This window comes from Bufo gargarizans, chromosome 6 (assembly GCF_014858855.1).
Source record: "Bufo gargarizans isolate SCDJY-AF-19 chromosome 6, ASM1485885v1, whole genome shotgun sequence".
Taxonomy (NCBI): domain Eukaryota; kingdom Metazoa; phylum Chordata; class Amphibia; order Anura; family Bufonidae; genus Bufo; species Bufo gargarizans.
In genome coordinates, this window is record NC_058085.1 from 381332047 (window position 1) to 381476225 (window position 144179).

At 44.7% G+C, this 144179-nt stretch overlaps 1 protein-coding gene across 2 annotated transcripts; it reads right to left on the reverse strand.

The window, feature by feature from the left end:
* Positions 1 to 13066: 13066 nt before the first annotated feature.
* LOC122942418 (killer cell lectin-like receptor subfamily B member 1B allele B) lies at positions 13067 to 117996 on the reverse strand. Of its 2 annotated transcripts, none has more exons than XM_044300031.1 (8): positions 117903 to 117996; positions 104749 to 104882; positions 96407 to 96475; positions 94332 to 94457; positions 62546 to 62659; positions 13619 to 13767; positions 13388 to 13500; positions 13067 to 13258 (listed from the first exon to the last, which is right to left on the reverse strand). In XM_044300031.1, the coding sequence occupies exons 2-8, from the start codon at positions 104825 to 104827 to the stop codon at positions 13138 to 13140; spliced, it is 771 nt and encodes a 256-aa protein (XP_044155966.1). In that variant the 5' UTR covers positions 104828 to 104882; positions 117903 to 117996; the 3' UTR covers positions 13067 to 13137. The 2 variants fall into 2 exon arrangements, with proteins under 2 accessions (XP_044155966.1, XP_044155965.1); XM_044300030.1 differs by having other exon boundaries at positions 13619 to 13797.
* Between the last annotated feature and the right edge of the window lie 26183 nt (positions 117997 to 144179).

A 144179-nucleotide genomic window follows, 5' to 3' on the forward strand; every position in this document is an offset into this window, starting at 1 on the left:
TCTGCATGTCATAGCAGAGAATCAGGCTTCACGTCAGCCACCACTGCAACAGTCCATTGTCATATATTTAGGCCCAGCACCCAGGCAGAGGAGAGAGGTCCCGTAACAGAGGATCTGGCTTCATGTCAGCAGAGAATCAGTCTGCATATCATAGCAGAGAATCAGGCTTCACGTCAGCCACCACTGCAACAGTCCATTGGCATATATTTAGGCCCAGCACCCAGGCAGAGGAGAGAGGTCCCGTAACAGAGAATCTGTCTTCATGTCAGCAGAGAATCAGTCTGCATGTCATAGCAGAGAATCAGGCTTCACGTCAGCCACCACTGTAACAGTCCATTGTCATATATTTAGGCCCAGCACCCAGGCAGAGGAGAGAGGTCCCGTAACAGAGGATCTGGCTTCATGTCAGCAGAGAATCAGTCTGCATGTCATAGCAGAGAATCAGGCTTCACGTCAGCCACCACTGCAACAGTCCATTGGCATATATTTAGGCCCAGCACCCAGGCAGAGGAGAGAGGTCCCGTAACAGAGAATCTGTCTTCATGTCAACAGAGAATTAGTCTGCATGTCATAGCAGAGAATCAGGCTTCATGTCAGCCAACATTGGAACAGTCCATTGGCATATATTTAGGCCCCGGCACCCAGACAGAGGGTAGCCTCGCAATATAATGGTAAAATGAAAATAAAAATAGGATTGAATGAGGAAGTGCCCTGGAGTACAATAATATATGGTTAAGGGGAGGTAGTTAATGTCTAATCTGGACAAGGGACGGACAGGTCCTGTGGGATCCAAGCCTGGTTCATTTTTATGAACGTCAGCTTGTCCACATTGGCTGTAGAAAGGCGGCTGCGTTTGACTGTAATGACGCCCCCTGCCGTGCTGAATACACGTTCAGACAAAACGCTGGCCGCCGGGCAGGCCAGCACCTCCAAGGCATAAAAGGCTAGCTCTGGCCACGTGGACAATTTAGAGACCCAGAAGTTGAATGGGGCCGAACCATCAGTCAGTACGTGGAGGGGTGTGCACACGTACTGTTCCACCATGTTAGTGAAATGTTGCCTACTGCTAATACGTTGCTTATCAGGTCGTGGTGCAGTTAGCTGTGGCGTGTTGACAAAACTTTTCCACATCTCTGCCATGCTAACCCTGCCCTCAGAGGAGCTGGCCGTGACACAGCTGCCTTGGCGACCTCTTGCTCCTCCTCTGCCTTGGCCTTGGGCTTCCACTTGTTCCCCTGTGACATTTGGGAATGCTCTCAGTAGCGCGTCTACCAACGTGCGCTTGTACTCGCGCATCTTCCTATCACGCTCCAGTGCAGGAAGTAAGGTGGGCACATTGTCTTTGTACTGTGGATCCAGCAGGGTGGCAACCCAGTAGTCCGCACACGTTAAAATGTGGGCAACTCTGCTGTCGTTGCGCAGGCACTGCAGCATGTAGTCGCTCATGTGTGCCAGGCTGCCCAGGGGTAAGGACAAGCTGTCCTCTGTGGGAGGCGTATCGTCATCGTCCTGCCTTTCCCCCCAGCCATGCACCAGTGATGGGCCCGAGCTGCGTTGGGTGCCACCCCGCTGTGACCATGCTTCATCCTCATCCTCCTCCACCTCCTCCTCATCCTCGTCCTCCTCGTCCTCCAGTAGTGGGCCCTGGCTGGCCACATTTGTACCTGGCCTCTGCTGTTGCAAAAAACCTCCCTCTGAGTCACTTCGAAGAGACTGGCCTGAAAGTGCTAAAAATTACCCCTCTTCCTCCTCCTCCTCCTGGGCCACCTCCTCTTCCATCATCGCCCTAAGTGTTTTCTCAAGGAGACATAGAAGTGGTATTGTAACGCTGATAACGGCGTCATCGCCACTGGCCATGTTGGTGGAGTACTCGAAACAGCGCAACAGGACACACAGGTCTCGCATGGAGGCCCAGTCATTGGTGGTGAAGTGGTGCTGTTCCGCAGTGCGACTGACCCGTGCGTGCTGCAGCTGAAACTCCACTATGGCCTGCTGCTGCTCGCACAGTCTGTCCAGCATGTGCAAGGTGGAGTTCCACCTAGTGGGCACGTCGCATATGAGGCGGTGAGCGGGAAGGCCGAAGTTACGCTGTAGCGCAGACAGGCGAGCAGCGGCAGGATGTGAACGCCGGAAGCGCGAACAGACGGCCCGCACTTTATGCAGCAGCTCTGACATGTCGGGGTAGTTGTGAATGAACTTCTGCACCACCAAATTCATGCGCCAGACGAGGGTTGTGCGTCAAACCGGCTTGTCCCAGAGCTGCAACGAGATTTCACCCATTATCGCACACCACCAGGCCGGGCTTGAGGCTCACCGGCAGCAACCACTCGTCGGTCTGTTGTTCTATACCACGCCACAACTCCTGTGCGGTGTGGGGCCTGTCCCCCAAACATATGAGTTTCAGAACGGCCTGCTGACGTTTACCCCGGGCTGTGCTGAAGTTGGTGGTGAAGGTGTGTGGCTGACTGGATGAGCAGGTGGAAGAAGAGGAGGAGGAAGCCGAGAAGGAGGAGGTGGCAACAGGAGGCAAAGAATGTTGCCCTGCGATCCTTGGCGGCGGAAGGACGTGTGCCAAACAGCTCTCCGTCTGGGGCCCAGCTGCCACTACATTTACCCAGTGTGCAGTTAGGGAGATATAGCGTCCCTGGCCGTGCTTACTGGTCCACGTATCTGTGGTTAGGTGGACCTTGCTACAGATGGCGTTGCGCAGTGCACACTTGATTTTATCGGCTACTTGGTTGTGCAGGGAAGGCACGGCTCTCTTGGAGAAGTAGTGGCGGCTGGGAACAACATACTGTGGGACAGCAAGCGACATGAGCTGTTTGAAGCTGTCTGTGTCCACCAGCCTAAATGACAGCATTTCATAGGCCAGTAGTTTAGAAATGCTGGCATTCAGGGCCAGGGATCGAGGGTGGCTAGGTGGGAATTTACGCTTTCTCTCAAATGTTTGTGAGATGGAGAGCTGAACGCTGCCGTGTGACATGGTTGAGATGCTTGGTGACGGAGGTGGTGGTGGTGTTGGTGGTACATCCCCTGGTTGCTGGGCGGCAGGTGCCAACGTTCCTCCAGAGGCGGAGGAAGAGGCCGCAGCGGCAGCAGCAGCAGAAGAGGTAGCAGGGGGAGCCTGAGTGACTTCCTTGTTTTTAAGGTGTTTACTCCACTGCAGTTCATGCTTTGCATGCAGGTGCCTGGTCATGCAGGTTGTGCTAAGGTTCAGAACGTTAATGCCTTGCTTCAGGCTCTGATGGCACAGCGTGCAAACCACTCGGGTCTTGTCGTCAGCACATTGTTTGAAGAAGTGCCATGCCAGGGAACTCCTTGAAGCTGCCTTTGGGGTGCTCGGTCCCAGATGGCGGCGGTCAGTAGCAGGCGGAGTCTCTTGGCGGCGGGTGTTCTGCTTTTGCCCACTGCTCCCTCTTTTGCTACGCTGTTGGCTCGGTCTCACCACTGCCTCTTCCTCCGAACTGTGAAAGTCAGTGGCACGACCTTCATTCCATGTGGGGTCTAGGACCTCATCGTCCCCTGCATCGTCTTCCACCCAGTCTTGATCCCTGACCTCCTGTTCAGTCTGCACACTGCAGAAAGACGCAGCAGTTGGCACCTGTGTTTCGTCATCATCAGATACATGCTGAGGTGGTATTCCCATGTCCTCATCATCAGGAAACATAAGTGGTTGTGCGTCAGTGCATTCTATGTCTTCCACCGCTGGGGAAGGGCTAGGTGGATGCCCTTGGGAAACCCTGCCAGCAGAGTCTTCAAACAGCATAAGAGACTGCTGCATAACTTGAGGCTCAGACAGTTTCCCTGATATGCATGGGGGTGATGTGACAGACTGATGGGGTTGGTTTTCAGGCACCATCTGTGCGCTTTCTGCAGAAGACTGGGTGGGAGATAATGTGAACGTGCTGGATCCACTGTCGGACACCCAATTGACTAATGCCTGTACCTGCTCAGGCCTTACCATCCTTAGAACGGCATTGGGCCCCACCATATATCGCTGTAAATTCTGGCGGCTACTGGGACCTGAGGTAGTTGGTACACTAGGACGTGTGGATGTGGCAGAACGGCCACATCCTCTCCCAGCACCAGAGGGTCCACTAACACCACCACGACCATGTCCACGTCCGCGTCCCTTACTAGATGTTTTCCTCATTGTTATCGTTCACCACAACAACAAAAATATTATTTGGCCCAATGTATTGAATTCAAATTCAGGCCTTTTTTTACAGACACCTAACACTATCTGGCTATCTATTTAGGTACCGTATTACACTAATACAGGCACAGCAGTAACCACCGATTTAGCTGACTATGAATTTGAGGCCTAGTATTTAGGCGCTGGGTGACAGGTATACGTTTTACGGACAGAATTAGACTGGGATATGCACAGTAGCGTGTGTGTGAAGTTATTGAGAATGACCCTATCAGCACCTTGATTCTGATATACCCTTTTAGGGATGTATTTAAAGTAGGCCTGATACAGCAGAAACCACTAAATTAGGAAATTGCGAAATTGGGAATTGTATTTCAACCCAGAACAAAAAATGTGCTTTGACGGACACTAAATAACTTGCCCAGCCACAAATGTACAGCAGTAACGACAGATTTAGCTGGATATAAATTTGAGGCCTAGTATTGAGGCGCTGGGTGACAGGTATAGGTTTACTGACAGAATTAGACTTGGAAGGGGGGGCGTGGCTTGACTGCTGAGGGAGATGGTCGCATGAGGAAGGAGCTCCTCCACAGCTAAGCTCTAAAAGCGACATTTCAAAGCCATTATTGCCTCAAAATGGACCATTTCTTTAATATTAAGAGGTCTAGGCACTCAAGAATGAAGGCATCGAAAAAATCCGATCGTTCGATTAGAAGAAGTAGATCTTTTTCGAGTCATGAACAGGATGACCGGGACGACGCTGGGACAGCGTCCGACGCCTCATCGGGCTCCAGCTATAGGAGAGCCCCAGCAACTGAAAAGAGATCGATTTACACGACACCGATCAGTTCTACTCGAAAGTCCGAACAGCTGCCTCCCTGTACCCCGCTTAAAAGGGGGAAATCGATCAAAGAATCAAGGGAAATATCGAGGGAGCCCCGCGGCACGGCTGTGACCGCACCTAAATTGAACAAAGGAAAAAGCATGGAAGACGCGACGGCTCAGGAGAAACAGAATTCCCATTCATCTGACTCGCTGGAACATAGCGACTGTGAACAGGGAGAGCGCGATCATACCACCATGGATTTAATCGAAATTCCACCGAAAGTTTCTCCACAGAGATCCGAGGACAAGTCACAGAAAGACAAAGACCAAGGCACAGTGAGTACCGATCGTACATCCGATCAAAACCCTGACGCTTTCGAAAATTTTCAAGCGGCTGATAAAGAATTGTCAGCGGTACTGCTTAAAGATATGCTCTTGGCACTAAAATCTTCCATTAATAACGATTTTAAATCTTCGATCGTACCGATCCAACAAGCTATCGAAGAAATTGGTGATAGAGTTTCTCATGTCGAGAATAAAATGAGGGAGTTCGCTGTCTCACAGAATGAAATAATCGATCGATATAATACAGTCGAGGATACGGTTGAATCTTTACAAGCTAAAGTTACAGATCTGGAGGACCGTAGCAGGAGAAACAACATCAAATTTAGAGGTGTCCCTGAATCGGTCTCCAACAAAGACCTGATCCCATATATCACAGATCTGATCAAAGTTTTGGTCCCAAATGCAAAGGATTTTGAACTCAGTATTGACAGGGCTCATAGACTCCCTAAACCAACATTCCTCCACAAAGATATACCGCGAGATGTATTGGCCAGACTGACTTTCTATCATGTGAAGGAACAAATGCTAAGAGAAGTGCGGAAAAACCCTGAATTTTCAGACCAATTTGCTGGGGTGAAGCTCTTCACTGACTTATCTGCGGCCACTATTAGGGCCAGAAGAGAATTTTCCACTATTACCAGAACCCTGGCTACTAACGGTATGGCCTACAGATGGGGATTTCCAGTAAAAATCTTAGTCTTTAAAGATGGCGAACTACACGTTTTAAAATCTCCTGAAACAGCTTTAGCCACTTTGAAAGAATGGAAGCTAGAGATTGCGCAACCTCCACGTTATCAAGATGGCAGCTCCAGAAGGCCCCAAGAGAGACGACACCCTACTGAACAACAGGATCATAAAAGAAGGATGAGTCATCAGAAACAAAGGAAAGATGCTTGAGGCTCCTACTGAGAGCTTTGTTACTGTGGAGGACTTCTCTTCATGTTTGCTGGACTTACCCGCCCCAGTAATTGTTGTAGATGACACCGGTTCATCTACTTTTCTGTGCCCTGTTAACTCTAGGGCTACTTAAAGCAACCTGTGCTTTGTATGTTTCAGTTTTAACATTGTTTTGTTTGTGTTTTGTTCTCACTGCAGGGAATTGCATTTACTTTCAATATGATGTTCTCCTTTACTGTCTTGGATCCTCACATGCGCATATGAGAAGGGACCTGCCATTGAATCTACTTGTATGGTACAGTGATCTGGAGGTATGGAATAATTCAGCAATGTCTAGTTTTTACCCATGGCTGTTGTATTGACCTCGATTAACGCAAGGGGATTAAATTCCCCCTTTAAGCGACGTCAGCTATGGAACGAGGCAATTGATAGAAGATGTGACATTTTGTATGCCCAGGAAACCCATATTGCAGAAAAAAGCACTCCACAGTTACGGCACAAGAAATTCCCTAAAATAATCTATACCACCTATAAAAAGAAAAAAAGGGGAGTTTTAATTGCTTTTAAAGATACCATTTCAGTTGATATCCATGAACAATACCTAGACCCGGCAGGAAGGTTCATAATTCTAGTAGCCCACATAGATGACAAATTATACACACTAGTTAATTTATACGCTCCAAATGTAGGGCAAGCAAAAATTTTTAGGAAATTATTGAAAAAAACTACTACTATGAAGAAAGGTACATTAATAATAGGTGGTGATTTTAATGCTGTCCCCAACTCTGCATTAGACTCCACACATGGAAGCAGATACCGAGATTCGGCCTTCCAGAAGATAATACAAAATAATGATCTTTTTGATATATGGAGGTTGCAACACGCTTCAGAGAGGGACTATACCCATTTTTCCAACAAATGCAACTCATACTCGAGAATTGACTATTTCTTAATTGAACAACCCCTAATTGATCTCATATCCAAGACTGAGATTGGCACTATTGTTTGGTCAGACCACGCCCCTGTTACTTTGACCCTGGTTTCACACCTAAGCGTTTCTCAAACGCGCGTTTCTATGCGCGTTTTTGACGCGCGTTTTGATGCGCGTTTTTTTTAATAGTGAACGCGCGTTTGACGCGCGTTTGGGTGATTGACAGCAGTGTTGTCCAAAGAGTCTATGGCCCAAACGCGCGTCAAACGCGCCAAAAAAAGCTCCTGTACTTGTTTGAGCGTCGGGCGTTTTACAGCGCGTTCAAACGCGCTGTAAAACGCGAAAATGTGAACCAGCCCCATAGGGAAGCATTGGTTTTCATGTGTTGCGCGTTTTACAGCGCGTAGGAACGCGCTGTAAAACGCTCAAGTGTGAACTTAGGGTGACTATTGCCAAAAATCAACGCCATACTAATGACTACATGTGGAGGGTTAACCAGTCCATTTTAAATAATGAAAACTCGGCCAAAAAAATTAGTTCTGACCTAAAGGAGTATTTTGAACTTAATGATACCCCTGATGTGGACCCTTTTACAGTTTGGGCTGCACATAAAGCAAAAATTAGAGGCACCTTTATGTCTATTGGCTCCTATATAAAGAAACAGCGAGAAAAAGAAACTAAAACGGCTTTGAAGCTTATTCAAGATTTGGAAACAAAAAACAAGATAAACCCGTCATATAGCATCACTGAGGAGTTACGAAAAGTACGGTTTAAACTCTATAATTTACTTTTATATAGATATGAAAAGTCCCTTAGACAAACTAAGCTCAATTTCTATTCACATGATAATAAAGCAGGCGCTCTCCTTGCAAGGCGCCTGAAAGCTAAGATACAGAAAACTAAGATCCGCCATATAGTACACCCAACTACTAACCAACCCAAATTAGCCCCTAGAGATATAGCGAATGCCTTCAAACAGTATTATGAGGAACTATATAACTTAGCTTCAAAACCACATCTAAAGGTAGCTGAAACAGATATAGCAGATTTTCTAGACAAATTAGACATGCCAAAACTTGGTCCGCAACAACTACAGCGTTTAAACCTCCCAATTTCTTTAGCTGAGATATCAAATGCGATAAAGACTTCTCCTAATCAAAAATCCCCAGGTCCAGATGGATTCTCAACGGAGTATTATAAAACATTCATGGAAATATTACTACCCTATTTACACAAAACTTTTAATCTGGCTTTCTCCACGGGCACATTCCCTAATGACATGCTGAGGGCAACAATAGTCACAATACCGAAACCAGGTAAAGACCCGTCGGATGTGGAAAACTACAGACCAATTTCTTTATTGAATACTGATATCAAGTTCTATGCCAAAATTATAGCCAACCGTTTTCAAAATCTCCTCCCCGAATTAATACATAGAGACCAAGTAGGATTTCTGAAACACAGGCAGGGTCCTGACAATACCAGGCGCATCATTTCACTGGTCCAATACTGTGAAAAGCATCTCTTGGCTAGGCAGGATAGCGGCCTACAAAATGCTGCTACTGTCAAAGCTACTCTACCTCTTCAGATCACTTCCAATCGAAATACCTCACTCTTTTTTTGTGTCCCTGAATGCCAAACTCAGATTGTTCATATGGAACTATAAGAAACCTAGGGTGGCGTTCAAGACCATAATCAGACATAAAAAAAAAGGAGGGCTGGGAGTCCCACACATTCAGTTCTATTATTTTTCAACCATATTAGATCAATTATCTCACTGGTGGTTGGATAACCCAGACAAGCTGTGGGTAAGAATCGAAAAGGATATCTGTAAGCTTCATACATTGAAGACCAGGTTATTGGCCCCATTACTAGGTTTCCAGCTCCCTCCACCTTCTATCAAAGTTATCCAGATTTCTGATGTAATATGGAAGGAATTTATTAGATTAAAGAAGGGCAAATTGTTTCTCCCACTCTCAGAGTTCAACCTAGAGGCCTTACAAGATCGGGTAGACCTTATTCCAGTTCAGGAGTGGAGGATAGCAGGTATTTCTTCCCTTCAAGATTTTTATATTGATGGAGTGTTCGCATCCTTTTCATCCATTAAGGCTCGGTTTAATCTAGGCAGGGACGACTTCTACAGATTTCTAAATGTCAGAGAATTTGTGAACAAATATTCTATTACAGACAGGACGATTTCAACCCATATGTCCCCAATTTCGGCATTATTTAAGAAGAAAAAAGGTATCTCCGTATTTTACAACCAATTGACAGACTCACTTAACACATCGATTGATACACATATAGACAAATGGCAACATGATCTACAAATTAAAATAGACTTTTCTGATTGGAATCAATCTTTCTCCAACATACACAAATTTTTCCACAGTACCAACCATAAAGAGGTCCTTTACAAGACACACTTAAGATGGTATTATACACCGAGTAAACTGCATTTAATATTTCCAGACACGTCAGATAGATGTTGGAGACTCTGTGGGGCCAAAGGTACTCTCATCCACACACTATGGGAGTGTACCTCCATACAACCTCTTTGGAAGGCAGCGGAAATCATTTTACACTCCATCCTAGATACACGTATCACACTGACACCACAATTGGCTCTACTGCTACTGGGATTGGACGACCTTCCAACCGAGTTCAGATCAATAGTAGCGCATGTAGTAATGGCTACTAAATTGGTTGTTACAAGGCATTGGAAATCATTAGATACTCCACATATTAAGGAAGTGTGGCAAGCGGTGAATACTACATGTTCATTTGAGCAGATGGTAGCGAGGATCCAAGACAGATCTGCAATATTTCACTTTAGATGGGACAGATGGATGAAAAGTAAATACTATCTTTCTTAAACATGAGATGCACCCCTGCATAGTTTGTTTTTGTTTTGTTATCTATGTTAATTGTTAGTGTTGATTTTCATGATCCTGAATTTAGCAAAGAATTAAGGAGAAACTAGACTGTGATTACTTTATATGTCATTTTCATGTTCTCCAAACGAAGTAGAAAACCGTTCTTTGTTTTAATTGTTTGTTTATATAAAAAACCCTTAATAAAAGAATATTACAAGAATTAGACTTGGAAATGCACAGTAGCGTGTGTGTGAAGTTATTCAGAATGACCCTATCAGCACCTTGAATATTATATACCCTTTTAGGGATAAATTTAAAGTAGGCCTGATACAGCAGAAACCACTAAATTAGGAAATTGCTAAATTGGGAATTGTATTTCAACCCAGAACAAAAACTGTGCTTTGACGGACACTAAATAACTTTCCCAGCCACAACAGTACAGAAGTAACGACAGATTTAGCTGGATATAAATTTGAGGCCTAGTATTTAGGCGCTGGGTGACAGGTATAGGTTTACTGACAGAATTAGACTTGGAAATGCACAGTAGCGTGTGTGTGAAGTTATTGAGAATGACCCTATCAGCACCTTGATTCTGATATACCCTTTTAGGGATGTATTTAAAGTAGGCCTGATACAGCAGAAACCACTACATTAGGAAATTGCTAAATTGGGAATTGTATTTCAACCCAGAACAAAAACTGTGCTTTGACGGACACTAAATAACTTGCCCAGCCACAACAGTACAGCAGTAACGACAGATTTAGCTGGATATAAACTGACTGCAGACAACTGACACACCTCACACAAACTCCTGTCTCTCTGCCTGGAAAAACGACACTAACAGCCAAATTTTTGTGGGTGGAAGGTCGGTCACAGCTTTATTCTTATTCATTATTTTAGACTCAATCCTTTGAGAATAACCATCAACTATAAACTGCCCGGCCCAAAGCCGGTCCCCGGAGTGCGAGAAGCGCTATGCCACACCAAACATTGGTGCGCAAGTCCGCCTTCCCCTCCGTTGTAACTCTTGTAATCCTCCGACCTCCTGCTGTGACTTAAATCAGATCTGAAAATAAACATGCAAAACATCGGAAAAATAACCAAAGGGAGGGAGGGGGGGGGAAGCTTCCTTCCAGAGGTGCCGGAGACTAAGAGGCAGGACACAGGGATGACCCTCCTTTTTATTAACTCTAAGGGTGGTATCTTCACCCATTACCCCGCCCCCCCAAGGGAGGGGGGGAGCGAACACCAACAACCAGCTATGTAGCTTTAGCAGGAAGACAGTGGGATTTTAACTCCCAAACTGCCAGCAGTGTCTGCAGTCCGGCGCGCCTGCGTTATACACTGTGGCGCTAGTATGAGGCCTAGTATTTAGGCGCTGGGTGACAGGTATACGTTTACTGACAGAATTACACTGGGATATGGCCAAAAAATAACCACACTATTGATGGTTAAATGCACTTGGTGTGACAGCTTGACCAACCACACTACTGAGGGTTAAATGCACTTGGTGACAGGCGCAGCTTGCCCCTGATGTAGTATATGGCCAAAAAATAAACAGACTATTGCTGGTAAATGCACTTGGTGTGACAGCTTCACCCTGATGTATAATTTAGCCAAAAAACAACCACACCATTGAGGGTTAAATGCACTTGGTGGCAGCTTGTGCTGGCGCAACACAAGACACAAAATGGCCGCCGATCACCCCAGAAAAAAGTGACTGAAAAACGCTCTGGGCAGCCTAAAAACAGTGAGCAATTCAATAGCAGCAGTTCAATCATCCACAGCTGCAGATCGATCACTGGATGGAGTCTTTTGGAGGAGTTAATCAGCCTAATCTCGCCCTACTGTCACAGCTGCAACCTCTCCCTACGCTAATCAGAGCAGAGTGACGGGCGGCGCTATGTGACTCCAGCTTAAATAGAGGCTGGGTCACATGGTGCTCTGGCCAATCACAGCCATGCCAATAGTAGGCATGGCTGTGATGGCCTCTTGGGGCAAGTAGTATGACGCTTGTTGATTGGCTGCTTTGCAGCCTTTCAAAAAGCGCCAAGAAAGCGACGAACACCGAACCCGAACCCGGACTTTTACGAAAATGCCCGTCACGGACACCCCAAAATTCGGTACGAACCCGAACTATACAGTTCGGGTTCGCTCATCCCTAGTTGCTATGGGCAACTAAGCCAGCTCTACTTTACACCAGCTTGATAAATCTCCCCCAATGTTTCCTCTACCCTATGTAATATGCGTCATGTTTAGTCTTCACAGTAAATGTGAAGTTTTGCTTTTAACTGATTTGATGAATGTAATCTTGCCTAATTATGTCTGCTTATAATACAATTCTCTGTAGGGCACTGTTCCCCAGAGAAAAATACTTGGAAACATTGTATCTGTGTCTTTCTTGTTCTCTGACGCATCGTAAAGGAATCAATTTGAATCACACTGACAGACATGGAGGCCATTTTGTAGTCTCTCCCAAATTCCAGAGAAGAGGGTTTCCGTAACAGTGCTGACAAAAAGGACACTTTTCCCTGTAACGGGAACAAAACACTGGCACAACAGAAGATACTGCCCAGGGAGTCCGTCAGACATATGGCCCAGGAGAGGCCTTAGGCTACTTTCACACTTGCGGCAGGACGGATCCGACAGGCTGTTCACCCTGTCGGATCCGTCCTTCCGCTATTTCGCCGTGCCCTCGGACCGCCGCTCCATCCCCATTGACCTTAATGGGGACGGGGGGCGGAGCTCCGGCGCAGCATGGCAGTGCGAGGTGAAAGGCTGCCTGACTAAAAGTACTGCGTGTCCGACTTTTTAGTCCGGCGGCCTCTCACCGCGCACTGCCGTGCTGCGCTGGAGCTCCGCCCCATTATAGTCAATGGGGACGGAGCGGCGGTCCAGCGGCACAGTGAAATAGCGGAAGGACGGATCCGACAGGGTGAACAGCCTGTCGGATCCATCCTGCCGCAAGTGTGAAAGTAGCCTTAGTAACATGAAAATATCACAAGTTACCCAAGGTCATTACAAGTAGGGGGATCATTGTACAGATCTAATGACATATCTAGATTTTTATTCAGTTTCATGTACAGTTACTGTAACTTATGGGAACAAGGTCAGATCCTCACGGCTTTCTTTAGACAGATCCATCTGTTAGAAGTGCTGCAGTTCTCCTGATTATAATCAGATTTAGTCATTGATACACAGCGTTCTGATGGTTGTGTCTTTATCTGGATCCTGAGCAACAAGAGAATAAAACAAGGAGAAATGATGAGAAATCAGTAATTATAAGAGAAGTCCAGACCCCGGTGATTATCTATATTCCCAGTAATGACCAGTGTGTGCTAGTGTCAGGAGGTCACTTACAAGCTGCTGTTATAATGTTCTCCATCCACCCATCTCCAGCCGTCTCCATCATGGTGAAGTCCTATCCAGTATGAGTCCTCTCCCCGCTGTCTGAGATCTCTCCGTATAAACTCCTGTAATAAATGAGGAACAATCCTGACATGACAGATAGAACTAGATGTGATGACACAGCGGACTGCGGCCGGTCTTCTCCTCCTATAATCTCCTTATACATGGACATAGACGCCATACCTGCTGTTCCTGGTTCTTTATGACCGGTAGATCAGCTCCCATCTTCTCACACTGATCCCGGCTCTGGTTCCATGAACTGTCTGTTACATCTGAGTAGTAATAACAGTCGTCTCCATGTAGAATCCAACCATTAGGACACAGAAGACAACCTGGAAGAGTTTGAAGCTTCTTTATAGATCCTGTAATAGTAGGAGCGCCATTTACATTCATAAGACGCGTGTAAGGAATAATGCGCAGCGCTGAGGTTTTACTCCAAGGTGTTCGGTATTCACCAAGCAGCAGATGTACAGACTGACTAAGGAATCATTGCAAGGCCTCATGCACACAACCGTGTTTTCCGACTGCGTCTCGTAGTGTAGCTATAGGCAGGGCCGGCGTTGGGGGTTGGACCATCGTCTAAGGGGCCCCTTGCTTTGGTGCTGCTGTTCAGCTGAACGTACATAGAAGGGAGCAGGCGGACAGCTGAAAAGCCGCACTTTAAAATTCAGTGTAAGGTCCCCTCCCTGAACATATAAGACAAATTATTACCACAGTGCGGCTCTGCATACTGACCGCTCCGGTCCAGCAGCACTCTTCTACTGGAGCTGTAGGACCTGCTATGACATCAAGAGCAGGAGGCGGAGCTCAGTAGAGGAGAGGTGATGAAGGACCTGTGATGACACCACTCCGCCATGATCTGAACAGGAGGCGGAGCTCAGCAGTAAAGTAATGAAGAAGACAAGAAATGACAGCATGGGAAGAAGTAAAGAAAAATAGCTTCAATATAAGAGCCAGGAAAATGCTGGGAGTTGTAGTCCTCTCCTCTATTTCCACCTGTTGGTATGTAATATCAGAGTACATTACAAGAGGAGGTATAAGAGGAGAGGACTACAACTCTCAGCATGTCCAGGTCATTATTATGTAATATTAGAGTACACTGCAACAGCCTGGACATACTGGGAGTTGTAGTCCCGCTCTCTTATACTTCCTCTTGTAATGTGCTCTGATATTACATAATAATGGCCTAGAGATGCTGGGAGTTATGGTCCTCTCCTGTTATACCTCTTGCTGTAATGTCCTCTAAATTAGGGCCGGGACGATGGATAGGCGAGGGTAGTCATCTGCCTAGGGCGCAACCTTGCTACACATAAAGGTGGGAGAACTCACAGCCGCATGTGCGGCCATTCAACTAAACAAGCCTCGGGCCGCTAGGCCTGAAGTATGTGAGGCAATAGAACAGAGCAAGAAGCCGCACAGACATCAATGCAACCTCCTGTGCTGGGTCTTAAGTGATCAGGTCATCACGTGAGACGTGGTGCAGGAGTGGTGATGTCATTGGGACCGCATGCATCGGGACACAGCATCACAAGCCACAGATAATACTGTGGCCTGCATCACAGACAGCAGTGGGGGGAACGGAGTGAGGCAGGTTTTCTTATTTTTGTTTATACTAAACATCCGCACTACTGGTGGGGGCACCAGGAAAGGGGGGAGGGAGATCATTATATATACCTGGCACTACCGGGGATGGAGGAGCATTATATACTGGCACTGTGGGGGAACGTCATATATATATATATATATATATATACTGGCACTAAGGGGGGGGGGCATTATATATTGAAACTACAGGGAGCACTACAGGGAAGCTATAACTAAAGGGGGGCATTAGAGCTATTGGCAGCACTATGGTTATATTATTACTATGAGGGACACTGATAGGGCGTTATTATTTGACACAATATGGAGGGCATTGCTACTAATGGGGCACTCTTGGGGAGTATTATCACTATTGGGAGCACTATTACTAATGAGGGCAGTCTGGGTGTATAGTATAGTGTTTGTGGGTATGGGGGGAGCACAGCGGGCACAGTATTAGGAGCAGCTTCAGGATGACAGTGCCCTGTATAAATGTGGGGGCTGAGTTGCAAAATCTGTAACAGTTCCCTGTCTATCATGTGCCATATAGTAATGTTGGTGTCCTCTTATGTGGCAGAGGGGGCTGCACACCCCTGACCAAAGACATCTGCCTGTGATGGTCTGCACCACATGGAGAAGAAAAGGAAAGTGAAGAACTGAAGTCTGTGGAGATGTCACCTGTGAGTCACTGGAAATGTATTTTAATCTGTATTAGGGTACGGTCACACAGTCAGGTTCCTGATGCAGTTTTGGTAGCAAAAAATATGAGTGCATAAAAAAAGGTCATATTTGTCCTTTATACTTTCTCTCCTTTTATGATCCACTGCTTCCAGAACTACATCCAGAAACCTGACTGTGTGGTCTAGAAAGTAGGGTCACTTTAAAATAATTTGGGGGGTGGGAGGTGATGGTCAATATGCCTGCTCGACCTAGGGCACCAACATACCTTGTCCCAGCCCTGATATTACATAATAACTGCCTGGACATGCTGGGAGTTGCAGTTCCCTCCTTTTTATCTCCTCCTATAATGTCCTCTAATATCATATAATAACAACCTGGACATCCTGGGAGTTGTAGTGCCCTCCTCTTATATATCCTCCTCCTGTAATGTCCTCTAATATCACAAAAGACCAACCTGGACATCCGGGAGTTGTAGTTCCATGTTTGGGGAGGGATGGTCTCAGTCTGATCCATGTCAATACAGTAAAATCATTTCTTTGCCCTATATCTGTACCCAGGAAAGCTGAGTAATTTACAATATGGCTGCCATTATGGCTATTACAGCTGCTATTTTCAGGTACATTTTTATCAGACCTGCCAATGGGACCCCAGCAGTTAGCGAGGGGGCCCCAACACTGTGTCCATATGAATTCATGTGCTTGTATGATCCAACCACCTAGGAAGCGCTCATCTCCATAGTCATCTCTGTATTGCCTTCCTCTGGACAGCGATACAGATGGATGCTGCGGCGGGGCAGGGGAGAGAGAGGCACTAGGCCTGCAGCCTATCAGAGGCCGGCTCAGGCGGCGTGATGACGTCATCGCGCCGCCTGAGCCGTACAGCGCAGGACACAGGCTGGAAGAGGCCTGCATCGCATCGCTGCCAGCCTGTTATACGTAAGTATATGTGTTTATTTTTTTTTATATGGCACAATACAGTAGAGGAGCTCTGTGGGGGCACTTTCTACTTTCACATGATTGGGAGGGCATCTATGGGGGGGAACTTCTTACTGGCACATGATTGGGGGGCATCTATTGGGCACTTCTTACTGGCACATTATTGGGTGGCATCTATTGGGCACTTCTTACTGGCACATTATTGGGTGGCATCTATTGGGCACTTCTTACTGGCACATTATTGGGGGCACTGTGGGGCATCCATGGGGGCACTTCTTACTGGCACATTATTGGGGGGCACTATGGGGGCACTTTTTACTGGCACATTATTGGGTGGCACTATGGGGGCATCTGAGGCTACAAAGAAAGGGTATTTTTTATGGGGCGCACTATGGGGGAATGGGGGAGAGGAACACTATGGGGGCTTCTACTGAGGCCACAAAGAAGGGATATTTTATATGGGGGCTCTGCATTTTATACTGGGACACATTATGGTGGGTACTATGGGGAAGGGGGGAGAGGAGTACTATAGGGTCATCTACAGGGGGCACTAAGAAGGGGTATTTTATACTTGCAAATTATGGGGGACACTGAGGGCATCTACTGGGGTACTATATATGGGGCATTTTATACTGGTACATTATGGGGGCACTAGGCGGAAGGCAGGAGAGGAGCACTATGGGGGCATTTACTGGGGACACTATATAGGGGTATTTTATACTGGCACATTATTATTATTATTATTTCTGGGGCACAGTGGGGACATGTTGGGGGAACTGTAGCAGTACTATTACTACCATGTGTACTCTACCAGAGAATTATTCCTATTGGTGGGATATTTGGGAGCACTATTACTGTGGGGGGCACCCTGTCACAGTATCAGTTTACCACAAATTTATTTGGGGGACGTTATGTTTACACTATTAGTGTCAAGGGGACTATTTGCTCAGCGCAGTTATTTTAGGGCACTGTGTGCCAATAATTATTGAAGGGGCATTATCTGTGTGGCACTAGTATTATCAGGGGGTTTATCTGTTTCTGCAGTATAGTATTGGGGAGCACAGTATTGGGGATGGTAGGATGATTTGTCCAGAAGATGGGAGGATGATGTAAAAGTAGTAAACTAAGATTTCCTTTTGTCAAACTGCAGACGAGAAATTGCTGAAAAATGGTGGTCTGGTCTGAAAGGAGAAGATGAGGAAAGAGAACATCTACATCAAAGGAGACGTCACTGGATGTAAGAGGAATGGGGCGCTGTATTACCCAGTTCTGTAGTGATGGGAGGGTGGATATAGAATTTGGCCCACCCTGCCACATCCGGCCCCAGACTTCAGGTCACACTGTGCATGTTCTGAAATCTGGGGGCTCACACCCATCTACTACATTATCTTTACTCAGAGAGTTATTACTGTGTTATCCATGGTGTTACATAGGACTGCAAGTGATATTTACTTCAATATCTGTAAAAAGGGGCGTGGCCACAGGTTGGGGGCACAATACTTGGCTTGCCCTGGGTGCTGGCAATCCATGCTACGCCACTGCATTTATGGTATGGTAGCTGTTCAGTGGGCCCCCAGAATCAATTCCACTGGTGGACCCAAGGCACCCCAGTTCGACACTGTTCCCTATCCATATCTCAGGATCACTCCATTTATATCTATGGGAATTCCAGAGATAGCTGAGAGCTGAACTCCCAGAGAAATTAATGGAGCGACCACGTGCATACCCTTCCGACCACTCCCATCATTTTAGTTGACGCCAAGGATAAACGACGGAATCTTTGACTGCAGGGGTTTCCTAGGAGCCTGTCCTTTGGAATACATGGTGAGCTTACTAACCCCCCCCCTTTTTTTTCCTCCCTCAGCTCTGATTGGCCGCAGATAGGTGGTTAAGGCCAGTGGTATTAAAAAGGGCAGTAGCCTTTTGCCCTGCCTCTTTCTCCAGTACCTTAAGCAGCTTGCCACCCACCCTCCCTGGTTTAAGGTTCCTGTTACGTTTTCTATGTTGTTTTCAGATCACTATCAGCAGAAGTCACAGCAGAGGTCGGTGCAAATAAAAAGAGATGGAGTAGAAGGCGGACTTGCCCACGGAGGGATTCCATGGGGCATACTGCTTCTTGTTACTCAGTGTTTTGATTATATGTTTGGAGATCGAAAAGTTGGTGATCGAAAATCAATAGTTAAATAAAGCTGTGACCAACTCACACCCAACAAAAGAAGGTGTCCTTGTGGTTTTTTTATAAGCTAACTGCGAGAAGCAAGGTTGGGGTCAAAGGTTTACATTTCTCTGAAGTCCAGAGGCTGCCTTTTTCTTGTGATCGGTAGAACCCCCACTCATCTACTGGTTATCTCCCATACTGTGAATAGGGGATAACTTAATGTAACCACAATACCCCTTTAGGCTCCATTCACACGTCCGCAAAATGGGTCCGCATCCTTTCCGCAATTTTGCGGAAAGGGTGCAGACCCATTCATTCTCTATGGGGACGGAATGTGCTGTCCGCATCCACATTTGCGGATCCGCACTTCCGCATCCGTGCTTCCGTTTCCGCAAAAAAATAGAACATGTCCTATTCTTGTCCGCAATTGCGGACAAGAACAGGCATATTCTATTATGTCGGCAATGTGCCGTCCGCAAAATGCGGAACGCACATTGCAGCTTTCCGTGTTTTGCGGATCCGTGTCTCCGTGTATCCGCAAAACACATTGCGGACGTGTGAATGGAGCCTTAAGGCAGTCTACAGTCTCCCACATAATCTTATTCTGAATGGTGCGTCATCTGCTTGTAACAGTGGTGTTTATTATGTCTGTACTGTGACATCACTGTGTTTATTATCCTGGTACTGTGACATCACTGTGTTTATTATCCTGGTACTGTGACATCACTGTGTTTATTATCCTGGTACTGTGACATCACTGTGTTTATTATCCTGGTACTGTGACATCACTGTGTTTATTATCCCGGTACTGTGACATCATTATGTTTATTATCTCTGTTCTGTGACATCACTGTGTGCATTATTCCTGTACTATGACATCACTGTGTTCATTATCCCTGTACTGTGACATCACTGTGTTTATCATCCCTGTGCTATGACATCACTATTCTTATTATCTCTGTGCTGTGACATCATTGTGTTTATTATCTCTGTACTGTGACATCACTGTGTTTATTATCTCTGTACTGTGACATCACTGTGTTTATTATCCCTGTACTGTGACATCACTGTGTTTATCATCCATGTGCTATGACATCACTATTCTTATTATCTCTGTGCTGTGACATCATTGTGTTTATTATCTCTGTACTGTGACATCACTGTGTTTATTATCTCTGTACTGTGACATCACTGTGCTTATTATCCCTGTACTGTGACATCACTGTGTTTATTATCTCTGTACGGTGACATCACTGTGTTTATTATCCCTGTACTGTGACATCACTGTGTTTATTATCCCTGTACTGTGACATCACTGTGTTTATTATCTCTGTACGTTAACATCATTGTGTTTATTATCCCTGTACTGTGACATCACTGTGTTTTTTATCTCTGTACTGTGACATCACTGTGTTTATTATCCCTGTACTGTGACATCACTGTGTTTATTATCCCTGTACTGTGACATCACTGTGTTTATTATCTCTGTACGTTAACATCATTGTGTTTATTATCCCTGTACTGTGACATCACTGTGTTTTTTATCTCTGTACTGTGACATCACTGTGTTTATTATCCCTGTACTGTGACATCACTGTGTTTATTATCCCTGTACTGTGACATCACTGTGTTTATTATCCCTGTACTGTGACATCACTGTGTTTATTATCTCACTGTGATATCACTGTGTTTATTATCTCTGTACGTTGACATCATTGTGTTTATTATCCCTGTACTGTGACATCACTGTGTTTATTATCCCTGTACTGTGACATCACTGTGTTTATTATCTCTGTGCTGTGACATCACTGTGTTTATTATCTCTGTGCTGTGACATCACTGTGTTTATTATCTCTGTGCTGTGACATCTGTGTTTATTTTCTCTGTGCTGTGACATCATTGTGTTTATTAGAGATGGCCTTGTTGTTCGCCCAGCGGTCGTTTCACGGTGAATTTTGCTAGTTCGCAATTCACCGAACATGTGAACATATGGCTATGTTCGCATGCGCCATATTCTTTTGCATTACTCCGAACTTTGACCCATGACACATCCATCAGGTGGAACAGTACAGCCAATTGAGACGTTTCAGCACATGGACATACCCCCACCCTATCAAAAGAACCTGATCTGGCAGCCATTTTACATTCTGTCTTTTGCCAGTGTAGGGAGAGGTTGGTTTGTGGAGCAGGGACAGGCTGTTAGGGACACCAAACGCTAGCTAAAAGGGCCAAAAAAGTCCTTTTGAGGACTGGTATAGGAGTACCACCGCCTGTGGTCTCTGAAACTGTGCAACGGCTGTGAGAAGATCAGTCACCTCCAAAGAGAGCCCCTGCATACGATCAACCAGTGCAGAAACAGTATCCAAAGTTGCACTGACAAAACAAAGGATAACTTTTTTTGGGGCGGTTGATAATGTCAAGGGTAATAGGGAGGAGAAAACACCAAATACACACAACAACGTAAGTGTGACGAGGGTACCCCAAGTGAAGTCCCCTTTTTAAATACACACACACACTCACAGGCCTAGAGGCCCCCTTTATTATGCTTTAAAAGAAAATATTCCCTTGCTTGGAGCTGTGTCCTAGTAATTTTAAATGACACTTCCCCATCATAGAGATAAGGATGGGAGCTTCAAAAGAACCCCTGCCGAGGCTCATCGTAAAATACTGGATCCTGGGATAACATTAACCAGACATTTTGACTACAATCACAGCAGGGAACCAGAGAGAGCTGGGAAAGCAACCTATTGAACCGTTGAATGACTCAAAGGTAGTCATTTTTCATATCTCCGGATTCAACCTCTGTGGACCAGTGCGATCACGGAGATATCAAACAGTATGTTCTTGTGCCCTTGGAAGGCTGAAAAGCCAGCTTTAAGCAGTCCTGGAGAACCAGAAGCCCCAGTAGAGTCAAGTTTGATCTTGTTAGACTTGTAAAATCATAAGGGTCATTAATACCTAAATGTCATAGGTGTATTAAGTGGCTCCACAGAACTGTGGGCTCAGCCAGAATAAGGACATTCTGGGCTGACCTTAGCTGGGTCATAAACCTTGCTGACACCTTCTCGATCCTGCCCACGCGTTCGTACCATTGGTGGGCAGAATTGCTGGCACCTCCTGTTTTAGAACTGTTAGAAGATGCTGTCAGGGCATTGTATGCCAACCCTGCCTTGCCTTAACACCTGGATTTGTATCGCATTCTGAATGTCAGTGCTCAGGGTCCACTGATATTTTACCAATCGGATTGCACAACGGCTTCAAGGACTGAAACAGAGGAACCTAAGTATACCTTTCATCCATTATACCTTTTATTTTAACTGTCGTGAATTACTATCACCTTGAATTATTATTATCTAGAATAGTCTGTTTTTCTGTAAATGTATATATGCATTGTTTTCTGTTTAACTTTTATTAAAAGATTGAAAAATCTTATTTGCTAAGTCTTCCGTGTTCTAAGCAAAGGAATTAATTAATCCTGTCTCTGTAGAGAGTAACGTTACCATTTTGTGTGAGAAAGGTCATTTTGATTGTTGCTTGGCTGAACGATTGCGATCGGTCAGCAAGCGGTACCTGGTTCATTCCCTGCTCTGCGTGAGGGTGAGTGACCGATAGTCGGTTTGTGTGCCGTTAAAACAGTTGGTGGCAGTATACCGAATTGTATCTTTAAAGGGTTAACTGGAAGTTAACCACCCCTTGTAATGTGCAGTATCCATCGGCGTACAGGTACGTTTGTGACAGTAAGTACAACAATCTAGGCCTCTAAAGCTAAGGAAGAGAGATGGTGACCTCCTAGCAATCCCTAGGCCTCTCCCTAACTCCTGCCAGTATGAGCAGATCCTGAAGGTGGAAATGCTCATATGCCGGATACCTAAAGCCCTGCTAAAGCTGACGAGCCCTAGAATAGGGAGATGGAGACGAGACTGCTGGTGCCTCCCCAGATGAAGGAGCCCGCGTCTCTCTGAGACCTAGAAATAACACACACCAAGGAAAAACAAACAGAGAAGTAAACAAGTACTTAGCTGGGAGGAGTATGGAAAAGCAGGAGATCCAACACAACCAAGCTCAAGGAACTCCAAACAGAAAGTATTAACCGCATGGTTAGGAGTGTGAGGCGGACCTAAATAGAGCCTCATCACTGATAACGAGCGGCACCTGAGGTGAGGTGAGATCCTGCCAAACAACATGCAGAGAAGAACACAGAGAGACCTGTCAGATAGCCTCACATGCAGCAAGTCTATCCTCCTCACCCACTGGAGGGACCATAACATCCATTTATGCAAGCAGTGGGGGTCGTGAAATGCACTCTTACAGTGTTGGATCTTAACCCAAATTGGAAACCTTCCAGTAAAAAATGTAAGACTTCAGACCGATCAGGGTTCTGCAAAGTTTCCTCCACCACATCTTACAAGCCACAGCACAACACAGCTGTAATCTAGCTCCCACATAATATTTCCTGTCTGGCTGGAGCCACAACTCCTGCCATACTCTCCTCCCCCCCATTTTGGGCTTATCCCCCTCTGGGTGCAAACATTTCAAGGTGAGCTAGCACAGCTTTTAATAATGAAGGTAAATGAAGGTACACCATCATCAAACAAAGATCTTGCAAATCCTCCTGATCACAGAGACAGAGTCCACATCTGGGTGAGTTGAGGCAGGAGATAAGGTAAATGAGTTCTAGATAAGAGAGGTCTTATAGATATATGAGCAGAAAGGACCAGAGAGTGAAAGCTTCTGACCTCTAAGAAGTAAACCATTCCAAAATCTCTGCACCATGTCTGCACTGGAGGCCTTCAGCTGGGAGGCAATGGCTCGGACATGCAGGGCCGGTGCAAGGATTTTTGCTAACACAAGCGAAGCAACATTTTGGCGCCCCCCCCCCCCCCCCACACGCTTCTCCTTTCTGTGGTCCTGGTATCTTCTCTCTGCTTCAGTCAATGGCTGGTTTAAGGATCATATTTTTCCCCCTTTAAGACACACCTAGGTTTTAGAGGAGGATAATAAGAAAAAAATATTTTCCATTACACTTCAGGTCAGGCCAGCAATCAGACCCCAAATGTTAATCAGACCTCAGATCAGAACCCCATGTCAGACATCATCCCCCAGCCATCAGCCCCCAATGTCAGCCATCAGCCCCCCATGTCACATTTTTCCCCCTCCATGTCACATTTTTCCGCCCTCCCCAGGGTGCGCCCTAAGGCGGCCGCTTGGTCTGCCTTATGGTAGCACCGGCCCTGCGGACATGTCCTACATTGTCCACAGTTGGTGCACATACTAATATTTATGGCTTTATAGGATTCTTTGCAGAGTTCTATAATCGTAACATAATAATTCTCTCACACATACATAAAAGCTACATATGAGCCATTCCAAGACCCAGGATGCTTAGAGCAGCTGTGATTCCGTTGCTGCAGTAATATCTCACACTGTGCGGAGCCACAGATGTAGCTGAGCTAAAAACAATTGATAACACGTGGCACAGAGTTATTTCATACCATTTTGACAAACTATTGAAATACATTGAAAGAGTTAGTTAACCTCTTGTGCCATTTTTTACTTAACATGTTACCCATCAAGTTTAGCTCAGCTGCAGCTGTATGCTTCTACTCCAAAATGGCTCCTGAGATGGAGACACTGCCTGCAGGCCTGAAGGCAATAACAGTGCTTGTAACAGCCGAACCAGCACTTCTCACAGGGACACACCCTGAAACATACATAGATAGTTTGCAGGGAACACCCGATGCATATGAGAAACTCACCAGGAACCTCCAAGATAAATCTCAGCTCAATCCTCCCATGGAACACCCGATGGGAAAATAAACCCTAGAAACCACTTACAGATCAGTAATGTTATGCAGTTAATTATGGGGCAACCCTCCAGCTCTATAACATGCAGATAACATCTACCTAGTGGGTGTGCACCCCTTTATAGGGGGGTTAATTAGTCTGATTTACAAATGATTTATCTTCTGTCCTAGACAGGAGGAGCAAGACATTAACCCTTTGTGTTGTTCTGCCTGTAGGACAATAAGGAAAGAGTGATTCCTAGTACATTTATATGCCTGAAATAATTGATTATAATGAAACCTAAACATTATATCAGTTGCTCGTCCCAACCCAATATCCGTCGGTGCCCTAATTTCCCCCTCGCAGAAAAGATGTGTCACTAAGTAAATACCCCTATCTACCCAATATTTATGATCCAAAATGTTCATATACTCTACTAAGTGTGTATTATGACGTAATTGAGAAAAAGCAAAGGAGTATTTAAGACCTAAAAATGATCTCACCCCTTTTCATAACTGTTGCAACATAACACAAATCAGAGATTTTTTTATAAATTCCAATTTGAAAAACTGCTGCGTCTAAAATTTGAAAAATATTTAAAAATCTCCCTTCGGTTTTAGTTAATAAATCCTTAAAAAAGCCTGTATGGGCCTTGGACACTATCCATTGCAATCGAGCCGCTACAAAATATTCTTTGAAAAAAGTTAATGATAAGCCTCGATTCTCTTCTGAGGCCCACAAATATTTTTGTTTGATCTGGACTCTCTTCCTTCCCCAAACCAACCTATTAATAATAACTTAAATTGCTGTGAAGAAGGAGTCCTTTATCCATGTAATACAAGGAGTAAGAGCATATAATATTTGTGGTAGCAGTACCATTTTAACTAATCCGATTATATCTACTTTTGTAAGTGGTAATTTATACTATACATTTATTTTGGATGTAAATTGGAGAGAGATTTAATACTACCTAATCTTGAATGCTTGCAGATATATTTACACCTAAATATTCAAAACTATCAGTTTTTTTAAGAACCTGCAATCCTTCAAACTGAGTTATAATGTCAAAATCAATGGGTAAAAGAATAGATTTATTTAGATTAATTTCAAACCCTGACAAAGATCCGAAATGATCAAGTATCATTGTTCTAGGAAGGGAGTATTTTAGATCTGTCAAAAATAATAAAATATCATCGACATATAAACTGATCTTGTCTCGGTGACCTTCTACCCCAAAACCCCTAATTCCATGTTCCCCTTTTATCTGACTTGCTAGGGGTTCCAGGAATATGGCAAACAGCACTGGTGACGGTGGACATCGTTGTCTAGAACCACAAAGCAATTTAAAACGTTGATTTTAATGCAAGATTTGGGTTCATCATAATTTAAGTTTCCCCTAAATTCATTCTCTTCATTATTTTCCAGAGGAATGGCCAGTCCACCTGACGAAATGCTTTAGCCGCATCTAATGGATGAATCTAATCCCTCACCTACTACAATATTCAATGGGGCTCTGCGAATATTCATCTTAGAGCACCTTTTAGGGATAAATCCACATTGATCACAAATGATCTTTTTTAGTCTATTTGCTAATAGTTTAGCAAAGATCTTACAATCTGTGTTTAATCGTGGTATAGGTCTATATGAATCCACTAATTGTAAATCTTTTTCTGTATTAATGTAAAAACTGCTTCCGTCATAGATAAAGACAACGACCCAGACCTATTTGCTTCCCCAAGAGTTTTATGAAGTAGTGGAAGAAGAGATTTTCTATACCGCCTATATACTTCAAAATCTAAACTATGTTATAGGAGCATTCAATTCCTTTCTTTTTTTTTAATCAGTAACCATTAAAATATCTATTTCTTCGAGGAAATGAGATATCTCCTCTTCTTTATTCATTATATTTGATTTATATAAATTGGTATAGTAATCAATGAACTCATCCTCTATTATCAGCTGGTCTTGGGATAGTGCTCCCGTTTTAGTTTTCACTGCCACAATTTCACTGGAAGATGCTTGATTTCGAATAACTCCTGCTAGATATTTACTGGTTTTACCAGATTCCACAAACTTCCTTTGTCCGTTAAAGAAAATTATTTGTTGGGCTTTATTACTAATATCCTACTATATTCTTCCCTTGCACGTTCCAACCAAACTCATCCTTCTCTGCATTATGACTTTCTAATTCATTTTCTAATTTAATGATATTTTCTTTACTCATTTTTTCTTTTTTCCTGAACTCCACACACCGCTCCTGTATTTTGTGCACAAAATCGCCCCTTAAATATGCTTTCTTGGCGCCCCAAACAACCTGCACCTATGCTGTACCTTTATTTCTGGACCAAAATTCATAGATAACCTCCTCACAAAAACCCTTATCATTGATCAGCCTCAGCCAGTGCAGATTCAGCCAAAACATTCTACTTTCATTTCTGTTATTTTGACCATGCAAAGATGTCAGTATTGACGAGTGATCCGAGATACCATGTACCTCACATTTCATCTTTTGAATCCATCTCATAAATTCCCCACTGGCCAGCGCTAGATCAATTCTTGCATTGGTTGAACAGCTAAAACACGAAAATACCTTTTTTTTCCCCATACAAACACAGCCAAACATCCATTAATCCTAGTTCTTGTGTTATTTTAAATAATGGCGTAATTCCTATTTTAACACTGTCAGGCTTCTTCACTAAACTAACTCAATCTAATCTCTCATCCAAAACACCATTAAAATCCCCTATGCATATGGTTGGACGTCGTTGTAGGGTTTCCATAAATTTAAATAACGAAAGGGTTGTGGACAAAAGCAAGTATACATACCATCCCTCTCCATTTACCATATAGAAAATTATATCTCCCTTCTGTATTTATCTGACTATTCATAATTTCCATTTCCACTTTATTATGTATATACACAATTTCTCCACGAGAATATGATGAGCAACACAAATTAAATGACCCCCATTCTCTCCCCATTAAGAATAATGACCCTCCAGTGGCACCCACACTGGGGGTTATACTGTAGGTGGGTCATTATAATGAGTAAGGGCCCCTCACTAGCTAGAACTGACTGGGCCCCTACAGAAATTTTTTGTACTAACACCCCTCTCCCCCCTGTGGGTTCACATCACGTTTTTCTATCCGTTTGATGTATACCAAAAAGGTACTGTATACAAATGTGCAGCAAACCACATTTTTGGATACCGAGTCCAGTAAAAAATACATACGATAACATACATGTTTTTTTTGCTATGAAACTGTATGGTGAACAGATGCCACTGTACGGCATCAGTCTAAGGCATCTGTTAATGTATACATTTTTGGTATACATTAAACGGATGGCAAAAATGTGATGTGAACCCATCCCTAGTGTCAGAATAAGCAATAGTACAAAGCGGGGCAGAGAGGGGAGGCCACCATATTCTGACAGAGCGCACAACCTGTGCCTGGTGGTCAGCAATCTGCAACTTTTCCCCACTCATGCCAGGTCTAAAAAAGGTGGCGTGGGCAGGGAAGGTATACAGTTATTGGATAACACCTCCATACAGTGACCAGATAAAACCGCCATATAGTAACTGGATAACACCACCGTACAGTGACCGGATAAAAGGGTATTAGAGGGCACAGTACAGGGAATGACTAGGGGCACTGTACAGGGTGTGGTAAGATGGCACAATGCAGGGTATAAGTCGCACAGTACAAAGTGGGGGGCACAGTCACGGGACCCTGTGAGGTTAGAAGGCATGCATGGTGCATGCGGTTTAGACACCACCATAATGAGAGGCAGAGGAGTGAGATAGCGGCCCGGGGCCCTGGATGGACAGGAGGGGTGAAGGGCTCTGAGGGACATTCATACAAGAAGTAGTGGCAGGAGGTCTGTGCAGGGCAGCAATAAGAGATATAAGGGAGCAACAGGAGCTCTGGATACATGAGGGATCCATATGGATGAGATAGGACAGGATATGGGGGGCAGGTGTCATGGAGGCAAACTGCTTAATGAGGCAGTAAAACAACTAAATAGCATGAAGCAGCAGCTTGAAGAGTTCCCTGACCCCCGTCCCCCCCGTCCCACAGAGAAGAGACAGTCACAGTAAAGACTCGCTCATAGGCTTTTCTGCCTCTCTTCACACTTCTGCTCCGCTGGTGTCTCTCTCCTCCTCAGGCAGCACATCCTGTGTAGAAGGGGAGTGTCTGCTCTGCTGGAGTGTAGAGGGGGCGTGTCTGCTCTGCTGAAGTGTAGAGGGGGCGTGTCTGCTCTGCTGGAGTGTAGAGGGGGCGTGTCTGCTCTGCTGGAGTGTAGAGGGGGCGTGTCATCTCTGCTGGAGTGTAGAGGGGGCGTGTCAGCTCTGCTGGAGTGTAGAGGGGGCGTGTCTGCTCTGCTGGAGTGTAGAGGGGGCGTGTCTGCTCTGCTGGAGTGTAGAGGGGGCGTGTCTGCTCTGCTGGAGTGTAGAGGGGGAGTGTATGAAGCTCTACAGCACAGAAGCTTGTAAGGTAGATAGCAGCAGCCGGATTCTGCATGCTGCTGAAAAAGACTTTCATGTGACTATGCTCCCTGCGCTCCAGCAATGAGCGCTTCTATCTGTATTGATGGAGGCGCTCATAGCAGCACAGTTGGCCCCCCCAGGAGCAGTGGGCCACGGAACTTGTCCGGGTATGCCGGGTGCTGACACCGGCCCTGGGCAAATGCCTATTCACCTGGTCACTAAACATTACCCTTTTCAGTCTATCTCCAAACATTCCATACAAAAAAATTGCGGACAAGAATAGGACATGTTACATTTTTTCCGGAGCTGCAAACCAGAAGATTGGGGCTGCACTCCGGAAATGTAGATGCAGAGAGCACATAGTGTGCTCCCCGCATCCATTCGGCCCCTATAGAGAATGAATGGGTCCACACCCGTTCCGCACAATTGCGTAACGGGTGTTGACAACACTTGCGGATGTGTGAATGGAGCCTTAGGCGAGGTCATACCGGTCGATGTTCTGCTTTGGGTTTTTGCTGGCATTTTTCAAAAAGGGGAAAAAAATTGCATAAACAGTCATATAAAAGTGATATAAAATCAATTCATTTAAATAGTTCATCCAGTGACTTCATCAATTATTCCTTGATAATGCAAATTACCCTGTTCGCTACCAGCGGGCTTCATAGCCAGCAGGTCTCTGCTGTTTCAAACAACAGAGACCTGCCGCTAATTACCGTGATCGGCAATAATGTCGATTGCGGTAATTAAAGGCTTTAGATGCCTTGATAAAGTGAGATCACAGTATCTAAAGGGTCAAAGACCCGAAAGCTCGCTCTTCTGGGCTTTCTACCGACACTCCCTGCGGCCAATGGAGATGTCGGCAGTTGCTGCTTTTTTAATGCTGTGAGTCTTGCTGACTAGACTCACAGCACTCATGCTACAATTCTTATTTTAGCCACCAGATGGCAGGCCAACATAAGAAATTAGCAATTCACAGTAATAAACTCATTTTAAAAATACATGATGGTTCAAAATAAAAAATAAGAAAACTGCTTTTTTTTATTTTTTAGATTTTTTAAAGATTTTTTAAAAAAATGTTGTAATGATTTTGAAGCTCATATATGAACCTATATATGAGCTTCAAAATCATTACAACATTTTAACCCCTTAAGGACCAGGCTCATTTTCACCTTCAGGACCAGGCCATTTTTTGCAAACCTGACCAGTGTCACTTTAAGTGCTCATAACTTTAAAACGCTTCGACTTACCCAGGCCGTTCTGAGATTGTTTTTTCGTCACATATTGTACTTCATGACACTGCTAAAATTGGGTCAAAAAAGTTAATTTTTTTGCATAAAAAAATACATTTTTTACCAAAAATTTTGAAAAATTAGCAAATTTCAAAGTTTCAGTTTCTCTACTTCTGTAATACATAGTAATACCCCCAAAAATTGTGATGACTTTACATTCCCCATATGTCTACTTCATGTTTGTAGCATTTTGGGAATGATATTTTATTTTTTGGGGATGTTACAAGGCTTAGAAGTTTAGAAGCAAATTTTGAAATTTTTGAGAAATCTTCAAAATCCCACTTTTTATGGACCAGTTCAGGTTTGCAGTCATATTGTGAGGCTTAGATAATAGAAACCTCCCAAAAATGACCCCATTCTAGAAACTACACCCCTCAAGGTATTCAAAACTGTTTTTTCAAACTTTATTAACCCTTTAGGTCTTCCACAAGAGTTGATGGCAGATGGAGAAACAATTTTGAAATTTCTATTTTTTGGACAATTTTCCAATATAATCAATTTTTTCCAGGAGTAAAACAAGGGTTAACTGCCAAACAACACTCAAAATGGGTTGCCCTGATTCTGTAGTTTGCAGAAACACCCCATATGTGGTCGTAAACTACTGTTTGGCCGAACGGTAGCACATAGAAGGAGGGGAACACCATATGGGTTTTGGAAGGCAGATTTTGCAGGACTGGTTTTGTTTATACCATGTCCCATTTGAAGCCCCCTGTTGCACCCCTAGAATAGAAATTTCAAAAAAGTGACTCCATCTAAGAAAGTACACCCCTCAAGGTATTCAAAACTGGGTTTACAAACTTTGTTAACCCTTTAGGTGTTCCACAAGAGTTAATGGCAGATGGAGAAACAATTTTGAAATTTCTATTTTTTGGAAAATTTTCCAATATAATCAATTTTTTCCAGGAGTAAAACAAGGGTTAACTGCCAAACAACACTCAAAATGGGTTGCCCTGATTCTGTAGTTTGCAAAAACACCCCATATGTGGTCGTAAACTACTGTTTGGCCGAACGGTAGCACATAGAAGGAGGGGAACACCATATGGGTTTTGGAAGGCAGATTTTGCAGGACTGGTTTTGTTTATACCATGTCCCATTTGAAGCCCCCTGTTGCACCCCTAGAATAGAAATTTCAAAAAAGTGACTCCATCTAAGAAAGTACACCCCTCAAGGTATTCAAAACTGGGTTTACAAACTTTGTTAACCCTTTAGGTGTTCCACAAGAGTTAATGGCAGATGGAGAAACAATTTTGAAATTTCTATTTTTTGGAAAATTTTCCAATATAATCAATTTTTTCCAGGAGTAAAACAAGGGTTAACTGCCAAACAACACTCAAAATGGGTTGCCCTGATTCTGTAGTTTGCAAAAACACCCCATATGTGGTCGTAAACTACTGTTTGGCCGAACGGTAGCACATAGAAGGAGGGGAACACCATATGGGTTTTGGAAGGCAGATTTTGCAGGACTGGTTTTGTTTATACCATGTCCCATTTGAAGCCCCCTGTTGCACCCCTAGAATAGAAATTTCAAAAAAGTGACTCCATCTAAGAAAGTACACCCCTCAAGGTATTCAAAACTGGGTTTACAAACTTTGTTAACCCTTTAGCTGTTCCACAAGAGTTAATGGCAGATGGAGAAACAATTTAGAAATTTCTATTTTTTGGAAAATTTTCCAATATAATCAGTTTTTTCCAGGAGTAAAACAAGGGTTAACTGCCAAACAAAACTCAAAATGGGTTGCCCTGATTCTGTAGTTTGCAGAAACACCCCATATGTGGTCGTAAACTACTGTTTGGCTAAACGGCAGGACATAGAAGAAGGGGAACGCCATACGGTTTTTGGAAGGCAGATTTTGCTGGACTGGTTTATTTACACCATGTACCCTTTCAAGCCCCCTGATGCACCCCTAGAGTAGAAACTCCATAAAAGTGACCCCATCTAGGAAACTACGGGATAAGGAGGTTGTTGTTTTGGGACAATTTTTGGGGTAAATTAGATTTTTGGTTGCTCTATATTACTCTTTTTTGAGGCAATGTAACAAAAAAATTTAATTCTAAAATTGTTTCTACATTCGCTATTTAGTTTTGTGGAACACCTAAAGGGTTAACATAGTTTGTAAAGTAATTTTTGAATACCTTGAGGGGTGTAGTTTCTTAGATGGGGTCACTTTTTTGGAGTTTCTAGTCTAGGCTACATCAGGGGGGGGCTTCTAATGGGACATGGTGTAAAAAAAAAAGACTGTCCATCAAAATCTGCTTTCCAGAAACCGTATGGAGTTCCCTTCGTTCTATGCCCTGCCGTGCGGCTATATAGCCATTTACGACCACATATGGGGTGTTTCTGCAAACTACAGAATTGGGGCAATAAATGTTTAGTTTTGTTTGGCTGTTAACCCTTGCTTTATTACCGGCAAAATGGATTTAAATTTAAATTTTGCCCAAAAATAGGTGTTTTGGCACCGTTTTTATTTTATATTTTTAACACCGTTCATCCGAGGCGTTTGGTAAAAAGTTATTTTTATAGCGACGACTTTTACGCACGCGACGATGCCCAATATGTATGGCTCTCAGACTTTGGAGACACTAAGCAGGCATCCTAAAACTGCGGCCCTCCAGATGTTGTAAAACTACAATTCCCACCATGCCCTGATGATGGCTGTAGGTTGTCTGGGCATGCTGGGAGTTATAGTTTTACAACATCTGGAGGGCCGCAGTTTGAGGATGCCTGCACTAAAACTAATATTTTTTGGGGAAAGAAAAATTGTTTTCGTGTCTCCAAAGTCTGAGAGCCATAGTGTTTTATGTTCTCTAGTGAACTGTTGGGGATTATAAAAATTTAGTACTCCATGGAAGTGTGATACTCCCTGAAGCAATCGATAATGCAGAGGCCCGGATGATCGGGGCACGTGTCACATTGAGTTGTGGTGTCCTTCCGTATCCCCCTCTTGTGACACACTCTGCACTTTTTTTGGGTTCGTCCCTTCTTTCCAGTATGGGGGACCACACCTGGAAAGTGTTGGCCAGGGACGATCCGGGCGCCTCCAGTTCCCGAGGTACTCCGGCCTGCTCTTTCCCGGTCCGAAAAGATCAGGTCTTTGAGGACTGCCTCATAGAATTGGAGGAATGTCCCTGTGCTGCCAGCGCTTCGGGATAGTACAAAAGAGTTGTACATGGCAACCTGCACCATGTAGACCGCAACTTTTTTGTACCATGCCCGGGTTTTGCGCATGGCGTTATATGGCGTGAGGACTTGATCAGAGAGATCAACTCCTCCCATATACCGATTGTAGTCGACGATACAATCGGGCTTGAGGACCGTTGCCGCGGTACCTCGCACAGGGACTGGGGTGGTGCTGTTACCGTGGATTGTGGACAGCATAAGGACATCCCTCTTGTCCTTATACCTGACCAGCAACAGGTTTCCACTGGTAAGTGCACGGGTCTCACCCCTGGGGATAGGTACCTGGAGGGGGTAGGCAGGGAGGCCGCGTTGATTTTTCCGCACGGTCCCACAAGCGAACGTGGATCTGGCGGCAAGGGACCTGAACAAGGGAATGCTGGTATAAAAGTTGTCCACGTACAAGTGGTAACCCTTATCCAGCAGTGGGTACATAAGGTCCCACACGAGTTTCCCGGTAACACCCAGAGTGGGGGGACATTCTGGTGGTTGAATCCGGGAATCTCGCCCCTCGTACACACGAAATTTGTAAGTGTACCCTGAGGTACTCTCACAAATTTTGTATAGCTTCACGCCATACCTCGCCCGCTTTGTGGGAATGTATTGGCGGAAACTGAGTCTCCCCTTGAACGCAACGAGAGACTCATCAACCGCGACCTCCCTTCCAGGTACGTAGGCCTGCTGAAATGTGGCCCCAAAGTGATCGATGACCGGCCGTATCTTGTACAGCCGGTCATAGGCAGGATCACCTCGGGGTGGACATGCTGCATTATCGGAATAATGCAGACATTTCCGGATGGCCTCAAACCGGTGACGTGTCATGACCATACTGTACAGTGGGGTCTGGTACAGGACGTCCCCACTCCAGTATTGCCTGACACTGGGTTTTTGGACTAGACCCATATGCAGCACGAGGCCCCAAAATGTCCTCATCTCGGCTGCACTGACCGGCGTCCAGCCACCGGGTCTAGCCAAAACTGAGCCTGGGTTTTGAGCGACGAACTGTTGGGCGTACAGATTCGTCTGCTCCACCATCAAATTCACCAGTGGGTTACTGAAAAAAAAACTAAAAAAGTCTATTTCAGTAAACCCCACTGTGGGAATCTGGATTCCAGGATTGCCAGCGAAATCCGGAATCTCAGGCTCAAAGTCCACTGGGGGACACCAGCTAAGTTCATCGGCAGGGGGCTCCGGTGAACTTATTTGGTGGGCCGGGAAACCAGTACGAACCCCAGGGCGGCTCGTACTAGGGTGGGCCACAGGATCCCTAGCATGTGTGGCCCCTGGCTCCGCCTGGCGGCGTCTCCGCTGCCTTGGTGGCTCATCGTCATCCGATGATGATGAGGAGGATGCGGATGACAAAAGGAACGTGGGGTCATCCTCATCCTCACTGGGGCTCTCAGAGTCGGAGGCAATCTGGGCATATGCCTCCTCGGCCGAGAACACCCGGCGGGCCATGGGTGTGTGTGTGTGCGTGTGTATGTGCGTGCGTGTAAACCTTTATTCTATGTGCGTGTGTGTGGGGGCACGGGTGTTCACGTACTAAAAAGTCCAGGCAAAAAAAATGGGCAAGTGTTAAAAAAAAAAAAAAGTTCAAACTTGCTGATCAGCGGTTCAACGCGGGGGGGGGGGGGGGGCAAGTGGGGGGGTCTGGGGTCTGAAAGTTGAAAAAAAAAAGTTTGGAATAAATGTGCTTTTTTTTTTTTTTTTTTCTAACTTTTCCCTTCTATCCCTGCCTAAAGGTGCCTCTCCCTCACTGACCCTAACCTACCTGGGTGGCGATGGGTGCAGGAGGGTGATGGATGCCGATTTAGGGGGACACAGGAGCTGGTGCTGGACGATGCTGCACGGTCAGGGTGCTGGACAGGAAGAGGAGGGGAGAGAGGAGCGCAGGAAGTTTGAATCTCGCGCCTCTCTCCCCTGCACCAATCAGCACCCTGGACAGCGGCGTTCAGCACCAGGGCCAGCTCCGCCTCTGCAAATCCTCGGACTGCGATTGGTGGTGTAAAATTACGCCACCGATCGCAGTCTTTTTCCGGTTCATCGGGTCACAGGACACCCGAATGGACCGGAAACGCAGAAAACCGCAGGTCTGAATTGACCTGCGGTTTTCTGCGATCGCCGATACGGGGGGGTCCAATGACCCCCCCCTGCGTTGTTACGGGATGCCGGCTGAATGATTTCAGCCGAAATCCCGTTTCGATTAACCCCCGCGGCGCCGGAATTCAGATTTTAAGTCAGGACGTACCGGTACGTCCTCGGTCCTTAAGGACTCGGGAAATAGGGCGTACCGGTACGTCCTCGGTCCTTAAGGGGTTAAATAAAATCTAAAAAAATAAAAAAAAATCAATCACGCCCCTTTCTGTATAATAATATTTATTTTATTATTATACAGAAAGGGGCGTGATTGATTTATTTTTTATTTTTTTAGATTTATAAATAAATACCTAACTAACAAAAAATATAAACACCATGGATATCACCGTGACCAAAAACTCTTGTACTATTCAAATATACTGTACTATTACTGTACTATTCATACGCCCAAAAAATTTAAGAAAGTGTGATCAAAAAGTGACACACACTCCTAAATGGTATCGATAAAAAGTACAGATTGTCCCACAAAAAATGAGTCCCTATACAGCACAGTAGACATAAGTATAAACAAATAATGGGGGTCCGAATATAGTGATGCAAAAAAACTTTTTTAAAGTTTACATTTATTTTTAAACTATTTAGACATAAAAAACTTATACATATGGGATATCGTAATCGTACTGACCCAGAGAATGAAGGGCATGGGTCGGTTGTCCCACAATTAAAAAAACACAGTGGGAACAAAACCTATAAAACGGTGGAGGATAGCGGGAAAAATACCAGCCCAATCCTGAAGTTGAGTACCAAGTTATAATAGCAGCAAAATGGGATCTTTCAGAGTCCTTATCCACATATTATCATATTTTATCATAATTCATAAGAGTGTTAATTCATAGAGCAAAGTCATCCAATAATTTCCACCAATAATACTCTGTAAATAGTATAAGGTGGAAGGAAAAAAAGGAAAAAACAGCAAAGAGGTGACACAGAAGGGTTCACGTAGAAAAAAAACACATAGAAAAGTTAATCTTTTCACCTACTGTGAGTAACTTACAACAAATCACGAAACCTGGAGGGGTAAGAGATATCTTTTATTACCATATACAATGATATCCACCGCGATTTATATGCCTATCGGAATATGACAATCATCTAACCTTATACAACACCAGTGCCTATATCTCTCAAGGTAATTTTGAGACTTGATATCGTATGACATCCACAGACTGGCTATTTAAATGCAGAAGATTTATGCCAATGATATTTGATGACATGACATCCAACGAATGAAGTACTGATATTTTGCATCTTATATGTTGTTTTGTTGAATTGTTTTAGAGATTTGTGTGATAATCAAATAAACTATCTTTTAAAAATACGTTGCACGTGTCGCCCATCCAGTTTATTCATTTATCTTCAGCAATATAATTTAGGCAGCAATTTTTTTGTTGTTGATAATTTACAATACTTTTTCGATAGAGGGTGTCTGCAGTGACTTGTGACATTTGTGCTGCAATATCTTCTGTGTCTCAGGGCCAGATATTAGGAAAAATATTGCTGACAACAAATATATATATTTTTTTCCAAAATTTATCCACACTTTGCCTATAAACGGTGTCTGCAGTGAATTGTCACATCTGCGCTGCAAGCACGTGTGTGTGTCAGGGCCAGATATTGGGAAAAATAATACTGACAACAAAATCTATATTTTCCATAATTTATCCTCACTTTTCCTATAAACTGTGTCTGCAGTGAACTGTCACATCTGCGCTGCAATAGCGTGTGTGTGTCAGGTCAGATATTGGGAAAAAGCTTACTGACAAATATATTTTTTCCATAATTTATCCACATTTTAAATATAACATTTAATATGAAGAAGGCGAGCATTAAGGGACGGGGAAGTGGCCGTGATGCTGATGGTGCACGCAGAGGCCGTGGCCCTGGGCACGGTGAAACTGTGCCTGCTGCCAGGCACAAGAAAAACAATCATCCAAGATACCTAGCTTCATGTCCCAGTTTGCAGAGTGGCGCAGGACACCACTCTTGAAGTCAGCCCAGTGCGAGCAGGTGGTCAATTGGATTGCAGCAGATAGTGCTTCCAGTCAGTTAAGCACCACCCTGTCTTCCACCAAGTCCAGTCTCAGTAGCCAGGAGTCTGGTCCACACAATCCTCATCCTGATCCTCCTTCCTCCCACCATTTACAGTCTGGCCAAACAAGTGCTCTCACACTCTGATATTTCAAGGACATCTTTGCATCGCCATTAATTGATTTGGCCCTCCCGCCAAGCACGCTTGAAGAGGGACCTGAGATCTTGTGCCCCGATTCTCAACCTCTTGAGCATCCAGAGTCACAAGAACATGGGGAATGGCAATTAGTATGTTATGAGGTGGATTATGATGAGACACACAATTGCCAATGACTCAACCGCAATTACTGTCTCAAGAGCTTGAGAAAGAGGATGGCACACAGTTGTCAATCACTGAGGTTGTGATTAGGTCAACAAATCAGGAGGATGATCAGTATGAGGAAGTGGAAATGCTGGACGACGAGCTCACTGACCCAACCTGAGAAGGTGGCAACAAGCTGAGCGAGGAAAGCAGTACAGAGGGGGAGGGATCTGCAGCACTGCAACAGGCTGGAAGAGGCAGCGGGGTGGCAAAAGGTAGAAGGTGGGCACCACTGAACAGGCCCACAACTGTTCCACGGAGCACCCCCTTGCGTAAATATCCCTTGGCAAGGGGTAGGTGTTCGGCAGTATGGTGCTTTTTTGAGGAAAGTGCAGACGACAAAAGAATAGTAGTTTGCAACCTGTGCCACACCAAAATGAGCCGGGGCGTGAACACTAGCAACCTCACCACCACCAGCATGATCCGCCACATGGCATCAAAGCACCCTAATAGGTGGGCTGAATGCCTGGGTCCACAATCTGGGTCTGCGGGTCACACCACTGCCTCCTCTTCCCCTGTGTTACATGCTGGCCAATCCCCTGTCCAAGACGCAGGCCCGGATGCCTCCCACCCTGCACCTGGACCTTTGCAAGCACCATCAGTGACCACAACCACTTCCGTGTCCCAGCACAGTGTCCAAATGTCATTACCCCAGGCATTTGAACGCAAGCGCAAATACCCAGCCACCCACCCACAGGCCATAGCACTAAATGCGCAGATTTCCAAATTACTGGCCCTGGAAATGTTGCCAATTAGGCTTGTGGACACTGAGGCCTTTCGTAGCCTGATGTCAGTAGCCGTCCCTCGTTACGCAGTCCCCAGCTGCCACTATTTTTCAAGGTGTGCCGTACCAGCCTTACACCAACATGTGTCCCTTAACATCACACGTGTTCTGACTAACGCAGTTACTGGGAAGGTCCACTTAACCACGGACACATGGATAAGTGCTTTCGGCCAGGGACGCTACATTTCCTTGACAGCACACTGGGTGAATGTTGTGGAGGCCAAGAGCGACTCGTACCGACGCCAAGGATTGTGGGCCCTACTTCCATCAGGGTTTCCGCCAGCACCTACATTAGTGGCCCCAACCCCCACTTCTCCTCCTCCGCCTCCTCCTTATCCACGTGCAGCACCAGTCAGTCATCAGTCGGTAGCTGGAAGCAGTGTAGCACTGTTGTGGGGAAGTGGCAACAGGCCGTGCTGAAGCTAATCTGCCTAGGTGACAAACAGCACACCGCCGCAAAGCTGTGGCTCTTGCCACTCAACCTAGAATCAGGCATGGATTTGTCTAATAATGGCTGTAACTTGGTGGCGGCTTTGGAGCTGGGCAATCTTAAGACACATCCCATGCCTTGCCCATGTATTCAACCTTGTGGTTCAGCGGTGTCTGAAAACCTACCCCAATTTGCCTGAGCTACTGGTGAAGGTGCGCCGTGTGTGTGCACATTTCCGCAAGTCACGGACAGCTTCAGCTGGTCTGTCAACACTGCAGCAGCGCTTGAAATGGCCAGCTCACTGGCTGTTGTGCGACATAAACACATGCTGGAACTCCACGAGCAAAATGGTGCAATACTATAAGATCCTTGTTGGAAAACTGCTCCAAAATCTTCCATCTAACAACGCTGGCGGCAGAGTCCGTACTTCCTTGGCCAACCGAGGAGGGGAGACAAGGGGAACACACAGAGGCAGAGCAACACTCTCCAAAGCTTGGGACACTTTCATGACACCCCGCCAGCACCCTCACCCTGATGTGCGACCTACTGCCACAAGGAGAGAAAATTTTTGGAAGATGGTGAAGGAGTACATAGCAGACCGTGTCAGCGTCCTCAATGATCCCTCAGTGCCTTACAACTACTGGGTGTCCAAGCTGGACACGTGGCACGAAGTTGCGCTCTACGCTTTGGAGGTGCTGGCCTGCCCTGCCGCCAGCGTTTTGTCTGAGCGTGTATTTAGTGCTGCTGGTGACATTATAACAGATAAGCGTATCCGCCTGTCAACTGAAAATGCTGACAGGTTGACGCATATAAAAATGAACAAGGCCTGGATTGACCATGACTTTTCGACTCCACCAGAGGAGTGCTGATTAGGGATGAGCGAACCCGAACTGTATAGTTCGGGTTGGTACCGAATTTTGGGGTGTTCGTGACAAGGACCCGAACCCGAACATTTTCGTAAAAGTCCGGGTTCGGTGTTCGGCGCTTTCTGAAAGGCTGCAAAGCAGCCAATCAACAAGCGTCATACTACTTGCCCCAAGAGATTGGCCAGTGCAGCATGTGACCCAGTTTCTATTTAAGCTGGAGTCACGTAGCGCCGCACGTCACACTGCTCTGATCAGTGTAGGGAGAGGTTGCAGCTGCTGCTGTTAGGGCGAGATTAGGCAGGGATTTACTCTTCCAAAACACTTAATGAAGTGATCGATCTACAGCTGTGAATCATTCAACCTCTGCTATTTAAATGCTCACTGTTTTTAGGCTGCCCAGAGCGTTTTTCTGTCACTTTTTTCTGGGGTGATCGGCGACCATTTTGTGTCTTGTGGTGCGCCAGCACAAGCTGCGACCAAGTCCATTTAACCAATAGTGTTTGCTGTAATACTGTCTGCTGTCTGGCAAAGGATATATTTCTTTCTGTGTTGAAATACAATTGCCAAATTAGCAATTCCCTAAATCAGTGGTTTCCTGCTGTAGCAGGCCAAGTTTAAAACTATCCATAAAAGGGTATATTACATTGAAGGTGCTGATAGGGTCATCCTCAATAACTTCACACGCTACCGTGCATCTCCAAGTCTAATTCTGTTCATAAACGTATACCTGTCATCCAGGGCCTAAATACTAGGCCTACAATTTATATTCAGCTAAGGCCTCATGCACACGACCGTTGTGTGCATCCATGGCCGTTGTGCCGTTTTCAGTTTTTTTTCGCGGACCCATTGACTTTCAATGGGTCCGTGGAAAAATCGGAAAATGCACCGTTTTGCAGTCGAGACCGTGATCCGTGTATCCTGTCCGTCCAAAAAATATGACCTGTCCTATTTTTTTGACGGACAACGGTTCACGGACCCATTCAAGTCAATGGGTCCGTGAAAGAACACGGATGCACACAAGATTGGCATCCGTGTCCGTGATCCGTGTCCGTAGGTTACTTTCATACAGACGGATCCGAAGATCCGTCTGCATAAAAGCTTTTTCAGAGCTGAGTTTTCACTTCGTGGCATAGTGATGGGGACGCTTCAGGTTAGAATATACTAAGAGAACTGTGTACATGACTGCCCCCTGCTGCCTGGCAGGTGCTGCCAGGCAGCAGGGGGCAGACCCCCCCCTCCCCCCCCTGTAGTTAACACATTGGTGGCCAGTGCGGTCTCCCCCCCCCCTCCCTCTCCTGTAGTTAACTCATTGGTAGCCAGTGGGCCCCCGTCCTCCCTCCCCTGTAGTTAACTCGTTGGTAGCCAGCCCCCCCCCCTCCCTCCCCTGTAGTTAACTCGTTGGTGGCCAGTGGGCCCCCCCCCCTCCCTCCCCTGTAGTTAACTCGTTGGTAGAAAGTGCCCCCCCCACTGTAGTTAACTCGTTGGTGGCCAGTGGGCCCCCCCTCCCTCCCCTGTAGTTAACTCGTTGGTAGAAAGTGCCCCCCCCACTGTAGTTAACTCGTTGGTGGCCAGTGGGCCCTCTCCCCTCCCTCCCCCTCCTAATTAAAATCCCCCCCCCTATCATTGGTGGCAGTGGAGCGTACCGATCGGAGTCCCAGTTTAATCGCTGGGGCTCCGATCGGTAACCATGGCAACCGGGACGCTACTGCAGTCCCGGTTGCCATGGTTACTTAGCAATTTGTCGAAGCATCATACTTACCTGCGAGCTGCGATGTCTGTGTCCGGCCGGGAGCTCCTCCTACTGGTAAGTGACAGGTCTGTGCGGTGCATTGCTTAATGATCTGTCACTTACCAGTAGGAGGAGCTCCCGGCCGGACACAGACATCGCAGCTCGCAGGTAAGTTAGTATGATGCTTCTACAAATTGCTAAGTAACCATGGCAACAGGGACTGCAGTAGCGTCCCGGTTGCCATGGTTACCGATCAGAGCCCCAGCGATTAAACTGGGACTCAGATCGGTACGCTCCACTGCCACCAATGATAGGGGGGAGATTTTAATTAGGAGGGGGAGGGAGGGGAGAGGGCCCACTTGCCACCAACGAGTTAACTACAGGGGAGGGAGGGGGGGGGGGCCCACTGGCCACCAACGAGTTAACTACAGGGGAGGGAGGGGGGGGCCCCCACTGGCCACCAACGAGTTAAAATACAATTCCCAACTTAGCAATTCCCTAAATCAGTGGGTTTCTGCTGTATCAGGCCTACTTTAAATCTATCCATAAAAGGGTATATTAGATTGAAGGTGCGGATAGGGTCATCCTCAATAACTTCACATGCTACCGTGCATTTCCAAGTCTAATTCTGTCCGTAAACGTATACCTGTCATCCAGAGCCTAAATACTAGGCCTACAATTTATATTCAGCTAAATCTGTGGTTAGTGCTGTGCCTGTATTAGTGTAATACGGTACCTAAATAGATAGCCAGATAGTGTTAGGTGCCTGTAAAAAAAAGGCCTGAATTTGAATTCAATACATTGGGCCAAATAATTTTTTTCTTATTGTTGTGAACGGTAACAATGAGGAAAACATCTAATAAGGGACGCGGACATGGTCGTGGTGGTGTTAGTGGACCCTCTGGTGCTGGGAGAGGACGTGGCCGTTCTGCCACAGCCACACGTCCTAGTGAACCAACTACCTCAGGTCCCAGTAGACGCCAGAATTTACAGTGATATTTGGTGGGGCCCAATGCCGTTCTAAGAATGGTAAGGCCTGAGCAGGTACAGGCATTAGTCAATTGGGTGGCCAACAGTGGATCCAGCACGTTCACATTATCTCCCACCCAGTCTTCTGCAGAAAGCTCACAGATGGCACCTGAAAACCAAGCCCATCAGTCTGTCACATCACCCCCATGCATATCAGGGAAACTGTCTGAGTCTCAAGTCATGCAGCAGTCTCTTATGCTGTTTGAAGACTCTGCTGGCAGGGTTTCCCAAGGGCATCCACCTAGCCCTTCCCCAGCGGTGGAAGACATAGACTGCACTGACGCACAACCACTTATGTTTCCTGATGATGAGGACATGGGAATACCACCTCAGCACGTCTCTGATGATAAAACACAGGTGCCAACTGCTGCGTCTTTCTGCAGTGTGCAGACTGAACAGGAGGTCAGGGATCAAGACTGGGTGGAAGACGATACAGGGGACGATGAGGTCCTAGACCCCACATTGAATGAAGGTAATGCCACTGACTTTCAGAGGTCGGAGGAAGAGGCAGTGGTGAGACCGAGCCAACAGCGTAGCAAAAGAGGGAGCAGTGGGCAAAAGCAGAACACCCGCTGCCAAGAGACTCCGCCTGCTACTGACCGCCACCATCTGGGACCGAGCATCCCAAAGGCAGCTTCAAGGAGTTCCCTGGCATGGCACTTCTTCAAACAATGTGCTGACGACAAGACCCGAGTGGTTTGCAAGCTGTGCCATCAGAGCCTGAAGCGAGGCATTAACGTTCTGAACCTTAGCACAACCTGCATGACCAGGTCTGCATGCAAAGCATGAACTGCAGTGAAGTAAACACCTTAAAAACAAGGAACTCACTCAGACTCCCCCTGCTACCTCTTCTGCTGCTGCCGCCTCGGCCTCTTCCTCCGCCTCTGGAGGAACGTTGGCACCTGCCGCCCAGCAAACAGAGGATGTGCCACCAACAACACCACCTCTGTCACCAAGCATCTCAACCATGTCACACGGCAGCGTTCAGCTCTCCATCTGACAAACATTTGAGAGAAAGCGTAAAATCCCACCTAGCCACCTTCGATCCCTGGCCCTGAATGCCAGCATTTCTAAACTACTGGCCTATGAAATGCTGTCATTTAGGCTGGTGGACACAGACAGCTTCAAACAGCTCATGTCGCTTGCTGTCCTACAGTATGTTGTTCCCAGCCGCCACTACTTCTCCAAGAGAGCCGTGCCTTCCCTGCACAACGAAGTATCCGATAAAATCAAGTGTGCACTGCGCAACGCCATCTGTGGCAAGGTCCACCTAACCACAGATACGTGGACCAGTAAGCACGGCCAGGGACGCTATATCTACCTAACTGCACACTGGGTAAATGTAGTGGCGGCTGGGCCCCAGGCGGAGAGCTGTTTGGCGCACGTCCTTCCGCCGTCAAGGATCGAAGGGCAACATTCTTTGCCTCCTGTTGCCTCCTCCTCCTACTCGGCTTCCTCCTCCTCTTCTTCCACCTGCTCATCCAGTCAGCCACACACCTTCACCACCAACTTCAGCACAGCCCGGGGTAAACGTCAGCAGGCCATTCTGAAACTCATATGTTTGGGGGACAGGTCCCACACCGCACAGGAGTTGTGGCGGGGTATTGAACAACAGACCAATGAGTGGTTGCTGCCGGTGAGCCTCAAGCCCGGCCTGGTGGTGTGCGATAATGGGCGAAATATCGTTGCAGCTCTGGGACTAGCCGGTTTGACACACATCCCTTGCCTGGCGCATGTGCTGAATTTGGTGGTGCAGACGTTCATTCACAACTACCTCGACATGTCAGAGCTGCTGCATAAAGTGCGGGCCGTCTGTGCGCGCTTCCGGCGTTCACATCCTGCCGCTGCTCGCCTGTCTGCGCTACAGCGTAACTTCGGCCTTCCGGCTCACCGCCTCATATGCGACGTGCCCACCAGGTGGAACTCCACCTTGCACATGCTGGACAGACTGTGCGAGCAGCAGCAGGCCATAGTGGAGTTTCAGCTGCAGCACGCACGGGTCAGTCGCACTGCGGAACAGCACCACTTCACCACCAATGACTGGGCCTCCATGCGAGACCTGTGTGCCCTGTTGCGCTGTTTCGAGTACTCCACCAACATGGCCAGTGGCTATGACGCCGTTATTAGCGTTACAATACCACTTTTATGTCTCCTTGAGAAAACACTTAGGGCGATGATGGAAGAGGAGGTGGCCCAGGAGGAGGAGGAGGAGGAAGAGGGGTCATTTTTAGCACATTCAGGCCAGTCTCTTAGAAGTGACTCAGAGGGAGGTTTTTTGCAACAGCAGAGGCCAGGTACAAATGTGGCCAGCCAGGGCCCACTACTGGAGGACGAGGAGGACGAGGATGAGGTGGAGGAGGATGAGGATGAAGCATGTTCACAGCGGGGTGGCACCCAATGCAGCTCGGGCCCATCAATGGTGCGTGGCTGGGGGGAAACGCAGGACGATGACGATACGCCTCCCACAGAGGACAGCTTGTCCTTACCTCTGGGCAGCCTGGCACACATTATCGACTACATGCTGCAGTGCCTGCGCAACGACAGCAGAGTTGCCCACATTTTAACCTGTGCGGACTACTGGGTTGCCACCCTGCTGGATCCCCTGTACAGAGACAATGTGCCCACCTTACTTCCTGCACTGGAGCGTGATAGGAAGATGCGCGAGCACAAGCGCACGTTGGTAGACGCACTACTGAGAGCATTCCCAAATGTCACAGGGGAACAAGTGGAAGCCCAAGGTGAAGGCAGAGGAGGAGCAAGAGGTCGCCAACGCAGCTGTGTCACGGCCAGCTCCTCTGAGGGCAGGGTTAGCATGGCAGAGATGTAGAAAACTTTTGTCAACACGCCACAGCTAACTGCACCACCACCTGATACGGAACGTGTTAGCAGGAGGCAACATTTCACTAACATGGTGGAACAGTACGTGTGCACACCCCTCCACGTACTGACTGATGGTTCGGCCCCATTCAACTTCTGGGTCTCCAAATTGTGCACGTGGCCAGAGCTAGCCTTTTATGCCTTGGAGGTGCTGGCCTGCCCGGCGGCCAGCGTTTTGTCTGAACGTGTATTCAGCACGGCAGGGGGCGTCATTACAGACAAACGCAGCCGCCTGTCTACAGCCAATGTGGACAAGCTGACGTTCATAAAAATGAACCAAGCATGGATCCCACAGGACCTGTCCATCCCTTGTGCAGATTAGACATTTATAACTATCTCCCCTTAACCATATATTATTGTACTCCAGGGCACTTCCTCATTCAATCCTTTTTATATTTTTATTTTACCATTATAGTGCGGGGCAACCCAAAGTTGAATGAACCTCTCCTCTGTCTGGGTGTCGGGGCCTAAAAATATCTGACAGTGGCCTGTTCCAGTGTTGGGTGACATGAAGCCTGATTCTCTGCTATGACATGAAGCCTGATTCTCTGCTATTGGACCTCTCTCCTCTGTCTGGGTGCCGGGGCCTAAATATCTGACAATAGCCTGTTCCAGTTGTGGGCGACGTGAAGCCTGATTCTCTGCTAGGACATGAGGCCTGATTCTCTGCTGTGACATGAAGCCTGATTCTCTGCTGTGACATGAAGCCTGAATCTCTGCTATGGGACCTCTCTCCTCTGTCTGTGTGCCGGGGTCTAAAAATATCTGACAGTGGCCTGTTCCAGTGGTGGTTGACGTGAAGCCTGATTCTCTGCTATGACATGAAGCCTGATTCTCTGCAATGGGACCTCTCTCTTCTGTCTGGGTGCTGGGGCCTAAAAATATCTGACAATGGCCTGTTCCAGTGGTGGGTGACATGAAGCCTGATTGTCTGCTATGACATGAAGCCTGATTCTCTGCTATGGGACCTCTCTCCTCTGTCTGGGTGCTGGGGCCTAAATATCTGACAATGGCCTGTTCTAGTGGTGGGTGACGTGAAGCCTGATTCTCTGCTATGACATGAAGCCTGATTCTCTGCAGTGGGACCTCTCTCCTCTGTCTGGGTGCCGGGGCCTAAATATCTGACAATGGCCTGTTCCAGTGGTGGGTGACGTGAAGCCTGATTCTCTGCTATGTCATGAAGCCTGATTCTCTGCTATGACATGAAGCCTGATTCTCTGCTATGACATGAAGCCTGATTCTCTGCTATGGGACCTCTCTCCTCTGTCTGGGTGCCAGGGCCTAAATATCTGACAATGGCCTGTTCCAGTGGTGGATGACGTGAAGCCTGATTCTCTGCTATGATATGAAGCCTGATTCTCTGCTATGACATGAAGCCTGATTCTCTGCTATGGGACCTCTCTCCTTTGTCTGGGTGCCGGGGCCTAAATATCTGACAATGGCCTGTTCCAGTGGTGGATGACGTGAAGCCTGATTCTCTGCTATGATATGAAGCCTGATTCTCTGCTATGACATGAAGCCTGATTCTCTGCTATGGGACCTCTCTCCTTTGTCTGGGTGCCGGGGCCTAAATATCTGACAATGGCCTGTTCCAGTGTTGGGTGACGTGAAGCCTGATTCTCTGCTATGACATGAAGCCTGAATCTCTGTTATGGGACCTCTCTCCTCTGTCTGGGTGCCGGGGCCTAAATATCTGACAGTGGCCTGTTCCAGTAGTGGGTGACATCAAGCCTGATTCTCTGCCATGAGACCTCTCTCCAATTGATATTGGTTAATTTTTATTTTAATTCATTTCCCTATCCACATTTGTTTGCAGGGGATTTACCTACATTTTGCTGCCTTTTGCAGCCCTCTAGCCCTTTCCTGGGCTATTTTACAGCCTTTTTAGTGCCAAAAAGTTTGGGTCCCCATTGACTTCAATGGGGTTCGGGTTCGGGTTCGGGTCGAGTTCGGGTCGAGTTCGGATCCCGAACCCGAACATTTCCGGGAAGTTCGGCCGAACTTCTGAAACCCGAACATCCAGGTGTTCGCTCAACTCTAGTGCTGATGAACATAAAGGTGTTGTTTTTAATGTAGTTAATAGACTGTATTCCAATGCACCCCTTCCACCACAAACAAGGGTATATGGTTGAATCTTCCTTTTTTCATCCTCCTGCTACTCTTCCGTCATATCAACATGCATTGCTTATTCGTCACATATAATGCCCTCGCATATATCGCCTTCGATTATAATTTTTAAGAGGGTCCGCTCACCAGCAGACCCTCACATTAAATTTTTTAGAGGGTCAGCTCACCAGCAGGCCCTCACATCTAATTTCTTACAGGGTCCGCTAACCTGCAGGTCCGCAACTCAAATCTTTTACAGGGTCCGCTCACCTGCAGGACTGCAACTCAATGTGAATTAGGCCCTTTTTTATGTAATATACAGGTTGTATCGGAGTGCCTCTTCCTTGTAATTTTTGGCAGTACTTGCACTTTTTTTAACAAGTAAATATTCAGGAAAGAATGTTTTCTATAAATTTTTCCTCTAAAATTGATTTTTTTTCCCCTTGCTTTTGTGCGTATTATTTTCATTATGTAAAAGTGCCGTACTATTTGGACAACATAGTTCACAGCAGCGACCAGCGAGTCTAAGATGCATCCATACATCCTCCCCATGCTGTTACAGAACCAATTCGGTGGTGTTCCCAACAATTTCTGACATTTTCTTATGACCCAGGCACCCTCCCCTCTTCAGAGCAGGGGGTACCTGGTTTAAGACTCTGGTTCTCCCATTGACTTCCATTATACTCGGGTGCTCGGTCGGCCAGAGCCCCCAAGCACCTGAGCACTACGGTGCTCGAACAACACTAAGGCCCCTTTCACACGGGCGAGTTTTCCGTGCGGGTACGATGCGTGCGGTGAACGTATTGCACCCGCACTGAATCCTGACCCATTCATTTCTATAGGGGCTGTGCACATGAGCTGTGATTTTCACGCATCACTTGTGCGTTGAGTCAAAATCGCAGCATGCTCTATATTCTGCAATTTTCACGCGACGCAGGCCCCATAGAAGTGAATGGGGTGCGTGAAAATCGCATAGCATCCGCAAGCAAGTGCAGATGCGGTGCGATTTTCACGCACGGTTGCTAGGAGACGATCGGGATGGAGACCCGATAATTATTATTTTCCCTTATAACATGGTTATAAGGGAAGATAATAGCATTCTGAATACAGAATGCATAGTAAACTAGCGCTGGAGGGGTTAAAATAAATAAATAAATCATTTAACTCATCTTAGTCCACTTGATCGCGAAGCCCGGCATCTCCTTGTGTCTCCTTTGCTGAATAGGACCTGTGGTGAGCATTAAATACAGGTAAAGGACCTTTGATGACGTCACTCCGGTCATCACATGGTCTTTTACCATGGTGATTCACCATGGTAAAAGATCATGTGACGTACCATGTGATGACCGGAGTGACGTCATCAAAGGTCCTTTACCTGTATTTAATGCTCATCACAGGTCCTATTCAACAAAGGAGACACAAGGAGATGCCGGGCTTCGCTATCAAGTGGACTAAGGTGAGTTAAATTATTATTATTATTTTTTTAACCCCTCCAGCGCTAGTTTACTATGCATTCTGTATTCAGAATGCTATTATTTTCCCTTATAACCATGTTATAAGGGAAATTAATACAATCTACAGAACACTGATCCCAAACCCGAACTTCTGTGAAGAAGTTAGGGTTTGGGTACCAAACATGCGCGATTTTTCTCACGCAAGTGCAAAACGCATTACAATGTTTTGCACTCGCGTGGAAAAATCGCGCATTTTCCCGCATCGCACCCGCCTCTTATCCGGGCAAAAAAACTGACGCCCGTGTGAAAGAGGCCTAAATGTTACCAACATCTATTGAGAATTTCATGTCAATAGCTCCTTTACAAATATATAAATAAAATTGGTGACATGTTCAATACTTATTTAATCCACTGGGCATGTGTAGATTTTGTTGTATTTCAATACTGAAAAAAAAATATATAATTTGCAAAAACAAATTTTTTCTTTGTATCATCATATTCTGACCCCATAACTTTTATTTTTATTTATACAGAGCGCTTTGAGGGCTCATTTTTTGCGGGGTGATCTATACTTTTCATTAATTCCATTTTGGGGTGTGTATGACTTTTTAATCACTTTTTATAAAAAATGTTGTGGGAGGTGAAGAGACCAAAAAACAGCGAATCGACCACTTTTACTTAGTTTTTCAGTTTTGTCATTTACCACATGGGCTATACTATACATATATATTTTAAATAGTACGGGCGTTTTCGCTCACAGCGATGCCCATGATGTTTATTTTTTTATTGTTTATGTATTTTCATTAAAATTTTGGGAAAGGGGATAGGGTGATTTGAATTTGTACATATTTTATTTTTGAAATATTTGTAAAAACTTTCCCCCCCCCACTTTTTATAGTTCCCCCTAGGAACTTTAATAAGCAATCATCAGATTGCTTGTCTCATAGACTCCAATGCATAAGGATTGGAGTCTATGGGAAATGCACTATGTTGGAGTCCTGCCACAGGCTATAGGAACTTAGGACCGAGGCTATTGCCAGGGCTGGCCTTAGGTGTTCAGGCGCCCTGTGTGAGCTAATCTTGTGGCGTGGCGCCCCCCCACGGTTCACCTAAACATACACAAAGAGGAAAACAATTTTTGTAACAAATAGTTTTTCACACAACCTCGGGCCGGCCTGCTGTAAGAGACCGACTGCGAGCTGTGTCCAGTGGCGGATCCAGAGCCTGGTCTCTGGAGGGGCACTTCCAGATTATTTTCTGTCCGCCACCACAAAACAATGGTGCTTATAGAACAGACTACACAGTGTAGCGGTATACTGTATATTGTGTGGCACAGTGTAGCGGTATACTGTATATTGTGTGGCACAGTGTAGAGGTATACTGTATATTGTGTGGCACAGTGTAGAGGTATACTGTATATTGTGTGGCACAGTGTAGAGGTATACTGTATATTGGTGGGGCACAGTGTAGCGGTATACTGTATATTGTGTGGCACATTGTAGAGGTATACTGTATATTGTGTGGCACAGTGTAGCGGTATACTGTATATTGTGTGGCACAGTGTAGAGGTATACTGTATATTGTGTGGCACAGTGTAGAGGTATACTGTATATTGTGTGGCACAGTGTAGAGGTATACTGTATATTGTGTGGCACAGTGTAGTCGTATACTGTACATTGTGTGGCACAGTGTAGAGGTATACTGTATATTGTGGGGCACAGTGTAGCGGTATACTGTATATTGTGTGGCACAGTGTAGGCTATATGTGTATAACAAACATATTTCACATGAAAACTTACAATTACTTGGCTTGACCCTTGGGGATCTCGGACACCACTTCCACACTTTGGCCGGGGCTCGGTGAAGCTGATGTTGTGTTTTATCCTAATGAGAAAGATTTCATAATAAGGATTTGGAGAAGGGGCAGAGTGATAGCAGAGCAGGGAGAGGCCGGTGCTGCTACTAGAGGGTCATACCATAGGGGAGTAATAAAGCCCACCATAATGCCCACCCAGTAGAAATAATTATCCTTATAATGTGACAGTGCAAAAAATACCCCCTTGTAATGCCCCCAGTTGAGCTAATGTCCCCATAGTGCCCCCATAATGTGCCAGTATAAAATACCCCTATACAGTACCCCCATAGTGCTCCTCTCCCCCATTCCTTCTAGTGCCCCCCATAATGTACCAGTATAAAATGCCCCAGTAGATGCCCTCAGTGTCCCCCTTAATTTGCAAGTCTAAAATACCCCTTCTTAGTGCCCCCGTAGATGACCCCATAGTACTCCTCTCCCCCCTTCCCATAGTGCCCACCATAATGTGTCCCAGTATAAAATTCTACTGTACAGAGCCCCCATATAAAATACCCCTTCTTTGTGGCCTCAGTAGATGCCCCTATAATGCCCCCAATAATGCGCCAGTAACAAGAGCAATCCCCCCAATGATGTGCCAGTAATAACGGCCCCCCATCATGTGCCAGTAATATGAGCCCCCCCAATGTACCAGTAAAAACAGCCCCCCCAATGTGCCAGTAATAACAGCCCCCCCATTGTGCCAGTAATAACAACCCCCCCACCGTGCCAGTAATAACAGCCCTCCATTATGTGCCAGTAATAACAGCCCCCCATCATGTGCCAGTAATAACAGCCCCCCAATGTGCCAGTAATAACAGCCCCCCTCATGTGCCAGTAATAACATCTCCCCAATGTGCCAGTAATAACAGCCCCCCATCATGTGCCAGTAATAACAGCCCCCCAATGTGCCAGTAAAAGTATTGCATATATTAAAAAAACAAACAAAAAAAAAACACTTATACTTACCTCAGTGTCAGCGATGCGATGCAGGCCTCTTCCGGCCTGTGTCCAGCGCTGTACGGCTCAGGTGGCGCGATGACGTCAGTGCCTGCAGCCTATCAGAGGAAGGGAAAGGGACACGCCTCTCCCTCCCCTGCCTCAGCACAGCCATCTGTATCGCTGTCCTGAGGATGGCCATACAGATGACTATGGAGATGAGCGCTTCCACAATGGAAGCGTTCATCTCCCTGTGCCCCCCGCCGCCACCGCCCCCTACTGCGCCCCTGGATCCACCAGGTAAAAAAATATGGTATTTAAGACTAAGACACACCCCTTTTTATATTAACCCTTCCAATTTAAGCTTCTCTTATTACATATTTAAACTAAATTACTAACCCTATCCAAAACCACATTTTAAAACCTATCCAATCAAACCCATACACATTATCACCTTCTTTATGTTTGTAAGCTACATATCAAAAATCTATCACTCCCTTTAAGGGCTCTTGCACACGACCGTATGCCCTCCGAGACATACAGTCCGCGAGCGGGCCATATGTCCCGGAGCGGCATTGATCGTGAGCACGGGAGTACACAGCATCATAGATTACAATGATGCTGTGCACGTCGGGCCGCCCGCGGGGCTATTGTTCCGCACTCATAAGATCATACAGGGAGATCGTTAAGGCCTCTTTCATACAACCGTTTATTTTTTTTCGTTTACAGGCCGTTTTTTGCATTCCGTATACGGAACCATTTATTTCAATGGTTCCACAATAAAAATGAAATGTACGCCGTATGCATTCCATTTCCGTATTTCCATTTTTTTCCGTTCCGTTGAAAGATAAAACATGTCCTAATATTGCCCTCAAATCACGTTCCGTGGCTCCATTCAAGTCAATGGGTCCGCAAAAAAAACCGAAACACATACAGAAATGCATCCATAGGTCTTCCGTATCTATTCCGTTTTTGCGGGACCATCTATTGAAAAAAAAATTCTATGTAATTAAACTGTAAACTGTATATGCCATATGGAAAAACGGAACGAAAAAACGGAACAGAAACGGAAACACAACGGAAACTAAAAAATTTAACAACGGATCCATGAAAAACGGACCGCAAAACACTGAAAAAGCCATTCGGTCGTGTGAAAGAGGCCTAAGGATGTGAAACTGTATTCTTACTTTATGGGTAATGGCCCAGTCCAATAAAAGGAAAGCAGAGTGACTGTTTTTGTGTGCAATTTACACATGCTGGGAAAAGACACTCTTATGGCGGGTTCTCATCAGCGTTAGGAATTCTGTTATAGTCTTCCGTTCTAAAGGAATTCATTCCATTTTGCTCCGTCCTAATATATTTCTATGAGCACATACAACTGTTCTGTTGATTTCCGTCTGTTATAACAGAATTCCTTAAGCTGATGATAACCCGCCCTTACCTGTCTGAAGTATTTTTCCACCATAGTGTGATCTCACCCACATCTTCAATGGAAATGGTTACGGAAGCGGCAAGTGGTCTGTCATCACCTGCCATAGTCATTTTCCTTCAGGGCTCATCTTTTATCCCAACATGTCGCAGATTTGAAGTAAATGCAGCAAGAAGGGTCACATTATGAAGGACTGCACGGAGGCTATCTACAGGAATTGTCATGTGGCAGGGCACAAGTCCAAGGATTGTCCCAGGAAGACTGCCGGTAATCTCTGTGAACAGGCCCACATCTACAAGGTTTGGTGGAGGCCACTAGAGATATGCCCACATTGTCAGAGATGGGAATACCCTGTTGAGTCTTTTGCACAAATTAGTTTGTGGATAGCCTTTGGTTTCTATGGGCTTGAGTCCCTCTAGCTGGTGTTCCTTTACAGACTGGTGTGGTGAACTCCCACTTATTGTGATAGGACCAACAGAAAAAGCCGAGCCAGTGCCTGAGGTGGGACCTGCACCTATCAGACAATGGGGGCACCACTGTGCTTTGAGGACTCCTCCATGGGAGCTACACTGTTTGGCTATCCAGGAGGCCTTTTGCCTTAAGAACTGTTTTAAGGATGCTGTGTGGCTTGCCAGGAAACACTTGGTGATGAACTGGGAGAGGATGTCTGTAGTGATGGACGAACATCTGCCGGGACGGTGCGCGAACGCGATCAAATGTTCACAAACCGCAAGTTTGCGGCGGGTCCCATTCATTTTAATGGCAGGCGAACCTGAAAAACCTTCAGCTCATATTTGCAGCCAAGAAATAATTACTAGAAGTGCACAAATAGTCCCACAACATGGACAGTGACATACCAGATGTATTATTCGAATTTGCGATCTCCATTCATATTTTTTTTCAATGCGAAATATTGGCAATATCATTTTCGCGTAAGCGCATGCGCAAATGCACTATGCAGTACCCAAATGCACTATAAAGAAAGTATATTGGTATATAACACCCCGCTTCAATGTTTTTTTTGGGGGGGGGGGACTGGTATATCACACCAGTAGAAATGATTTGTTCCAATAGCGCTTGTCCCTCTATATACCTGTAGTATCGCAGCAGAACCGCACACAACTGCCGCACAATACAAATGCACTATAATATACTGTCTAACATAGAAAGTATATTATAACATTGTACAAGGAAGGCAATCCATTAGAATATACATGAAGATAAAACGTAACCTTTAATAATTTTACTATGAGGGTCCATTCACACGTCCGTAAGTGTTTTGCGGATCCGCAAAGCACGGACACAGGCAATGTGCATTCCGCAATTATCTTATAAGTATATCGCACCCCTCTGTGTATCACACCTATCGATAGCTCACCTATACTAGTGCTTAAAATGACTCTTGCGGCCCTATTAGCTAGCGTTTGGTGTCCCTAACAGCCTGTCCCTGCCCCACACAGCAACCTCTCCCTACACTGGCAAAAGACTGAATGTAAAATGGCGGCCAGATCGGGTATATTTAAAAGGTAGGGGGTATGTCCATGTGCTGAAGCGTCTCAATTGGCTGTCCTGTACCACCTGATGGATGTGTCATGGGTCAAAGTTCTTCACAATGTAAAAGAATATGGTGGGCGCAAATTTCTCCATATGTTCGCATGTTCGGCAAATCGCTGACACGCAAAGTTCGCCGCAAAACTACCACCGGGTGAACCGCAAGGCCATCTCTAGATGTCTGTCCAGGACTGCCACAGGCTGGTTTTCAGCCTGCTCAGGGACTAGTTCATCATGGACAGTCGACCATGAAAAGGATTAAACCCCGTCTCCTTCCCTCCTCTCCCCTCGATGTGTCTGTCTTTCAATAAAGCTTCGGGCCTGTGACTCCCGTCCCTCTGCTCACTTCCCTGTCACCCCTTCCCACTTAACTGACCCTTGCTGATTGATGTGTGATACTGTGCATAGTGTATAGTACATGATCTGGGCCTGTGCTGTACATTGTACTAGAAGTCTATGTGTAGTATTTATTGTATAGTCTTTCAGAATGCACTGTGTCGCATTATACTGTTTGTTAGAACTTTGACGACTGATTGTGAATGAAATATATTTTCAATCAACCTTCTGGATAGAGAACTTGTATGTCTCATTGTAAAAAACATTACCCTTGTAGGGTATGCTGATTCTTATTGATAGAGAGTTGGCCTGCACACCTCACTTGTGCGCAATGTTTTTGTTCTGTGTTTTTGTGTACAAATTTGCTTGGTAGATGTGGTAGGGCTTCAGTTATGAGCAGTATAATGGAACGGGGACACTTGAACTAGTTTTTATATGTTTAGGGAACAGTGATGAGCATGGATGAAAATAGAACAGATATGGTAGGTGTATTTAAGAATGAGATGAATCGTTTAATTTTTCTGTTCACAATGTGATCAGGCAAAGTTAACTATATTTTATACTAAAAGGGTTAATAAGATGGGGGATGGTTTAATTGATGTATTGAGAGTGTTAGGGTTATTTGTCTATTACTTTTGGCTGGAGTACTACATTGAATACGAGGACTTGATAATTAAAAAATTGGAATAATTTATACAAATAATTATTTTTACTTTATTTATAAACAAAGCTGCGTCTTATAGGCGGAAAAATATAGCATATATTTGGACTTAAAGGAGGTCGCTCAAGCCAGGAGAGGAGCAGAACTGCATGACTATTCACATGAACCGCACTATAACTACGAGAAAGCAGGCAGTTTTAGATATCACTGTGCAACAATACTTAATATGTGAATTTAGAACAATGAAATCTGGTTAACCGCCTGAATAAATGTCGCTAAAATACACCTTTATTAAATGGTCAACTTAAAAAATAAACGTGGAAGTTCACAAAGTCCTTATCAGGCATCAAAGACATGAGGGCGCAATAAGAAAATATACCTCGCGTTCCCACACTGCCTTTCTACAACTAGAGGAGTATGACAATGTGCTATAATCTCATCCAACGCATTTGCAGACTTAAAGCCCTGCACTGTGTCCCCATGCTATGGGAATAATTCCTTTGCTCAGTGGCGTAGCTATCAGGGAAGCGACTGCTTCGGGGCCCGAGCTCAGAAGGGGCCCCAGAGCAGTACTGGATGTTTTCATTAGATCTAGGGCCGCCCCTGCTCACAGCTCCTGCACTTTATAGAAGCAGATGCCACTTACAGCAGCAGCGCTGGAGCTCCTCCCGCTGAAGGTCCGCACTCAGTGAGGAGCAGACACAGTATCATGGCGTCTCCTCCTCCTCCTCCTATGGCCGCTCTCAGGCTGGGATCCGCAGTACTGCACACCACTTACCAGCACTGCTTTCTGTTTTCTATTGGCTGGCAGCTTACTATGGCATCAGCTTCCAGCCAATAGCAGAACTTCATGGGATCAAGCCCCACCCACCAGTGTGAAGCCACTGTAGAGCAGGCTGGCTGCTCCAGCACTCAGAGCTCTAGAATGCCCCCCCCCCCATGTGTCCTGTTCTCTGACCCCCATAGTAGGTTACTGATTAACCCCTCCACTGCTGTCCCTGGATGCACAGAGGGGTGATGGAACCTACTTCTCCAGGCTGCCTGTGAGGACCAGACATCAGCTGTCTACAGGAAAGGTAAGTGTCTGTGTGTAGAAATAGGTGTATAACTACTTGTATGTACATGTGTGTGTGTGTATATATATATATATATATAGTATATATGTCCATATACAGTATGTGGTGAGTGCGTACGTGAGTGCCTCCATGTATGTGGTGAGTGCGTGTATGAGTGTGTCCATGTATGTGGGGAGTGCGTGTATGAGTGCTTCCATGTATGTGGTGAGTGTGTGTATGACTGCGTCCATGTATGTGGTGAGTGCGTGTATGAGTGCGTCCATGTATGTGGAGAGTGCGTGTATGAGTGCGTCTATGTATGTGGTAAGTGCGTGTATGAGTGCGTCCATGTATGTGGAGAGTGCGTGTATGAGTGCGTCCATGTATGTGGTAAGTGCGTGTATGAGTACGTCCATTAAGTTGGGGAGGGGCCCTGCACAAAAATTTGCTCTGGGGCCCAGTCAGTTCCTGCTTATCAATATTGTTTATATACATGTTCACTGCGCCTACGCTGCAGTGCAAGCAGACAGTGATCGCGCTCACGCCGCAGGGGAGAAGCGATGGGCGCGAGCGCGCTGTATAGGAACGGCGCAGGCGCAGTGAACAAGAAGATGCCAGGGAAGGAGGGAGCCGTAGCCGGGATCATGCTGTGTCAGGACACGCACGACGCATGCGCGAGAAGAGCGCGATTCCGGCTACAGGGAAAAATGTCCATCAATATGCAGAGGAGCGGCATAGGGACGGGCTTATCCGACGGTTGAGTCAAGGAGGCCGCTGCCCCAGTGACTTCAGCACGACTTCAAAAAGGTGCCAGACACAGTTTTATAAGTCGATTTTATGAGACAGCACAACGCAGAAAGAAGATATGAATACATCTTTGGGCACACTATGAGAGATACTTTAGGTACTGTGATTAGTGTCAATTGTCTTTTCCAGGTGACAGGTTCCCTTTAAGTCACTGAGCCCCAGCAGTTTGACTCTTTGTAATATAAAAATGTCCACTGGGCCTCCTTGCGTAACAATAGATTATTGATATCTCCCCCCCTTGGAGGAGTTCTAATGTGTTTCATCCCTTGGAATTGTATACAGTTGCTCATGCCAGGGTGGTGCATCAATATATGTTGCGCAATTGGAGTATCCGCCTGCTTGGCAATATCCAGGAGATGTTTCCCTATTCGCCTCCTGAACTCCCTCTTTGTTTTTCCTACAAATTGTTTATTACAGACGCAAGTAGCCACATACACCACCCCCACAGTCTTACAGTTGATAAACAATCTAATATCATAGCTCCTTCCGGTAGTTGCACTTACCGCTTTATTGCCATTTTGAATTGCTTTACAAGCAACGAACCCTCCACACTTAAAGGTGCCGGTCAGTTTCCTTGCTAGCCAAGTTTCACTCGTGGGAGTGGTGAAGGCACTATGTACCAATTTATCACTAATGTTACATCTTCGACGATATATAATTGACGGATAATCACCAACTAGATGTCCAATGTCTGGATCAGACTTCAGAATCCCCCAATAGTCCCTCAAGATTTCCCGCACCTCTTTGTGTGCCCAGTCGTGAGTGCCGATGATCCGCACTTTAGTATCATAATTGTCTTAAGGTCTTGGGGTGCAACAAACTCTCTCTATCACATGCAGCCGCATGCTGGTACGCTTTTCTTAGGGTCGATTTTGGGTACCCTCTCTGTGTAATCCTCCTTTGGAGGTCATTGGCTGCCATCTTCAAATCGATCCACTTGGAACTGTTGCACCGGGCCCTAAGGTATTGACCTTTGGGGATACCTTGCTTTAGTGTACTAGGGTGACCACTTTCCCATCTAAGCAAGGTATTCTTCGCTTCCGGCTTCCTGAACATCCTAGTTGTTATTTTGCAGGACTGGTCAATGCTCACAGAGATATCCAGAAAGGTCTCATTGATCTCACTGGTAAAGTATAGAACCAGATTGTTACCATTAAGCGAGGAGACAAATTCCTCGAATCCAGTCTTAGTGGCCTTTCAGAGGATGAAGATATCATCAATGAACCTCATCCATAATATGATGGATGAGGTTCATTGTTCCATCTTCTCACTAAAGACCACCTCTCTTTCCCACCAGCCCAGGTAGAGATTGGCAAAGGTAGGGGCACAGGGGCTCCCCATTACCACCCCCCTGAGCTGGTGGTAAATCCTACGGTCAAAAAAGAATATATTGTGGCTCAAAATGAACCACAAAAGTCTCACCACAAATCCATTATGTAGGGAGAGGTGTGATCCACTCTCAGCCAGGAAGGCTCCGACAGCCTCACATGCCCTATCATGGGGGATAGAGCTGTACAAAGCCTCCACATCCAAACTGGCTAGGAGGGTCCCCTCATCATAATAGACATCATTGAGGCATCTCAGGATCTCCATAGAATCTCTAACAAAGGACAGCAGACTGGTTACAAACGGACTTAGTATTTTATATACCTACATACATGCTAATTTTCTCGGTAAGACTTCCAACCCCCGATACTATAGGCCTACCTTTTCAATGGATTTACCCCCTTGTGAATCTTCGGCAGGCTATAGAAAGCTGGTAATACAGGATACTGCTTTACTAATAAGCTGTTGCCTATAAGCCTCCTCGAGGATCCCAGCCAGCTCCTGTTTAAACCCCTGTGGGGTTGGAGTCTAATCTTTCATAGCATGCGTTGTCATTTAAAATGCAATATACAGCTCATTGTCTAGGACCACCACATTGCCCCCTTTATCAGAGGGTTTTATTACTATTGTCTTGTCCCTTTGTAATATCTCTAAAGAATCCACTTCCTCGGTAGCAAGGTTTGGTGTATTGTAGTTAAGTATCTGCAGTGATCTGAGTCTGTCTGTTGTAACCGTCAAAAAAGCGTTGAGAGGCGAGTATTCACTAAGGGGGGGGATTCCTTTGTATTCCATAAAGGGTCCTGTACCTCTGTCCCTTTGTACCTCTTCCAAAAGATCGGCCAACAGCCTAACATTCTGCGGGTTCATCTTGCTCGATGCCCAACTTCTGACATTGTTCTTTGTCATGTGTTAGGAAAAATTTGCGCCATTTTATTTTCTAATGAACAAATTAATGTCTTTGACCCAAGTAAATAGGGTTGAAATTACATCCTGGGATCTAGTGAAATAAAAAATCTTCCCTTCCTTGAAATCTCTAGTATACCTTACAAATTGGTAATGTTTCTTTAACCGGAGGCTACTCAAGCTGCACGCACGCCCTCAGTGGCAGGCAGCTACTACAATCTATGTGTCTGTGTCTTAAACTATAGCTCCCGATGAAAGGCTGATGTTTATCGGCATAAGAAGCGTTTCGGGCTAATATACAGTAGAACGATTTATGTAGCCGACTGGGCGTCGCTCAATTGACTAGGGCACTTGAGCGTACTGCATACAGCTTTAGATTGTTAAATGATGGCATATGCAGACACCAATATATTACTAAGCTACTGATTGAGGTTACCAGATGTAGGCAACTTGGTATATGAGTCGCCCTTTAGAACATAGCTCTGCAACAAAGGAATTATTCCCATAGCATGAGGCACAGTGCAGGGCTTTAAGTCTGTCTATATGAGTACGACTATAAATTGTGCATTGAATGAGATTATAGCACATTGTCATACTCCTCTAGTGGTAGAAAGGCAGTGGGGGAACGCGAGGTATATTTTCATTTTGTGCCCTCATGTATTTGATGCCCAGCCTGATAAGGACTTTGTGAACTCCCACATTTATTTTTTAAGTTGACCATTTAATAAAGTGTATTTTAGCGACATTTATTCAGGCGGTTAACCAGTTTTTAAATATCACTAAAATGGACAGCGTATATAAAGACATGCTGATAAAGCTATTGCACAGCAGTAGGGCTGCAGTAAACGAATATTTTTGTAATCGAGTATTCTATCGATTATATTTCTCGATTCATCGAGTAATCTAATAAGAAAAAGCTACTTAAAATAACGTACGTAATTAGGCATGTATAAAGTTATTGGTTTGAAGGGGTTAATAACTTTATACATGCCTAATGCCAAGGTGCTTCCATTAACCCCTCCAAACCAATAACTTTATACATGCCCATTGGGTTTGAAGGGGTTAATGGAAGCACCTTGGCATTAGGCATGTATAAAGTTATTGGTTTGAAGAGGTTAATGAAAGCACCTTGGAGGTGCCTTCATTAACCCCTCTCTAAACCAATAACTTTATACATGCCAAGGTGGTGCCTGCAGCCTCCATTAACCACTCTCTCCCCATCTGCTTGCCCCCAGCCTCTGATCTGTCTCCCCCCCCTCCCCCAGCCTCTGATCTGCCTCCCCCCCTCCCCCCAGCCTCTGATCTGCCTGCCCCCCTCCCCCCAGCCTCTGATCTGCCTGCCCCCTCTGGTAACGCAGCCCCCCCCCCCCTCCCCAGTATTAATCATTGGTGGCAGTGGCCACAGGGTCCCCCTCCCCCCCCCCCCCCATCATTGGTGGCAGTGTCAGTTCCGATCGGAGCCCCAGCAGTGTAATGCTGGGGCTCCGATCGGTTACCATGGCAGCCAGGTAAGCTGTAAGCATTAGCAATGCGCCGCACAGACCTATGAGAAGGAGCGACCGCCGGCCACAGCGCACGTGAGTATAATGCGCTGCTCTCTGCTCACTAACATACCATGGCAGCCAGGACTTCAGTAGCGTGACTCCTGGCTGCCATGGTAACCGATCGGAGCCCCAGCATTACACTGCTGGGGCTCCGATCGGAACTGACACTGCCACCAATGATGGGGGGGAGGAGGGGGACCCTGTGGGATATGGCCGGCACATTCATTGGTGGCGCAGTGGCCACAGTCCCTCCCCTCCTCCTTCTACTCTGTCCTCATTGGTCTTCAGCGGCAGCCGCGCACAGTGGGGAGGGAGAGACTCCCTCCTCCCCCCTCCTCCCTCCTCCCTCCTCCCTCCGCTGTGCCGGCCGGCTCAGTCCTGCCTCTCTGGCCTCCGGAGGACACGGAAGCGGTGAGTGAGACGCTTAATTTCACTCCCGCTCCGTGATCACGTGATGTAAACGATTCCTCGATGCAGGGAAACTGCATCGATGAATTTTTTGACTCGATTTAATCGAGTTATTCGAATAATCGTTTCAGCCCTACACAGCAGTATAAAGTTATAGTGGTTGTAATTGGGAGGACACATGGGACTACACTGTAATAGCTCTGCACTGATGTCACTTTGTAGATGGCATGCAGGCAAACAATGAAGAGGACCCAATATGCCGCATGAGTGCTATGGCCCCAGCGGATCAGCAAGAGTGTCGGGAGTCGAATTCCCAGTCTCCCACATTTCTGATGCCCGATTACCCTTCAAAGTGAATATTTATGAACACTCACAGTTATTTACCTACCTGAGGCACTGTCAGTGTTGGACACACAGAGCTCCTGACGTAGTCTCATAATATTAGTATCTACCGTTGTCCGATTAAATTCGTTTTCCTTTGTATTCTGGTTATAAAAGAAAACTGAAAGACACAAAGTGAACCTGAGTATTAAAGTGAATAAACACTGTCACCTTCAAGTGTCACGTTTAGAATTTACATTTTTTTTGCATTTTCAGTGAGTCCCTGAGAAGCGGGTGCAGAGGATGAGAGTGGTAGTTGCCCTGATGTGTCACAGTGTACTCCCTCAGGCTGTCACTCCTTGGGGATTGATGCAGTGGAAATGTAGTTAGAAGAATCAGGCCTGAAGTGAACGTATATAACAGTCTCTCTTTACAAAGTATAACTTATGGCACATCCATCAGCATTAAAGCGGCTGTCCTGCCATTTATATTGATGACCTATTGTCAGGATAGGTCATCAGTACCCGATTAGCGGGGTCAGACACCCAGCACCCGCACCAATCACCTACTAGAAGAGGAGGTGATGATCCATGTGAGTGCTGCTTCCTCTCCATGCAGCGGACATGGTGGCGTAGTGTAATTACATATAATTGATCCATTCAAGTGAATGGAGAGTACTCATCAATACACTGCACCGCTGTAACTTCCGACACGACGGGCAGTGTAATGGAAGCAGCGCTTGCCTCCTCTTCAAACAGCTGATCAGCGGGGGTGGTGGGTAGTCGACCCCCACCAATCATATCCTGATGACCTAGCCTGACGATAAGTCATCAATATAAATGGCGGGAGAACCCCTTTAAATACAAAGTGCTGTTTCTGGCACCAGATGAGGAGGTACGGTGCAAGGTTGGATGGAAAGTTAATGACACTACCAGGCAGTTGTTGATATAGGTGTACACTGCCATACTAATGTTAGTCTGGCCTAGTGGTGGCTTAGGTACAGTGCCTTAAAAAGGTATTCATACTCCTTAAACGTTACACATTTTTCACGTTACAACCACAAACTTAAATGCATTTTATTGGGGTTTTATGTGATAGACTAAGACAAAGTAGCAAGTATGCGTGAAGTGAAAAGAAAATAATGCACGGTTTTTAATTTTTCAAAATAAAATAAAAATCAGAAAAGTTAGTACATTTGTATTCAGCCCCCTGTACTCCGATACCCCTAAATAAAATCCAGGGTGACCAACGATCTTCAGAAGTCACCTCATTAGTAAATAGTCTATCTGTATGTAATGTATTCTCGGTTTAACCACAGCTGTTCTGAGAAGCCCTCAGAGGTTTGTTAGAGAACATTAGTGATCAAACAGCATCATGAAAAGCAAGGAAGACATCAGACACACCAATGCTGTAATTAACAGGATATGTCCTATAAAATGCAAATCCAACAGTCTAAAACAGTAGGTGCAAACAATGGCATTTAGTGGCTTCTAAAAGTTTGGGCAACCCCTGGTAAAAATTACTGTGAACAGTTGGGCCCCTTTCACACAGGCGTTGCGGGAAAATGTGCGGGTGCATTGCGGGAACACCCGCGATTTTTCAGCGCGAGTGCAAAACATTGTAATGCATTTTGCACTCGCGTGAGAAAAATCGCGCGTGTTTGGTACCCAAACCCGAACTTCTTCACAGATCATGTGATGACTGTGACGTCACCAAAGGTCCTTGTTACTGCACAAAGCTAAGATGAAGACAGAAGGAGATGCCGGCTACGCGAGCAAGTGGATTAAGGTGAGTTAAATTATTTTTATTTATTTTTTTAACCCCTCCAGCGCAATTTTACTATGCATTCTGTATTCAGAATGCTATTATTTCCCCTTATAACCATGTTATAAGGGAAAATAATAATGATCGGGTCCCCATCCCGATCGTCTCCTAGCAACCGTGCGTGAAAATCGCACCGCATCCGCACTTGCTCTATTTTCACGCAACCCCATTCACTTCTATGGGTCCTGCGTTGCGTGGATTATCGCACCGATTTTCACGCAACGCATAAGTGAAGCGTGAAAATCACTGCTCATGTGAACAGCCCCATAGAAATGAATGGGTCGGTATTCAGTGCGGGTGCAATGCGTTCAACTCACGCATCGCATCCGCGCGGAATACTCGCCCGTGTGAAAGGCGCCTTAAGCAAGTTGAAGATGAAGTGATTTCCAAAGAGAATAAAGTTAAGGATGAAACACACTTGTCAACATTTTTAGGCTACTTTCACACTTGCGTTCAGAGCGGATCCATCTGCATTATATTGTAAAAAAAATTCTACAAACCGGATTCCAAAAAAGTTGGGACACTAAACAAATAATGAATAAAAACTGAATGCAATGATGTGGAGATGGCAAATGTCAATATTTTATTTGTAATAGAACGTAGATGACAGATCAAACGTTTAATCCGAGTAAATGTATCATTTTAAAGGAAAAATACGTTGATTCAAATTTTCACCGTGTCAATAAATCCCAAAAAAGTTGGGCCAAGTAGCAATAAGAGGCTGGAAAAAGTAAATTTGAGCATAACGAAGAGCTGGAAGACCAATTGGCAACATGATTGGGTATAAAAAGAGCTTCTCAGAGTGGCAGTGTCTCTCAGAAGCCAAGATGGGTAGAGGATCACCAATTCCCACAATGTTGCGCAGAAAGATAGTGGAGCAATATCAGAAAGGTGTTACCCAGCGAAACATTGCAAAGACTTTGCATCTATCATCATCAACTGTGCATAACATCATCCGAAGATTCAGAGAATCTGGAACAATCTCTGTGCGTAAGGGTCAAGGCCGTAAAACCATACTGGATGCCCGTGATCTCCGGGCCCTTAAACGACACTGCACCACAAACAGGAATGCTACTGTAAAGGAAATCACAGAATGGGCTCAGGAATACTTCCAGAAACCATTGTCAGTGACCACAATCCACCGTGCCATCCGCCGTTGCCAGCTGAAACTCTACAGTGCAAAGAAGAAGCCATTTCTAAGCAAGATCCACAAGCTCAGGCGTTTTCACTGGGCCAGGGATCATTTAAAATGGAGTGTGGCAAAATGGAAGACTGTTCTGTGGTCAGACGAGTCACGATTCAAAGTTCTTTTTGGAAATCTGGGACGCCATGTCATCCGGACCAAAGAGGACAAGGTCAACCCAAGTTGTTATCAACGCTCAGTTCAGAAGCCTGCATCTCTGATGGTATGGGGTTGCATGAGTGCGTGTGGCATGGGCAGCTTGCATGTCTGGAAAGGCACCATCAATGCAGAAAAATATATTCAGGTTCTAGAACAACATCTGCTCCCATCCAGACGTCATCTCTTTCAGGGAAGACCCTGCATTTTTCAACAAGATAATGCCAGACCACATTCTGCATCAATCACATGATGGCTGCGTAGGAGAAGGACCCGGGTACTGAAATGGCCGGTCTGCAGTCCAGATCTTTCACCTATAGAGAACATTTGGCGCATCATAAAGAGGAAGGTGCAACAAAGAAGGCCCAAGACGATTGAACAGTTAGAGGCCTGTATTAGACAAGAATGGGAGAGCATTCCTATTTCTAAACTTGAGAAACTGGTCTCCTCGGTCCCCAGACGTCTGTTGAGTGTTGTAAGAAGAAGGGGAGATGCCACACAGTGGTGAAAATGGCCTTGTCCCAACCTTTTGGGGATTTGTTGACACCATGAAATTCTGATTCAACATATTTTTCCCTTAAAATTGTACATTTTCTCAGTTTGAACTTTTGTTCCGTGATTTATGTTCTATTCTGAATAAAATATTAGAAGTTGGCACCTCCACATCATTGCATTCAGTATTTATTCACGATTTGTATAGTGTCCCAACTTTTTTGGAATCCGGTTTGTAAGTGTGAAAGTAGCCTCAGACAGATCCGTCCAGACTTTCAATGTAAAGTCAATGGGGGACGGATCCGTTTGAAGATTGAGCCATATTGTGTCACCTTCAAACGGATCCGTCCCCATTGACCTCCATTGTAAGTCTGGACGGATCCGCACGCCTCCGCACGGCCAGGCGGACACTCGAACGCTGCAAGCAGCGTTCAGGTGTCCGCCTGCTGAGCGGAGCGGAGGCTGAACGCTGCCAGACTGATGCATTCTGAGCGGATCCGCATCCACTCAGAATGCATTAGGGCTGGACAGATGCGTTCGGGGCCGCTTGTGAGAGCCTTCAAACGGAGCTCACAAGCGGAGCCCCGAACGCAAGTGTGAAAGTAACCTAAGCAATATCAGTGTATTATTTAGTTTTTTTTACAATTTTAAAGTGAAAAAGGAAAGAAGTACCTTGCAAGCGTATGGGAACCCAAGGAGATTTGAGCACTCAGAAAACTGTGACAGAGGTCTCAGACATTAAATAGCCTGTTAGGGTTAAGGCTTGTTCACGATTAATGTTAACTCCTTAGTGACCAAGCCTGTTTAGGCCTTAATGACCGATCCAGATTTTGGAAATCTGACGTGTCACTTTAGCAGAGAATAACTTCGTAAAGGTTTTGCACATCAAAGTAATTCTGACATTGTTTTCTCATCACATATTGTACTTCACTTAGGTGGCAAAATTTTACCAATTAAAATATGCATATCTTTATTAAAAAACTTAAAAATCTATGAAAATCTGTAAAAATTGGCATATTTTCCTATTTTCAACTGCAATATATCACATACATAAATACTATCAGAAATATATTTCCACATCTTTACTTTATTTTTGCTGCACTTACAAAAAACTTACTTTTTAATTTTTATTTGGAGACTTATCATTTTAAATTGAATGGAAACAAACTGAAGTGGTATATTGAATATACGCCTATAAATACAATCAAGCAAATAATGTGAGGATAGGCGCTAAAACAAAATAATAATGTCTTTATTAATTGTCTGATTAAAAGAGGATATCACCCGTCAGTATGGTATTCAATACTGACTGTAACAGGTATGTGAAAAAACTGATATCTGCCAAACAGCGCCACCATCTGGGATACCAGAACAGTCTCACAAACTACTAACACATGAGGGGCTCGATACACCACAGGGTTCAAGATGTGTGACCCAGGGTGAAAGATCTCAAGTGGATGTATTGGTATGGGAAATACACCAAACACCACTCCAAACAGTGAGAGCCAGCGTGCAGACTCTCACTGCACTGATAATTGCAGGTGCTGGACTATGGCAGAGCAAACACTGTCACTCCAGGTGGATTAAAGGAGCAATGGTTGCCCTGACATACCCCTTATTGGTAACAGCTCAACGCGTTTCCATGCATTGAAAATGCATTTCGTCAGGAGCTATGTGCACCAAACTTAAGATAGAGCCCAGAGCCTCAGTTGTATTTTACTGACCGAGGTAGTGGACGAACAGACAGTGATAGAGATCCCTGCCTAGCGCCGTTCTCCTCTAGTGTGAGGTACGGAGCTTTTACAAACAGTTACTATCCTGCCTGAGCTAGCAACCTCTAGGCTGAGGTGCTGCGTGCTAGTGTGCATATGATTCGGCACTGTGATGGCCGCAAAGCGGCCCACAGAACGCCGAGCTTTACAGGGTGAAACCCCGCCCTGTTAGACACGCCTCCGTCATACAGCCAATCCGGCCAGGAGGCACGGCACAAGGCGAACCAATGGCTGACAGAAGGAGGAACACAGTGGGTCTCAGGGGAAGCGCAGAAAGAGCCACATTAAAGAAACAAGGAATTAACAAGGCGGCTTTAAATACAGTTACCGCAGCATGGACACCTTACTATAGATATACAGTGGAGGAGGATCACTACAGGAGATGTATATGAAAGAGCAGACGCATAAATTCATGTGTATATCCATCCGTATCAGTTATCATACACATGAATCTATTTCTCACAGTACATTGCACAATATCCCAAAGAAGCCAGCCTTGTCACTATATAAAGGGGACAAATGAGATCGCATCATTAAGGCCAGATGGTTTGATGGTATTCAGAGAAAAAATCCATCTCGCCTCTTTTTGTAACAATATACGATCACTATCACCGCCCCTAGGTGATGGCTTCACAGAGTCGATCACTTGAAACTTGACCGATGATGTATCCCCCCTGTGAAGGTCAAGAACATGGCGTGCAATTGGCGTATCTTTGAGATTAGTAATGTCCAGAATGTGCTCCCCAATCCGTCTTCTTAGTTCTCTGATGGTTTTACCCACATATTTGATGTTGCATACACATGTTATTAAGTACACAACACCAACCGACTTGCAATTGTGGAAAGACTTAATGAAGAAAGTTTTGTCCGCAGCACTGTTAGTAAAGCTTTTAGACTTTTTAATGAACCCACAAAATTTACAGGATCCACAAGGAAATGTGCCTGCAAGTGGGTTTCGTAGCCATGATTGTGGACGGGGGCTGGTGTACAAACTATGCGTCAACATATCACGCAAATTATTGTTGCGCCGATAAGTGACTGAGGGGTTGGCTGAAATCAAACCACCAATGTCTGGATCAGATTTCAAAATGTCCCAGTGCTCAGCAAGAACATGACGCACCCTATCATGGGCACTGTCAAACGTCCCAATAATCCTCACGATGTTCTCACTAGTGTCCCTCTTTTTCGGAGACAACAACAGGTCCCTGTTGGTGCTCATTGAGTGCTGATAAGCCTGTTTTAGACACTGCTGAGGATAGCCACGACACCGAAACCTCTGTTGGAGATCTTTAGCAGCCACCCTGAAGTCACTAAGATGAGAACAGTTCCTCCTCACCCTCAAATATTGGCCCTTAGGAATTCCTCTCCTAAGGGCCAAAGGGTGTGCGCTGTCCCATTTCAAGAGATTATTCGTAGCTGTGGGCTTTCTAGAGACGTTGGTACTGATATGCCCATCAGCTCGTCTGCTGATGGGCATATCAGTACCAACGTCTTTAGAAAGCCCACAGCTACGAATAATCTCTTGAAATGGGACAGCGCACACCCTTTGGCCCTTAGGAGAGGAATTCCTAAGGGCCAATATTTGAGGGTGAGGAGGAACTGTTCTCATCTTAGTGACTTCAGGGTGGCTGCTAAAGATCTCCAACAGAGGTTTCGGTGTCGTGGCTATCCTCAGCAGTGTCTAAAACAGGCTTATCAGCACTCAATGAGCACCAACAGGGACCTGTTGTTGTCTCCGAAAAAGAGGGACACTAGTGAGAACATCGTGAGGATTATTGGGATGTTTGACAGTGCCCATGATAGGGTGCGTCATGTTCTTGCTGAGCACTGGGACATTTTGAAATCTGATCCAGACATTGGTGGTTTGATTTCAGCCAACCCCTCAGTCACTTATCGGCGCAACAATAATTTGCGTGATATGTTGACGCATAGTTTGTACACCAGCCCCCGTCCACAATCATGGCTACGAAACCCACTTGCAGGCACATTTCCTTGTGGATCCTGTAAATTTTGTGGGTTCATTAAAAAATCTAAAAGCTTTACTAACAGTACTGCGGACAAAACTTTCTTCATTAAGTCTTTCCACAATTGCAAGTCGGTTGGTGTTGTGTACTTAATAACATGTGTATGCAACATCAAATATGTGGGTAAAACCATCAGAGAACTAAGAAGACGGATTGGGGAGCACATTCTGGACATTACTAATCTCAAAGATACGCCAATTGCACGCCATGTTCTTGACCTTCACAGGGGGGATACATCATCGGTCAAGTTTCAAGTGATCGACTCTGTGAAGCCATCACCTAGGGGCGGTGATAGTGATCGTATATTGTTACAAAAAGAGGCGAGATGGATTTTTTCTCTGAATACCATCAAACCATCTGGCCTTAATGATGCGATCTCATTTGTCCCCTTTATATAGTGACAAGGCTGGCTTCTTTGGGATATTGTGCAATGTACTGTGAGAAATAGATTCATGTGTATGATAACTGATACGGATGGATATACACATGAATTTATGCGTCTGCTCTTTCATATACATCTCCTGTAGTGATCCTCCTCCACTGTATATCTATAGTAAGGTGTCCATGCTGCGGTAACTGTATTTAAAGCCGCCTTGTTAATTCCTTGTTTCTTTAATGTGGCTCTTTCTGCGCTTCCCCTGAGACCCACTGTGTTCCTCCTTCTGTCAGCCATTGGTTCGCCTTGTGCCGTGCCTCCTGGCCGGATTGGCTGTATGACGGAGGCGTGTCTAACAGGGCGGGGTTTCACCCTGTAAAGCTCGGCGTTCTGTGGGCCGCTTTGCGGCCATCACAGTGCCGAATCATATGCACACTAGCACGCAGCACCTCAGCCTAGAGGTTGCTAGCTCAGGCAGGATAGTAACTGTTTGTAAAAGCTCCGTACCTCACACTAGAGGAGAACGGCGCTAGGCAGGGATCTCTATCACTGTCTGTTCGTCCACTACCTCGGTCAGTAAAATACAACTGAGGCTCTGGGCTCTATCTTAAGTTTGGTGCACATAGCTCCTGACGAAATGCAATTTCAATGCATGGAAACGCGTTGAGCTGTTACCAATAAGGGGTATGTCAGGGCAACCATTGCTCCTTTAATCCACCTGGAGTGACAGTGTTTGCTCTGCCATAGTCCAGCACCTGCAATTATCAGTGCAGTGAGAGTCTGCGCGCTGGCTCTCACTGTTTGGAGTGGTGTTTGGTGTATTTCCCATACCAATACATCCACTTGAGATCTTTCACCCTGGGTCACACATCTTGAACCCTGTGGTGTATCGAGCCCCTCATGTGTTAGTAGTTTGTGAGACTGTTCTGGTATCCCAGATGGTGGCGCTGTTTGGCAGATATCAGTTTTTTCACATACCTGTTACAGTCAGTATTGAATACCATACTGACGGGTGATATCCTCTTTTAATCAGACAATTAATAAAGACATTATTATTTTGTTTTAGCGCCTATCCTCACATTATTTGCTTGACTTATCATTTTAACCTAAATTTTAAAATTTTTGAAGTACATATTTTTTCTTGCAGCAAGCCAAGTTTGCCAAAGCTTATAAGTGTCAGAATAATAGAACCCCCACAAAACCAATCACGTCTGAGTGGATTATCCACGTTGCTTCTTTCTAAAGCAAAACGCGGTGCCTATCTCCTCCCTTCGCTAAAGGAGGAACAACCTCAATGCCCGCAAAACTTAAATACTTAATGTTACCTCCATGGGCTGTGCGCACATGTTCAATGAGGCCCCGTCCTCACCAAATTCGAATGTTCTCTGAATCTTTCAAACATTGGTCTTACAGTTTTTCCTACATAAAAAGCCCTGCATCGACACATAACAGTATAGACCACATACACTGTCCTACAGGTGATCAATTGCGTGACTTTTTGGTTCACCCCGCCAAACATGAGATATTTTTGTTGGTGATTATAGGTGCAGAAAGAACAATCCCCCGCACCTATAGTTTCCCACCGGTTTTCTGCTGGTTAACCAGTTAGTGGTCTTATTCTCTATGAATCGGCTCCTAACTAATCTTTCAGTGTGTGACACCTTTTAAACGCTACCAAATGTCTTTTAATTACCACGTCTTTCAGACTTGATTCATTTTTTAATATATCCCAGTTGTTACAAATCACCTGACTAATCAAGTCATATACTGGGCTGAACTTGAATGTGGACACGAACCTATTCTCTGTGTTGCTACTGGATTTCTTTTTCCTGTTGTTACGCAGTAGTTGTTCCTGTGTATGTACGTACGCCCTTTGCATCGCTCTATCAAGCTCACTGGCTAAGTAACCTCTTCTATTCAATCTCTCCTTCAAATCTCCTACCTGTGTCAGAAATGCCTTATCTGTATTATTAATTCTTCTAAGTCTAATAAATTGCCCATAAGGCACTGATTGTTTGACGCTATGTGGATGAAAACTGTCGTGGTGCAGAATGGAGTTTATCGCAGTGGGTTTCCGAAAACCTTCTGTGATTATATCACCATTGTGAATGCTGACTAAAACATCCAAGAATTCTAAGGACTGTCCCCCAAAGTTCAAAGTGAATTTCATGTTCATATTATTGATGCGATTCAACCATGAGAAAAATTCCTCACATTGTGTCTGCGTTCCAGACCACACCACGAAAATGTCATCCACATACTGTACGAAAAGCTGAATACGTGTTAGGAAGGGGTTAGTGACCGAAAATACAAATCTGTCCTCAAATCTACTGAGGAAAATATTTGCATAGGTACACGATACCGGTGTCCCCATCGCTGTACCGTGCAACTGCCTAAGCCATTGCTGACCAAACCTAAATGTGTTGTTAGCAAGTATGAAGTGCAAGGCTTCCTTCACAAACTGGCAATACGTGTCACTTTTTGTCAGTGTTGCTCACAAAATCCATGACCGCCTCCACCCCCATATCATGGGGGAGAACGAGTGTATAAACTCTCTACATCGAGCGAGGCCAGACTCCACCCCTCCTGCCATCTGAAATCTTTAAGCGCCTGGAAGTAAAAGCAGAGTTATTTACTGTGACATCATGTTTTGGATGTCACATAACTGTTATATTTTGTGTTTGCAGAAAAAGATGATATGCCTTTAAGATTCATTTTGTAATGTAAGCTAAGCTCAGTGACACAGCAGAAACAACAGAATGCATAGTGTTAATCTGTTGTTGCTGGGCAGAAGTCTAGACCAATCACAGACAGCTTCTCACACAGCCTGTCTGGGAATTCCCCTAGCAGGAGCTGCTAGAATCATTATTCACCAGAGACCGGAGCTGAAGAGACATTCACTCCACTGAGAGCTGTGTTTTTATGGGAACAAGAGGCCAAAATAAGTATTTAGGACAGTTATATAATGTTCATATTGTTAGTATTGTGATTAGAACTGTATACTGAACTAGATAAATATGTGTGTACTTACAGTTCCACCAAATTCAATTGCAAATACAAATTGCAAGCTACAAATTGCAAGCATTCAGATTCCATATTGCAATCCAAATTGCATACAACAATACCAGATCATACTCAACCAATCTGCAAATAGTCACTGCTAACTGCATACTGCAAGTGAACTATTAGTTAGACCTCAGATATACCTCTCAGAGAGATCATAAAGTGCTTAAATAACATAAAGTGAGAGTACATATACTGAAGAGAGAAATATATGCACCATTTTATATTGAATGACAAGATTAAACAGTTGAACCACCATCTTATGCATACCGCCATTTTGTGATATCTTTTCAACACGTGTTTTGTACATGGACTTTCTGCTGCGGAGGTGGCAGTGTTATATGAAGAAAAGTTGAAGTTAATAAAGAGGTTATTTCAAGCATTTGGTGTGCTCTTTAAACCTACTGTTTCCATAGAACAGCGCTAGAGGAATTACAGAGTAACAGACAGTCTGGTTAGACTAAAAAGTCAGAGATATCAAAATTCTTCTAATGCAACAGCGCAATAGGCACTTCATAGTGCTGCGCCTGCCACACACTGAAGTGCAGTTTTTTTTACCAGGACTGATATTACGTTTTTTTTTTTACAGGACTGATATTCAAAGCTTTGACCTCCCTCAACAGCCTCTTGTAAAATATATCAGTGCTGCTACCGGCAGGCATAGGGGGGCCAGTCAGTGGGTGGCCATAATTTTATGTGTTGACACACGGCAGGGCCCAAACATAAAGGAGCACCTGGGGCCTTTCAGATAATATACTGTAAATGGTTCAGGCCCCATTACACACATGTAATAGCATTAAGCTGCCAAATTATAGAAAACCCTAATAAATGACCCAATTTTTAAAACTAGATCCCTTAAAGCAGCATCTAGTGGTGTAGTGAGCATGCCGAGTGCAAAATGATTAAAGGATGAAATAATGAGTATATATGGTTTTATTCAAATTGTTAATAAAATTTTCACAGGAGATTGGAGAGATTTTTTTTTTTTAGATTGGTAACCCTGTTATTGTCTAAGAAATCCGCCACACGGAGCAAAATGTCTCCAAGCTGGCATTCAAGGACAGTGACTGGTCGTACAACGTCTCTTTAGCCCCATCAATCCCAATATGAGAGACGAACGTGCTAAGTGACACGGTGCAGTATAACAGGCTCCTGCCCGGCAAGGTAGAAACCGCTATGCACACAATCAACCAGTCACCTACAGAATATATAAAAGGACAGTGTCCAGGACCGTCTGTAGGAACAGTAACGGATCACTAATTTCCAAAATGATGTCAATATTTCTAGACGTGTTGGGGTGTCCACAAAAAATAAATTCTTAATAAAGCCCTTAGCGTACTGGTGAGGAACAACTCAATCATTAGAGATCTTCCAAATAAAAAAAATATCATGCCAATATCATGATATGTAACATCCCAGAGTATGTCACTAAACTCTGTCTCCCTGCTACATGTCAAGTGTATATTTCTTATCATCTTGTGTAATCTAACTTTGCATTTTTCTGTATATGTACTTTCCAGGCTTGTATTATGTATTTGCTGTAATTTCCCTGTCCGCCAGCAGGTGGCAGAAATATGCATCAGACCATAGCTAGGTTAGTATATCTAGTCTGGAATAGTCCATTCCAGCTTAGCCTACCCTGTGTGAGCAGAAGTGGGACGTTCCCATGTCCTGTCTCATGAGGAGGAGAGGAAGTTTAGTTAGTGTACCAGCCACCACTGCTGGGGTAGGTTGTGTTGGTAGGAGCTCCCAGAACCAGGGATCCCAACCCTGGATCCCACCTCGGCTGAGGCAAGGATCCATCTTCCCAGCCTGAGTCATCTACCTCAGCTGGTTGACAAGCAAGCGTCACCCTCCAGAACTACAGATCTCCAGGAAGGAAACCCTACCCTGCGAGCAGTCCTGTGAGTACATATCCAGAGTCCAGGAGAAGCCAAATTCCTCCTGAGCTAGTCAGGCCCAGATAAAGCAGAAGACAGACAGAGAAGAAGATAAATACCTGCCAGATTCACTAGGCATATGATCAGAAGCAGAATACATATAGATTCCTGCCACATATTGCCAATACCTGCTGGGACCCAAGACTATTGCTGTAACTCATATGGATTCATGTTGCCATTCTTTAAGTAAAGACAAGTTGGATGATATTACCTGTTTGGATCTCATTTACTATTACCCAAGTTCCTCAGTTACTCCTACTGACTACACTCAATTTTATTGCAAGTGAGCCAGGATCCAGGAGTCCAGCCGTACCAAGGTAGGAGACACCGTTGACACTACCATACCTACTACACAGAGACATTATCCCCCTCTGGCATTCCTCACCTGGTATGTGAGTTATAACATCTTAAAGGGCCCTGCTACAGTACCTGCGCAAGCTGCAATTGGCGTCACAAACTATTACACATATATATTGACCCACTGCATAGCTGACCCACTGTACCGGTGTCCTGCTCATTGCAGATACAGTAATGTGAATGGAATTAACATCTTTGAGTGGCAGGACATAGTCATAAAAAATGAAATCAGGAAAATTAAGAAAACAAATCAGAAAAGGTAAAAATGTTTAAATGTCTGAATAAAAACAATTAGCTCCACAAGCCATCCCAAAAGGATCGCTCCCTCCCTCCCTGGAAAGCCCACAAACTAAACAGAAAAAGAGAATAAATTGACTTCCTGAAAAGCCCCCCCACCCACCCTTTTTTATATTAAATAAAATTAATAATTAACACCCGTATGGTACGTCTTAAAACAGGGGTAATTGCAGAGGCCTGGTTGTGATGGGCACCTGGGTCAGTAAATTCGGGTGTCCCTCTTCCTTCCGTGTTTGCTACACACCTGGCATCGTTTCTGAGGATATGTCTTGCTGGTAGTGGCAGGGACGGGGTGAGGGAAGTGGTGTTCTGAAAGCCTTCGAACGTCCTCAGATTCAAAGGCTTTCCCAGGTGCGGGGGACTCAAACAGGAGACTCTCAACCACCTTCTCCTGGAACTCAAGGAAGTTGAGGGTTCCTTGGGACTTTTTAAATAAAACAAAACTTATTATAGGTAGCAATCTGAATGAGGCAGATTGCTACCTTTTTATACCAGGCCCTGTTTTTTCGCTTCACCAGGTAGGGTTGAAGCGCCTGGTCCAAGAGGTCTACACCTCCCATAAATTTATTGTGACAGACCGGTTTGTGTTTGTCCGCAGTAGCCCCCCTCTCCCTAACTGCTACTATAGTGTCTGTGTGCACGGTGGTCGGCATATAGACACCCTTCCTGTCCTTCCACTTCACTGCAAGCACGAAGGATGATCCTTTCTCCAAACGCTTGGACACCAGAGGTTCTGGGTATCCCACTCTGTTTTGGCGCACTGTCCCACAAGCCCCTGTGTTTGCAGCATGGAGGGATTTAAAAAGTGGTATACTGCCATAAAAATTATCCGTGTACACGTGGTACCCTTTGTGTAGGAATGGCGGCAATATATCCCACACAATTTTTCCTGATGTCCCAATATTATCGGGGCAGCATGGAGGGTTAAGGTTGGGAGTCTCTGCCCTCATATACAGACAGACTGCAGGTGTAGCCGGTTGTGCTCTCGCACACCTTGTATAATTTTACCCTATATCTGGCATGCTAGGAGGGAATCTATTAACAGAAGGAAAGGCGGCCTTTAAAACTAAAAAGGGATTCATCGACAGATAGATTTTTTTTCAGGGGTACTGTATATAATTTTCAGAATAAATCTGTAAGGAGGGAAATAAGGGGTCTCTATTTATTTAGGCGGTCGTATGCTGGGTCAGTTCTGGGGGGACTTGGGAATTGTCCGAAAAATGCATAAACCGCATTAGAGCTTCATAGCGGTTTTGGGACATAACTGCTGCAAACACAGGGGTTGAGTGGACAGTACTCGCTGCCCAATACGATCGGACAGATGTGTTTTTTTACAATGCCCATGTCAAGGGTAAGCCCCCATTTTTTTTATTATTTTAGGGACACTTGTGGGGGTCCACCGTCTTGTATAGATAGTAGTGGGCTTTTGTACAGCAAACTGTGTGGTGTACAGATTAGTTTGCTGCACAATTACCTCAAGGACTTTATCGTCCACAAATAAATTTAAAGAATCATAAGGGGTAAAATTGGTGATGTCCACATTAATTTGGTGAGTGGATAAAAATTGGGGTACTTGGGGGGGTGGGGGGGAATGAAGTGTCAGGAATCCACATAGTAGAAGGGACGGGAGCGCTGGGTTGAGAATGAGATGAGGTGGCGACTTCTACCACCATAGGGCTATGGGGTCTGGGGATGGAAGCGGAACTATAGTCCCCGCTATTCGAAAATATTTCCGCCTCTGAAGCGGTATTAGACTCAGAGTGGCCAGAGCAGAGAAATTCATATGCCTGCTCTGCACTGAACAATCTCTGAGACTTTTTAAAAAAATAAAAAGCTCAGAAAGAAATTAAAATAACTGACATCCCTAATAGACTAGTGATGGACACACATTGACGGACACCCACTGGCGGCCACCCATTGACCTCCAGTAACAGATGGACACAAGGTCCCTATTGAAAATAATTTACTAATAGACATCTAATGACGGATGCCTAATGACGGACGCCTAATTACGGACGCCCACTGACTGCCAGTTACGGACGGACAGTTTATAAATTGATTTTACTTTTTTTTAACAGTAAATTGTACAGCCAGGACAGAAGTCTGATCTCTCTCCTATCAGCACAACTGCACTGAGGGAATAGAGAAGCGCGGCCCATTTCCTGGCTGTGTTTGGTAAATATAATGGATGTGATCTCCATGATAGGTTTATCATGGAGACCACATGATCAGGGACCATTTTATTGGTCCCTGATGGTTACTGTGCTGAAGCCAGATCTTAAGCACAGTAACCAGTGCGCATGTCTGCGCCATTTAGTATTTATTTATTTTTTTACACTGTGGGGGGGGGGGGGGGGGGCTCCTGCCCTTTATCTAAATGTATTTGGGGCTGCCAGACCCAATCGGGGCATCATTATTACACTCTCTCCTCTCCTGAGAGAACCTGGTGCAGGGGCGGTGGCAGCAGGCTTACAGTGTGCGCATGCGTCAGGCCGCCGCCATCTTTCTTGTGGCCAGGTGTGTGGGGGTGAGGATCGGGACCCAGCTTTACCTTATGGTGAAGCTGGGGGACCCGATCTCTGCACTGGAGGCTTGTTCTCTTCTCTCCTCTGCCGGCATTTTCAGTGATCGCTGTGATACAGTGTATCACGGTGATCACATGATCATAGACCGCTTGTCACAGTCTCTGATCACTGGCCCGAGCTCTCAGCTACCTTCGGTAGCTGCGGGCACGGAGCTCCAGCACTTGATTTAAGCGATAACTTGGGCTGAAGTGCCGCCGTAAAAAGGCGGCGCTTCAGCCCAAGGCCCCTTAGTGACCGCCCTTTAAAACACGTATGGGTGGTCACTAAGGGGTTAAGAAAGGCCAAGTGAAGCTTTATAAATACCCAGACTCCTCTAACCTTGCCCCAAAAACAGCAGCAATGGGTTCTTTTAAGCAACTGCCTAACATTCTAAAAAGGGTTGAGGCCCACAAAGCTGATAGGAAGACAGGAAAAGCGTTTTCAGGTTGCCATTTCCTCCGTTCGAAATGTAATTAAGAAATGGAGGTCAGGAGAAGGTCTGAAAGACCAAGAACATTTTCAGAGATAGCTGCTTGTAGGATTGCTAGAGAAGCAACTCAAACTCTGTGACAGCAAAACATCTTCAGAATTTTACAGACTCTGGATTTGTGGTATGTTGTTCTACTGTTTAGCAACACCAGCACAAATATGGCCTTCATAGAGGAGTCATCAGAAGAAAACTTCTCCCTCGTCCTTACCACAAAATTCAGCTTCAGAAACTTGCAAAAGAACATTTAAACAATACTAGTGCATTTTGGAAACAAGTCCTGTGGACCAATGAGGTTAAAATAGAACTGTTTTTGGCAGGAGCAGACACAAACTGCAGAGGGCCCCCTGTGCAAAGAATGTGCCTGCCCCCCCCCCATCCCCCCCCCCCTTCCCAAACCACACATATAGAAATACACATAGGCCATAGGTAAAGATTAATACAATGATGTGTGGCAGTAGCAGGGGTCCCAATTTGTCATCTCTCCCCAATCCTACAGGGAGAGGAAGGGGTGATCAGGGGCATCAAAGATGGTGGAGACCCTTTAGATACTGTGGTGTGTATTAAAGGAGCAAAAATTACAACGTGGGGGTATTAATGGGGCATTAAAGGGGTTCTCCAAGAGTATAACATTTCCCCCATATGCCGGGCCCCTCACAGGTAATATACTTACCCCGCTCTCCGCGCCGCACCTGGTCCCCGCACCGCCGCTGCTGCTGCTCCCCATGCGTGGATTAAAACATCCGGTGTTGGGGGGAGCAGCCAATGCCAGATGGGGACAAGCCTCCCTAGTGTCACCTGTGATACTAGGGAGGCTCCTCCAGTCCCCGGCTGCCATTGGCTGCTCCCCCCGACACCGGATGTTTTAATCCACGCATGGGGAGAAGCAGGAGCGGCACGTTGTGGACCAGTATAGGACATGTCACATTTTCTATCCTTTGAGGATCAGACATACGGATGCGGAAAAAAATGACTTGTATGTGCTTTCCGTATGTCCAGTCTGCAGAAGATGGAAAATGTAACACATCCTATACTTCTCTATAAAATGCAGACTGCCAGCCCGTTTGTTAATGGGTCTGCAAAAATATACGGATTGCACATGGACCACATCCATATCTTGCCGATCCACGGACCGCAAGATGCATTAGAATGTAACCTCACAGTATGTAGTTAAGGGACAGTCACAAGAGGGCCAGAGGGGGACAGGGGGGATGGGTGGGGTACAAAAAATAACATACTAAGTCAAGTTCAGTGCCTGGCAGGGTATATTTCCACTGGACCGGGGGTCGAAAGGAGGGGTGGACCGTAGGCGCAAAAACGCAACCAGAGTATTTTTAGAAACCAATAGGTTTTTTTATTGTTATAGTGACAACACGTTTCGGGGTTCTGCGGACCCCTTTTTCAAGTCTAAAACAACATATATACAAAATCACACAAATTAGAAACAAACTGGTGTGCCTCAGGTTTCAGAAATGTCCGGTAAAAAGAGATAATACTGGATAAACAGTAGTGGTAACATGACCGTCACGAGTAATGATAGTAATAAAAAGTGATAACATGACCGTCATGAATCATGAAGTCATGACTGGATAATAGGGTACGTAAATACGTAAATACAAAGCAGTTAATGCTATAAGAAGTCAATAAATAAATAAAGAATGAGAGCTACGTATGAATTGTAAAAACAGAACATAAATAAAAAATATATAATATAATGTAAAATAAAATATATATAAGGCTAGTTTCACACTAGCGTTCGGCTGTCCGCTCATGAGCTCCGTTTGAAGGGGCTCACGAGCGGACCCGAACGCTTCCGTCCAGCCCTGATGCAGTCTGAATGGACGCGGATCCGCTCAGACTGCATCAGTCTGGCGGCGTTCAGCCTCCGCTCAGCAGGCGGACACCTGAACGCTGCAAGCAGCGTTCGGGTGTCCGCCTGGCCGTGCGGATCCGTCCAGACTTACAATGTAAGTCAATGGGGACGGATCCGTTTGAAGATGACACACTGTGGCTCAATCTTCAAGCGGATCCGTCCCCCATTGACTTTCAATGTAAAAGTCTGGACGGATCCGCTCAGGCTAATTTCACATTAGCTTTTTTTTGCCAATATAATGCAGACGGATCCGATCGAACGCTAGTGTGAAAGTAGCCTTAGCATATAAGTATAAATATCTAGACATATGCACACATATATATAAGTATAAAATGGGCGCCGGTTGGAATTAAGGCAGAAATTTAGGATTAAATGGCGCAATAGCGGGTACTATATTTTAGAAGGTGGATGACTGGTTTTTGATGGCACGTCTGGACCTGAATTCTGTTGGTAATGTCTAATGCCAATTGATAGGTAATATCATGGTTGGTTAAGGGTTAAAGTGTGCAAAAATTTGATTAGACATAAGATCAGGGTGCATTATAACTGCAGCGTCAATCGTACAATTTTTTTTTATTATATATATATATATATATATATATATATATATATATATATATATATATATATACATACATATTATTATTATTATTATTATTATTTATTATTTAAGCGCCATTCATTCCATAGCGCTGTACATATGATAAGGGGTGCACATACATAATACAGACAATTGCACTAATCATAAACAAAATGAGTTACAAACTGGTACAGAAGGAGAGAGGGCCCTGCCCGTGTGGGCTTACAATCTACATGGTATGGGAGAAGGACACAGTAGGTGCGGGTTAAGTTGGTCATGGCGGTATAGAGGCAGCAGGGTCACTGGTTGTAGGCTTGTCTGAAGAGGTGGGTTTTCAGGTTTCTTTTGAAGGATTCCACTGTAGGTGAGAGTCTGATATGTTGGGGTAGTGAGTTCCAGAGTATGGGGGATGCACGGGAGAAATCCTGGAGTCGATTGTGGGAAGAGGCAATAAGAGGAGAGGAGAGAAGGAGGTCTTGTGAGGATCGGAGAGTGCGTGTGGGGGTGTATCGGGAAATTAGCTCAGAGATGTAGGGAGGGGACAGGTTATGGACGGCCTTGTATGTATTTGTAAGTACTTTGAAGTGAATTCGTTGGGCAATGGGGAGCCAGTGAAGGGATTGGCAAAGGGGAGAGGCAGAGGAATAATAGGGTGAGAGGTGGATTAGTCGGGCAGCAGAGTTGAGGATAGATTGGAGGGGTGCGAGAGTGCTAGATGGAAGGCCACAGAGGAGAATGTTGCAGTAGTCTAGGCGGGAGATAATGAGGGCATGTACAAGTATTTTCGCAGATTCAAAGTTAAGGAAAGCGCGGATGCGGGAGATGTTTTTGAGTTGGAGACGGCAGGTGGTGGAAAGGGCTTGGATGTGCGGTCGGAAGGAAAGGGCAGAATCCAAGATCACTCCAAGGCAGCGGGCTTTGTTGACTGGGGATAATGTGCAGCCATTGATCGTGATAGATAGGTCTGTAGGGGGGGTTGAACAAGATGGGGGAAAGATTATGAATTCTGTCTTATCCATGTTAAGTTTAAGAAAGCGAGAGGCGAAGAAGGATGATATAGAAGATAGACATTGTGGGATTCTAGATAGTAAGGTGGTGATGTCTGGACCGGAGAGGTAGATTTGTGTGTCATCAACGTAGGAGTGATACTGAAAGCCATAGGACTCTATGAGCTGTCCCAGGGCAAAAGTGTAGATAGAGAAGAGCAGGGGTCCTAGGACAGAGCCTTGCGGGACACCAACAGAGAGGGAATGAGACGAGGAGGTGATGCAGGAGTGGGAGACGCTGAATGTCCGGTCTGTGAGGTATGATGTGATCCAGGAGAGGGCCAGGTCAGTGATGCCAAGAGATGAGAGAGTTTGCAACAGAAGGGAGTGGTCAACAGTGTCGAAGGCAGAGGACAGGTCAAGGAGAAGGAGGACAGAGTATTGTTTCTTGGTTTTGGCTGTGAGTAGGTCATTGGTGACTTTGGTAAGGGCAGTCTCGGTCGAGTGGTGGGTTCGGAAGCCAGATTGTAGGCGGTCAAAGAGGGAGCAGGAGGAGAGGTGGGAGGACAGTTCTGAATGGACATGTTGTTCAAGTAGCTTTGAGGCATACGGAAGAAGTGATATGGGGCGATAACTGGACAAGGAAGATGGGTCAAGTGAAGGTTTTTTGAGGATGGGTGTAATGGTAGCATGTTTAAAAGCAGAGGGGAAGACACCAGAGTTTAGTGATAGGTTGAAGAGATGAGTTAGGGCTGGGATAAACACTGCAGTGAGGTTAGGGATGAGGTGGGATGGGATTGGGTCAAGTGCACAGGTGGTCAGATGAGATTTGGAGAGTAGAGTGGAGAGTTTACCTTCTGTAATGGTAGAGAAGTGGGTTTTGGGAGAAGAGGACCGAGCAGTTGTGTAGAGGGTCTGTGGGGACTGTGTAGTAAAGCTTTCTCTGATGTGGACTATCTTTTGTTTGAAATATTTGGCAAAGTCCTCAGCTGAGAAGAGAGGAGAGGGTGGGGGCGCTGGGGGACGGAGAAGGGAATTAAAAGTGCTAAAAAGTTGTTTAGGGCTGTGGGACAGGGAAGATATGAGAGATGAGAAGTAAGCCTGTTTTGCATCAGCGAGTGAGGATTTGAATATGAGGAGGGATTGCTTGTATGCGGTGAAATGATCTTTAGAATGGGATTTCTTCCATTGCCGCTCAGCAGCCCTGGAAGCTTGTCTGAGTTTTTTGGTCAGGTTGGTGTGCCAGGGTTGTCTGTTGATTTTCCGGATTTTGTTGTGTGTGAGGGGGGCAACAGTGTCCAGAGCTGTACTTAATGTGGTGTTATATAGGGTGGTAGCAGCTTCTGGGTCTTGGAGGCAACAGATGGTAGAGAGTGGGAGAAGAGAGTCAGAAAGCAAGCAAAAGTCAAGCTGTTTGAGGTTCCTGCGGGGGTGTGCTAGTGTGTGGACTGGGGGAGCTGCAGAAGAGACCAATGAAGAGAAGGTGAGTAGATTGTGGTCGGATAGGGGGAGAGGCAAATTAGAAAGGTTAGATAGGGAGCAGAGGCGGGAAAAGATCAGATCTAGAGTGTGACCATCTCTGTGGGTGGGAGCTGAAGACCACTGTGATAAGCCGAAGGAGGAAGAGAGCGACAGGAGTTTAGAGGCGGCCGAGTGGCAGGTGTCAATAGGGATGTTGAAGTCACCCATGATGATAGTGGGGATGTCGGCAGAAAGAAAGTGTAGTAGCCAGGTGTTAAAGTGGTCAAGAAATATGGTGGCTGGGCCTGGGGGGCGGTAAATGACTGCTACTTGAAGGTTGGAGGGAGAGTAGATGCGAACAGAGTGTACTTCAAATGAGGTGAGCGTAATGGAGGGTGGCAGTGGAGTTGGGCTGTAGGAGCAGGTGTCTGATAGGAGAAGACCAACTCCTCCACCATGTTTGCAGCCATATACATATACACACACATACACATGGTTGTAAGGGTGGGGTGAATTAAAATGGAATGGTAGTGCTAATCATGGTACAAGAACACAAGCATGAATTGAGGTGTGGTGGTTATAGTGAGAGCTGGAGGCAAGTGGCATGAAGAGGTTAAAAAGAGGGTAAAGTGCAGAGGGATGCGAGCGGGGGCGAAAGACAGGTGCTGGTGGTCTTACCGGTGGAAGGAACCGCTGGTGGAGAGAGCGCTGCTTTCAGCTCCTGGCACGTGTGGCGTCCATAAGCTGTATGTTATTGAGCGCGCGCTGGGCCAGCTATAAGGGGGCGGAGTGGGCGGGGACAAGGTCGGTCTTGGCGGGCAGCGATGGCGGGACCGCCCTAAAGGGGCGGAGCTAGTTTCTAGTCCATAGATGGTGGAGTGGGTGTGTACGCAATGGCAGGACCGCCCTAAAGGGGCGGAGCTAGGTTTTGTGTGTGTAAGTGGGCAGAGCCTAACACCATAATGGGACGGCTTGTATGGGATTCCGGCGTGTGGATAGAGGGGAGGGGGGTGGGCGGTCATTCGTAGATGAGCAATTCCTCCTAATCCGTTTAAACTGACTAAAAGGAATATTCTCTTTCCTTTTTTTCCAAAAAATGGAAAGAGAATATTCCTTTTAGTCAGTTTAAATGGATTAGGAGGAATTGCTCATCTACAAATGATTTTATCACACAAAGCCAGACTGTACGCTCAGGATTCCAGAACAAAAACTACCCAAGAGGCATAATCGAAGGGGCCTTCAAGCGAGCATACGAGCAGAGCCAAGAGGAGTGCCTCACAACAAAAAAGAAGGCAAATACAGTGACAGACGGGACAAAATTCAAATCTTCCTTTATCACCACCTTCAATCCCAACTATGGAACACTGAGGAAAATCATAACCAAACACTGGCATATCCTGAGGGCCGATTCGTATCTTAAAGAAGCCATTCCCTCCAAGCCCCACTTCACATTCAGGAGGGCCCGCACACTAAAGAGTGCACTAGCCCCTAGCAAATTAAAAAGAATAAAATGCACTACCTTGACCACATCCGAATGGTTCCCTGACCCTAAAGGGAGCTACAAATGCAGCCATAAATTATTTAAGTGTTGCGACAACATCAGTAATCGTTTGATGACCTTCAGGAGCAACACCACAGGAGAAGAATTCACAATCAAAAGCCTCATGAATTGCGCCTCAGGTTTCGTGATCTACCTCTTAGAATGTGCCTGCGGACAGCAATACGTAGGTCGCACCACCCAGACCCTCAGAGAACGCCTAAACAATCATAGATGGAAGATCAAGCAAGGCTATCTTCAACACAGTGTGTCCAGACATTTCCTGGCCACTCATGACAAGGACCCCACTGAGCTAACCATCACGCCCATCAAACAAATCCCTGATGGTTGTTCCGACTGGTTCAGAACTTTACAACGGAGGGAAATGTTCTGGATATACAAACTCCAAACATTGGAACCTTACGGCCTTAATGAAAGCCTTCGAAAACAAATGCTTCTAATTCCACATACTTCCGGACTACTTTCCCATTACGCTCTCCATCCTCGGATCTACATCCACTATATCCCCTCATCCAATCACATCATGCCCAGCATAGTTTCATTCCCATTCCTCCCTTTTGCCTCCACCCCTATTTCCCAACCTCAATCCCAGCATCCGATAGCCCCAGCCCCCTCTCCACCCCTCAGTCCCATCCTCCATCTTAGCATCTGAAAGCCTCAGCCACCCCCCCAGCATCATCATTCAAACTGCAATTCTTATTTTGGCCACCAGATGGCAGGCCAGGTTAAGAAATGAGCAAAAGTGAGCAAAATAAGCTAATAATAAATTCCTGATGAACCAAAATTAAAAATAAAATAAAAAATGTAATAAGCTCATATATGAGGCACATAATGATCACAATTTATTTTAATTTTTTTATAAAAAATACATAAAAAATATTTCAAAGGTTAAATCACCCCCCTTTCCGTATAATAAAAAAAAAAAACTAAATAATAAATATAAACATCATGGGTATCACTGCGACCAAAAATGCCCATACTAAAAAAATTCCAATACGGCGAATGGCGTAACGGAAAAAGGGTCAAAATGGCCAACTTGCCATTTTTTCATTGCTTTCAAATATTCTCAAAGTTTACATTTATACTATTTAGACATAAAGAACCTATACATATGGGGTATCGTTGTAATCGTACTGACCCAGAGAATGGAGGGCATGGGTCAGTTTTGCCATAAACAATGGTGGCATTAGAAAGTACAACTTGTTCCGCAAAAAATAAGCCCTCATACAGCTATGTGACCGGAAATATAAAAAAGTTATGGCTCACAGATAATAGGGAAGAAAAATGAAAACGCAAAAACAAAAAAACCTCCAATAGCCAAGGGGTTAAATCATAAAATCACTTTTTATTAAACTTTTTTTTGCATCACCAAAATCTAAGGCCCATAACTTTATTTTTCCGTCAACAGTTATATGAGAGCTAATTACTTTGTGGGATTGGCTGTAATTTTTATTCGTATCATTTTTAGGATGCATATGACTTTTCAATCACTTTTTTTATTACATTTTTTGGGGAGGTGAGAAAGAAAAAAAAAAAGTCAATTCCAGCATTGTTTTTAATTTAAATTTTTTACAGCGTTCACCATGTGGGATTAGTACCATGATCATTTTATAGATCAGATCATTGCGGGCACGATGATATCAATTATGTGTAGTTTATTTAATGTTTTTAATTTTTTAATCCCTTATAAATGAGCGGATATGGAAAAATGCAATGTATTTTAATTTTTATTGACATTTTTATTTATTTACATTTATTTTCTACTTTTTATTTATTAAGTCCCACTTAGATCTTGAAGATGGCTATACTATACTTTGCAATGTTCTTGTATTGCAAAGTATAATGCTATCAGTTTTAGGCTAAATGCACATGACTGTAGGTGTTTTGCGGTCCGCAAACTGCGGATCCGCAAATAAAAACGGATGATGTTCCGTATAGCATCCGTTTTTTCTTGCCTATCCGTTTTCTTTGCGGATCCATTGTAATAATGTGTATCCTTGTCCGCAAACTAGAAAAAAATAGGACATGCACTATTTTTATTGCGGAGCAACGGAATGGACATACTGATACGGACAACACACGGTGTGCTGTCCGCGTTTTTTGCGGACCCATTGAAATGAATGGGTCAGCATCCTATCCGCAGAAAAAAGGAACGGACACACAAACAAAATACGGTCGTGTGCATGAGGCCTTACACTGATACATGGCAACTCTGGACACCTTTGCAAGGCGTCCGGTTGCCATGGTAACAATCAGGCCACTTCCATTGCAGCGCGGCAGCCTGATGGTTCAGAGAGGGAGCCCCTTCCCTCTATTAACCGCGGCATCTAAGGGCCAGCACTGATCTTGCCCTGTTTCTACACTACAATGGCAATGCACAGTGCCCACCCCATAACGACCCGACATTTGACCATATGTTCAAGGTTAGGCCTGTCCTTGACCACTTTAACACCAGGTTTGCTGAGGTGTATAACCTTGATAAAAATGTCTATGTAGATGAGTCCCTATTACTTTTCAAAGGGAGGGTTAGATTCCGCCATTACCTGCCTAGCAAATGGGCAAGGTATGGCATTAAGATTTACAAACTCTGTGAGAGTAGGTCTGTGTACACCTTCAAGTTCCACATTTATGAAGGAAAAGATTCCTGGATTGAATCCCCAGAATGCCCCCCTGTCCTGGGAGTTAGTGGGAAAATAGTGTGGGACTTACTGCATCCACTGCTGGATAAGGGTTACCAAAATCAGAGAGGCCTCCCTAGATCCCTGGTAGGGCAACAGCTCAGAAAGGGGCGAGAGCAGAACTCTACTCCATGAGAACATGTTGGTGGTTAAGTACAAGGACAAGAGGGATGTCCTTTTACTGACCACTATTCACAGTGCCACCAGTTCCCCTGCCCCTGTACAAGGTACCACTCCCACTGTCCCTAAACCAGTCTGCATCCTTGCTTACAATGGGCACATGGGAGGGGTTTATCTTTCAGATCAAGTTCTGAAGCCCTACAGTGCCACCCGAAAAAATGAAAGTGTGGTACAAAAAGCTGGCCGTGCACATTGTACAGACAGCAATGCTATTTCAATCTGCAGGCCACACAGGAACTTTCCTTCAGTTCTAAGTGGTGTTTATCAAGGCCCTAATTTTTCAAAGCCAGGCCGGGGAGGGTCCCAGTACTTTTATAAAGTCATGGTACCCATGTTGTACCTGGGCAACATTTCCCAGGTCAAGTCCCCAAGACAGGGGGAAGGAAAGGACCTGAAAAAGATGCAGGGTATGTTCCAAAAGGGGGCTTAGGAAGGACACTATTTACCACTGCAAAACCTGCCTGAATGCAGGATTGTTTCAGAATCTACCTCTCATCCATGGGTTAATTTCATCCTTGATGTGCCCGGTAGTTTTACCAATTTATATCTTTGATTTTGTCCACATTACTGTGAAACACCTGTTTGGTCAAAGGTGCCCTTTCCTGCTAAATCTATATTTTATAGTTTGTCTTCAAAGCCCTGCTATGTGCCCATACAGGAGGATTTAAGCACCTATGGGGGGTTTCCTTATTCAGGGGAAATTGGGTAACAAAATGTGCGGTGCTTTTTGTCCTGTTACCCTTTCTAAAAGCGAAAAATGTGGGCCTAAAGCAACTTTTTCTTGAAAAAAATTGTAATTTTTCTTTTTACAGCCAATTCTATGAAACACCTTTGGGGTCAAAGTGCTCACTACACACCTTGAAAGATTCCTTGAGGGGTGAAGTTTCCAAAACGGGCTCACTTTTGGGGGATTCCACTGTAGGGGTACATCAGGGTGTCTTCATATGCAACATAGCTCCCAATAACCATTCCAGCTAAGTGCTACAAAATGTGTGTTAATACTTATTTTAGTTTTTTCCTTTTTCTCCCATTTCCCTTGTCTTTTATTTCCCTTTCCCTTCTTTTTTCCTTATTACCAATATTATTTACCCACTCCCCTTTTTTTAGTTTTCCTTCTCCTTTCCCCTTTTTCTGTTCTGACATTACTTTTTTTTTCACTTGTTCTATCCCTTTTCGTTTCTCAGAATGTTTGCCCTTTTTTCTCCTTTCTAAATTATCCTTTCCCTTTATCCTTATCTCCTTTCCCATTTTATTCTATTTTTTTCCTTTCCTTTTTTTTCTTTTTCCCCCCGAAGTTTTGTTTCCATAGGAACAACAAAGATTAATCTTACACTAGTTGCACTGCTTTGCATATTGTGTAACAGCAATGACACTCTTAAGGGCTCAAAAAAAATTAGGTCAGCACTACTCACTGTAATCCCAGTGTACCGGTTCGTGATGGTGCCCGCAGCGTTGGATCCCGGTCTGGGGGTTCCCGTAATTTATAGCAGCAAATAAGGAAGCCGCGGCACTCAGATGGATCAATTTCAATTTCTTTTATTTCACCTCTTGTGGCAACGTTTTGACCAAACGGTCTTTATCAAGCACAGTACAACAGTGGTATAGTGAACATTTAAATACCTCCCCTTGGCCTCACATTGGCCACAATTTAGACATACCCTTTTAACCCTCTATGTACAGTCTATAACATTTCAAACATATAGTTCAAATCCTCATTAGTTCATTTACTTAGATCTTTGCCTACCGTGCCTCCATGCTGCAGGAGCCCCGCCTGGACTTACATCGCTCCGGGGTATTAGCACACTGTATTTCATCACCTGACGCCCCTCAGTTCAAACTGCGCTTGCGCAAGTGCACCATATTGTGTCAGAGTGAAAACGGATCCGTCCCCATTGACTTACATTGCTTGGCTCCGCTGCAAGCAGCGTTTTGGTGTCCTCCTCCACAGCGGAATGGAGGCTGAACGGAGGCAAACTGATGCATTCTGAACGGATCCTTATCTATTCAGAATGCATTGGGGCCAGCTGATCCGTTTTGGGCCGCTTGTGAGAGCCCTGAAACGGATCTCACAAACGGAAAGCCAAAATGCCAGTATGAAAGTAGCCTTATGCGTGTGGACTCTCCATTCACTCCTAGCGATATGTCACAAACCTTGACATAGGAATACCCTTTTAAGCTATACATACACCTTTCAGCCAGGGCCACTGATTGGACCCTCGGCAAGAATTTACTTGGGCCCCCTGGATCCCGCCTTCCCACACCCTAGCATGCACTCACGCCCTCCACCACAACACACACACACAAAAAATCCACACACCTCGTAGAGTAGTAAACTTTAATAATGATGAGTGGCCACTAGAGGTGTTCCATGACAGTAATGTAAATACTGCCTTTTTTTCTGAAAAGGCAGTGTTTACATTAAAAAGCTTGCAGAGACATGCTATAGACACCAGAACTACTACGTTTAGATGTTGTAGTTCTGGTGACTATAGTGTCCCTTAATATAGAGGGAAAAAAAGAGTCAGCTCAAAAGTATCAAATAAAATGGCTGTATCATTATTCTAAAAATTAAAAAAGCACAACTTCTGACACAAATATATAGTATTTTTCACTTTACTTTTTTTTACAATGTGCAGATAGTACTGTACTACTACTAACCACTCCATCCACCCGTACATACAGGGTAATACAACGCCACATACAGTACAGACCAAAAGTTTGGACACACCTTCTCATTCAAAGAGTTTTCTTTATTTTCATGACTTTGAAAATTGTAGATTCACACTGAAGGCATCAAAACTATGAAGTAACACATGTGGAATTATATACATAACAAAAAAGTGTTAAACAACTGAAAATATGTCATATTCTAGGTTCTTCAAAGTAGCCACCTTTTGCTTTGTTTACTGCTTTGCACACTCTTGGCATTCTCTTGATGAGCTTCAAGAGGTAGTCCCCTGAAATGGTTTTCACTTCACAGGTGTGCCCTGTCAGGTTTAATAAGTGGGATTTCTTGCCTTATAAATGGGGTTGGGACCATCAGTTGCGTTGAGGAGAAGTCAGGTGAATACACAGCTGATAGTCCTTCTGAATAGACTGTTAGAATTTGTATTATGGCAAGAAAAAAGCAGCTAAGTAAAGAAAAACGAGTGGCCATTATTACTTTAAGAAATTAAGGTCAGTCAGTCAGTCCGAAAAATTGGGAAAACTTAAAAAGTAAGGGCTATTTGACCATGAAGGAGAGTGATGGGGTGCTGCGCCAGATGACCTGGCCTCCAAAGTCACCGGACCTGAACCCAATCGAGATGGTTTGGGGTGAGCTGGACCGCAGAGTGAAGGCAAAAGGGCCAACAAGTGCTAAGCATCTCTGGGAACTCCTTCAAGACTGTTGGAAGACCATTTCAGGTGACTACCTCTTGAAGCTCATCAAGAGAATGCCAAGAGTGTGCAAAGCAGTAATCAAAGCAAAAGGTGGCTACTTTGAAGAACCTAGAATATGACATATTTTCAGTTGTTTCACACTTTTTGTTATGTATATAATTCCACATGTGTTAATTCATAGTTTTGATGCCTTCAGTGTGAATCTACAATTTTCATAGTCATGAAAATAAAGAAAACTCTTTGAATGAGAAGGTGTGTCCAAACTTTTAGTCTGTACTGTACCTCTTACATCCAGTGACGTCTCTTTGATGTAGACGTTCTCTTTCCTCATCTTCTCCTTTCAGACTTTCAGACCAGACCACCATTTTTCAGCCATTACTCGTCTCTGCAGTTGGACAAACACAATCTTAGTTTACTACTTTTCCATCATCCTCCCATCTTCTGGACAAATCATCCTACCACCCCCAATACTGTGCCGCTGTGCTCCCCAATACTATACTGCAGAAACAGATAAACCCCCTGATAATAGTAGTACCATGCAGATAGTGCCCTTCAATAATTATTGGCACACAGTGCCCTAAAATAACTGCGCCCAGCAAATAGTGCCCCTGACACTAATAGTGTAAACATAACATCCCCCAAAAATAATTGTGGTAAGCGGATACTGTGCCAAGGTGCTCCCACAGTAATAGTGCTCCCAAAAGTCCTACCAATAGGAATAATTCTCTGCTAGAGTACACATGATAGTAATAGTGCTCCTACAGTGGCCCCAACATGTCCTCACTGTGCCCCAGAAGTAATAATGCTCCCATAGTGCCCATACTAGTAATCATGGTCCCCATAAACCCCCAGTAGTAATAAAGCCTATAATAATGCCCCCCAGTAGTAATAATTCTCCTTATAATGTGCCAGTGCAAAAAATACTCCCTTGTAATGCCCCCAGTTGAGCTAATGGCCCCATAGTGCCCCCATAATGTGCCAGTATAAAATACCCCTATACAGTGCCCCCAGTAAATACCCCCATAGTGCTCCTCTACCCCCTTCTTCCAAGTGCCCCCATAATGTACCAGTATAAAATGCCCCATATATAGTGCCACAGTAGATGCCCTCAGTGTCCCCCATAATTTGCAAGTATAAAATACCCCTTCTTAGTGCTCCCATAGATGACCCCATAGTACTCCTCTCTCCTCTTCCCCATAGTACCCACCATAATGTGCCCCAATATAAAATGCCCCTATACAGAGCCCCCCATATAAAATACCCCTCTATGCGGCCTCCATAGAAGCCCTTATAGTGTTCCTCTCCCCCTTCCCCCATATAAAATACCCCTTCTTTGTGGCCTCAGAATATTCCCCCATAGTTCCCCCAATAATGTGTCAGAAAGAAGTGCCCCCATAGTGCCACCAGATAATGTGCCAGTAAAAAGTGCCACCAATGTGCCAGTAAGACGTGCCCCCATAGATGCCCCCACAGTGCCCCCCAATAATGTGCCAGTAACAAGTGTCCCCATAGATGCCCCCAATCATGTGCCATTAACAAGTACCCCATAGATGCCCCCCAATCATGTGCCAGTAACAATTACACCCATAGATGCCCCCAATCATGTGCCAGTAACAATTACCCCCATAGCTGCCCCCCAATCATGTGCCAGTAATTAGTACCATATAAAAAAAAATAAACACTTATACTTACCTCCATCAGGCTGGCAGTGATGCGATGCAGGCCTCTTCCGGCCTGTATCTCACGCTGTACAGCTCAGGCGGCGCAATGACATCATTGCGCCCCCTGCACTGGCCTCTGACGCCTCTCCCTCCTCTGCCCCGCTGCAGCACATCTACCTGTATCGGTGTCCTGAAGACGGCGATACAGATGACTATGGAGATGAGCGCTTCCACAATGGAAGCGCTCATCTCGCTGTGCCCTGCCGCCGCCCCCCACTTGTCATCAGGGCCGCGCCGCCTGGGGCCATCGCCACATTTTGCCTAATTGGCGGTGCGGCCCTGCTATCGCCCCCTGGAATTTTGCTCCTGGGGCAAAGCCCCCCCCCACGCCTTGCCACTAGCCAGCGGGGCTCAAGATGCAGCTGCCTTGGGCTTCCCAGAAGCAACTGGGCCCGGGCAGCTGCCCCTTTTGCCCCACGTTAAAGACGGCCCTGCTTTCAACAGCTCTCAGCTGAACAGCTAATCCTCTTAGCCTCCCCATACACATGCATGCACAGTTTGACCAATCATACAATGTTCTTAATGGTCACTGTGAAATATGCTACTGCCTGACGCCTCTGACAGCAGTTTATCTCCCTTTTGCCGTGTTAAAATTCAACATGCTTGATTTTTTTTCTCCAAACATAAGTCAAATGAATGTCGGCCAAACAACTTCTACACATTAGAGATTTGGTCGCTTCCCACTAAATTGGCAGGTTTGACTGATCTTTGTGTAATGTGTATGGCCAGCTTCATAGTGTTTAATCATTAAAACTCCAAGCCCTGATAATGAGCACTTTGAAACATGGCTTCTTGGGGAAGAGGACGGAGAATGGCCGCTCCAGGGTCAGGAAACAGCCCTCTAGACATTCATATGCAGCAATAGTACTGGTCATAAGAATTAGTAATAACATGACCTACCCACAAATCCACAAAGGAGAGCAATAATGATGATGATGATGATGATGATGATGATGATGATGAGGACCGCAATAAGAATTTTGAGAATTCTGTATCTGCACCTTGTCAAGACTTTTTCTTGAACCTCTGTCAATAAATATAGAATGTGTTAAGATTCTGCACATAAAGGAACATAAAGGATGCTAAGACTGTAGGAAGAAATGAACTGGCAGGGAGTTAATGTACATTGAAGGATTATTGAGTAACACTATCCACTAGATCAGTGTTTCCCAACCAGTGTGCCTCCAGCTGTTGCAAAACTACAACTCCCAGCATGCCCGCACAGCCAAAGGCTGTCTAGGCATGCTGGGAGTTGTAGTTTTGCAACAGCTGGAGGCACACTGGTTGGGAAACACTGCACTAGATAACTGATAGATTGGTGGTGGTTCAATTACTGAGAACTGAAGAATTGGGGGCCCTGTGCCCCTAAAAATTAATGGATTGGATGATTAAGATTTGGGCTGCCACTTCATTCATCTCTATGGGACAAATGAAGATAGACAAGTACAATGCTCGACTGCCTCCAACAGTCTAATAGAAGAATGGAGCAGTAGTGCACATGCTTGTCCAGCCCTGTATCACCATGATCAGTGGGGCCCCAGTGATCTAACAGCCCTTAACCCATGGATAGGAAATAACTTCTCACTGAAATGACCCTTTAAATGTACAAAGCCATTTGAAAAGCAGACGTGAGGCTGCACTACTGAGGGATTCTGACAACATGTTTACCTCTGATTTCTGTCAGGTACAACAGTGTTTTCACGGAGGCCTTGTGTGCTTCCATCTGCATCAATATTGATGTGTGTACACGTGACTATAATGATGTGCATGCTAAATAAGCACAATGGGGAGGGAATTTATTAAGATTGGCGTTTCATCCTCTGGTCTTAATCTAAAGTGCACAAGTCCCTGGCGTTCTGGTCACCGGAGGTAGCAGCTGGAGAATTCCTGCAATGTTGTAGCTTTACACTGCTCCTGATAGACCAGATCTCCTCTCTGGTTGAGGGCTCCTGCACACAACTGTATCCAGATGCCTTTTTTTTCTCCTGCAGAAACGTCCTATCCTTGTCTGCAAAATGGACAATAACAGGACATTTTTTACGGGCCACAGAACATACTTACGGATGCGGACAGCACACAGGTGTGCTGTCTGCATTGTTTGTGGCTCCATTGAGATGAACGGGTCCGCATCCAATCCACAAAAAATGCGGATCAGATATTGACCAAAACTGAGCCCTGATAGAGGTGGGAGGTCCACTTTATTTGCATGCTTTAGGCTTGGGATATTTTTGCTTCACATTTATTATTGTGTTAATAATTACTGGTGAGGAATCTCAGTCCTTAGGCTCCATTCAGTCGTCCGTAGTGTATTGCGGATCTGCAAATTGTGGATCCGCAATACACCCTGCTGGCACCCTCATAGAACTGCCTATTCTTGTCCGCAATTGCGGACAAGAATGGGACATGTTCTATTTTTTTCCGGAGCCGCGGACCGGAAGTTCGGGTGCGAGCTCCGGAAATGCGGATGCGGAGGGCACATAGTGTGCTCTCTGCATCCATTCTGTCCCCATAGAGAATAAATGGGTCCGCACCCGTTACGCACAGTTGCGGACCCATTCTACGGACGTCTGAATGGACCCTTAAAGGGGTATTGCAGTTCAGTCTCATTCATGTTAATGGAGCTGAGCAGTAGCGAAAATAACCCATAGAAAGCTGTTTTTGGAGAAAAGCATCTATGTTTTAAATCGTGAACAAACTGCCTTGTGCAGGTCCTATGTCTTCAGCAAGAGTCCAGTTATCTAGTAATTACTGCCGTGTCCCAGTGTCTAATGACTGCTTACATGTTTCACGCCTCCTGCTGTTACAGAACTTTTATAATTCTACAGCAAGTGATCAGATAAATCTCCTTGTTCCTGCACAGACCTCGGCTACCAGAAATCAGTGGAGGACCATGTACAGTTTTTCCAATCATGCTTGTAAGCCAACTTACTAAAGAGAGTGTTTTATCTGAACTGACACTGAGAATATGAACCTACCTGGTGCTGCGGGTAAATGACTCTGGGGTGCAGCTCTCCTTATGTCGGCATAAATAATAGTTGCTGCACCTATGGAAAAACAATAGATGATTAATATTGAACCATTGCCACTAGGCCTCATGAACCCAATAGTTGAGGGCCATAGGGCTTCAGGTGGGTTGCTTTTCGGGAAACTGAGTATCCTATACTACGCACAATGGAACATGCTGTGAAATATACTCCAAATTGAATACGAATTTCAAATACAATTGTATGCATGAGGTCTTACCTCAACAGTGTAGGTCAGTGATGGAATGGTTGGATGATTTAGCTTTTAGATTCAAGTAAAGCTGGCCATAAATGTGATGGTAAAGGTTAAAGGAACACTAAAACCTAGAAATAAATGATACAAGTACACAGGAAATAATCTAACCCCCACAGCTTATCAGTCTAAAGCATTTTCTGCATGCTCCTGAAGGAGTCTCGCAGAAAACAGAGAACACATGTATCACGTGTCACTTATAATATTTATCCTTCATTATGGTTTTCCAATTTGTCCATAAAAAAATCTTGGCCGTCCGTGATTTTGGGATAAGTTGTCCAGAAAAAAGAAATTCTGGTTGGCAACCCTGGAGATGTCATCCATCCCAGCCATTTTCAGGAACAGGCATGCCAGCATCATTAAAGAATAGCCTTGGACGAGAGCTTCACTTTAGAATAGTGAGCGTCAAACTGATAGAGTGCCATATACTAATGTGTTAATGTCTCAGGAAGCTGACGCGAAACATGTGTTGGGGTCTCCAGGAGGTGGCACTAGCCGGGTCTGTATTGTGTATATGTTGTGAATCATGTTTTTTATCTAGGTGGAGGAGCCACATGGTTTGATTTTGTATTTATTTATGGTTGTTTTTCTATCCCACCTTTTCCACTACTTGCAATGCTATAACTTGATGTCCCGACGTATTTTGTGCACTCTCTATGTGGTTGTGTCTGTCTTTGCCAATTTATGCATCTATTTATTTGTTTTATGTTTTTTAATAAAGATACATTTTGTATTCTATCTGTGTATATGCTGAGTGTCTGGGTTTGTCCCATCTAGGAGCTGTAATTTGTTAGTAAGCGCCTGAAGATCGGTATTTCTAGGCAGCTACAACTTTTCTGTGGGACAGGAATCGAGAATGATAAAATCTAGCTCTTGAATGGAGTCCGAGGTGTTGGAGGTGGATAGATCTAGCCATCTTTGGAGGTTAATGGCAGTGTAATACTGTCCGAAATCTGGAAGCCCAAGACCACTGTGACATATTTTTTTTTCCTTGAAAGTAGTTTATAGGAAAAAAAAAGAACATCTTCCTAAGAGTATTGAAGAACAGTTTGGGGAAATGCATGGGTAGCATCTGGAAGTAATAAAGTACGGTAATTCTTTCCTCTTGTTTTAAGTTTTTGCGTCCCATCCATGATAGGAAAGGGAAATTCTATTGCAGACACGGGGAGAACATATAAACTCCATGCAGATGTTGTCCTTGGTTGGATTCGAATCTAGGACCCCAACGCTGCAAGGCACCAGTGCTAACCACTGAGCCACCGTGCTGCCCACTCTAGCTCTCATTTCTTATTGGATGTTTTTTTTTTTTTTTTAAGATTTACCTCATTTGCAGTTCTCTCTTTCCCCCCATGCTTGAATCCTACTTCCTGGTTTGTCATGTGTCTGCTGTCCCATCATGCCTTAGGGCAGTGTGATGTGTCAGCAGATCATGTGACACTAACCACGCCCCACATCCTTACCAATGACACTTGGGTGTTCTACATTACAAGGCTGCAATGCAGGACATAACCTACAACAATTGAATATCAAAAAGGATGTGACACGGTGCAGTGGAAGGCTCATAACTTTAGAATAAGGCAGTTTTGATAAATGGTGGTATTTAGGAAAGTGATATAACAGTGATATCTGTTGGGGAAGATACATTTGCAGTGAGCAGGACACCGGTGCAGTGGGTCAGGATATATGTGTAATAGTTTGTGACGCCAATTGCAGCTTGCGCAGGTACTGTAGCAGGGCCCTTTAAGATGTTATAGCTCACGTACCAGGTGAGGAATGCCAGAGGGGGATAATGTCTCTGTGTAGCAGATATGGTAGTGTCAACGGTGTCTCCTACCTGGGTACGGCTGGACGCCTGGATCCTGGCTCACTTGCAATAAATTGAGTGTTGTTAATAGGAGTAATGGAGGAACTTTGGTAATAGTAAATGAGACCCAAACAGGTAATATGATCCAACTTGTCTTTACTGAATGGCAGCTTTAAATCCATACAAGTTACAGCAATAGTCTTGGGTCCCAGCAGGTATTGGCAATATGTGGCAGGAATTTATATCTATTCTGCTTCTGATCATATGCCTAAAGAGTCTGGCAGGTATTTATCTTCTGCTTGTAATGGGCCTGACTAGCTGAGGATGAATTTGGCTTCTCCTGGACTCTGGATATGTACTCACAGCTTGGCTCACAGGGGATGCTTCTTCCTGGAGGCTGGAGATGGCTGCTTTTCTTGTCAACCAGCTGAGGCTGATAACTCAGGCTGGGAAGATGGATCTTGGCCTCCCTGTTGCTGGGAGCTCCTACTAACACAGCCTTCCCCTTGCAGGGAGAGCTGGACAAAAGACTGGCTCTAACTGGTTTTTCCCTCCCTTGCCACAGGGCGTGGGAAACTACACTTCCCTTAAACAGGGGGGAAGAGAACAGAACTGGAATGTTCCATTCTGAATGGCCATAACATTAAAACGATGCCGCCACCTGCTGGTAGACCTGAAACATTACAAAGGAAAATATAACATTTAAAATGGTTTCAACTGCATAGTAGTGAATGACATGAGGAAAACACATCAGCGGACAATATTGTAGCGGGGTAAAAGCGTTAGTAACCCCACTCTGGGATGTTACACATTTACATTAGTGGCACAACCCCTTTCAATGCAACATTCTATACTGAGCCCATCAGCTGACATCCTGCTACAATGGCCAGCACTGGAGATAACTCCAACCCCATTTGTGTAAATCCGTCGATGCCTTGGTCAATGAAACTTGTTTGTTCATCTAGTGATCCTGTCGTTCATGCAGGCACACCAATTATCGTTTCTGGGCAGCAGATCGTTCCGTCTAAACAGTGATCTGCTGCCCAGAAACAATGATTCTATATGGGGACGAGCAATTGCAATAGCGATCCCTCGTCCTCATACTATGAAGGAGATCACTGCATGCAAATGAGTCTGGAAGCAATGCTTCCTTCCTGACAATCGGCTGATATATCGAGACATGTAAACGCGCCTTAAGTGGTTTGACATAGACACTGTCCCCAACACCCTGCAATGCAATTCTGGGGTTACGATATGTTGTCATGACTGCAGGGGGCCTTAAGGATTTGTGTTAGCCTTAGGCCTCATGCACACGGACGTTTTTTTTGCAGTCCGCAAAAACGGTTTCCGTTGTTCCGTGATCCGTGTCCGTTTTTTCTTCCGTGGGTCTTCCTTGATTTTTGGAGGATCCACGGACATGAAAAATGAAAAAAAAAATCTAAGTCAAGTGTGCCTTTGAAATGATAGAAAAAAACCGATCACGGATCACGGACAGGGATGACAATCTTGTGTGCATCCGTGATTTTTCACGGACCCATTGACTTGAATGGGTCCGTGAACTGTTGTCCGTGAAAAAAATAGGACAGGTCATATTTTTTTCACGGACTGGAAACACGGATCACGGATGCGGATGCCAAACGGTGCATTTTCCGATTTTTCCACGGACCTATTGAAAGTCAATGGGCCCGCGGAAAAAAACGGAACAACGCGGATGCTCACAACGGTCGTGTGCATGAGGCCTTAGGCTGGGTTCACATTACTGTTTCTATTTCCGTTTTGTCAAAAAAAGAAAAAAGGATCCTGCGCATCTGTTATGCACATTTTGCACCTGTTTTAGCGATTTCTGTCTGAGAACCATTTTTTTTTAATGGAAAAAAACAGTCCTACACGCAGTACAGTTTTTTTTTATACAGGATCATTTTGTTCAGTTTTTCTGATGGATCTGAAAAACGGAAAATAAAGCGATGATGTGACTCTAGCCTTAGGCCTCATGCACACGACCGTTGTGTGCATCCGTGTCCGTTGTTCCGTTTTCTGTGATTTTCTGCGGACCCATTGACGTTTGTCATTTGCAACCGTGATCCGTGTTTCCTGTCCGTCAAAAAAAATGTCCAATTTCCTGTCCAATTTTTTTGACGGACAACGGTTCACGGGCTGTCTGTGGCCGGTTGGACGCTCCTCTTACTGGTAAGTGAAAGGTCTGTGCTATAAGCAATGCGCCGCACAGACCTTTCACTTACCAGTAGGAGGAGCACCCGGCCGGTCACAGACAGCGCAGGTAAGTATAATGCTTCTAAAATTGCTAAGTAACCATGGCAACCAGGACTGCAGTAGCGTCCTGGTTGCCATGGTTACCGATCGGAGCCCCAGCGATTAAACTGGGACTCCGATCGGAACTCTCTGCTGCCACCAATGATGGGGGGGGATTTTAATTAGGGGGGGGAGGGGAGGCCGCACTGGCCACCAATGAATTTTATACAGGGGAGCCGGGGGGGCCGCACTGGCCACCAATGAATTTAATACAGGGGAGGGAGGGAGGGGGGCCGGGGGTGGGCCGCACTGGCCACCAATGAATTTAATACAGGGGAGGGAGGGAGGGGGGGCCGCACTGGCCACCAATGAATTTAAAACTGGGGAGGGAGGGGGGTCTGCCCCCTGCTGCCTGGCAGCACCTGATCTCTTACAGGGGGCTATGATATGCACAATTAACCCCTCAGGTGCGGCACCTGAGGGGTTAATTGTGCGGACCACATCCCCCTGTAAGAGATCGGATGCTGCCAGGCAGCAGGGGGCAGACCCCCCTCCCTCCCCAGTTTTAAATTCATTGGTGGCCAGTGCGGCCCCCCCTCCCTCGGTAACCATGGCAACCAGGACGCTACTGCAGTAGCTAATTGTGCGGATCACATCCCCCTGTAAGAGATCGGATGCTGCCAGGCAGCAGGGGGCAGTCATGTACACAGTTCTCAGTATTATCTAACTTGAAGCGTCCCCATCCCCATGGGAACGCCTCTGTGTTAGAATGTACTGTCGGAGCTGAGTTTTCACAATGTAACTCAAATCCGACGGTATATTCTAACATAGAGGCGTTCCCATGGTGATGGGGCACGCTTCAAGTTAAAATATACCATCGGATTGGAGAAAACTCCGATAGGCACTCCTGACTTTACATTGAAAGTCAATGGGGGACGGATCCGTTTGCAATTGCACCATATTGTGTCAACGTCAAACGGATCCGTCCCCATTGACTTGCATTGTAAGTCAGGACGGATCCGTTTGGCTCCGCACGGCCAGGCGGACACCAAAACGACTTTTTTTTTAACTTTCCTTCATGTCTGGTGATCCTCCAAAAATCACGGAAGAAAAAACGGACAAGGATCACGGAACAACAGAACCCCGTTTTGCGTACCGTGAAAAAATACTGTCGTGTGCATGAGGCCTTAGGCTGATTGACATACTGTAATACACTTTAATGTAGAAGTATTGCAGTGTATTATAGTATTCGACTGGTCAAGTGTTCAAGTCCCTTAGTGAGGCTGAAAAAGTGTGCAAAAAAATTACAATAAAATGTGCAAAAATATTAAAATATAAAATAAAAAAATCAGGAACAAAAACACATTTTGAAAAAAAACTTAACATTTTTGTAACAATAATGAAAAAAATATGTTTGTAATCATGGTGTTCTTCATTACCTGCTCTATAAAACTAATACTTTATTTACCCCACAAAGTTAACTTTGAACTGTTAACAAGAGCAAAATGGAATTAAAATTGTCAAACAGTCATATACTGTATATCCCAATAAAAACTTTTTTTTTTATTTATTTTTTTATTGCTGGTTCTATGGCACTGTACTGTCAGAAAAATCTTGCACAGCACCAAAACATTACAAGCCCCTTAAAAGTGACTTTTTTATGTCGTATTCATCTTGCGGAAATTTGGACATTTTAAGGGTTTGGTTTTTTTCACATCTTTTTGCAAATTAAAAATAATGTTTGTAAATTTCAAAACAGAAAAAAAAAGTGTATTTTTGTATGTTTTACACACAGAAATTCCACTATACTATTGCTAAAACTAATAAATATATATATATTTTTTTTTTTATGAACAAAAAAAGGGCAGGATGTTTGTATTGGTGTGTACATAGTCGGCTGTACTATTGTTAATATTAGTAACTATTGCTATAAATTTTTAATTTTAGTTTTGCTCTTTTTATTATTTTAGTTTTTTTATAAATTATTTTTCTTTTTACTTTGTATTTTTTTTAAGTGAATTATCCCTTTTCTGCCACTGTAAAGGCAGTTAAAAGGTTAATTCACTGCCTTCAGACTGACAGTTAATTTTATAGCCAGCAGGTGGCGCTCTTACATAAGAGAGAACGCTCCGTGCTGGCTTTTACATTTTACACTGTGTTAGATGCTTTCTGCAAGGATCTATCACTGCCTGATCGCTCCCACTGGTCTTGGTAATTCTCCCTGTGATTGCAGATGTCTAGTGATAGCATGGTCACAGTGATCTGCAGCAGCATGGGCCGCCGGCAGATCGCGATGTAACCCGACAATTTTATACGCCGGGTTACAGATAGGAGCCTACCACCTTGATGTATAAAGTCATGCGGCGGTAGGGAAGTGGTTAAAAATACAAACTGAAAATCTGAATTTGGAATTGTACTGATCAGCAGAAAAAAAAGTAAGTAGCGCATTATTTATGTCGCATGATGAATGGATAAAATTTTTTTATGTAAAACAACATGGCAAAATTCATTTTTTTCATACCCCATAAAGAGTTAATAAAGTTTTATGCAACAGAAATGTTATTAATTGAAAAAAAGTCTTCAGCAAAAAAAAAAAAAAAGACCCTTTTATAGCTATACCAACGAGAAAACAAAAAAAATTACGGTATGACTTTTAAAATGCATCTTTGAAAACGGGGAAAAAAATAGTTCTCCCTTTTAAAGTGTAACTGTCATTCTTTTTTATTTTTGTAATGTAATATACTTTCATTACTGAAATCGTACATTTCTATTAGAAAAATAGCTGTAAAGTGGCCCATTTCGAGCCTTAGCAACGCTCCTCTGTCTTCTGTTTACATAACAGTGAGTGTTAGGCTACTTTCACACTCGCGTTCGGAGCGGATCCGTCTGGTGTCTGCACAGACGGATCCGCTCCTATAATGCAAACGCTTAGATCCGTTCAGAACGGATCTGTTTGCATTACCATGAACAAAAAAATAAAAATTATTATTATATATTTTTTTATGTTCATGATAGTGCAAACGGATCCGTTTTGACTTTACATTGAAAGTCAATGAGGGACGGATCCGTTTGAAAATTGAGCCATACTGTGTCAACTTCAAACGGATCCGTCCCCATTGACTTACATTGTAAGTCTGGACGGATCCGTTTACCTCCGCACGGCCAGGCGTTGCGTGGAAAACACACAATATAGAGCTTTCTGCTGTTTTCATGCAACGCACAAGTGATGCGTGAAAATCAACGCTCATGTGCACAGCCCCATAGAAATGAATGGGTCCGGATTCAGTGCGGGTGCAATGCGTTCACCTCACGCATTGCACCCGCGCGGAAAACTCACCTGTGTGAAAGGGGCCTTAAAATAGCCATCTCCTGCTCCTTCTGAAGGCATATATTAAACATTAGCTAGGATCACTTTCTCTGTTTTACTTTGGTCAAGGTTAGAGAAGACAGTTCTGTCAGTTGTCATATGACTAGTTGCTCCAGAGTCTATGCACCAAGCATGTTTTGATGGACTTGAATTAATAATAAATGCAGCTTCAGGACTTGGAGTGTTACTTTCTTCACTGACAGCACATTTATTAGTCTGCCCTTTTAGCTGCTCATTGTAGCTTTCAGAAGACCTGGCTCATGCAAACAACCGTGATCGGCCCAGGAATCCATGTCCCGGTCCATGTTTTGCAGAGCTGACATACGGACATGGAAAGTAAACTGTGCTATTCACATCCGTGTGTCAGTTCCACAATACATAGAACAAGTCCTATTCTGGTACTCAAAATGCGGACCTCAAATTCATAAAACTTACCGGTAATAAGACTGCAAAAAAATGTAAATGGGACACAATGATATCCTTATTTAGCTGGTCCGCGACTTTCATACCACAAAATGGATATGGTAGTGTGCATAAGGTTTTGGGCCCAAAAAGGTGTGACAGGTGAGTTGTATGATATTGGGGTGTCATTGACATTCATTATATTTATTACATCTTACCCTCTTCAGCAGAACGTGCCTTGGGTGAATGTCCATGATTTTTCTTGAAGTTCACTTTAGCATAAGTCATTGTCTCCATACTATTCACAAGTATCAATGTGCAGTTGTTAAAAACAGAGTGAAATAGTGATTTCCTAAAAAACAGAGAAGATATTTATTCTTCAGAGCATGGATCCAAACAAATATATGAAGCGAGATACTGTATATGAAGTACAGTGGATATACAAAGTCTACACATCCCTGTTAAAATGTCAGGTTTCTGTGCTGTAAAAAAAATGAGACAAAGATAAATCATTTCAGAACTTTTTCCACCTTTAATGTGACCTATAAACTGTAAAACTCAATTGAAAAACAAACTGAAATCTTTTAGGTGGAGGGAAGAAAACAAAAAAAAACTAAAATAATGTGGTTGCATAAGTGTGCACACCCTCTTATAACTGGGGATGTAGCTGTGTTCAGAATTAAGCAATCACATTCACAATCCTGGTAAATAGGAGTCAGCATACACCTGCCATCATGTAAAGTGCTTCTGATTTACCCCAAATAAAGTTTCGCTGCTCTAGTTGGTCTTTCCTGAAATTTTCTTAGTCGCATCAGACAGCAAAATCCATGGTCCACAGAGAGCTTCCAAAGCATCAGGGGGATCTCATTGTTAGAAGGTATCAGTCAGGAGAAGGGGACAAAAGAATTTCCAAGGCATTAGATCAGGGGCGTAACGATCGCGGTCGCAGGGAGTGCGACTGCGACCGGGCCCGGCGGGGGGAGGGGCCCGCTGTACTAACATGTAATGAAGCGCTGTGACGGGGCCCAGCACGAAGTACAGTGACAATGCCGGGCCCCCATCAGGGCGCTCCATTACATGTTTAATATGAAGCAAGGTGGGGGAGGTTTGCGCAGAGGGGGGGGAGGAGGAAGAGGGGGGACGCGCGCACTCACTCACATACAGTCCGCCCGGCATTTCTTGTCACTGCCGGGCTGTATCCAGATCATCAGTGAAGCAGGAGCTCTAGAGCTCCCTCTGCTGGCCGCACATCGCGCTGCTGGCTGTGGGAGGAGCTCTGAAGGCCCGGGAAACTGCCTTCAGCACAGCCAGCAGTGCGATGTGAGTGTGGCAGCGCAACATCAGGGAAGAGGGTAAGTATGTGTTTTTTTCTTTTCCTAACACTGCAGACTGGGGGCAAAGGGGAAGGGGGTTGATGGGCACAACTAGAGTGAGGGGGCACAAAAGTGGGCATCTCTACTGAGGGGGCACCTATTATGTCATAACTACTGTGAGGGGGGCACATATAAAGGCATAACTATGAGGGGGCACATATATCAACTACTGTGAGGGGGGCACATAATCTAGCATAACCACTGTGAGCTGCACATATGTGGGCATATTTAATGTGAGGGGCACATAATCTGGCATAACCACTGTAGGGGGGGCACATATCTGGTCATAACTACTGTGAGGGGCACATAATCTGGCATAACTACTGTGAGGGGTAACATATCTGGCCATATCCACTGTGAGGGGCACATATCTGGGCATAACCACTGTGAGCGGGCACATATCTGGGCAAACCCCTGTGAGCGGGCACATATCTGGGCATATCCACTGTGAGGGGGAACATATCTGGGAATAACTACTTTGAGGGGGCACATATCTGGCATAAATACCGTGAGGGGGCACATATTTGGCATAACTACTGTTAGGGGGCACATATTTGGCATAACTACTGTGAGGGACACATATCTGGGCATAACTACTGTGACAGGAACAAAGGTAGGCATAACTGCTGTGAGGGGCCACAAGAAGGACATAACTTTTGTGAAGGGACCACAAGGTGGGCTTAATTACTGTGAAAGGCCACAAGGTGGGCATTAGTACTGTGAGGGGCCACAATGTAGACATTAGTACTGTGCGGTTGCACTTAGGGGAAATGTCCTAAATTACCCTGCTATACATTGGCATAGCTCAGTCTACCAGGCCAGCACAGCGCCCCCTGCTGGTAGTTTCATAGGGGCAGTCACCATCCCTTCCTTATGTGATTATTCTTTTTTTCTCTATCACCACAGGAACCTTGTTCTGGATCCAGCGGACATCACGCCAACGCCAGAGACACCCTGGATGAGGTAGGACCAGATTTTATTAGGACTGGGTGAGTGTAGCCATGCATTGGGCTTAGGGCTCTTTAACACGAGCGGATCCCGTGTGGCTAAACTGCTGTGTGAAAGACAGCCAAGCCCCGCTCCGGACAGTAGAGACACTGAGTAGTAACATGATTGATAATGCTCTTTGCCTCTCTGTGATCGTTTTGCTACAAAATCACGGTGACAACTTTATCTCATTGTGATTTTGTAGTAAAAAGGTCACAGAGAGGCACGGAGCTGTCTCTGCTGTCCGGAATGGGGCTTGGCTCTCATTCACGCAGCGGACTAGCCGCACGGGAAAGAGCCCTTAGTAAGAAATTCTGCCGCTTCTTTGTATAAATGGGGGGGGGGGGGCCCGATCCAAAGTTTGCACTGGGGCCCATAAAACTCTAGTTACGCCACTGCATTAGATCTATCATGGAACACAGTGAAGACAGTCATCATCAAGTGGAGAAAATATGGCACAACAGTGACATGACCAAGAACTGGACGTCCCTCCAAAACTGATCAAAAGACAAGAAGAAAACTGGTCTGGGAGGCGACCCAGAGGCCTACAGCAACATTAGAGGAGCTGCAGGAATATCTGGCAAGTACTGGCTGTGTGGTACATGTGACAACAATCTCCCGTATTCTTCATATGTCTGGGCTATGGGGTAGAGTGGCAAGACGAAAGCCTTTTCTTACTAAGAAAACCATCCAAGCCAGGCTACATTTAGCAAAAACACATCTGAAGTCTCCCAAAAGCATGTGGGAAAAGGTGTTATGGTCTGATGAAACCAAGGTTGAACTTTTTGTCCATAATTCCAAAAGATATGTTTGGCGCAAAAACAACACTGCACATCACCAAAAGAACACCATCCCCACAGTGAAGCATGGTGGTGGCAGCATCATGCCAAGGGGCTGTTTTTCTTCAGAACTGGGGCCTTAGTTAAGCTAGAGGGAATTATGAACAGTTCCAAATACCAGTCAACATTGGCACAAAACCTTCAGGCTTCTGCTAGAAAGCTGAACATGAAGAGGAACTTCATCTTTCAGCATGACAACGACCCAAAGCATACATCCAAATCAACAAAGGAATGGCTTCATCAGAAGAAGATAACAATTTTGGAATGGCCCAGCCAGAGCCCAGACCTGAATCCGATTAAAAAATCTGTGGGGGGATCTGAAGAGGGTTGTGCCCAGGAGATGCCCTCGCAATCTGACAGATTTGGAGTGTTTTTGCAAAGAAGAGTGGGCAAATCTTGCCAAGTCAAAATGTGCCATGCTGATAGACTCATACCCAAAAAGACTGAGTGCTGTAATAAAATCAAAAGGTGCTTCAACAAAGTATTAGGCCTCTTTCACACGGGTGTTGCGGGAAAATGTGCGGGTGCGTTGCGGGAACATGCACGATTTTTCCGTGCAAGTGCAAAACATTGTAATGCGTTTTGCACTCGCGTGAGAAAAATCAGTGTTCTGTAGATTGTATTATTTTCCCTTATAACATGGTTATAAGGGAAAATAATAGCATTCTGAATACAGACTTCTAAGTAAAATAGCGCTGGAGGGGTTAAAAAAATAAAATAAATAATTTAACTCGCCTTAATCCACTTGATTGCGCAGCCGGCATCTCTTCTGTCTTCTTTCTTTGCTGTGTGCAGGACCTGTGGTGACGTCACTCCGGTCATCACATGGTCCATCACATGATCCATCACCATGGTAAAAGATGGTAATAATAATGATCGGGTCTCCATCCCGATCGTCTCCTAGCAACTGTGCGTGAATATCGCACCGCATCGGCACTTGCTTGCGGATGCTTGCGATTTTCACACAACCCCATTCATTTCTATGGGGCCTGCGTTACGTGAAAAACGCAGAATATAGAGCATGCTGCGATTTTCACACAACACACAAGTGATGCGTGAAAATCACTGCTCGTGTGCACAGCCCCATAGAAATGAATGGGTCGGGATTCAGTGCGGGTGCAATGCGTTCAACTCACACATCGCATCCGTGCAGAATACTCGCCCGTGTGAAAGGGGCCTTAGTTTAGGGGCTCATGCACACAACCGTATGCCCTCCGAGACATAAGGTCTGTGAGCATGCCATATGTCCCGGAGCGGCATACATCGTGCACACGGGAGCGCACAGCATCATAGTGCGGGACAATAGCGCCGGCGGCGGCCTGATGCGCACAGCATCATAGTAACGTATGATGCTGTGCGCTCCCGTGCACACGATGTATGCCGCTCCGGCACATATGGCCTGCTCACAAACCATATGTCTCGGAGGGCATACGGTCGTGTGCATGATCCCTAAGGGTGTGCACACTTATGCAACCATATTATTTTATTTTTATATTTTTTCTTCCCTCTACCTAAAAGATTTCAGTTTGTTTTTCAATTAAGTGGTACATTAAAGGTAGAAAAAGTTCTGAAATGATTTGTCTTTGTCTCATTTTTTTACATCACAGAAAACTGACATTTTAACAGGGGTGTGTAGACTTTTTATATCCACTGTAGATACTAAAAATATTTCCAAGAGTGGATAAACCTTGTCCATTCTGATGCTATCTTCTAATGGTTATCAAGTCTCTTTGACTTTTACATATTTTGTGTGTTTAAATTCATCATTACCACCATTTTCAGTATCTTGCTTACTGTCAGATAATGTTTTTTTTTTGCTTGCGGTCCGGAGGCACGGAAAGAGAAACCCCACAGAAGCAATCCTTCCGGATTTCGGACCCATTCAAGTGAATGGGTCCGCATCTTTGATACTGTGTGCACATGGCCGGTGCCCGTATATTTTGAGGACCCGTATGTTTGCGGGCCACAATAAAGGCATGGCCGGGCAGCGGCCGTGTGCATGAGCCCTTAAAAGGTTGTATATTGATGACCTATCCGCAGGATAGGTCATCAGTATCAGATTGATGGGGGGTCTCAATCCCGGCACCCCCTCCGACCCGCTGTTTGAAGAGGAGACGGTGCTAGTGCAATCGCTACTTTTGCTACCTGTGCGTCTTCCTGCTTGCAGCAATATTGCAGTGTAATTACAATTCTACATCCTATTCAAGTAAATGGAAAGACAAATAAGGACTACAAATAGCAGCACACTACTTTATGCACAAATGCAAACATTGAAAACATAATTAATGTAAACTGCATTACTGCTATATTGACTATATGAAAATTTAAAGCTATGTCGAGCCACGGTGACTGTTTGTAGTCCTTGTATGTCTTTGCATTGCAGTCATGGTATTACAGTGTGTAATACACTTACAGACAATGCATTACAATACAGATGTATTGTAATACTTTGTAGAGGGGATCAGACCCCCAAAAGCTGAAGTCCCATAGTGAGACAAAAAATAAGGTAAAAAAATAAGTTAAATAAAAAGGGTTTTACATAATTAAAAAAACATAAATGTTTTAAGTAAAAAAAAAACAAAAAAACCCCACCAATTTCCCATAATTAAGTTATAAAAAAAATAGGAAAAAATAGGAAAAAAGGAAAAGTAGACATACATATTAGGTATCGCCGTGTCCGTATCGACTGGCTCTATAAAAATATCACAGGATACAGACCTGTCAAGTGAACCCCATAAAAAAAATAAAAACAGTGCCAACACAGCCATTTTGTAGTCACCTTTCCTCACAAAAAGTGTAATACCAAAATGGTACCAATCAAACCATCATCTCATCCAACAAAAATTAAGACAAAAACTAAGACAATCGCTCAAAAAATTAAAAAAATATGGCTCTCAGAAAATGGCAACACAAAAACAAGATTTTATTATGTTAAAAAATTATTTGACTGTAAAACTTAACAAAAATAATAGACACATTAGGTATCGCTGCATCCGTAACTACCTGCTCCATAAAAATATCACATCATATACCCTGTCAGGTGAACGCTGTAAAAAAATAAAGATAAAAACAATGCCAAAACAGCCATTTTCTGGTCACATTTCCTCACAAAACGTGTCATACCAAGTGATCAAAAAGTCGCATGTACCCTAAAATGGTACCAATCAAACAGTCATCTCATCCCGCAAAAAAATAAAAAAAATGAGACCCTACCTAAGACAATCGCTCAAAAAATTCATAAAAATATGGCTCTCAGAAAATGGCAACACAAAAACAAAATAGTTTTCTTGTCAAAAATGCTTTTACTGTGTAAAACTTAACAAAAATAATAGCCATATTAGGTATCGCAATGTCTGTAACAACCTGCCCTATAAAAATATCACATGATATTCCCCATAGGGTGAATGCAGTAAAAAAAAAAATAATACTGTGCCAAAACAGCCATTTTTTTCACCTTGCCTCACAAAAAGTGTCATACCAAGTGATCAAAAAGTCATATATACCCCAAAATAGTAGCAATCAAACCATCACCTTATCCCGCAAAAATTTACCTGCACATAAGACAATCACTCAAAAAATAAAAAAACAATGGCGCCCATAAACCAATCTATCAAAATCAGTGCTGCAAAAGCCATATGGCGCTCCTTCCATTCTGAGTCCTGCCATGTCCCCCTACAGCAGTTTACCACCACATATGGGGTGTTGCTGTATTCAGGAGAAAATGGATAGCAAATTATGGGGTGCTTTTTCTCCTGTTACCCCTTATGAAAATGAAAAATTTGGGGCTAAAGTGACATTTTATTAGAAGAAATTAAACTTCTTATTTGCATAGCCAAGTGAGTATAAATTCCATAAAATGCTTATGGGGTTGAAATGCTCAGTACACCCTTTAATACATTATTTTAGTATTGTTTCCAAAACAGTGTCACTTTTTGAGGGTTTCCACTGTAAGTCAGGATCTCTTCAAATACAGAATGGTGCCCAAAACCATTCCAGCAAAATCTGACTCCAAAACCATATGGCGTTCCTTTTTTTCTGACCACTACCCTGTGCCTCTACAGCAGTTTCCTACCACATATAGGGTATTTCTGTAAACTGCAGAATCGAAGTAATGCATATTGAGGTTTATTTTGATGTTAACCCTTACTGTGTTGCAAGAAAATATTGATTAACATGAGAAATCTCCCAAAAAATGAAAATTTGAAATTTCGCCTCCATTTTTCTTGAATTCTTGTGGAATGCCTCTCTAGGTTAACAAAGGTTGTAACATCAGTTTTGAATAATTTGAGGGGTCTAGTTTCTAAAATGAGGTCATTTATGGGTGGTTTCCATTACAAAAGCCCCTCAAAATCACTTTATGACTGAATTAGTGATTAAAAAAAATGGTTTTGGAAATTTTGTTGGAAATTCTAATGTCCTAAAAAAATATAATGCCATTTAAAAAATGATGCCAACATAAAGTAGACATATGGGGAATGATGACTGATAACTATTTTATGAGGCATTACTATCTGTCTTAAAAGTAGAGAAATTCTAATTTAGAAAATGTTTTGTTTTTCAAAATTTTGGGTACATTTGGGTTTTTGTTCTTTAATAAATAAAGGTGAAATATATCAACTCAAATTTACCACTGTCATGAAGTACAATGTGTCACGAGAAAACAATCTCTGAATGGTTTGGATAAGTAAAAGCGTTCCAATGTTATTACCACGTAAAGTGACACATGTCAGATTAGCAAAAAATGGCCTGGGCAGGAGGGTGAAAACTGACCCAGGGTAGAAAGGGTTAAAGCCACCTGCACACGGGTGCACCCACATAAGATCCACATGAATTTCTGTATAGATTTCTGTGCGTTTTTTGTAGCATATCCGCACCAAAATCTGTTCACACGAGCGAGATTTCCGCGCGGGTGCAATGCGGGAGGTGAACGCATTGCACCCGCACTGAATCTGGACCCATTCATTTCTATGGGGCTGTGTACATGAGCGGTGATTTTGTGAAAATCGCAGCATGCTCTATATTGTGTGTTTATCACGCAAAGCAGGCCCCATAGAAGTGAATGGGGCTGAGTGAAAATCGCATGCATCCCTAAGCAAGTGCGGATGCGGTGCGATTTTCACGCATGGTTGCTAGGTGACAGTCTATTCACTGTATTATTTTCCCTTATAACATGGTTATAAGGGAAAATAATAGCATTCTGAATACAGAAGGCTTAGTAGGTGATCAATTGAGGGTTGTAATATGCAGCTTTTTTTCTGCACTTGAATCCTGTGGAAAAACTGCATGTATCCAGCAACGTGTGCAGGTGGCCTTAGACCTTGCCCATCTGCCTAGTGCTTTTAATCAGAGTATCCCATAGTTGGATTCTACATTGCCTTAAAATGTAGGTCAAAAGCCCAGGAGTTGCAAGTTTGACAGCGCAGGTCCTCTCTGAGAGTAGCCACCTCGTCACTGGTACATGGGCTGGACAAATTCTTGATCAAAAATTTGCAGAAAAAGCTTCTAATTTTCCTATAGTCAGTACAGCAGTAATGCAGTTTACATTTATTCATGTTTTAAATGTTTAGGGAAACCAACATAATAATGAGCATCTCACACTCTGAACTTTGCTCTAACCCTAAGTTCATACCTGAGCGTTTTACAAACGCTCAACACGTGAAAACCAATGCTTTCCTATGGCCCTGGTTCACACTTGAGCGTTTTACAGCGCGTTTGAACACGCTGTAAAACGCCCGACGCATAAACAAGTTCTTGAGGTTTTTTTGGGGCGTTTGTCGCGCGTTTTGGCCATAGACTCATTGGACAACACTGCAGTCAATCACACAAACGCACGTCAAATGCGCGTTTACTATTGCAAAAAACATGCATAAAAATGCGCAACAAATACGCGCGTCTCAGAAACGCTCAGGTGTGAACCCAGAGTAAGAGGATGGAGTGGGTTTTTGCTACGGCTCACAAAAAGTAAAGAACAAATATATTTAATAAAAAAAGATTAAATAAGTCATACAGCATAAAAATACATACAGCATGCTTCTCTTTAATTCCATAAAATAAATGCAAAACATAATTCAATATTTTTGAAGTAAAAAAAATAATTCTGTGATTTAATTGTTGCGCCTTCTGCTGCTATAAAGTTAAGCATTATATCATAATTACATTATAATTAAATACTATAAATGCTCTCTTTTGTGTTCAAAACAATTATGCAAAAAAGTTTGAAAAGATCTTAAAATGTTAAAAAAAATAACGTATGCAGTAATGGCAGCAAAAAAATAAAAATTAAAACAAGTTATAGCTCTTGCTGTGAGACAAAATGTGGAGGAAATACTGGCGATTTTCTGCAATGGGGTTCTGTGCGGAAAATCCACAGCATTTTATAGCAGCCACAAAGTAGATCCAGACACTGCGTAGAAAATTGAGATTTGAAAGTTAAGCCCCATATAAATTTCCTTGTGGATTTTACACGGATTCCTTTTTACAATCTGCAGCAAAGTCTACAAGGTGTCCTTCTGCATTTTATGCCAGTGTGGGTGCACCGTAAAAGTAAAAAGTGAGCTTACTCATTGATGAGATTTTATATAGGGACCATAGTTATTTTTCTAATGGAGAAGGTCTGAAGTGTCAGGACCCCTTTATAAATCTGCCCCTGTATCAGAGTCACAAGGGGGTTTCCTGGAGTTTAATACCAGAAAGTACTTGTCTCATTCAGCTTGTAGGACTTGTCCCTTAGTCCTTGTATTGCAGATCTGCTTCATGTAGATCAGTAGCGATGGTGCTAGGAAAGGGAAATTCACTAATGTGTAATATTGCGTGGGCATATGCAATTTTTTCTTTTTCATCTTAGGTCAATTTCACACGAGTGCAAATCCAGGTCTAATGACCCAAAGTAACAGCGTCCTAGATCTCTATAATGCTGTTATTTGGGATCGATACAGTCTCAGATTGGTCAGGATTTGCAAGCATATTCACAATAATGATGTGAAACTGGCTGTAGGGTACGGTCACGTTATCCTGCGTTGCCTCAATCAAGTAGATGGAGAAGAGTTTGATGGACCCTGCAGTGGCAAAGCCCCTTCAAACAACTAATCAGAAGGGATATCAGTAGTTGGATTTCCACCAATGTGACATACAGTGTCTTGTAAAAGTATTCACCCCACTTGACTTTTTTTGTGTTATGTTACATTACAGACTTAAATTCAATGTTTTGTTAATCTGAATTTTATGTGATGGATCAGAACACAATAGTCTAAGTTGGTGAAGTGAAATGAGAAAAATATATAAATAAAACTATTGTTTAGAAGTAGAAAACAGATAATTGCCAAGTGCGTATGTATTCACCCCCTTTGTTAGGAAGCCCATAAAAAGCTCTGGTGCAACCAATTACCTTCAGAAGTCACATAATTAGGGAATTGATGTCACCTGTGTGCAATCTAAGTGTCACATGATCTGTCATTACATATACACACCTTTTTTGAAAGGCCCCAGAGGCTGCAACACCTAAGCAAGAGGCATCACTAACCAAACACTGCCATGAAGCCCAAGGAGCTCTCCAAACAAGGGACAATGTTGTTGAGAAGTACAAGTCAGGGTTAGGTTATGAAAAAATATCCAAATCTTTGATGATCCCCAGGAGCACCATCAAATGTATCAGAACCAAATGGAAAGAACATGGCACAACAGCAAATCTGCCAAGAGATGGCTGCCCACCAAAACTCACTGGCCGGGCAAGGAGGGCATTAATCAGAGAGGCAGCACAGAGACCTAAGGTGACCCTGGAGGAGCTGCAGAGTTTTACAGCAGAGACTGGAGGATCTGTACATAGGACGACAATAAGCCGTACACTCCACAGAGTTGGGCTTCATGGCAGAGTGGCCAGAAGAAAGCCATTACTTTCAGCTAAAAACAAAAAGCGTTTACGAAAAGGCACGTGGGAGACTCCCAAAATATATGGCGGAAGGGGCTCTGGTCTGATGAGACAAAAATTGAACTTTTTGGCCATCAAACAAAACGCTATGTCTGGTGCAAACCCAACACATCACATCACCCAAAGAACACCATCCACACAGTGAAACATGGTGGTGGCAGCATCATGCTGGGGGGATGAGAAACTGGTCAGAGTGGAAGGAAAGATGGATGGTGCTAAATACATGGATATTCTTGAGCAAAACCTGTCCCACTCTGTGTGTGATTTGAGGCTCGGACGGAGGTTCACCTTCCAGCAGGACAATGACCCCAAACACACGGCTAAAGCAACACTTGACTGGTTTAAGGGGAAACGTAAATGTTTGGAATGGCCGAGTTACAGCCCCGATCTCAATCCAATAGAAAATCTGTGGTCAGACTTAAAGATTGCTGTTCACAAGCACAAACCATCCAACCTGAAGGCGCTGGAGCAGTTTTGCAAGGAGGAATGGGCAAAAATCCCAGTGGTAAGATGTGGCAACTGCTCATAGAGACTTATCTAAAGCGACTTGGAGCTGTGATTGCTGCAAAAGGTGGCTCTACAAAGTATTGATTTTAGGGGGGTGAATAGTTATGCACATTGACTTTTTCTGTTATTTTGTCATTTTGTTGTTTGCTTCACAATAAAAAAAAAAAAAACATCTTCAAAGTTGTGGCATGTTCTGTAAATTACATGATGCAAATCCTCACACAATCCATGTTAATTCCAGGTTGTGAGGCACCAAAACACAAAAAAAAAGTCAAGGGGGGTGAATACTTTTGCAAGGCACTGTAAATGACCTATCTTGAGGATAGACCATCAGTTTCCTGAAAATTGAAAACTTCTTGACAGTGAGACCACACTGGATGTAATTTTGGCAGAAAAATCATCAAAAAATGTGTCACATCCAAAGGTGAAATCTGCAGCATAAATTGAGGTGCTGGTAAAGTGTTGAAAATTAGCCCCTCTGCACTTCTGTCTTATGTGGATGTACCCTCAAAAAGAAACTGAACATATATGAAGAAATTTTCACTTATTGAAAAGCAGGTACAACATAAAAGATATTTTCATGATACAGTTTCCATATATTTACTTGTTCAGATGTATGGAAATGTTGCACAACATGAATTGTGTAGTTAATTCGGGGACTGTTAAAAAGTCTGGATGAAAAAGTCCTGCATACAGGACTTTTTTGTTCCAGTAAATAAAAGAAAAAACTGTATTCTGAATGGAAACTGAATGGATTCTATTATAATTAATGGAGTCTGTTTGACTCCGTTATGGTCATTTACTACTGTAAGTGCCCATCCAGCACTTCAGTTTTTCTCCCTTGTTCTGCTCCTCTAAAGGAGCAGAACAACAGAAAATAAAACTATGATGTGAACCCTGCCTAAGACGTTCATTGGTGATCGCAACATCTCAGATCCATATTGAAGCATTTTACTGTTTGCAAATAAAAAATTATAATTTAATCCTACTTACCTCATCCATTTGATCACGAAGAGGCCACTGCGACCATCTTGCTTGAAAATTCTGTGCGAAATCTCATGCAGTGCGCGATGACGTCATCATGTCAGACGGCGTGGGGATTTCATATGTCACAGTGCAGGATATTTAACGCAGGATTTTCAAGAAAGATAAGTAGGAATTTGTTTTACTTTTACTGCCATTTCAGGCCAAATTTGTTACCACGAAGCACGAGGAAATTCGCTTTGCGGCGAATCAAATTGTTCCTGCAATTTGGATTGAATTCCTCTTTTCAGCTTCGATTCATTCAACACTACTTCAACATACACTAGTTTCTGGGCTGATGAAAGCAATTTGCTCAGGAAAATACATACACAGTTTAGATCTTTAAATAATCGAATACCCAATATCCAAAAAGTGCTTAACTTTTCCTGTTTTCTCAGTATTTACTACAGTATAGATCTATACCAAAGTAAAACACTACAGTACAATACAATACAATTCAATACGATTCAACAACACAGTGCAATACAATACAATAACATATAATACAGTACAGTACAATAACATATAATACAATCTCATATAATACAATACAATAGAATACAAAACAATGCTACATACAATACCATATAATACAGCACAGTACAGTACAATAACATATAATACAATACTATATAATACAACACAGTACAATACAATCCCATATAATACAATACAATAGAATATAAAACAATGCTTTCTATGACAAATGCACAGAGTACCTTGATGTGATCTTGGCTGTTGTAATACTTCTTATAGCAGGGTATCCGTATTGTCAGATATAATGCAATTATAACAGATACCCAAGCACACCTGCAAAATAAAAAACTCAAATTAGTCCATCAGAGTAGATGAAGATTGCGGAGAGGCTGTTCCATATGTACCTGCCTTGTGCGCAAATTGTATTGTTATGATTTTGTAACCCTACTTCCTCCGTGGTTTTAAGAATTAGAAAAGAGGTCGGACTTGACAAGAACAGACATTAGTGACGTTGTCTTTATAACAGAAAGCAATTGTAGCAGAAATACTTACAGGGTATATCATACAGAACATTGGGAAAAAAACAAAAAGTAAATGGCCCCTCTAGAATGTGCTGCATAATTTCTTACTATATCTTTATAGCCCTCGGTATTCCTGCATAGACATGGATTTAAAACACTGTCCGTCTGCAGTTACCTCTAGGTGGAGTTTAGCAGCTTAAAGTAAACTGCACATTAAATTCAATAGTTACACAGTATGCAGAGAGCTCCAGAGCTCCCTCTAGTGAAGGCTGCAGTCAGAGTTCTATCATTTTATCTATCTATGGCTATGCTGGGGATATATTAAGAAATTAAAGGGATGATAAAGGTATGCCATAAATATCTGAAAGATGCAATCCACATCTCCGAGACCCGTATCTATCTCCACAGGGGACCTAAAACCAGTCCTGCCTGGTGCCCGGCGGCTATAAGTGAAGTGTTAAGGAAAAACAGCCAAACACACAGGCATATATATGTTTTGGTAGCATGTTCCTATTAAGAATTCCAGATCTATAATGTTGCAGTTGGGAAGTCAGATTGTTGTTGCAGGCATGTTATATTGGGTTCATTTTAACTAATAGAGGTCTTTAAATCCTGGCCAGCTTGATGGGTATGCAGTAATAATACTAAAATCTTAATAGGTTAGTGTGCAGGGTTAAAGGGGTTTCTGTAAGGAAAAATATTGATAACCTATCCTTAGGATAGGGCATTGTAGCAGAACCATGAGCAGGAGCAGAGGATGGAAGTGGTAGTGGCTCAGAATACAGGATGTGTCACAGTGGTTTCCCTCAAGCCATTGCTCCCTAGGGCCAGTGCAATGAGAGAAGGGTGCACCCTTTCTTCCCTCAGGGCATTTCCTGTAGTTGAGGCTCCTGGTTGATGGTAGTTTGGGGTGCCCTTGATTTTGGTGGTTGTATGGGTGCCTGGCCAGCGTATGGTGTAGTGGGAATGAGGTAGGACAATAAACATCTCTTTTTACTTGAGTGAAAAATAGTAGTTGTAGTACATCAATAATCGGTAAACAATGCAAGTCTTTTTCCCAGTGGCATATAATGTCTCTCTCTTGTCAGGAGTTCAGAGAGTATCTGTGACTAGCAACTGTTATCTGGCAATTGTGGGTATAATGACCACTGTGGGATAAAGGTTTTAGAGGCACATTTGGCCAGGTTGTGGTTAAGTATGATGAGCGTCTTAAATGTAATCCCTCACAAGCAACAAAGTCTGGTTAGCTGTAGCCACAGGTTACCTTGCTGACACCTATATAGGCCATGCAAATTCTAAGTTCTTTCTTCCTCTCTTTCCTCCCTGCTGTAGCAGAAGCAGTAACTTTCCCAGAGAAGGTTAGTCTATGGATAGTCTTTGGATCAGTAGGCCTGAGGAGAACAAGCACATGGACCTGCCCCCTCCCTCACTAGACAAGACTCCCCCTCTAGACTGAAAGTAGGACTAACCCACACCTGCCAAAAGAGAAGGAAGAGGGAGGTTAACCCTGTCCCTGCCAACCATGCCAGGTCATTCTGGGGGTACATAATATTATATAACAATAGAAACAAACCAAATGCACAGAAACGTCTTAAATAAAACCAGTTGAATTTTTCTTAGCTCAAAATGAGTAGAATGCAATAACTTAAAAAAATGTCTGCTCTCCTGAATGTAGATGTCCATGTAGTTGAACTTTCACATATTTATTTATCACATCGCGCAGGATGTTTTTTTAATCTTTTTCAGTGATTTTTGTTTTTGACAGGAACCACATCAGCTCCTGCTCCATAGGGCCTTATGACTCGAATTGGCTTGTCTGTGTGGAACACCACTCCAGTGTAACAGAAAGTTCCAGGGCCACAGAATCTATCAAAGCTATGGCTTTACAGACAGCAGAGTGACCAGCTACCACAGCATCACAGACAGCAGAAAGGTGAGGGAGAACGAGTTAAGACACCCGTCACCACAGTTCAGGACAGGCAAGCCTGAAAATCTTTATTATGTAGTGGACACCAACAACTATAGGTGCTAGTTTTATAGCCATAGTTTGGGGGAATAAATGCCATCAATTGCCATCTAACTGCAGTGTCCCACTATGTGCTAAATGTGGGCACTTTAAACTTTGCTGCTAACTGTCATATTTCATGTATTTTATTTCCTAATATCAGGCTAGCATTGTCATTGTATCTATTCACCCCTAGATGGTGCTGGTGCCACATACTATATATAGCTGGGGTGTGCTAGCTTAGAGGAGAGAGAACAGGAAGTGGTAGTAAGTAAGAGGAGAGAGGAGAAGGAAGTGTATGGAGGAGCAAAGCAGGCTCAGTCCAGGATGTAGCTGTCTTTCTTTCCTCTGGGCCCTGATCAAGCCTAGAGAAGACAAACAAAGTATTTACAGCAGCACAGCACAACACAAGTAGGTCTATGTCTGAATATAAAGCAAGTCTAATGAAGATTAGAGTTGAGTCTAGCCAAGGGACTTCACAAGCACCAGTGACCAGGAGGAAATTAATGGTACCTGGACACAACTGGATGATTAGTGCGCAGAATTATCCTTTTTCACTAAATGCCTTCTGGGACATAGTGAACCTGAATATTATAGGAGACCATCCAACATCAAATAATGTAGCAGAGAGTTTGCCTGCCACGAGGGAGAACTCCCTTATTGGATTGCTCAACTTAAAGTAAGGAAACCATTATATTCAGTATCTGAGTGCTAGAGATTGAACTATTTATGCAAGAAGTGTAATTCTGCCTGTTAAAACTAAAGTCTTGAGAAAACTCCTCAACTGACAATTGCCAGACCTGTTGTAATTCCAGTTAAACCAACATCTGTATCATTGCTTTTGCTTTATTGATGAACTGTAACAACTGCCCTGAGACGATTGATTCAGTAAATGTTCAACTATTTTCTACTACAACTGACTCCTCATCCTTTCTACTAGTCTCAACATTTGCACCTAACAGTGCTGGCGTCACAAAAACAGGGCCCCAGCCACCAAAGCACCCTAAGCATACCCATTACCATCAAGGGCACCACAACTTCCATCTGGCTGGTGTTCCCTACAATAGAGAGTGCCCCGGAGGGCATAGTGCTGTCTTCCTATCCACTGCACTACCAGCCCAGGGAGGCTCTGCTAACCACGAGTACAAGCAACTACTACCCCCATCGGCCCACTGTAGTCCTCACGTGTTGCCCCTGCGGCCAAGTGGCTGCATAACCAACCACCATACCTCATCATCTGGTGGCATTAGTAGAATTGCTGGATGTGCCATAAATTATCATTTGCACTCAGTAAAGAGACATATGATGTTCTCTTATGTCTCCCTGATTCCTTCACAACACCTTTTCACTGCACCAAACCCCAGGGAGCGACAACCTGAGGGAGCACGCTTTGACAATATCATCATCTGGGCCACTACCACTCCCATTATCTGCCTAGGCGTCTCAGGGGCTCACTGAAGTAGATTGCCACAGCAGCAGACATCTGCAGTGTTTGACAAGGCATTGATGCAGATTTTCATAGAGCAATGGCAAAATATAAGATGTAAATTCCACTGCAGGAATTTGCTCCATTTGGCCATACCCTAAGAAATTAATGGATTGAATTTGATTGTCTTGGCTTTTTCCCAGAACCAAATAATGGGCTTTACTTGTAAATCAGTAGCAAAAGCGTGACAAGCAATATGATGGCAGAACCAGTAGCAGTCACTTTGGGGAACAGGCAAGTTACATATAAGGACGTGTTAGTACAAAAATACTAGGTGTAACATGTGATTTCTACCACTGACCAAATACTCTTTGCTCCAAAATGTTACTTCCCTCTAGAACTACGCCTGATCTATTCAATCATTGGCACCTTCACCAGAAGAAGGTTTCATTATGTATATGTCATGGGCTAAAAATGTCACAGGAAAACACACTTCAAGTGAAGTGTTATCTTTAGGAAACCACAGAGACATTTCTTTAGACTTCTGTTCTCACCCCTCCTAGTCCCTGTCTGCGTCTATGTACTGCCAAGGAATGGATTATAAGATCCTTACACTCTTTTCCCCCTAAATTCTGATTCTGTACAATGGCTTTGGTACATATCTGGACAGGTGAGTACAGAGATCTCAGAGCAAAAGATACTATGGACCTTCCTGTGCCCCACACAGTTTCCCAGTATTCATGCATCAAAAACTCCCACAGAATGGAGAATGAAAAGCGTCACTCCCCAGATTTTTGGATGCACATACTTAGTGCACCTCCAGAACACAGGGCCTATCAATATAACGTGACACACACCCGCCCTGATAAATTAGGGCCCATGTTACCCAGTGAATGGTAAGAATCCAGAATATGTAAAATAAGCCATAATATATATGTTCCAGGATATGACCGGGTATATATATGATAATGAGCACCAAATATATATCCGACAATTAGCAACATAGGGGGTCATTTACTAAGCTGAAATCTGCTTAAATTAGGTGTATTTCAGGCAAAGATGGTGGTACAATGGTTTGTTGCGCCACTGTCTGTGATTTCTCCCCGTTCTCGTCCGATCTAAAATTGTGGGCATGGTGTCGGCGGGGAAGGAGATGTAGAAAATGGTCTAAATGTAAGACAGCAAGAAAGCTGTCTTACATTTAGAACTGGCGCTGGATGCGCCAAAGTTATGGAGAGTCGCTAAAATATACCTTTTATTTTGATTCAATTAAAACGTGGGTAATTCAACTCAAGTGTGTAAATGTATTATTTGCCCTCCTGGATCACAGTGACACTCGGTGTGAGCCTTATATCATCTACTGAGACCTGATCCTAGGACTTTGTACACATTAGGGGAGCAAACAAGTGCCAGGAGATCAGTAGGAGAGAGATGTGGCAGGGGTGAGCGCTTAAACTGGCCCCCAACCACAGTCCCCCACCACTAATCAGTTACAAGGGGTATAGATGTCTGCAAAGAAAGACACTATCACTAAACCCTTGATTGCTGCCCTTGTTGCATATAAAGATACTGTTGGCTACAATAAAGTTTGGCTTCCTATCCTTGAGGCAATTAGCCTCTGTATCACTATAGGCATCTAGGCCTGCTCGACGCGTCTCTTAGTTGATATGTTCACAACTTAGTCATCAGGAGCGCTGAGCGAGTTTATAGAAGCAAAACAAACAGATAGTGCCGCACGCTCTGATCAGCGCAGTGCAGACACGTAGCCTGCGGAACTGGGACTTCGAGCAGGCCTAGATTGCCTATAGTGATACAGATAAAAAAAATTACATTTATTTTCATTTTTTTACGATTTATCACCAACACTATTTTTTATCATCATATTTTTTGGGGACTTTCTGAACTATCTTGGGACTTTTTTTTAGCTTTGACAATCATCAATGGGCTAATTTTGTGATTTATGAACTTCTGTTTGAGCTAAAATCATGGGACAATAGAAAAAATATCAATTAGGGAACCGCACTGTTATTCATATTTTCTTTTTATACTGTACATATGATTTTTATATAAAAGGATGCATGTATGTATTGGAAGTGATGCTGCCTTGATGAATTATTAGAGGTGATTTATTGATGGTATATACATTTCTAGCTTTAACATTTTGGATCCAAGTTTATATTTAATTAAAATACTGGTTTCTAATGCAGCTCCGAATGTTATGAGTGCATGTTAATATATTCTCGAGTGCCTTAATGTGTAGAAGCAAAGTCTGTAATACTTTATTCTGGTTACCTTGCAAAATTCAGCAAAATTATCTCTCTCTTGATGCCGGTGGAAAAGGATATATAGTCTGCTCCCTTTCTACTCAAGGCCCACTCCAAACATTTTCTGGTCACTCCTGTAAGATGATTGTCTTTTTTTGAACACAAGTGTGTTTTATATCACGTGCCTAGAATATAATCAAATTGTATTATAATTATATTCAGTGGTTGGGCTATGTTGGGAGGTGTAGTGATTTGTGTACAGAGTATAATAGAATTGTAGGTCATGTTGGTTGTAGTGATTTATATATACTGTACAGTTTTAAAGAATTGTTAAGAATTGTAGTGATTATAAAGTACAGTATAATCGAATTGTAACCCTTGTTGAGAGTCGTAGTATGGCCATGTTTTTCAGGTCATGTTGGGGGATGTAGTATTCTATATGTAAACGATATTATATTATAGCCATGTCCAGTGTTTGGGTCATGTTAAAGGTTTAGTGTTTTATGTATTTATTAAATATGCATTACAAACAGACGGAGGATCACATGACCCTGGGCTAGGCCCCGGCCGGCTGGTATATCAAGATCTGTGCTAGCTGCGAAGCACACACGCCATTGTGACCTCAGCCAGTGATGTGATAGGATGGGGGAAATTTATCAAAACTTGTGTAAAGGAAAAATAGGTTAGTTGCCCATAGCAGCCAATCAGATTCCGCCTTTTACTTTTCAGAGGTGCTTTTCAAAATTAAAGGTGAAATATTATTGGTTGCTATGGGCAAATAAGCCAGTTTCCTTTACACCAGTGTGTCTCTAAGGGTCCATTCACACGTCCGTTTTTTCTTTCCTGATCTGTTCCGTTTTTTGCGGAACAGATCAGGACCAGATCAGGACCCATTCATTTTCAATGGGTCCTGGAAAAAATCGGACAGCACAATGTGTGCTGTCCGTTTCCGTTGTTCCGTTCCGCATGTCCGTTTAAATATAAAACATGTCCTATTATGTTCCTGAAAAATCGGATCCTGGTACAATGCAAAGTCAATGGATCCGCAAAAAACGGAAGACATTCGGATGTCATTCCGTATGTCTTCCGTTTTTTGCGGAATCCGTTCCTGGAAACACATAGCAAAAAAAATTTTTTATTTTTTTTTTTATTTTTTTTTCCAAAGAAATCCAAACAACTTTATTTGATTATTGAATGTATACATGTTTCCGTTTTTTGCGGATCCGCAAAAAACGGATGACATACGGATGACATACGGAAACATTTTCAGGAACAACGGATCCGCAAAAAACGGACTGAAATTCGGATTATAGAAAAATACTGACGTGTGAATGTAGCCTAACAGACACTAATTACAGACACAAAACAGCCACCCAAGGGTTTTGCAAGGATTGTGAAGAGGATATATTTATTTAGGTAGATTGAATTTGGAGGGGTCAGGGGTCAGCATGAGCCAATAGCACCATCTTTGCCAAAGCGCCATATTGCCTAAGCGCCTGGCAGTTAATCATGGCAGTCGTATAACGTGCTTCTCTCCTCTCTTCACACAGGTATGTCTGCATTGCACTTGGACAATACTGCTCCACCCAGCTTTCCCCAAGTATATATTGCCTAAGTGCCTGGCAGTTAATCATGGCAGTTAGACAGGGCAGGAGATGGAGATGCTGTGAGCTTCTTAACCAAATTTACACACGTCATAGGTTTGTTACTGTATTGTTTCACCCAGTTATTTTGCTTCGGTTCTTATTGTTACAGCTGTCTACTTTTAAAATCAACCACAACTTCCACCCTCTGTCCCTTCTCTCCACATCAGTCCCTCACCCATGTTCAGTTCACATACACTTTTTACCCTCATACATCACTCTGACCCATCTTCCTCCATGGTGCAGCATAAAAAACACCCATACAAATCATTCAAACACTTGCTGTCTCTTTCTGTTCTCCTGCTGCTAGCTGCAGGGGGTATTTCACAAAACCCTGGCCCTCCCTCTATTGTGAACATCAGCTTCTCATCTGCCACACATAAAAACCCCAAAAATCGTATTAATATTCACTGTACATCTTCTCCAGTCTTGTTTAACCGTGCGCTCTGGAACGCACAGTCGGTTTGTAACAAACTCCCCACAATCCTTGATTTCTTCCTCTCACAGTCTCTGAACTTGCTGGCCCTTACACAAACCTATCTTTAACATTCTGACACTGCTTACCCTTCCGCCTTATCTTATGGTGGACTTCATTTTTCCCAGACCTGATGACAGGCATAGCGGAGGAGTAGCCATACTACTTTCTCCATAGTGCACATTTCAGGTCATTCCCCTTGTAACCTCTCTCACATTCCCCTCTTTTGAGGTTCACACCATTAGACTCTTCCATCCATTCCCCTTTTGAGTTGCAATTGTCTATAGTGTCCCAGGCCTCCCCCCCACCAATTCCTGGATCACTTTGCCACTTGGCTTCCCCAGTTCCTATCTTCTGAATCACCAACTCTAATTATGGGTGATTTTAATATCCCCGTTGATGATCCTATCTCCCCATCATCCTCTCACTTATTTTCTATAACTTCCTCTCTTGGCCTATCACAACTCACTTCCTCTGCCACGCACAAACAGGGCAATACACTTGATCTAGTCTTCTTCCGTCACTGCTCAGTCTCAAACTTTATTAACTCATCCTTCCCACCTTATGACCACAATCTCTTTTGAATGTATTATTAAGACCTCCAATCTTTTCACCACAATTCTACTTTTCACATTTATATAAACCTACACACCACTAAATGCCTAAACTTATTGACTCCCTTATGTCAATCTCTTCCTCCTCTCCTGCACAGACCTGGCTGCCAATCATTTCCCTAAAAACCACCCTCGAAATTTTAATCCGACCCTCCCTACACAGAACATGGCAACCCTGGCACACACCTGAAACACGTTTTCTCCAGTGCTCCAGATGTGCAGAACGCTTATGGAAAAAATGGTGAATATCAGCAGACTTCCTCAATTATAAATTTATGCTTAAAACATAGAATACGACCCTCAACATTACTTCGCCTCTCTCGTCTTCTCACTCTCAAGTAACCCAACATGACTCTTTGACACTTTTCATTCTCTTCTAAGCCCTAAAGTTCGAGAACCTGTCACTGACCTCTGCACTGATGACATGGCTACTTACTCCAGAGACAAGATTGGCAATATTCGGAAGGAAATAATCACCCAGTCCTTAACCAATTTCAATCCTCCACATGCTCTCTCTCCTCTTTTAACCCTATAACAGATGAAGAAGTCTCCAGGCTTCTCTCTTCTTAACCCACGAACTGCAGCAGTGATCCTATTCCCTCACACCTTTTTCAGTCCCACTGCCAAGCTATCACCACTCACCTTACTATAATATTTAATCTCTCACTCTCTTCTGGTGTCTTTCCGTCCTCTTCCAACATTCTATTATAACCCCACTACTAAAAAAAAATCTGTTGACCTGACCTGTGCTGCTAACTACCGACCTGTTTCTAACCTCCCCTTTATCTCTAAACTCCTTGAATGTCTAGTCTACTCTCTCTTAAAAAGCTATCTCTCTGCAAACTCTCTTTTTGACCCCTTATAATCTGCCTTTCGCCCTCTCCACTCTACAGAAATTGCCCTTACTAAAGTGTCTAACAATCTCCTGACAGCAAAAAGGAATGGTGACTATTCTCTACTAATTCTTTTAGATCTCTCTGCAGCGTTTGATATGGTAGACCACAAACTCCTCCTCACCATGCTCCACTCAATTGGCCTAAGGGTCACTGCTCTCTCCTGGTTCTTTTCCTATCTCTCTGGCAGCTCCTTTAGTGTATAATTTGCCAGCTCTACTTCTTCTCCTCTTCCTCTTGATGTTGGCCTTCCTCAGAGTTCAGTCCTAGGTCCTTTATTCTTCTCTCTCTACACAGCCCCCATTGGACAGACTATCAGGAGATTTGGCATTCAGTACCATCTCTATGCTGACGATTCTCAACTATACACTTCATCCCCTGACATCACCACTGCTTTACTCCAAAACACCAGTAATTGTCTGGCAGCTGTCTTGCATCATATCCTCTCTATATCTAAAACTGAACCTCTCAAAAACTGAACTTCTTGTCTTTCCCTCATCTACTAACCCACCTAAACTTTATATTTCAATTTCCATCTGCGGCACTATCATAACTCCTGGGCAACACACCCACTGTCTCCGGGCTATGTTTGACTCTGATATTTCCTTTGTTCCTCATATACAATCATTTGCTCTCTCTTGTCATCTGCACCTCAAGCACCGTGGAATCGGCCCAAACTCTTGTGGTTGCTTTGATTCAATCTTGTCTTGACTACTGTAACTCATTACTAATCGGTCTCCCTCTCACAAAACTCTCCCCCTTCAGTCTGTCCTAAATGATGCAGCCAGGCTCATCTATCCACCCACTATACTGATGCTACTAGCCTGTGCTAGTCACTTCACAGGTTGCCCATCCACCACAGAATTCAGATCAAACCTCTCACCCGCAGGGCTCTCCAGATAAAGATTAAAATACTCCATAATTTTACCTCTTACTCCTGTCTTCAAGACTTGTCTTGAGCTGCACCTACTCTCTGGAATGCTCTGCCCTGGAATATCAGGTCAATTCCCAACTTCCCTACCTTCAAATGTGCTTTAAAAACACATATTTTCAGGCAGGCTTATCAAGTTTCCTAAACTGACTGTTCCCCTAGTAACCCCTCACCCAAACCCTTAGATCTGATCTTGATCTTCTAACAGTCTCACACTTAAAGCAGATTGGCCTACTCTACTGCTTTCAGGACAAAAATGGCTTCAACACTACATATCACAATCACCTAACTTTTGTTTCAACCCCACTTCCTCATAGATTGCAAGCTTTTGCTAGCAGGGCCCTCACACCTAGTGTTTCAGTTGTATATTAGCCAGTTATGTTGTGATATCTTGTTTTGTACATGAACCCTCTGAATTTGAAAGCACTGCAGAATATGGTGGCACTAAATAAATAAATATTAACATTTTTATTATGATTATTATTATTATTATTAAATTACTATGTGGAAAGTCAGGTTTTATAATTAGGGATAATTCGAGGGTCAGTTAGTGTACTGTTGTGTCTTACAGGGCAGTTGGAGATTTTCCATAACTTCATGTCTTGCACTACAAAAAGATAATTCAAAGGGGTTGTCCCTCAAAAAAATATTCTACAGTTTTCAAACCAGCACCTGGAACTGAATACTTTTGTAATTGTAATAAAAAAATGTTGTATAGCTACTGAGTTATTCTATACAATGTATCTGTATAGTGCCACTTAATTTCGTATTTCTTTGACCTGATCACTGAAAAGGCCGCACATGCCCAGTTTAATCTTTTAACTGTCTCCTCAGCTGTGATAGGGAGAGCCCGGACATGCCTTCTGAGCTGCAGCAGAAAGGACACTTCCCTTGAGCTGTCAGCTTCATATAAATCTAGCAGAGCAATGAATGTGGAGATCTCTTTGTTAGAAAGAGATCGTCATGTATAGAGTTGAGCGAACACCTGGATGTTCGGGTCCGAGAAGTTCGGCTGAACTTCCCGGAAATGTTCGAGTTCGGGATCTGAACCCGACCCGAACTTCGTCCTGAACCCGAACCCCATTGAAGTCAATAGAGACCCAAACTTTTCGGCACTAAAAAGGCTGTAAAACAGCCCAGGAAAGGGCTAGAGGGCTGCTAAAGGGGGAAAAATGTAGTTAAATCCCCTGCAAACAAATGTTGATAGGGAAATGAATAAAAATAAAATAAATAAAAATTAACCAATATCAATTGGAGAGAGGTCCCATAGCAGAGAATCAGGCTTCATGTCATAGCAGAGAATCAGGCTTCACATCACCCAAAACTGGAACAGGCCATTGTCAGATATTTAGGCCCCGGCACCCAGACAAAGGAGAGAGGTCCCATAGCAGAGATTCAGGCTTCATGTCAAAGCAGAGAATCATGCTTCACATCACCCAAAACTGGAACAGTCCATTGTCAGATATTTAGGCCCCGGCAACCCAGACAGAAGAGAGAGGTCCCATAGCAGAGATTCAGGCTTCATGTGATAGCAGAGAATAATGCTTCACGTCAGCCAAAACTGTAACAGTCCATTGTCAGATATTTTGGCCCCGGCACCCAGACAGAGAAGAGAGGTCCCATAGCAGAGATTCAGGCTTCATGTCATAGCAGAGAATCAGGCTTCACATCAGCCAAAACTGGAACAGTCCATTGTAAGATATTTAGGCTCCGGCACCCAGACAGAGGAGAGATGTCTCATAGCAGAGATTCAGGCTTCATGTCAGCAGAGAATCAGTCTTCATGTCATAGCAGAGAATCAGGCTTCACATCAGCCAAAACTGGAACAATCCATTGACAGATATTTAGGCCCCGGCACCCAGACAGAGGAGAGAAGTCCCATAGCAGAGATTCAGGCTTCATGTCAGCAGAGAATCAGTCTTCATGTCATAGCAGACAATCAGGCCTTACGTCAGCCAAAACTGGAACAGTCCATTGTCAAATATTTAGGCCCCGGCACCCAGACAGAGGAGAGAGGTCCCATAGCAGAGATTCAGGCTTCATGTCAGCAGAGAATCAGTCTTCATGTCATAGCAGAGAATCAAGCTTCACGTCAGCCAAAACTGGAACAGTCCATTGTCAGATATTTAGGCCCCGGCACCCAGACAGAGGAGAGAGGTCCCATAGCAGAGATTCAGGCTTCATGTCATAGCAGAGAATAAGGCTTCACGTCAACCAAAACTGGAACAGTCCATTGTCAGATATTTAGGCCCCAGCACCCAGAAGGAGGAGAGAGGTCCCATAGCAGAGATTCAGGCTTCATGTCAGCAGAGAATCAGACTTCATGTCATAGCAGAGAATCAGGCTTCACGTCAGCCAAAACTGGAACAGTCCATTGTCATATATTTAGGCACCAGGCACCCAGACAGAGGAGAGAGGTCCCATAGCAGAGATTCAGGCTTCATGTCATAGCACAGAATCAGACTTCACGTCAGCCAAAACTGGAACAGTCCATTGTCAGATATTTAGGCCCGGCACCCAGACAGAGGAGAGAGGTCCCTTAGCAGAGATTCAGGCTTCATGTCATAGCAGAGAATCAGGCTTCACGTCAGCCAAAACTGGAACAGTCCATTGTCAGATATTTAGGCCCGGCACCCAGACAGAGGAGAGAGGTCCCTTAGCAGAGATTCAGGCTTCATGTCATAGCAGAGAATCAGGCTTCACGTCAGCCAAAACTGGAACAGTCCATTGTCAGATATTTAGGCTCCGGCACCCAGACAGAGGAGAGATGTTTCATAGCAGAGATTAAAGCTTCATGTCAGCAGAGAATCAGTCTTCATGTCATAGCAGAGAATCAGGCTTCACATCAGCCAAAACTGGAACAGTCCATATTGAGATATTTAGGCCCCGGCACCCAGACAGAGGAGAGAGGTCCCATAGCAGAGATTCAGGCTTCATGTCATAGCAGAGAGTCAGGCTTCACGTCAACCAAAACTGGAACAGTCCATTGTCAGATATTTAGGCCCCGGCACCCAGACAGAGGAGAGAGGTCCCATAGCAGAGATTCAGGCTTCATGTCAGCAGAGAACCAGTCTTCATGTCATAGCAGACAATCAGGCTTTACGTCAGCCAAAACTGGAACAGTCCATTGTCAGATATTTAGGCCCCGGCACCCAGACAGAGGAGAGAGGTCCCATAGCAGAGAATCAGGCTTCATGTCAGCAGAGAATCAGTCTTCATGTCATAGCAGAGAATCAGGCTTCACGTCAGCCAAAACTGGAACAGTCCATTGTCAGATATTTAGGCACCAGGCACCCAGACAGAGGAGAGAGGTCCCATAGCAGAGATTCAGGCTTCATGTCATAGCACAGAATCAGGCTTCATGTCATAGCACAGAATCAGGCTTCACGTCAGCCAAAACTGGAACAGTCCATTGTCAGATATTTAGGCCCCGGCACCCAGACAGAGGAGAGAGGTCCCATAGCAGAGACTCAGGCTTCATGTCAGCAGAGAATCAGTCTTCATGTCATAGCAGAGAATCAGACTTCACGTCAGCCAAAACTGGAACAGTCCATTATCAGATATTTCGGCCCAGGCACCCAGACAGAGGAGAAAGTTCCCATAGCAGAGATTCAGGCTTCATGTCATAGCAGAGAATCAGGCTTCACGTCAGCCAAAACTGGAACAGTCCATTGTCAGATAATTAGGCCCCGGCACCCAGACAGAGGAGAGAGGTCCCTTAGCAGAGATTCAGTCTTCATGTCATAGCAGAGAATCAGGCTTCACGTCAGCCAAAACTGGAACAGTCCATTGTCAGATATTTAGGCCCCGGCACCCAGACAGAGGAGAGAGGTCCCATAGCAGAGATTCAGGCTTCATGTCAGCAGAGAATCAGTCTTCATGTCATAGCAGAGAATCAGGCTTCACGTCAGCCAAAACTGGAACAGTCCATTGTCAGATATTTAGGCCCCGGCACCCAGACAGAGGAGAGAGGTCCCATAGCAGAGATTCAGGCTTTATGTCAGCAGAGAATCAGTCTTCATGTCATAGCAGAGAATCAGGCTTCACGTCAGCCAAAACTGGAACAGTCCATTGTCAGATATTTAGGCCCTGGCACCCAGACAGAAGAGAGAGGTCCCATAGCAGAGATTCAGGCTTCATGTCAGCAGAGAACCAGTCTTCATGTCATAGCAGAGAATCAGGCTTCACGTCAGCCAAAACTGGAACAGTCCATTGTCAGATATTTAGGCCCCGGCACCCAGACAGATGAGAGAGGTCCCACAGCAAAGATTCAGGCTTCATGTCATAGCACAGAATCAGGCTTCACGTCAGCCAAAACTGGAACAGTCCATTGTCAAATATTTAGGCACCAGGCACCCAGACAGAGGAGAGAGGTCCCATAGCAGAGATTCAGGCTTCATGTCATAGCACAGAATCAGGCTTCATGTCATATCACAGAATTAGGCTTCACGTCAGCCAAAACTGGAACAGTCCATTGTCAGATATTGAGGCCCCGGCACCCAGACAGAGTAGAGAGGTCCCATAGCAGAGATTCCGGCTTCATGTCAGCAGAGAATCAGTCTTCATGTCATAGCAGAGAATCAGGCTTCACGTCAGCCAAAACTGGAACAGTCCATTGTCAGATATTTAGGCCCCGGCAACCCAGACAGAGGAGAGAGGTCCCATAGCAGAGATTCAGACTTCATGTCAGCAGAGAATCAGTCTTCATGTCATAGCAGAGAATCAGGCTTCACGTCAGACAAAACTGGAACAGTCCATTGTCAGATATTTAGGCCCCGGCACCCAGACAGAGGAGAGAGGTCCCATAGCAGAGATTCAGGGTTCATGTCAGCAGAGAATCAGTCTTCATGTCATAGCAGAGAATCAGGCTTCACGTCAGCCAAAACTGGAACAGTCCATTATCAGATATTTAGGCCCCGGCACCCAGACAGATGAGAGAGGTCCCATAGCAGAGATTCAGGCTTCATGTCATAGCAGAGAATCAGGCTTCACGCCAGCCAAAACTGGAACAGTCCATTGTCTGATATTTTTAGGCCCCGGCAGCCAGACAGAGGAGAGGTTCATTCAACTTTGTGTTGCCCCTCAATATAATGGTAAAATGAAAATAAAAATAGGATTGAATGAGGAAGTGCCCTAGAGTACAATAATATATGGTTAAGGGGAGGTAGTTAATGTCTAATCTGCACAAGGGATGGACAGATTCTGTGGGATCCATGCCTGGTTCATATTTTTGAACGTCAGCTTGTCAGCTTTGGCTGTAGACAGGTGGCTGCGTTTGTCTGTAATGACGGCCCCTGCCGTGCTGAATACACGTTCATACAAAACGCTGGCCGCCGGGCAGGCCAGCACCTCCAAGGCATAAAAGGCTAGCTCTGGCCACGTGGACAATTTGGAGACCCAGAAGTTGAATGGGGCCGAACCATCAGTCAGTACGTGGAGGGGTGTGCACACGTACTGTTCCACCATGTTAGTGAAATGTTGCCTCCTGCTAACACGTTCCGTATCAGGTGGTGGTGCAGTTAGCTGTGGCGTGTTAACAAAACTTTTCCACATCTCTGCCATGTTAACCCTGCCCTCAGAGGAGCAGGCCGTGACACAGCTGCCTTGGCGACCTCTTGCTTCTCCTCTGCCTTCGCCTTGGGCTTCCACTTGTTCCCCCGTGACATTTGGGAATGCTCTCAGTAGCGCCTCTACCAATGTGCGCTTGTACTCGCGCATCTTCCTATCACGTTCACGCTCCAGTGCAGGAAGTAAGGTGGGCACATTGTCTTTGTACCGTGGATCCAGCAGGGTGGCAACCCAGTAGTCCGCACACGTTAAAATGTGGGAAACTCTGCAGTCGTTGCGCAGGCACTGCAGCATGTAGTCGCTCATGTGTGCCAGGCTGCCCAGAGGTAAGGACAAGCTGTCCTCTGTGGGAGGCGTATCGTCATCGTCCTGCGTTTCCCCCCAGCCACGCACCAGTGATGGGCCTGAGCTGCGTTGGGTGCCACCCCGCTGTGAACATGCTTCATCCTCATCCTCCTCCACCTCCTCCTCGTCCTCCAGTAGTGGGCCCTTGCTGGCCACATTTGTACCTGGCCTCTGCTGTTTCAAAAAAACTCCCTCTGAGTCACTTCGAAGAGACTGGCCTGAAAGTGCTAAAAATGACCCCTCTTCCTCCTCCTCCTCCTCCTTCTGGGCCACCTCCTCTTCCATCATCACCCTAAGTGTTTTCTCAAGGAGACATAGAACGGGTATTGTAACGCTGATAACGGCGTCATCACCACTGGCCATGTTGGTGGAGTACTCGAAACAGCGCAACAGGGCACACAGGTCTCGCATGGAGGCCCAGTCATTGGTGGTGAAGTGGTGCTGTTCCGCAGTGCGACTGACTCGTGCGTGCTGCAGCTGAAACTCCACTATGGCCTGCTGCTGCTCGCACAGTCTGTCCAGCATGTGCAAGGTGGAGTTCTACCTGGTGGGCACGTCGCATATGAGGCGGTGAGCAGGAAGGCCGAAGTTACGCTGTTGCGCAGACAGGCGAGCAGCGGCAGGATGTGAACGCCGGAAGCGCGAACAGACGGCCCGTACTTTATGCAGCAGCTCTGACATGTCGGGGTAGTTGTGAATGAACTTCTGCACCACCAAATTCAGCACATGCGCCAGGCAAGGGATGTGCGTCAAACCGGCTAGTCCCAAAGCTGCAACGAGATCTCGCCCATTATCGCACACCACCAGGCCGGGCTTGAGGCTCACCGGCAGCAACCACTCGTCGGTCTGTTGTTCTATACCCTGCCACAACTCCTGTGCGGTGTGGGGCCTGTCCCCCAAACATATGAGTTTCAGAATGGCCTGCTGATGTTTAGCCCAGGCTGTGCTGAAGTTGGTGGTGAAGGTGTGTGGCTGACTGGATGAGCAGGTGGAAGAAGAGGAGGAGGAAGCCGAGTAGGAGGAGAAGGCAACAGGAGGCAAAGAATGTTGCCCTGCGATCCATGGCGGAGGAAGGACGTGCGCCAAACAGCTCTCCGCCTGGGGCCCAGCTGCCACTACATTTACCCAGTGTGCAGTTAGGGAGATATAGCGTCCCTGGCCGTGCTTACTGGTCCACGTATCTGTGGTTAGGTGGACCTTGCCACAGATGGCGTTGCGCAGTGCACACTTGATTTTATCGGATACTTAGTTGTGCAGGGAAGGCACGGCTCTCTTGGAGAAGTAGTGCCGGCTGGGAACAACATACTGTGGGACAGCAAGCGACATGAGCTGTTTGAAGCTGTCTGTGTCCACCAGCCTAAATGACAGCATTTCATAGGCCAGTAGTTTAGAAATGCTGGCATTCAGGGCCAGGGATCGAGGGTGGCTAGGTGGGAATTTACGCTTTCTATCAAATGTTTGTGAGATGGAGAGCTGAACGCGGGCGTGTGACATGGTTGAGACGCTTGGTGACGGAGGTGGTGGTGGTGGTGTTGGTGGTACATCCCCTGTTTGCTGGGCGGCAGGTGCCAACGTTCCTCCAGAGGCGGAGGAAGAGGCCGAGGCGGCAGCAGCAGAAGAGGCCGAGGCGGCAGCAGCAGACGAGGTAGCAGGGGGAGCCTGAGTGAGTTCCTTGTTTTTAAGGTGTTTACTCCACTGCAGTTCATGCTTTGCATGCAGGTGCCTGGTCATGCAGGTTGTGCTCAGGTTCAGAACGTTAATGCCTCGCTTCAGGCTCTGATGGCACAGCATGCAAACCACTCGGGTCTTGTCGTCAGCACATTGTTTGAAGAAGTGCCATGCCAGGGAACTCCTTGAAGCTGCCTTTGGGGTGCTCGGTCCCAGATGGCGGCGGTCAGTAGCAGGCTGAGTCTCTTGGCGGCGGGTGTTCTGCTTTTGCCAACTGCTCCCTCTTTTGCTACGCTGTTGGCTCGGTCTCACCACTGCCTCTTCCTCCGAACTGTGAAAGTCAGTGGCACGACCTTCATTCCATGTGGGGTCTAGGACCTCATCGTCCCCTGCATCGTCTTCCACCCAGTCTTCCTCCCTGACCTCCTGTTCAGTCTGCACACTGCAGAAAGATGCAGCAGTTGGAACCTGTGTTTTGTCATCATCAGAGATGTGCTGAGGTGGTATTCCCATGTCCTCATCATCAGGAAACATAAGTGGTTGTGCGTCAGTGAATTCTATGTCTTCCACCGCTGGAGAAGGGCTAGGTGGATGCCCTTGGGAAACCCTGCCAGCAGAGTCTTCAAAGAGCATAAGAAACTGCTGCATAACTTGAGGCTCAGACAGTTTCCCTGGTATGCATGGGGGTGATGCGACAGACTGATGGGCTTGGTTTTCAGGCGCCATCTGTGCGCTTTCTGCAGAAGACTGGGTGGGAGATAATGTAAACGTGTTGGATCCACTGTCGGCCACCCGATTGACTAATGCCTGTACCTGCTCAGGCCTTACCATCCTTAGAATGGCATTGGGCCCCACCAAATATCGCTATAAATTCTGGCGGATACTGGTACCTGAGGTAGTTCGTACACTAGGATGTGTGGCTGTGGCAGAACGGCCACGTCCTCTCCCAGCACCAGAGGGTCCACTAACACCACCACGACCATGTCCGCGTTCCTCATTGTTACCGTTCACCACAATAAGAAAACAATTATTTGGCCCAATGTATTGAATTCAAATTCAGGCCTTTTTTTACAGACGGAAAAAACTAAGAGGGGCAGTAAACTAAGTAAAAAGTGAAACTTTATTAATTATAGGGAGATAAAAGGGCCGGTCACCCCACCACAACGGATACCACCACCCTGGGTCCTAGTTCATTGGTGGTCCTTGGAGCCATACGCCGACCGGTGCCACTCATATGTTATCTGCAGACTTAGTCAACCTGCCTGCAGTGTCCCCTGATGAATCCTGGGTTTCTCTGGGAGGAAACGCGTCGGGACGTACTAGCACCACCGTCACTCAACTCCTTAATCAGGTTTTTGGGGGTGGGGTTATAATTTTTGTATCATTGTGTATACTTTTATTGTCTACGGTGTAGGCCGTCAGCCATCTCGGACTGCCTGTGCTCTCCCTGTGTCCAGGGCCTTGTTAGGGTCATTTACACAGGACGAGAGTTCCAGTCGGGGCCACCCCTTGCAGGGTTTTTTGGACCCCGTCCCGTGGATTACTAAGTAGGACGGACCAGGCCAAGTAGGGAGGCAACAGGGCTAGTTTACTCTCTTTAACATAGCCGCACCTGACCTACCACCATTGGTCCTGCCCATCATACACAGTACACTTTGATGGGATTGGCGCATCATTGTACCCGTCATCCTATCAGTGTACCTTTGTGTGCATTCTATACATGTTGTTTGTCTGTAGGGGCTGTTTTTATCTCCCTATAATTAATAAAGTTTCACTTTTTACTTAGTTTACTGCCCCTCTTAGTTTTTTCCATATTATCATTTGAGCAGTACCCAGGGAGGCACCATTGCCTGTCCCTGTCTGACCATCGTCATTTTTGTAGCTTTTTTTACAGACACCTAACACTATCTGGCTATCTATTTAGGTACCGTATTACACTAATACAGCCACAGCAATAACCACAGATTTAGCTGAAAATGGTAGGCCTAGTATTTAGGTGCTAGATGACAGGTATACGTTTACGGACAGAATTAAACTTGGAAATGCACGGTAGCGTGTGAAGTTATTGAGGGTGACACTATCCGCACCTTAAATCTAATATACCCTTTTATGGATTGATTTAAACTTGGCCTGATACAGCAGAAACCACTGATTTAGGGAATTGCTAAGTTGGGAATTGTATTTCAACCCAGAACAAAAATATATCCTTTGCCAGACAGCAGACAGTATTACAATTGGCTAGCCACAGCTGAAACACCAGATTTAGGGTACTGCTATTTTGACAATTGTATTTCACCCCTCAATAAAAAAGCAAGCACAGCCAAGCCCCTGATGTAGGATATAGCAAAAAAATAATCACACTATTGATGGTTAAATGGACTTGGTGGCAGCTTGTGCTGGCGCACCACAAGACACAAAATTGACGCCGATCACCACAGAAAAAAGTGACATAGAAACGCTCTGGGCAGCCTAAAAACTGTGAGCAATTAAATAGCAGCAGTTCACTGATCCACAGCTGTAGATCGATCACTGAATTAAGTGTTTTTGCTGAGTTAATCACTGCCTAATCTCGCCCTAACAGCAGCTGCAACCTCTCCCTACACTGATCAGAGCAGAGTGACGTGCGGCGCTACGTGACTCCAGCTTAACCACTTCAACCCCGCTAGCTGAAATCCCCTTAATGATCAGGCCACTTTTTACACTTCTGCACTACACTACTTTCACCGTTTATTACTCGGTCATGCAACTTACCACCCAAATGAATTTTACCTCCTTTTCTTCTCACTAATAGAGCTTTCATTTGGTGGTATTTCATTGCTGCTGACATTTTTACTTTTTTTGTTATTAATTGAAACTAAACGATTTTTTTGCAAAAAAATTACATTTTTCACTTTCAGCTGTAAAATTTTGCCAAAAAAAAACGACATCCATATATAAATTTTTCGTTAAATTTATTGTTCTACATGTCTTTGATAAAAAAAAAATGTTTGGGCAAAAAAAAATGGTTTGGGTAAAAGTTATAGCGTTTACAAACTATGGTACAAAAATGTGAATTTCCGCTTTTTGAAGCAGCTCTCACTTTCTGAGCACCTGTCATGTTTCCTGAGGTTCTACAATGCCCAGACAGTAGAAAACCCCCACAAATGACCCCATTTCGGAAAGTAGACACCCTAAGGTATTTATTAAAGTTAAATAACAGGAATAGCTTACTCCTCAGCAAATTAGGACCAGGTGCTCTAGGCCAGAAAACTGTATCACCCGTACAGGAGAAAATATAAAAAAATGGATAAAAAAACTGGACTGGCACTCTGTATGTGTGAAACGATGGAGATAAAATAGTGTAAAATACAATATAAAGTGATCACACAATTTATTCAAATAATAATAAAATCAGATAATATAACAAATAAAAGGCTGCCACTGAAGAAGGGGAAAGAGGTCCCCGAAACACGTTTGGCGTAAAACAGCTGATAGCTCCCATCTCACCTAAAGGCCTGTCTACAGATGACATAAAGTCTGTGACTCTTTCATTAAAAATTGGAGCGCTCCAGTAAGAAATTTCTTCATTGAAGTATTCACCGATTACAGCTATCGCGATACCTGGACACAGTCACGGACGGGAGGTACGTCACATACCACGTGAGACGCGGCGTTCTGGGATACTAACAGTCCAGCCATCAGCCTCTACGATACCCCGCTGTGGATCTAACCAGAAGTACACTACCGACCACGCTACCTCGGCGTCTGCCGAGACATATGGGAAAGGACCGCACACCATCAGGTATATGATACCTACCCTTACCTTGAATGCTATCTGGGGCTAAGGTAAGACGAACTGCTAAATTATAGCACACAGCACTTTATTTCATACTCAACGAAAAAGTTATCTTTGGGAACCTGCTTTCCTCAAAGCCCCTTCTGAGTACAGACATTACTCACCATTGCACCTTCAATGTGACATTTTCTTTTCACTCGAAAGAAAAGACATAATATCCATTTGTTTACCATTAAGGCTTATACACGCAGTTATATTGGTTTTAAGGATTTATTAGTTTTACGATTGTGAATTCAACCTTATCCTGCTGCGCAGCGTCTATTTTTATTTGTTATATTATCAGATTTTATTATTATTTGAATAAATTGTGTGATCACTTTATATTGTATTTTACACTATTTTATCTCCATCGTTTCACACATACAGAGTGCCAGTCCAGTTTTTTTACCCTAAGGTATTCGCTGATGGGCATAGTGAGTTCATAGAACTTTTTATTTTTTGTCACAAGTTAGCGGAAAATGATGATTTTTTTTTTCTTACAAAGTCTCATATTCCACTAACTTGCGACAAAAAATAAAAAATTCTAGGAACTCGCCATGCCCCTCACAGAATACCTTGGGGTGTCTTCTTTCCAAAATGGGGTCACTTGTGGCGTAGTTATACTGCCCTGGCAATTTAGGGGCCCAAATGTGTGAGAAGTACTTTGCAATCAAAATGTGTAAAAAATGGCCTGCGAAATCCGAAAGGTGCACTTTGGAATGTGGGTCCCTTTGCCCACCTAGGCTGCAAAAAAGTGTCGCACATCTGGTATCGCCGTACTCAGGAGAAGTTGGGGAATGTGTTTTGGGGTGTCAGTTTACATATACCCATGCTGGGTGAGAGAAATATCTTGGCAAAAGACAACTTTTCCAATTTTTTTATACAAAGTTGGCATTTGACCAAGATATTTCTCTCACCCAGCATGGGTATATGGAAAATGACACACCAAAACACATTGCCCAACTTCTCCTGAGTACGGCGATACCACATGTGTGACACTTTTTTGCAGCCAAGGTGGGCAAAGGGGCACATATTCCAAAGTGCACCTTTCGGATTTCGCAGGCCATTTTTTACACATTTTGATTGCAAAGTACTTCTCACACATTTGGGCCCCTAAATTGCCAGGGCATTATAACTACGCCACAAGTGACCCCATTTTGGAAAGAAGACACCCCAAGGTATTCCGTGAGGGGCATGGCGAGTTCCTAGAATTTTTTATTTTTTGTCACAAGTTAGTGGAATATGAGACTTTGTAAGAAAAAAAAAATCATCATTTTCCGCTAACTTGTGACAGAAAATAAAAAATTCGAGGAACTCGCCATGCCCCTCACGGAATACCTTGGGGTGTCTTCTTTCCAAAATGGGGTCACTTGTGGGGTAGTTATACTGCCCTGGCATTCTAGGGGCCCTAATGTGTGGTAAGTAGTTTGAAATAAAAATGTATAAAAAATGACCTGTGAAATCCTAAAGGTGCTCTTTGGAATGTGTGCCCCTTTGCCCACCTAGGCTGCAAAAAAGTGTCACACATCTGGTATCACCGTACTCAGGAGAAGTTGGGGAATGTGTTTTGGGGTGTCATTTTACATATACCCATGCTGGGTGAGAGAAATATCTTGGCAAAAGACAACTTTTCCCATTTTTTTATACAAAGTTGGCATTTGACCAAGATATTTATCTCACCCAGCATGGGTATATGTAAAATGACACCCCAAAACACATTGCCCAACTTCTCCTGAGTACGGCGATACCACATGTGTGACACTTTTTTGCAGCCTAGATGCGCAAAGCGGCCCAAATTCCTTTTAGGAGGGCATTTTTAGACATTTGGATCCCAGACTTCTTCTCACGCTTTCGGGCCCCTAAAAAGCCAGGGCAGTAAAATACCCCACATGTGACCCCATTTTGGAAAGAAGACACCCCAAGGTATTCAATGAGGGGCATGGCGAGTTCATAGAATTTTTTTTTTTTTGGCACAAGTTAGCGGAAATTGATATTTTTTTTTATTTTCTCACAAAGTCTCCCTTTTCCGCTAACTTGAGACAAAAATTTCAATCTTTCATGGACTCAATATGCCCCTCACGGAATACCTTGGGGTGTCTTCTTTCCAAAATGGGGTCACATGTGGGGTATTTATACTGCCCTGGCATTTTAGGGGCCCTAAAGCGTGAGAAGAAGTCTGGAATATAAATGTCAAAAAAAATTTGCGCATTTGGATTCCGTGAGGGGTATGGTGAGTTCATGTGAGATTTTATTTTTTGACACAAGTTAGTGGAATATGAGACTTAGTAAGAAAAAAAATAAAAATTCCGCTAACTTGGGCAAAAAAAAATGTCTGAATGGAGCCTTACAGGGGGGTGATCAATGACAGGGGGGTGATCAGGGAATCTATATGGGGTGATCACCCCCCTGTCATTGATCACCCCCCTGTAAGGCTCCATTCAGACGTCTGTATGATTTTTACGGATCCACAGATACATGGATCGGATCCGCAAAACGCATACGGACGTCTGAATGGAGCCTTACAGGGGGGGTGATGGTGATCAATTACAGGGGGTGATCAGGGAATCTATATGGGTGATCACCCGCCTGTCCTTGATCACCCCCCTGTAAGGCTGCATTCAGACGTCCGTATGCGTTTTGCAGATCCGATCCATGTATCCGTGGATCCGTAAAAATCATAAGGACGTCTGAATGGAGCCTTTCAGGGGGGTGATCAATGACAGGGGGGTGATCAATGACAGGGGGTGATCAGGGAATCTATATGGGTGATCACCCGCCTGTAATTGATCACCCCCCTGTAAGGCTGCATTCAGACGTTCGTATGCGTTTTGCGGATCCGATCCATGTATCCGTGGATCCGTAAAAATCATACGGACGTCTGAATGGAGCCTTACAGGGGGGTGATCAATGACAGGGGGGTGATCAATGACAGGGGGGTGATCAGGAAGTCTATATGCGTGATCACCCCCTTGTCATTGATCACCCCCCTGTCATTGATCACCCCCCTGTAAGGCTCCATTCAGACGTCCGTATGTGTTTTGCGGATCCGATCCATGTATCCGTGGATCCGTAAAAATCATACGGACATCTGAATGGAGCCTTACAGGGGGATGATCAATGACAGGGGGGTGATCAATGACAGGGGGTGATCAGGGAATCTATATGGGTGATCACCCGCCTGTCATTGATCACCCCCCTGTAAGGCTCCATTCAGACGTCCGTATGTGTTTTGCGGATCCGATCCATGTATCCGTGGATCCGTAAAAATCATACGGACATCTGAATGGAGCTTTACAGGGGGGTGATCAATGACAGGGGGGTAATTAATGTCAGGGGGTGATCAGGGAATCTATATGGGTGATCACCCGCCTGTCATTGATCACCCCCCTGTAAGGCTCCATTCAGACGTCCGTATGTGATTTGCGGATCCGATCCATGTATCCGTGGATCCGTAAAAATCATAAGGACGTCTGAATGGAGCCTGACAGGGGGGTGATCAATGACAGGGGGGTGATCAATGACAGGGGGGTGATCAATGACGGGGGGGTGATCAGGGAATCTATATGGGGTGATCATGGGTGATCAGGGGTTCAAAGGGGTTAATAAGTGACGGGGGGGGTGTAGTGTAGTGTTTTGTGGTACTTTACACAGCTACCTGTGTCCTCTGGTGGTCGATCCAAACAAAAGGGACCACCAGAGGACCAGGTAGCAGGTATATTAGACGCTGTTATCAAAACAGCGTCTAATATACCTGTTAGGGGTTAAAAAAATAACATCTCCAGCCTGCCAGCGAGCGATCGCCGCTGGCAGGCTGGAGATCCACTCGCTTACCTTCAGTTCCTGTGAACGCGCGCACCTGTGTGCGCGCGTTCACAGGAAATCTCGGCTCTCGCGAGATGACGCGTATATGCGTCACTCTGCGCAGGGCTGCTGCCTCCGGACCGCACATCTGCGTTAGGCGGTCCGAAGGCGGTTTAATAGAGGCTGGGTCACATGCTGTACTGGTCAATCACAGCCATGCCAATAGTAGGCATGGCTGTGATGGCCTCTTGGGGCAAGTAGTATGACGCTTGTTGATTGGCTGCTTTGCAGCCTTTCAAAAAGCGCCAAGAAAGCGACGAACACCGAACCCGAACCCAGACTTTTACGAAAATGTTCGGGTCCGTGTCACGGGCACCCCAAAATTCGGTACAGGTCGGGTTCGCTCATGTACTATACTATATATATACTATTATATACTTTTTATTAGATTTTTTTGACAGTGTTCATCTGAGGGGTTAGGTCTTGTGATATTTTTATTGAGCCAGTCGATACAGACACGGCGATACCTAATAGGTCAACTTTTTTTCCTC

Coding starts and splice junctions, on each gene's coding strand:
- LOC122942418 (XM_044300030.1), bottom strand. CDS start 104,827: ATGGAGACAATGACTTATGCTAAAGTGAACTTCAAGAAAAATCATGGA. Junction 96,476..104,748: donor GGCACGTTCTGCTGAAGAGG/GTAAGATGTAAT, acceptor GTTTTTCCATAG/GTGCAGCAACTATTATTTAT. Junction 13,259..13,387: donor GAACATTATAACAGCAGCTT/GTAAGTGACCTC, acceptor CTTGTTGCTCAG/GATCCAGATAAAGACACAAC.